General features: G+C 39.6%; 1 long non-coding RNA gene across 1 annotated transcript; it reads right to left on the bottom strand.

Moving 5' to 3' along the window:
• Nucleotides 1-19,347: 19,347 nt before the first annotated feature.
• On the bottom strand, nucleotides 19,348-72,272 carry LOC136863171 (uncharacterized). The gene is made up of 4 exons (XR_010859162.2): nucleotides 71,223-72,272; nucleotides 26,128-26,192; nucleotides 20,038-20,120; nucleotides 19,348-19,967 (listed from the first exon to the last, which is right to left on the bottom strand). It is a non-coding gene; the product is annotated as an uncharacterized lncRNA (long non-coding RNA).
• Nucleotides 72,273-144,179: the final 71,907 nt, after the last annotated feature.

Below are 144,179 nucleotides of genomic sequence, written 5' to 3' on the forward strand. Positions count from 1 at the left end.
AGTAAAGCTGGTCGAATTCCTTGACTACTTCGTGGACCAATGGCTACAAAATCCTGAAGTGCCACCTGAATTATGGAACTGCTAGAGGCGATGTCATAGGACGAATAATTAAGTAGAAGGGTGGAATCATAAACAGAACAGCCGGATTGAAAGGCCACACCCCAGAGTGAACGACCTCATCACGTCCTTAAAATATGAAGCTGAGAAATCTAATCATAAAATTCTGAGTACGTATTTTGAATTTAGCAAGAGTAAAAAGATAGGGAGTTGGATAGAGAAATGGCAAGTATTGCTGGCAGGTACGAAGAAGATTCTGATTTTTACAGTTTCTTACGACGATGTCTTGCGTTCTAAAACTTTACCAGTGCCAAAAGTGCAACGACATGTGTCAAGAAAATAAGAAAAGGAAAATAAAGTTTTTAAGAATTTGTAAGATACCTGCATATGGAAGTACATCTTCAACTGAAGACCGAATACGGTTATCCGGGCGGGTCCATGGTGTCCGTGGGTCACTTGACCCCTGTCTTGAAACAGGTGCAAGGCGACAGACTCACCTCAAAACAGTTGAGGTGCCTATTTACGAAGATGCGCGCAGTTCTGGCAGGCGCTAACAATCGAACTTTTCGTGCTCTCAGTGCAGAATTATTACTTCTTAAACTTATTTTAATTTAAATATGTTCTTAAAATAAAGTTTTTGGCTTTTGTACATCCAATCCGAGCGTGCAGACAAAATTATCATTTTATTTATACAGGTGAAAGTAAGCGCTGCGGGTGTGGTGGAGCCAAGCTCTGCTGTCGGGAAGTGGGTTGGAACCCCGCCGTCTTTCCTGAGAATGGTTTTCTGTGGTTTCATATTTTAACTTCCAGGCAAATGCCTGGACAGTTCCTATTCATAAGCAACAGCCAATTCCTTCCACCATATACATTTCATCTACATTAGCTCCTCACTGAAGTTGGTATCAAGAAAGGCATCCGGCCATAAAAACATGCTATATAAATTTATCTCACCTGATCCCCGACCCTGTATCAAGAAACGGGACTAAGGGATAGAATACGAGGGACGTACTCTATTGTTTTACACTTTATTTTTTGTACGTTCGGTTATGGTTTACATTTCACTTTTGAAGGTGGTAAGGTGTAACTAGTGTCTTGTTCCACCGTTTGGTAGCAGCACACACACACACACACACACACACACACACACACACACACACACACACACGGGTCAACGATTGCACTCGTCGTAGCCATTTCATAACAATACTGCCAGTGTAGGAGCAGACAACATGGAAAACAACCGTCATGGACAGCGCTATACGACTTGGTTCCTATGGAAAGAAGGCGTGACCACTGCAGAAATTCATCGGCGCTTGGTGGCAGTCTGTGAAGAACATTCGCCGTCACGGAAAACAGTTTACAACTGGGTGGAAAGTTGGAAAATAGAGCGCACATCGGTGGACCAGTTCTGGAAGGAATGTGACAGTGTCAACATCAGCCAATATTGCCCGGGTCGAACAGGCTATCCAAGGAAACAAATACATCACCTTTATGGAAATGTTGGCAGCCACGGAAATTAGCCGAAACACCCTGCAACGGATCGTGCACGGCCACTTACATTTGGGGATGGTGTCATCCACGTAGGTGCCTAGACTCCTGTCTGCAGACGAAAGCAGAGGCGTGTGGACGTGTGCAAAGAACTTTTGCAACGCCATGATGAAGATCCAGCCGACTTCATGGCTAGGCTTGTGACTGGTGATGGAACATGGCTCCATAACCATGAGCCACAAACGAAACAACAATCGATGCAATCGAAGCATAAGGGCAGTCCACCGCCAAAGAAATGTCAAACAGTGCCATCATTTGGCAAGCCAACATGATAAAATCTCTGCGTGGTCGCCGTTTTGTGGTTTTCTCGGAAGTGGACACAGCTGTCAAGGCATGGGTACGCAGCACACCGAAAGAATGGTTTCAGAAGGGTCTGGAGAGACTGACACAATGATGGCAAAAGTGCATACAGTTACCAGGAGATTATGTTCAGAAGGTGGACGTAACGACCGATGTGTAATGCACTTCATTTGGGTAGAAAAAGTAAAGTGTAAAACAATATAGTCCGCCCTTCGTACTTAGAGATAGATGAAAATAGACTACTTACATTTTGAGCGGTTCTTTCTTTATGTAACGTGTCAGTTTGAATATTTGAACAGTTTGACCATTATTCATTATTCATTTAGTAGTGTCCCCTATAGTATAGTGGGGAGAACAAAGTGTAAGTTTATTCTTAAGTTGGAGCTAAGCTACAATTGCTTCAAAAAGGGTCGCACTGTCGAGGAAGCAGAGTGTTACAGCAGGAATCTGTGTTTTGAATTTCATAATTGTAAATGTAAACGGTTTTAATACGTTCTGCTTTTGTGCTTTTGTCCTGTTTTTAAAACTCATTTGACCGCCTTTACAACCACAACCATCCGGTAACCACAAATAAAAGGTAAATATGCGTCCTATTTAGTTTCTGTTAGTCTGTCCCCATATTGATGCTTCAGACTCAGACGGTGAGCATAAGTAACGAGTTTCAACAGCAGAATCCTAGCACGAAGTTGTCGCCAGTTACTTGAGGACTGTCTCCTTGTACCAGTCTCTTCAGTAGGAAATTCCCTCGCAGCAACCTGAGTGTTTGTATACCGTTATATTCTTAAAGTGATCACACTAATGAGAGTTATCGCAAATGGGACAATGCGTAACACATGAAAAATAATTTGGTCTCGCAAATAGGACAGATCGCTCATAAGACTGATCGCAAGTCGAACAACACCGTCCTTCCGCTTAGTAGCTTAATGGAAGTACAGTAATAAGCCAGTGTGTGCGCCTTGTTTGGTGAGGCTGTTGACCAGATCGTTGTATGGAAGTACTGAGTGTGCTTTCAGCCATAAAAATGACACACATTTTCCGAGCGATTTCATGACAGACGATAATTCTAATATTTCATAAATTTAGGAGTGTGTTAGTATGTTTCTTCGAGAATGCCCCTATCCATTCATTCAATTAATTTACTCGTTCAGTAATAAAAGCTCTCTCCCCAGTTGGCGGTTATCCGTGACGGGGAGAGACCGTTTTTCGTGCATGCATATATGAATGCAGTTCATTCATTCATTCACTCCTGCATTGACCCATATTAAATGTTTTCACCTCGTCTGCTGGAGTGTCATAGATGTAGGCTGAGAGCATTCAATCATTCAGTTACTCATTCATTAACAAATGATCTCTCCGCAGGTGGCGGCTATCCGCAATCGGGAGAAAAGAGTGTTCATCAACTCATGAAACACAATCCAATCAGGCAATTAATTCATTCATTCAGCCAGTCACTCATTCATTCACTCATTTAATAATAAAAGCTATCTCCCCAGTTGGTAATTATCCGTGACTGGGACAGAGACCTCTTTGCATGTATGCATGAACCCAGGTCATTTATTCATTCATTCATTCACTCATGTTTTCATACACATGGAATATTTTCACCATTTCCACTAGAGTTCCGTAGATGTAGGCGGAGAGCATCAAACTCATTCATCACTTATTCATTCATTAATTCATTAATTATTCATTCATTCATTCATTCATTCATGCAGTGTATCAGCATAATCCAATCACGCAATTCATGCACTCATCCATACATTCTTTCATTCATACATTCATTCATTTAATTCATAATGTCTATTGTATGCTAAGGATAACATTGTTCAGAGTAGTGACACAAATAAATTCTTACACTACTTCTTCTTTTCTACCACTTTTCCCACACCTGTGGGGTCGCGGGTGTGAACTGTGTTTCACATGTGTATTTTTTCCTGTTTTACGACCGCATGCCCTTCCTGACGCCAAACATACATGGAGGGATGCCATCACCATTGCGTGTTTCTGTGATGGTTGATAGTGTAGTGTGTTGTCTTAATATGAAGAGGAAAGTGTTGAGACGAACTCAAACACCCAGTCTCCGAGCCAGAAGAATTAATCAGTGGCGATTAAAATCGGCAACCTAACCGGGAATCGAACCCGGGACTCTCTGAACCGAAGGCCTCAACGCTGACCACTCGGCCAATGAGTCGGACAAATAAATACTTACACAAACCAGAATTAATAGGGGTAAGATACATTTTGTCCTAAAATATATAACAATTTTAACGTCTAGGACAAAAATAAAAATCTTAGAAACTACCATTTGGAAACCGGGTGTAATTAGTGAGTAGGATTAATTGCAATATTTAATGTAGTAAATTGATAAATTAATCACTGCATGTGTCACAATAATTTGGATTGCAATAAATGATTATTCTATCTCTCCCCAGTTCCTGGCGATCCGTAACTAGCGGATGGGAGTATTCTATTCAATAACGGGCCGTATTAAGGAGTGGTAGATAGTTAGTAAAGAAGCGGTAGCAGCGCCCCGCCACATCCGGGTTAAGAAGCGAAGGAACTTGAGTGCACGCAGTATCCGCTTCTGGATGTAAGCAAAATGAGCACTCCAAGTTAGTTTGCTATCCAAAAGCATCCCCAGGAGGCGAACGGTAGACCACATAGTAAAGGAGTATTATCCGAGTTGAATTGTAGTAGACTGAAGAACCAAATTTTTTGCGAATGTAGTTACTGATGATTTTTAAAGGGAAAGTGTAAGTCCGCTATATGTAGTCCATTCTTGAAGACATTGTGGAGCATTGTTCAGTCGCTAAAGAGTACTAGTCAGACTGACTAAGAATGTACAAGTGCAGACATCATCAGCATATTGCAAGGAACGGGTGGCGGAACTAAATATTACACCTACCGAGCTCGATAGCTGCAGTCGCTTAAGTGCGGCCAGTATCCAGTAATCGGGAGATAGTGGGTTCGAACCCCACTGTCGGCAGCCCTGAAGATGGTTTTCCATGGTTTCCCATTTTCACACCAAGCAAATGCTGGGGCTGTACCTCAATTAAGGCCACGGCCGCTTCCTTCCTATTCCTAGACCTTTCCTATTCCATCGTCGCTGTAAGACCTATCTGTGTCAGTGCGACGTAAAGCTAATAGCAAAAAAATATATATTACACCCGAATCAGAGGTGTAGGTAGCATGCATGAAGGTACTTAACACATTGCCTTGTGGAAGGCCTTCAGAGACTGTACGCGGTGCAATAAATGTAGATCGGTCCCGAACGTATATAGGGCGTTCAATTATCGAAGTCCCAATCCCGAAAATAAGAGTTCTAGGGAGCTTCAATGCTGCTAACTTGAGCGTCCACATTGCCGTAATCAGAACCAATGTCCAAAGAAAGCGCAGCCAGATAACACCGAGATTAGAAAGTACGCTCGATGTCGGTGGTGAATACACTGAGGTGGTTCCAAGTCCTCTTCGAAATCCATGCTGAGATAAGGACAATAACCAGTCCAGAAAGTACTCTAATATTTTTAACTACCCTTTCTAATGTTTTGACCGCGCAAGATGATAAAACCATTGGTCTGTAAGATGTTGCATCTTGAGGATCCTTGCCGGGCTTTAATATGTGTACCACGATTTGAGTAGTCCAGTCTTCCGCTAGCGGTCCACGTATCCATATGGAATTAAAAATTAAAATTAATTTAAAAATTAAAATAACAAAAATTCGTCGAGGATATTCAGTAGGGCAGTACCCGCAGCTTCAGCAAACGCACAACCCCAGGCCTCACAATGTGCATTTATTTCTCCACTTATTAGGTGTGGTTGATCGAGTTGTGATATCGGAGTATATCGTTAAGCTCAATCACACATCTGTGCAAAATCATTTTCGCGTAATTCTTCAGAAGTTGGACAGCCTTTCGAAGACGAGGTTATTCCTTGAAAAAGTTGTAAAATAAGACTGTGGGCATTGGATATTAAGACATCCATGACAAAAGGAGAATTATTTTGTGAAACGGAGTTATTCACGTTCATTTGGGAAGGAATACGATGAAGTTGATGCGTTTAGAGGTATTATCTTATGGGTCCTTGTGGAAGTTTACGAGAGGGATAAAACAGTGGCGGTGCTCATAAGCATGGGATAAAGGTGTTGAGACTTCGCGCGGTTGTTTGAAGGCAATGGATCTATTAGAGCGCGGAGTTGGCAGCGGGAAGAAAATCCGTTCATCTTCGATGGGGAGTGTTGAGCCCATTATATCTGCGTATGGTCGGTGTTCCAAAATGTTGATTGTGTCTTTGAAAGGGGTATTCTTATCAGCTGATATTTCGTTTACTTTCTGCCTTTTAGAGTAATCTGGGCAGTCGGTACTTGTTGCCCTATGTGCACAATTACAATGTACACACACTAATTGCAAGGATGTTCACTGTTCTACAGGGTGCTGATTACCACATTTAGGGCATCTTTCCGTTGAACGACAATACCGTTGCGTGTGGTAAAACTGTAAACTCTTAATACATTGGCGTACTGGAGCAATGTAAGGGGTGAACTCACACAGCATGCCGTAAATGTACACACTATCCGTCAAGAACTGAAAATCAAATTGAACATATAATTTGTGAGTATTATTAAACATAGATACAAACTTACAACTCAATTGATCTAACAGTTTTCGAGAATTTGTTTTGTTTTTAAAGTTTTTTCGAAAATCATCCTTTTTTAATAAATTTACTTTAATGTGTTTGAAAAACTGAAGACTGTATCTCATAATATACTGTAGTCAAACAGTTTTGCGTAAGGTTTTTCGGATATTTTTTTGGTGTCCTTTAAATTCATTTTTAAGATTTTGAATCTTTTTGTGGAAATATTTACAAAATATATTTAACAATATTTCGTTTCGAAATTATTATTTATCAAAATGATACGCAAGACTGTTTAAAATGTTAGTAGAAGTTATCCCGAAATATTTCATCCAATTTGGGGAATATTTACTACGATTAAGTCATATTTAAATGTTCAATTTCACAAAGTAAGGATAAACGCAGTCAAAGTTACACAACCCAATCGTCCGCCGAACCTTTCTCTAAAATCCACCTGGGCTGTATGTTGTTCCTTCTTTCCTCTTTCTAGCTTCCTCAGTGTGTATGGCCGCCAATATGGATGCATGTCTCCTTCTTTTCTTTGAATTCTAAGCACCGTTTTGCCTTTTTTTCCTTCGTCGCTCGTTTCTAACTTCGCTTATTCGCTTCTTGTTTGCTGACAGTGGAGTAGTCTCTGTTCTTGTTGCTTATGTCAGATAGCACCTTTGATTAAACTGTGAAACAGCTTCTGTCACAGCTAGTTCAAATTTTCTTGGATACAAATACATCCGTTGGACACCTTGACCAGATTATACTATGGAGACATTCATTTGCATTTTTAGTCTATCCAACAGTGCATCTGGAGAAAATTGTATCGGATGCCAACCACTGATGAACTGATATCATCCTAACAACAACAACGGATGCTTTCAGAGCAGTATGGATATAAGTAATGTGTGATTCTGGTTGCTCTACTTTGGCAAGGGCACGATTAAAGAAACACCAAGATTTCTCGCCTTTTGGATACTTCATGTGTTGTACTTTCTCATCAGTGCTCATACAGTGGTACAGTGTTGCATAGACTGCACTCTTCATTGCCATAGTGTCTGGAGCATTGACAACAATGACTCTTCTATAATAATGAGTCAGCATTACAATTGTTTCTACCTTCAAACTTCCACGTGCTTTCCCACCGAGAGTTACGTTTTGTGCCCGACTTCCCTTCACCACATTTCTTAATCCAGCCCTAAGTCGTCTCGCGAAATTATTCACACAATCTTCCTTCACAATTTCTGTGTTGCCATAAACATTCCGTTTATGCAGGTGAATGTGAGTTTTGCATTCTCCAATCAGACAACAGAGTAGTGTCGGAAACCTAGCTTTTCTGAGCGCTTCCATAACCTCCCTGCAGCTTCCATTTCCATGCATGGAGGTGATACACTGTAGTTTTGATCGCAGTGTGCCTGATGACCCTCGTACCAAAATGAAAAATCTGAAGTTTTTTCACCCAAGTCCCTCTTCCCGGCAGTGAAGTACTTGGATGAAACTGCCCAATCAACCACTAAAGCAGTAAAAATGTCAATCATACATCCAACTCCGAAGTTATTGGTAAAACCTTTCGTATGCCAACTACTATCGTAACTGACTGAAATATCCATGACGGATGCACCTGCAAGAACACTACTGTATGTTCCTTGCGTACCCGCCTCATAGATTCTTCCAAAACATGATTGGCAAAAACTTTCCCTTCCTTTACAATATGGTTCAAAATATTATAGTAAATACATTTTCTCATGATATTCATGTCCATGCCTAAACAGAATATTCCCACAGGGGATTATCCCGTACCAAACCTGTTGACAGATTCCAGAATTTTCTTGTTTATGTAAAACATGCTCTTGTTATTTTGAGATTTCTGCTTCTGAGAGCATGTGTAGATTTGATTCAAAACATAACCGCAGTTTTCATGTTTCACAAACACTTTTCTAGAAAAACCGAACGTATTTCTTTTTTGCGGAGTTACACTCTCATTGGAACATTTACAACACAGTGTATTTTTTTGCAAGGGTTTCAGAAAAGCTTTCGTCTTCATGTTCAGGTTCATTTGATCCCTTAGAAATATTTGCTTCAATCTCACGTGTGGGTATTTCTCCTGCGTGGCTTGTAGACCATCTCCTGGTAAGCATTTATTTTGCTCTGCGTTTTAGTGCAGTTTTGCCTCTAACTTTAGGCATGATTGAACACTGAGTAACAGAAATAATGCCACCGAAACACACTTCTGACAAGCTTGTTTACAAACGACTTCAAAGAACTCATGATCACATAGCATAAATAAATACCTGTTTCTCAAAGAACACATACATGTTCAAGAGATACCAGGAATGCTCAAGACATGGCACCTAAGACCATATTTATTTTTCAGAGTAAACAAGCAATATTGTGATAACTGTCATATGATGCCACGCCAACTCACCAGCTGCAGGCTAGTATTTAATTATATTTTTTCTACATTTCTCTTTAAATTTTCACATAATCTTTTGTGTTATGAAAGTACATATATGAATGAACATATAAGTCTATGTCCTAGTAGCCACACAACTGAGGCCTGTTCGTAATTTGGTAAATAATTTTTTGCCTTTCAACACAGTAAAATGAGATGTAAATGAATTTAGCTTTTACATTTACTTCCAAAGTTGTTGGCTGTCTGAGTAGGAGTTCCTCCACAGCAGGGACGTGCAAGTTGAAACAGGGGATGATGCAGTCACAGAGGACTTGCTCGCGTCGCAACCCGTACGTTGTAACTGTAACCATAATACGAGGGAAAGTCAATGAGTATCTGAAATCTTGTTCTAATTTTCTTTAGATTGCATCTATGGTGTTGTGTGCTCACCAACGGCTAGATGGCGCAGTTATCTACGTCTGTGGTAGGTTTCAGCATTATCAGATCAGTACAACTTGAGCTATTGCGACGTAAAGATGGCCACGCCACTCTCTGTTGCACCAAGGAAGAACAGCGTTCCGTAATCCGTTTTTTTGTGGCCTGAGGGTGTACCAGGAGCGGAAATGCATAGAAGAGTCACTCGTCTATTATTCAGGATCATATCATGCACTTCTTCAATATTGGCAACAGTTACGGCTGCAGATGGACGCCCGGATCTTTTGTCATACTTCACGCTCGTGCGACTGCTTTTGAACTGTTCAATCCAATACTTACCCTCACAATAATATAATGGTTTAATTCAGCTGTGGCAAAAAAATTGTCCCCATATTGTGCTGAAAGTATTCTATGAAATTATGCTCCTCCATCTAGCGGTTGGTAAGCACACTACACCATAGAGCCATCCTAATGGCAATTAGAGCAAACTTGCAGATACTTATTGACATTGCTACGTTTTTACTTACTAAAGAAAAGCCGAAAAATGGATTTATATGGCATTTTAGTGGGAAACTTTACCCTCCATATTCCGAACCTGTCTCTCAATGCTCGGTGCTACATTGGATGTTCCAAAGCTGATGCATCAGTGCCATCTCTTTGGATTTAATCCGCTTCATGCGCGATGGCTGGAGTTGATATCAAAGCTTGTATTAACAAGCGTTGCCAAGTCGAGAGAGAAACGTTCCACAGTGCGCTATAGAAAATAAATAATTCCACTTGAGTTGAATAAATTACGTAAGAAATATATTTTCAGCAGCTGATCAGGCGGGCCGGATGATAGAATTCAGTGGGCGGGTTCGGCCAGACGGCCGGCTGTTGCTCATGTCTGCTCTACGGAATGATTGCTGTGATGGCATGAGAATAGGTGAAAATTGAAAGAGCCTTAACCTTGATAATGACAGTCACGGTATAGATATACACCTGATATAAAGTCATCTGAAACATCCGTCCATTCCATTCAGTAAATGACCATCATAGCTTTTGTAACCTCCTGTGGTGAAATTTGGCGCGTTATTCAGATCTTCTCCCGGAAACGTGAGTAAATGAATTTTCATCAAATTATCAGATAAATAAGGATCGCAAATTTGCTATTCCAGAAACTACTTACTGAATCCACTCCCCTACTATGATTCTGTCGATAATGCTGCGCTCTCGTGTTGCGGATTGTATGAATATTATTCTGTACGACACGATGTACGATTGAATGTGAAAGTCCCAATACCACATCGGGGTAGCTGGATTGTCTTGAACTTCGAGTACAGCAAGTACAACGAACGACCGTTTACCACGAGATTTGCGGTAGCACTTTATAAATGTAAGCTCAAATACGGCAGACTTAAAAAATGGCTTTTTCCAATCTCTTCAGTTATTCTTTCATAGCCGATGGTAGAATTATTTTGGATTCCATCAAAATGACAAGTGAAATTGTTTCCAAACAATGTGGAAAATATTATGAATACTTACCCTCACAATAATATAATGGTTTAATTTGAACTGCATGGAGATGTGGATTGCTACTACAAGAAATCTAAACTTATTTCAGAATAAAGCAATTCCTTGCGTTAATAATTCCTAGCGTCGGGAGTCATTGTTCCTTATGAAAGTATAAAGTTAATCAATCTTATTCAAGCAAGGAGTGAATAGACGTCAGGGACAATAACAGAATGCGTTCCAGGCCCATAATATGAATAAACTGCATGATATTGAGTAACTTCATTGTAACGTCGTTACCTCAACCATTCAAAGCATGTGTAGTGCTGTACATCTGCGTGCTTTTAGATATATTTGTAAATCTTCAATTAGAAGAAATTATAAACACTGCATATAATACCAGCCCGGAATTTACGTGGAGTGATTGACGAAACCCCCTCTAAGCATGGTCGACGATATATTTTCCGTATTTTAATACCATTTAGTTGTGAAAAGCCCTCCTCCGCATATGATATACATAGTTATATAAGTATACGATACTTATTAGGCTTGCCAGTAAATTATTAATAAAGCACACAATGTAATATTGTGATTAATTGTTATTGTTAAATGAGTTGTTGTTGACAGGATTCAGTAATCGATACAACCTAAATTAAATGCGTTTCCTTCGATATACCTCCTCGTCAATTTTTCAAACTGCAATGTGTTAAATTTTCTGTCGTCGGCTATTGAAAATATTCAGGCTCTTCAGTCATCCAGGTTATTTCAAGGGATCACATCTCTCGAAGTACTAGTTGAATAAGAAAATGAATACGCATGGAATTCATCCCGACTTTCGTGGAAGAAGAGAGAAACTGGCACTTTACACGCATCCTCTTCTGAGATTCTTAATTTTATGTAGTGTGGGGGTTGTGGGGGAGTTATGGTCATAAAAAAGCTTCGTGTGTAATTGTATAATTGTAAATTAGTATAAATATATTTCTAATAATAAATATCACAATTTTTAACATACAGCTCAAATCTACCTGCATATTTCATAACTGGATGCAAATCGCAGTGACAATGTATCATAAGGACAGGGTAAGTCCAGTCCAGTGAGAGAACGAAACTAGGGAAGAGGTCATATAAAATGTAGACCAGCCACCGTTTATACGGAAAATCCCAGCAGGAGAATGGAACAGAGAACAGGACGATATAAACACTCATTTTGAAGTGAATAGACATATCAAACTAATAGCTGCACGTGCCAGCTTGTCAAAATCACGTCTCCTCGTGCCTCATCTTCTCCTTTCTCCGCGCCCAACCCTTTTATAAAGGGTCTGTTTCTGCAATTAGCGTATACCAACGCAGGTCAACCAGAAGGGAACTCCATACACCAGGTTATCAATTGTAGAGTGTTGTGTTTGTGTGCAAAATATCCTGGTAACATAGAATAAAATCAATCTTGCTGGGAACTCACTAAAGCTGTTGCCACATCTATTTCTGGCAATTCATGAATGGCGGAAAAACTAGTTAAAATGAAACCCAGCATGGTTTTGGAACAGTATAGGAGCACACAAGTTTTCCAACATCACATGCTACCAAAGTCTGACCTCCCTTCCTAAGAATAATAGATACTAAGAAAGAAGTTTGTATTCAATAATGAATTATCTGCATATCGTATATCCGATCTTATGAGAAGCACCCAGACATCTTGCAGTTGAAGTCATCCGAAAGTCTCTGCATCACCGTCCAATCGAAAAGGTTTGGGCGCAAAAAATGTGTGCGAGGATCAGTGTTGTGAATTCCTGAATGTAACTCCCGTGAACTATGATTTGAAATGTGTGAGACAGTCAGGAGGTGACAACTTACCTGAAGCGCGCTAGTCTCCACAGCGGAGATCGCAGCAATGGAGGATGTAGGTCCACCTACTAAAATGAACAGGAGAAGGTTAATTCATCTTCAGCTTAAGCAGCGTTGATCAGTGGAATGAAGAGCACACTGGCCCTTGCCTGGAGATGATACGATTGATAGTATTATTTTGAACTTAAATATTTAAATTGATATCGTGTTTCACAGTGGTTTTCAACCTTTTTGAGCCCATGGCTCCCCTGAATAACACCATTTTTTCCGCGGCTCCCCCTGTACGATACGTGTTTCTTTACTTTGAAGAAAAATTCCAAATACAAATTTTCATGTCTGTAACATCTTCAGTTTTTGAGATCTAAGTCTCCTCATAACAGGTGTTTAACCACTTTTCCCCTTTTTTCATATCCCCTAATGAGGTTTTCAGAAAACAAAACAATACTTGTTTCTTTATTTTTAAAGGAGATTCCAAATATAAATTTTACGTCTGTAAACTTTTAAGTTTTTGAGATATGGATATCCTCATTTTTAAAATTCACCCCCCTTTTCACCCCCTTAGCGACGGAATATCAAAAAAAGCTTCCCTTAGTGAGCTCATACACCGTAATATAAATGTATCCCCAAAATTTCATTTCTTTATGTTCAGTAGTTTTGGCTCGGCGATGATGAATCAGTCAGTCAGTCAGTCAGTCAGTCAGTCAGTCAGTCAGTCAGTCAGTCAGTCAGTCAGTCAGTCAGTCAGTTAGTCAGTCAGTCAGGACATGTTATCTTATACATAGAGATGTGTCTTAAGTTAACCCTCTTTCCCTCCAGCCCCCATACTTCTGCCCCATACATTACCCTGCCTAATACTACTGATGTTAAGACTAACCTCAAAGTTTTATGGCTTATTCCCAGAAATTTAGCCACTAAAAGTTTGACTACTGCTAAGGCTGCTATCCCCTTTCCCCATTCTCTCCTAATATGCTCCGCCAATGCCCCTCTTCTGCTTAAAATCACTCATAAATATTCTAACTTATTTACTTGTTCTATCCTCTCTCCCTGGACCACCCATTTCATTTTTTCTCCCTTTATGTTTCTGCATTACTATCAATTTAGATTTATTCCTGTTAATTTTTAGAGCCCATTCTTTTGCATATTCTGACACTGCATTTAAACTTCGCTGCATCCCAACTGCAGTTAAAGTCAGCAAAATCACGTCGTGTGCAAAAATTCGTCCCGGAATCTCCATCCCAATAAGAACGGGAGCCGCCCAGTTATTCCCTCCGTGTCAATTCAAAATGTCATTAATGAATAAAATAAACAATATCGGGGGTAATTTAAAACCCTGTTTAAGCCAATCTTACACTCCAACGGCCTACTTAACCTGTTTTCCTCCAGCTTAACACAGCACCTGACCTTGTATATTGCCTCCACTGCACGTATCATCTTCCCAGAAACCCCCAACGTACCCAATTCTTCTACTAGCGCACTTCTGATTATCGTATCAAAAGATTTTTAAAAATCAATTGCCGCCACATACACTTTTCCTCTTCCCATACTCATTTATTCATCTAAAATCATCTTCACTATCATTGTATTGTCTGCCTTTCTTCTTCTCTTCCTAAGGCCCCCTTGGAAAACTGACAAAACCGAATTCTCTTCAGCTCAGTCTCTTAATCTGTTTGCTAAAACTGCTGTGTAAATTTTACTTAGAGAATCTAACAGAGTTATATCCCTATAATCTCGTGAAGTTTTTATTACCTTTATTCTTGTATATTGGACATATAATTCCTGTTTCGCATTCTTTTGGGTACTTACCCCCATCAAAAATCATGTTAAATAACTTCACTATGCCGTCTATCAACAGCACAATTTTGCTTAATTCTTTCCAAAACCTATTGTTAATACCATTGCATCCTCCCGCAGACCTACCCCTAAGTTTACCTATCACTTCCATGCATTCTTTTGAAATTTCTTTGTAAAGTTCAAATATCGATACCCTCTATCTCCCCAAATAACTTCTTTCCCCTTCTCTCTATGCAATTTCTCCCCCCACCCCCAAGTAGTTCATTAAAATAGCTCACACACTGCTCATCCCCAATACTTGGTTTCTCAAATCTCTTTCCACCCTTGTTAATTCTGTTTATTCTCTCCCAAATTTTTCTATTTCATTCATCCTACACTATTTATCACTTCCGTTTGTTCTTTCATCCATAACTTCTTTCGCTCACTGATTTCCCTCTTGTAACCTTTCCTTAAATTACAGAAAACTTCTCTTTCTGCACTCCCACCTTTTTTCTATACTCTCTGAACGCATCCATAATCCTTTTTTGTTCTTCCTCACACTCCTTGCTGCACTACTCTTCCCGTCCCCCTTCTTTCTACTCCTGCCTTTGTCTATCTGTGCTACCCTTTTGATTGGGTATAAAATCAGTTCCAATGCTCTATCTTTGTTGTTTTCCTCCAATGCAACCTACCACCTATACCTTACTAATTGAAACTCCTCTTTTATTATTGTATCCAATACCCGTTTAGCTTTCTCTGATCATGTATATTTAACATACCCTCTCCCCAATTCTTCACTCTTCTTTAACTCTCTATTCTTATCCCCTTACCCTCCTTTTTATCAACACCCACATTGGAAAGTGATGTGATTGAATCCATTCTCCTACTTCCATCCTTATGATTTCCTCTAACATATCTTCTGAGCTTAGTACTAAGTCAATCATGCTTCATCCCTGTTCTGCAACATAAGTCAGCTTCCCATTCCTGTCGCCCTCTTTCCAACCATTCAGAATATATACTTTTTCCGCTGCACACATTTCTAAAAGTGTATCTCCATAACTGTTTATGACTGCGCCTTCACTTCTACTTTTCCTTCTTACCCTTCCATCTTCTTTACTGTACACTGGGCACTGCTCCCCTATTCTCGCATTCTAATCCCCCAAATAGCAACCTACCATCATCTTCCGACATCCGTCTTATAATAATTTCCAGCAATAACTCCTCAAAAATTGTATTTGTGTATAACGAACTCCTGGAGTGGCAATATGCAAATGCTAAATTTACCTTATTAGCCCTCCCTTCTTCCCTCCCCATATTAAATCTAATTCAGATCACTTCTTTTATCCCTGTTTCGATCTCCTCTATTAGTTCACTAATCTCTTCCTTTATTAGAGCCACACCATTATTCCACTCCATTCTTTTGGATTTATACGAGTACTTAACCACAAATCCTTCCCATGTTATCTCCTTCCCTAGTTCAAGCCATGTCCCCAAGAGCCCACAATATCGAAACCTTCCACTACTTCTTTAACCTTTTTATTACCTAATTTGTCTAACAGCCCCTCAATATTAACAAACCCTATTTTCCAATTTTCTTATAACTTACCCTTCTCCTTCCACATTTCCTCCCCTATTCATGCTTCTTGTTACCATAGCCCTCTCATTTTCTATCTCCATTTCTCCCTTTCTTAATAATTTTTGTCGCTCTCTTCCCTCTTTTTCTTCCAAACCTTTATACCTTTTACCCCACAAGTCTTTTAGACTCATACTTCTTCCTTTACTCATAGCTCCCCTTCTTTTCTGTTCGTCACGCACATCACCACCTTTATTGTTCACTTGTCCACTGCACTCTGCTCTTAAAGATTCTTGAGACTCTCCCTCGCTCACCATCTCCCGGCTCCCCTTTTCTACTTACGCACTGCACTGTCCACTTTCCATAGGTTGCTCTCCTCACTTACCTCCGATCGTTCCATAACTCGCTATGCGTCCTTCCATCCATCGTGCCTTGCCATCACTTCCTCCTCCATTTTGGCATATTCGTCCATGGTTTTTAGTTAAGACACCGGCCACTCTCGAATCCATCTTTCATTTGACACCACTAGCCGTTGCCCCCTTATGTGGGCCTTCAGCCCTTGGTGTCTCGCCCTCCCTAGATGCCGCTTCAAGTTTTTCAGATTTTCACTTCCTTCTCTACCCATACCTCTCTTTACCCAGATTTTGTCACTGTAAATTGCTAGCGTTCCTTAACATTATTTCTGCCATTAAAGAAGATAGTAATTTTACTCTAATTGGTCTGCGACCTCTAGCTTTACACACTCTTTCTACATCGTCTATGTCCACTTCACTAAAATTTATTTTCACCTTGTTCTGGATGACATCCACCACCTTGCAAATTACGTCTACCTTGCCTTCTTTCTCGTCTTCCTGAACACCATATACAAATAAGGATTTCTTCCTCCTGTCCTGCTTGCATACTTCTGCTTCTTTCTTCAACTTCAGCACCTCCTCTTCTAGATTGTTTTACTTTCCCTCTTAACAGCTCTACTTCTTTCTCGTTACTGGACGTTTTGTTCATCGTCTTTTCCGCCTTTTCCTGCAGCCATTGCTTCATGTTCCCTATCCCCTTTGCTTGCTCTTTTATCATTTCCTTCACCTGGTCCCATGGGCAGGTTTCTTGCATCACTTCCTTCACTGTCCCCTTAATTGCTGCCAAGTCTTCCCAGCTGAAATTGCCACCCGCAAATGACCAGAAGCACAGCTATCACTGCTGCCACCAGTACTGCCGCACCTTTATTTCCCAGCTCTTCTTTTCTCTCCAAACAATTCTCTGAATTCTTTCCCCGCTTCCACTGCCACCTCCCAATCGCGGCCCGGTACTGTTCGACTCCCACCATACTTCACGGCACGCACTACGCAGCACGTTCTCTTTCGCCGCTTGTTTTTTAAAGCATTCTATCAATTATCCATGATTTATGTTTACCTGTATTATATTTTTTATATCTCTACAGATTTGATTTATTCTATAACATACTTTAATAATATCTCTATTCTTAGCATGTCTATTTAAGTTATCAGTTTGTTTCTTCCGCCACAAGTATTTTGTTATTACCATTAATTCTTTGTACTGTTTTCTTGTACCTACAGAATGCAATTCCTGATTCACACCCTCCTACTGTTCTAAATGATTCTAGTGCTTTCATTAGTTCAGTCTTTTTCATTCTGCATTCTTCATTGTACCACCCATTACTTCTTTGTATTCTTATCCCCTGTACACGCATCTTATGTCGTGTATTTTCTATTAGCTTTACTGCCTCATCTACTTGGTTAGTATTCCACAAGGAAATCTACCCGCACGATAATTCCTACCCCTTGTCTTGCTATACGTTTTAAATACAACTCTCAATAAAAGTAATAATGTGCATTTCTACAATTAACAATTTCACCTGTTCATTCCCCATTCTTATTAAAAACCCTCTATATTCACCGAACATATAATCCAGTCTAATTAGCTTTCTCCTCTATCAAGTCACTACCCTTACTTCTAGATACTGTCAATTATGGTAAACGAATGTTTACTTTGTCCATATTGTCTCCCTGTCCGTTACCCCTCTTTTTTTTTTTTTTTTTGCTAGGGGCTTTACGTCGCACCGACACACATAGGTCTTATGGCGACGATCGTTACCCCTCTTAGCCTAGAAGTCCATTATACTCAAAGATTTACCTCTAGCCATCAGTGTCTTACTTCTGTGCTCTGATGATCAACTAGACCCTGACGTCGGGTCTGCTCGACGGTCAGCTGGTCGTCCGATCCCCTCCACTGCCAGTTCATCAGTCTGCCCTCTTGGAGTGTAGTACGAAGATCACCGTTGTCACTGATTCTATGTTATCAGCATGCACGCTGGCAGCTCGCTTGCAGATTCCTTGTTCTGTTGGTTGCGGACGTACTTCCTTAGTCGATGAACTCAATTGTTTATCCATTTCTTTTAGCTGTGTAATAGTTCAGGTTCCCGACCACTTTCCGTCACCAACTATAAAGCGTTTGCCTCTTATGTATGCCTTTAGTCTGGAATTCTTAGCTATCCCTGAATGGAACCTGTTCCGTGATGGTCTCTTTATCCATATCTCTTCTCACCCAAATCCTTTGTTTGCCTTCAAAGCATAGACCAACTTAACTTTAATCCGTCTTTTCCCTTTAACTCTCACAGCCTGTGTACGCCATCAATGTCCTCTTTACTACAGTTTATCTTTATATGGTTAATTGTAATGTCCAACACTTTACTCATCAAGTCACTTGAATCTTCCTTTTCATTCTTCGCTGTACCGTTGATGAAAATATATTTTCTCTTAGCTTCCTGGATGATCATTTTCTGTTGCCACTTGACTTGTCCCAACTCTTCTTCCAGCTCCTTCCTTTTAGCCTTCAGTAATTGTATTCACCAGAATCCTTCACTACTTTGCTGTTATAATTTTTAGTTCTTCTTTCACAGAGTCTTTTATTTCTCTCATTTCATTATTCTGTTCACGAATTAGCTCCCTTATTTGATCGGCTTGACAGGCCTCTCTGAGTATTTCCCTAAACTTTTCCATGTCTAGGATTCACTTCTAAACCTATTACAAGAAGGATTTCCACTACTGCTACTACCATCAATGTTGCCCCTATCCGTACGCACACACTTCACTCGCCCGTGCCGTCGACCTACAGCCGCGTGATACTGTTGCACAGCAACATCCATTCTTCCCACCCAGCACTCATAATACTATACTACCTCTCCCTCCGCTAGCTCGATTACAACTGCGTGATCCAATTCACACAAACACGCAATTCCTTGAGAGCATGCAACGAAAGGAAACAAATTTGAAGGAAGAAAACACAAAATACAGTTATGTGTCTATTAAACAAAGACGAACAATCTTTTCTCCTTTCATTTTTTGTAAGGTGACACAGCTCTTTTCTTCGTCGCTAATACGGAAAACTCCACGGCGCCCCTAGATGTCACTCAAGTCACCGCACGGCGCCACGGCGCACCGGTTGAAAACCTGTGATGTATGGGGTCATTGTTCCTTTAACAACAACTTTTTAACATAATATCTTTCAATATGAATCATCGTATTGTAACATCTGCTGCAGATTGGAACTAGTACAGAAGTTAAAATATAGGCATGGATATTATGAATTGTACCTCCAACATATTTTGGGTCGTGTAAACCTAGAGCTGTGCCTTAAAGTATTCCAGTATCATTGGTGGGTATTCAGTTGTGAAACAACCTTTCTTCAGGTTCACAAATTCTCATTTTAGTTCCTGCTTACAGCACAATTCCAAATGTCAACCCATTTTTACCACCCCGACCTACATCACTGTGAAGTACTGACAACCTACATACACGATGTGGATTGGCATTTAACACGTACAGGGTTCGTGACCAATCATCAGTGACTGGCACGCTGATGTAATCTTATTTGATGATGTAGGAAGCCAGGAGGTATTACTCTCCATCCCCAGCCACATGTCAAGGTCTGAAAAGAAAACCATATATAAATGCAAAGAAATCTTCATTTTACCGCTTAAATCCAGTGAAATAATTACCTTGTTCTAAACCAAATATCCAAAAGAAGTAACCAATGCCATGCAATATAGATCCCACCATGCTGTTCTGTTAATTCCTGCTCCTGAAAAAAGAAAGAACACATCAGATACGAGTACCTAACTACGAGTATTTTCAAGAGCGCTTTGAGTTCATTTGTTCACTATCACATCGAGGGAAAAACCAACCGTGGAGGATAAAAGGATTAAGAAAGAAAGAAGAAAGAACATTGTTAATCATTTTAAATAATAAAGGAAATAATTAGTTAATAAGACGAGGCTTGTACAAATAGCTTGTTATAGTAACTCATACAATTCCTAGTTTCAGCCGGTTAAAATGGAATAAAGTGTACTTTTTTCTCCACAAAGTGGGGGTGGGCAACTGCCCCCCCCCCCCAATCGCCGCTAATGGTTGTGCGACCGCTGTTTAGTTATCAGTGTGAAGTAGTTCACTGTGTTGAACGTGAGAGTGGTGGACTTTTATGGAGTCGAGCCAAGGAACAGTCGTGCGTTGTGGTCGCCAGTGGCTCTGTGTTCGTACCTGTTCCCTTGTAGCTGCTGCGCGGTGTGAATGGACTTAAGAGAAGAAGGGAAGTGTCAATCAGAATTACGGTCCGTCTCAGGTAATACTAGTGAACCGGACTGCCAGCTGCGTGAACACTAGAGAGTTGTAAACAGCCTAACTGCGTAACTGATTGCTTCAAGAGGCCATTTTCTTTTGTTAGAAAAAGGGCCGTCGCGGTATCATAGAAAAATGATAGGTTAGGAGCTATTACAGAAATGTCAATTCACCGCCATTTTGTACAGTCTCATCACGCACGAATAGAGAGAAACGTGTCTTTCACAGTATTGTACAATCTATGGCATGTAAATGCTGTACAGCAGATGTAATAGCGGTATATTACGTCATGCAATTACTCTCGTTAGAGCGTTCACTCCAGGCTTAAAACCGGGGCATAAAGCTGTATCACATCAGTAATTTTTCGAAGCGACAACTTTCACTCTCCTCGTGAACACAGGCTTGTAATGGCTGAACGTGCCATCATGAAGTAGCTGAGTGGAATTATGCACCTTAAACGTACCTGGTTAAAACGAGCAGTGAGGGTTCAAATCCTCCTTCACTCAAGCCATTTTAATTTTCATTTCGTACTTCGGTATGCATCCCTTACGAAGACTTCACTTTGCTTCTTCTTCTTCTTCATCATCATCATCATCACCATTATAGTCCGTTAGGCCTTTCAGCGTTCATTTTGGCTGAATGGTAAGGATGAGGTAAAGCCTAAGTTAGGAATGAACTCATTTGATGAAGCTGTACGCATAAACGGAATTTACTAAACGCCTCCACAATCCTATATTTTAACTCGCTCTGTGGCCTCATTCAGTTCCATACCTATTATCTTAAAATCATTAGAAACTGAGTCAAACCATCGTCGTCTTCGTCTCCCTCTACTTCTCCTACGCTTTATGAGTGAGTCCACTATTCTCCTAGGTAACCTATCCCACTTCATTCGCCTCACCTGAACCCACCACCGAAGCCCGTTTATGCGTACAGCTTCATCAAATGAGTTCATTCCTAACTTAGGCTTTATCTCATCATTACCATTCAGCCATTGTTCCTATCTGTTTGTACCAGCGATCATTCTCGCTACATTCATATCTGTTACTTCTAGTCGGTTTGAAAACAGACCTGTGCAAACATAGATCCGTCCGAGTATAAGAAAGTAATAATAAATAGACATAATTAATATCGCCACGTAAGCACCGACTACGAACAAACGCAACATAATGCAGGACTAATTCGACCAATTAATTGGAACATACTCCACGCGTAGGGAATGGTTGCAACTATCTAAGCTTGAGAGAGATATGATTCTTCACTACACTGTGGTGTTTGCAGCAAGGTAATCCTGTCTTCACATTCGAGTTAAGAACTTTTAACGTACAAGATCAGTTTCGAAGCGATAGCCACCGGGCGAGTTGGCCGTGCGCGTAGAGGCGCGCGGCTGTGAGCTTGCATCCGGGAGATAGGGGGTTCGAATCCCACTGTCGGCAGGCCTGAAGATGGTTTTCCGTGGTTTCCCATTTTCACACCAGGCAAATGCTGGGGCTGTACCTTAATTAAGGCCACGGCCGCTTCCTTCCAACTCCTAGGCCTATCCTATCCCATCGTCGCCATAAGACCTATCTGTGTCGGTGCGACGTAAAGCCCCTAGCAAAAAAAAAAACATAGCCGAGATCATTCCATAACTACAGAATTACCAAAAGTTATTTCCGTCACCTCGAGTGGCTGCATGGTAGCCTACTAATCACAGCAAACAAGTGATATTTTTCTAGGAATTCAGAGTTCGAATCTAGTGTGAAGCTTTTCAATTTTACTCTTACCTTATGCTCGTAAAGACATCCGCAATTAAGGTTTAACTTCGTTAAGTCTCAGATGTCACTTTTCACCTTTACAAATAAAGAATACAAAACAAAGGAAGAATAACTTACGACTTTCAGGCGGTAAACGGCTATAACGAACGAAGCGCACTGCACTTATTGTCGACGTTTTGACAACAATTCACTCAAGTAACAGAGCACGTTCGACTCCAAGAACGTCTGACAGCTGTCCGGACTTGAGACTGAAGCCTGCACATATGCTACAGCGTGCAATAATGTCACTTCTCCACCATGCTCAGATTTGCTTCAACGACGGAGGTGGTCATTATTATTTATTTATTTATTTATTTAATCCGTTTACCCGTACTCAAGTGCAGTGTCCTGGAGCATGAGACATGAGACAACTGGGAAGGAGGACCAGTGCCTCTCAAAGGCGGCCTCACCTACTATGCTGAACAAGGGCCATATGGGGGATGGGAAGATTGGAAGGAAACGGTAAGGAAGACGGAATGAAACGGCCGTGGCCTTAAGTTACGTACAGGCCCAGCATTTGCCTGCAGAAGATGTGGGAAACCACGGAAAACCACTTCTTACTGAGTGGACCGCGATCCAGTCCCCGTACCACTTCTCAAATTTCGTGGCAGAGCCGGGAATCGAACCCGGATGCCTCCAGGGGTGTTAGCTAATCATACTAACCACTACACCACAGAGGCGGACCATTTCGTAATAAGACGTGAAAAGGATCCGTGTGATATTTAACGAAGTGTATATACTGTTGACATTCGGACACAATGAAATACAAGAACGCGACGGCCGTTTTACCTCATAGTTTTAAGGTCGTGAATTCAACCTGGTCGCCTCTGATTTAGAAGCCTAGTAGGCCTAAATCGTGGTCAATAGACCCGTGTACTTAGTGCGGGCAAAATCTGTCAAATAACCTGTATGTCAGTGCTGTCTGCACTTTTGTGTGCATTTGTAATTCATTGGGGTTAGGATTGGGATGAAATGAAATGGCGTATGACTTTTAGTGCCGGGAGTATCCGAGGACAAGTTCGGCTCGCCAGATGCAGGTCTTTTGACTTGACACCCGTAGGCGACCTGCGCGTCGTAATGAGGAGGAAATGAAGTTGAAGACGACACATACAGTACATCCAGCCCCTGTGCCAGCGAAATTAACCAATTATGGTTAAAAATCCCGACTCTGCCGGGAATCGAACCCGGGATCCCTGTGACCAAAGGCCAGCACACTAACCATTTAGCCATGGAGCCGGACAGGATTGGGATGGAAGCGACCGTAGCCTATATGTTGGGAACTATCCCGCAGTTAAGTGAGAAACTGAAAAACTACTCATAGAATGGTCGCGAATGGAATTTATCCCAATCAGTCGTGTTGCTGAGTTTGCATGGGGTATTTTACAGACCCTCACAGCAGACTTAAATTCAAGGCGAAGCCAACAATTGAACTATAGCTAATCCCTACAGCACGGCAACGTAATCATGGCATGAACTGATTATTATACTCGTATACTCTGTCTTAACCAAAGACCCTGGATATACCTGGAAATTACGGCGGATAGAACTAATAAAATAAAAGGCGCTGAATTTGGGTATCTGTTGTGTTAAATAATGAGAGTGACTTTTATCCGTCCGTTAATATTTCTCAGTCTATATGAGGACCGATAAAACTCAAGCGGCTGAAGTTAGGTCCCTTAAACTATAATCACAAATCATCACTGTTAAAACCGTGGCAGAATTGTCTGAATTTCTTAATCAATATTCCACTAATTCGGGCAGTTAAGTATTTTTTACATAATAAAGTTATTGAGAATTAAAATTAAAATTTAAAATATGTGTAAACATTCACTTGGAACGATTTTATAATCTGGTATGTCAGTAGAGCTCATGGAATATCCTTGAATTCACTTAACACTGTAACGTTATTTACTTAAGTTATATGCAATTTGAAGTTGAATTTCAACTACCCTTAAATATCACAGATCTGAGAAATATGTAGGTTCATAGACCATAAAATTATCTATCACCTTTGAAGTTCTCAGACTGGGCCATGATGTAATTTATGTTCAAAATCTATCCTCATGAGTAGCTGAGAACACACCATGAATTAGAAGAGCAAAGACAATATACAGCAGAGCTAACAGATGTTTCTTACACTATGTTTTACCGTAACCACAACTAATGTCGACATACAAAGTTGCTATTTTAAAATTAGTTCTACAACTATTCTCATAAGATGCGAACTAGATCTTTTCAGGAGGAAGCGGGAGGATGTAGAATGGTGCTTAAAGTTACAACCTGGTGTGCAGACCTAATGGAATAAAGAAGTAGTAGTAGTAGTAGTAGTAGTAGACATGTGGAGACAACTGCGTGAAATAAATGAAGTGTAGCGTAGAGGATGTGGTTAGGCGTTCGCTTAACAATCGACGGAATGTGCCAGCGGCGGTTCTATTTCTGCTTCGTTCAAATATTTACCGAACTCGATAGCTGCAGTCGCTTAAGTGCGACCAGTATCCAGTATTCGGGAGACAGTGGTTTCGAACCCCAATGTCGGAAACCCTGAAGATGGTTTTCTGTGGTTCCCATTTTCACAACAGGGGCTGTATCTTAATTAAGGCCACGGCCGCTTCCTTTTCACTCCTAGTTCACAGTCGCGCGCCCGTAACCGCACAGCCAACTCGCCCGGTCGGCGAATTCCAAGACGTCTAGCTCAAACTCCACAGTGAAACTCTTTCGTGAATTGATTTTACAGGTAACACTGACAAATACGGTACGATAAAATAAAGGTACGTTCTGACCACAGAACTTGCTTTACTAGTAAGAATAAAGCAGGTATATACCTGCCAGAAAGGTAGAAGCTGAAATGGGGAAATTTGTCCTTGGCCAACAGCTAACGATATGAACAGTAGTCTAACAACAACATTCTGAAGAAATTCTACACAGCCTGCATGATTTATTAATTTTTATCATCACCACTATCATGTTAACGACGACAGTATTACACAACTCATGTAGGCTATACTGTAGAATTCCTCCAAGTATCCAAACAAGAATATCCGAGCGAAATAGTTACATGTACATAAGAAGACGTAAGTGAAGTGCCAAGTTCTAAATTACTGGATACATATTGCCATTTCGAAGAAAAGAGACGGGATTTTTCTGGTTGGCTCCTTGATTGAATGGTCTGCGTAGTGGTCTTCGGTTCCCGGCTAGGGTTGGGGATTTTAACTTTGTCTGGTTAATTCCTCTAATTCGGGGATGGGTGTTTGTGTTCGTCTTGATGCAAGTCTTCATTTACACAACATGTCACACACACACACACACACAAACACACACACACACACACACACACACACACACACACACACACACAAACTACAGAAACACGCAATAGTGAATACATCCCTACACAGGGTTGGTGTCAGGAAAAATATCCGGCAAAGATGGACTAAATCCATATAAAGGTAAATGGAATACTGCCAGGAAGAAAAGGTAGAAGAAGAAGAAGAAGTCGACATTTTCCTTTTATGTAAAAGAGTGCAATGGAAATCGGTGATACCTGTACGTTATCTATGTGTTCATAAGGATATACCAAATGAAGATACCCACAGATAATTTTCCCAGCGAGAGTTAGCTCTTGGAACGAAAAATCTGAAGGTAGCTCTGTAAAATATGAAAAGGTATGCTTCATCCACTTACCAGTTTGAAGTATAATCTTCGAAGTCATAAGTATGGATACTGTCGTTGAAATATTGTCTGACAGTCTGAAAAGAGCGAGAAAATCTCGTTATTTCTTGTAACCAATATGAAAAGGAAGGGATATTTCTTTAGGAGATATAAATGCTAAGCCAACTAACAAATTACAGTAACGAAGTCTTAAATCAACCTTAAGGTGCAATAAACAAGTGTGTAATCAACAAATTTACCACCATAATTATTTTTGCATTACATTTAAAATAGATGCATTTATCTTCACCTCAGGTCGCGCATACAGTCTCTTCCAGAAATGTCAACTACTTTGCATGCAAATATCATTATAATACAGTCCTTTAGATACTGAAGCCAGCGGAGAGTTTTAGTACGTAACCTGCGAGGCAAATCAGACCGAGAGTGTGGTAGAGTACTAAAGGGTTTAGCAGGCATTACTCGCGAGACAGATTGCTATAAAATGCATCAAAACGGCAGCCGTTTCCGTTGCGCTCGTTTCTATGAAATAGAACTATTTCGGCCTGGTACAAGGTATATTCAACGCAGTGAAATTTTCAGCGTAGCGCAGCGCATTGAGAGGGTGGGATAACGCAACAACGTAGCAGCGGTTTGGTTGGACAGTTATGAGCATCCTGTCGAGGTCAAAATGCTTCTCTTTTGACACAGACTTTAGTAAGTGTCGAATACGTACATATTTATTTCCATCATCATTGTCAAGTATGCCGGAGAAAGGGGAGGGAATGTTTCAAAGTCGGTCAGTACGAGTGAAACGACGAGTCAAGGTTTGGTCATCTCTACTGTAAACTCTTCTAGAGCTGCAGTTAGACGTATTAAAATACAGATATTCTAAAAGGGAAGCGATGTTGAAAGAATCTCATATCTCCTTTGACCACAGCGTTGGTAGTGGTGCAGGGATAGCGTGCCTGCTTCTTACCCGGTGACGCAGGATTCCATTCCCAGCTCGTCCACGGATTTTCATCGTAGACTGAGGGCTGGAACGAGGTTTACTCCGCCATACGAGACCAACGGAAGAGTTCTCTGATGCGAGACACGGCGGAACTAGCTATAAAAACCAAAAAAATTGCCTAAAGATATCGTTAAGCTGTCCAAATTGCAAGCCCAAGCCAATATCTGTACACAGTCTGGCTGGGAAATACTCTTGGGAGGCGAAGGCTCGTAATGCTATAGTCTGTATCAAAAGAACCTGATGATGAACTTGGTGCAGGTGATGTCTACCTATTAAACATGTAGCTGTGGTGTTTGTACTGATGTGTGATTTTTTAATTAACTGGGGCTAGGATTATGGATAAAGCGGCCGTGGCCTACAGTATTTTATGTTTGGAACGTTGTGGAGGCTTAGTGCACCCTATTCTAGAACTGTTTTTCTATTTTTTTAAGTTGCTTTACGTCCCACCGACACAGATACAGTAGGTATTATGGTGACAATGGGATAGGAAAGGGCTAGGGGTGGGAAGGATGCGACCGTGGCCTTAATTAAACTACAGGCTCAGCATTTGCCTGGTGTGAAAATGGGAAAACACGGAAAACCATCTTCAGGGCTGCTGACAGTGAGGCTCGAACTCACTATCTCCCGCATGCAAGCTCACAGCTGCGCGCCCCTAACCGCATGGCCAACTCGCCCGGTAGCTTCATAGCAAGAATGAGTATAATGCTATATTTTGACTCCTTAACCGACGGTATAGCCATTTACGTGTTATTTTAATAATGAGAGAAATGGTGTGATCGATATAGCCTATGCAGGGAGTTTTCTCTCTCTTCATAAAAGTATATCTTATATTTAGAGATAAAATAAAGATCATATGACTAGGGACCATAACAGCTATAAATATTGCGGTACGTATTATTACATTTATCGCTAGTAGTTTAACGTCGCCAGCCCCGCGGTGTAATGGTAACGTGCCTGCCTTTTACCCGTATGCCCCGGCTTCGATTCCTGGCCCGGTCAGGGATTTATACCTGGATCTGAGGTCTGGTTCGCGGTCCAGTTAGCCTACGTGATTACAACTGAGGAGCTATCTGACGGTGAGATAGAGGCCCCGGTCTAGAAAACCAAGAATAACGGCCGAGAGGATTCGTTGCGCTGAAGATACGAAACCTCGTAATCTGCAGGCCTTCGGGCTGAGCAGCGGTCTCTTGGTTGGTAGACCATGGCCCTTCGGGCCTGTTGCACCATGGGGTTAGGGTTAGCTTTTTCATTTTTTCAACTATTTGCTTTACGTCGCACCGACTGAGATAGGTCTTGTGGCGACGATGGGATGGGAAGGGCCTACGAGTGGGAAGGAGCCGGCTGTAGACTTTATTGAGGTACAGCCCCAGTATTTGCCTGGTGCGAAAATGGGGAAAATGGGGTTCGAACCCACTATCTCCCAGATGCAAGCTCACAGCTGCGCGCCCCTAAACGCATGGCCAACTCTCCCGGTAGGGTTAGTTTCACATTGCACCAACTCAGGTTCTTTTGGTTTCGATAGGGTATGAAAGGATTACAGCTGAGAAGGAAGCGACCATGGCTTTAATTAAGGTACAGCCCCCTCATTTTCCAGGTGTGAAAATGGGAATCCATGGAAACCATCATCAGGATTGTCGATAATAGAGTTCGAACCCACCATCTACCGAACGCGGTCCGAACCGCGCAGCTAACTCGGTCGATGCAGTATCAATTCAGTACACTACCCTGGAATCAAAACGGTGTGGCAACACAAAAAAGCAACAGGAAAAGCTCAGAGCGATAAAACACTCTCTGGGATGGGCTAGTAAATACACTCAGAACTGCTGGATTCGAAAACCACCACCGCCATTCTTGAAATAACTTTCCGCAGTAACATATTTCAAATCCAGATAAATGCTGGGATGCAGCCTTACTTAAGAGTCACTGCCAATTCTTCACCAAAAAATGCCTTAATAAATGAATAATGCTCACTGCAGTAGAAACGCAAAAACACAGTATGTCAGACAAATCATGTGCACGCAAGATGGAGCCGATGACTGGGATGTCACAAGTCACTAAATGGAACAACGATAATATATTCCTTGGCTTACCTGTCGGTTTACGAGTTCCAAAAGTAGTTTAATGATCAAATGAAGATTTATGACGATTCATTGCTTCGCAAATGACTTCTAACGATCTCTTTCAACTTTCTAAATCAAGTAGTTTAGTGGCAATAACTCATTCCCCCACCATCTGACACTATAATGAGAAGATTTTAAAAGAATAGTGCCAATACGCTACCTGGCGCCGATTCCATAGGACTAAAAGTATTTCCAACAAGAACAACACACTTTGACGAGGTACCCTACATATTCAAGCGTTTTAAATAAAATTCCAAAAGGAACAACAGTAACATAAAGTTAACAATTATTTAAAATGTATCCTTGTGAACTTGCAGTGAATTTTAACGATCACTTCAAACTGTAAATCCTAGCTTTTCCAGGAGTGAGTACTGGGATATTTCGCGGAATATTTCTTTTCAGGTTGGTCAAATCTGCTAATCCTACCATCTGAGGTTCGGCGATTGCTACAAACCGTGAGTTAAGTGAAACGCGACATGGTGAGTGAATCAGATACCCCTTCCAATTCTCCAATCAGATTTCAGGAAACAAAATATAACTTTGAAGGCAATCACTTGCCGTTGCTGCATTAAACAAATAAAATGCTAGGTTATTCAGTTCTCATTCAACCATCATACGGCAACTGCACACGTCACTACTGTTGCTGCGAGCGAGGACTCGTCGAAGTGAACAAGTGTTCAATTGTAAGTGTGATTCTGTTGCCCATATCTATGGGCTCGATCGCCGTGAAAGTGCCTATAAGGTCTGCACACACCAACGCGAGATGCGGGAGCGGGAGCGGGAGTGGGAACAATCCCGTCGCGAACTATTATGAGTACAGCGGGATATGGATCCATTCACACTGGTGCGTCACTCTCCCGCCTTTGCGGCGGGATTGCTGCGAACCATTTTCAGTTTGCAGCATGCAGCGTTTTCCCGCGTCCCGCATTAATTTTGACAGTAGCAGTGGCGACTGAACTATTGATAGAGTGCGTTAAGAAACACCCAACGCTTTACATGAGTAATGTACGGAAGAAAATATGTTGTGGGATGAAAAATAATAACAAAAGAACTGCGCATACCTGGTATCAATTCTTTAATTTTATCACAAAAAAAATGTTCACACATTTCTCCGTTCGTGAACTTCCAGATACATGTATGATGTATACTAAAACTATCTATTACACTGTTGTTATGCATTATTATTATTATTATTATTATTATTATTATTATTATTATTATTATTATTATTATTATTATTATTATCATCAAATACATTTCAATTGTGAGATATCCCGATGCATAGACTATACAGAATATTCTTACAATACTGTGATAACGACGTTAAATGAAAACAAAAATTACCTAACGACAAGCGATTATATAAAAGCAAGACATTGGAAGAAATTATAACAAAACCAGGAATTTCATAATAACGAAAGGAGAAGTATAAAAAGCACTATATGAAAACCATTTTTATTTTCGTAAATTTAAAGTGATTTTTCTACAGCATTTCATTCTCTGCGTATTTTCACCATGTCATCGTGCTGTGGGTCCCCTCTACTGAGACCACGTCTGCCTATTAAAGCAGTTTTATTGCTGGAGAAAGCAGGGTCCACATCCAGATGAACATGAACTCGTATGTGATGTGATGGAATTCGTGCTTTATTTTTGACCCCTAACGTAACAAGTATAATACAACCTATGGATCAGGCCGTTTTAGAATGTTTAAAAAGAAAGTATCGGCACCGCCTGCTACATTCACTCCTGGAAACAACAGAACGTGAGGAAACCATCACGAACTTCCTCAAACAGATAGCTATGAAGGACGTAATGTATTGAACGAACTTCGCAGCGACTATGTTTCACTCCCGCTTCCCGCGTCCCGCGTTGGTGTGTGCGGAAAGACGAATTTCGCACCGACCGCGGCATTGTAGGTTTCGCTCCCGCTCCGGCTTCCCGCATCCCGCGTTGGTGTGTGCAGACCTATACGCCATGGCGGTCGAGCTACACCTGGATCACCCAATAACATGAAAACTGAACAGAATGCATATGAATAGCAAACATGAATAGAATACATATAAATTATCATGTAGATATGTTCAACATTTAGAGTAAAGCTTCTATTTAAGATACATGTGTTCCGTGTAGTTTTTCTTATTTTCCACATCAGAAATGCATACGACACTTGAATCCTCAAAACACAAATATAAACAAGTGATTAAAAGCCGGCCCTCCGTTCTACGGGTAACGAGCCTTCCTCTTACCCAGAGGCTCCGGGTTTGATTCTCGATCAGGTCAGGGTTTCTGACCAGGATCTGAAGAATGGTTCGAGATCCACTCAACCTAAGTGAAAACAACTGAGGAGCTGTCTGATGGTGGGATAGTGGTCCCAGTGTAGAAAGGCAAGATGCGGGAGGATTCGTCGCGCTGACCACACGTCACTCCTAATCTGCACGTCTTCGCTGACCAGAAGTTGCTTGGTATCTGGAGGTCCGTCAGGGCTGTAGCACAGTGGGGTTTTACCTATAGCTCTTTGTGTGTGCTTCCGTCTCATAAAGATCTCGGAAACAAAGACTAGGTGATTAAGATCAGATCATTAAGTGATTTCATAATATCATAGATTTTATGAGCGTGATTTTCACAAGCAGTACTGCCGTGGATTCCCATTTTCACAGCGGGCAAATGCTGATGCTATACCTTAATTAAGGCCACGGCCGCTTCCTTTCCACTCCTAACCCTTTCCTGTCGCATCGTCGCCAAAATACCTATCTGTGTCGGTGCGACATAAAGCAAATTTTGAAAAAAAAAATAACAGTGTTACAATGTTTTGGAAACGTTTAAATCTATGGACGGTTGGTGCCTAACTTCCATTTGACACTATGGGGTCTCATCGGAGAGGATCGAACAAATTAACTCTCACTGAATGGGATGACATCAATCCTAATTGCATTCCCACCGAATAAGCAAGGAACGAAAATGCATATCAACAGGTGTGCAGCAACGCTTGGCAACATCGTAAACACATGATGTGTATGGTTGTGAAAAACACTCGAATCATAAGTGATGATGAAAGTGTTTTATAAACATTGTAGTAGGTATATTCAGAAACCTTCACAGAGTCGACATGACGCCATGAGTAAGCAATCACCAACACTGCACAAGAATTTAATAACATTCGTTTATTTCACCTATGCTAAAGCCATATTGTTATCACTAGTGAAATGCTGTACAAAGAGGTAAAGGGGAGAGGTATAACACAGGGAGTCTTAATTTCGAAAGAATGTTTCATTAACTTGTCTCTAATTATTTTCAAAATGCATTCCAAGTAAATGTTTATTATTAAATACGCAAAAATGACCGTCGACTGAGGAAACTAAAATAGATCTGGTTTTCCTTCTCATGGTAATTTCTTAATTTCGTGTGGCTATTTCTAGCCGAGTGCAGCCCTTGTAAGGCAGACCCTCCGATGAGGGTGGGCGGCATCTGCCATGTATAGATAACTGCGTGTTGTTGTGGTGGAGGATAGTGTTATGTGTGGTGTGTGAGTTGCAGGGATGTTGGGGACAGCACAAACACCCAGCCCCCGGGCCATTGGAATTAACCAATTAAGGTTAAAATCTCCGACCCGGCCGGGAATCGAACCCGGGACCCTCTGAACTGAAGGCCAGTACGCTGACCATTCAGCCAACGAGTCGGACCTTCTCATGGTAATAAACAAACAAACAACTGAACAACAATTCAACGAACAACACATCAGGTAGGAAAGAAACGGTCCAAATAACCATTATGTATTGCAACGTACTATTTTAAGTACTTTCCTCTCAAATATGTTGGGGAATATCACTGATATCTCCTAACAGTCAGTAGCCATAAGAGGTAACTTGAATGTCAAACTATGCGTAATCCACCTCAAAATTGTGTATCTATCATTGGTTCTAAAGGCAACGGCTATCTTATGCGACCGGTCTTATGTGAATTCTACCGCTCTTCCTCTTCAAGAAGGTGTCTCCAAAAAGCATAATAAAAGTAGTTAGTGAAACATAAAACCAATGGCATTTATTTCTCTTGGAGAAACCTTCATATTTCACTGTCAGCTTGATGCCTTCGAAGTATTTTATTTTACTAGATCAGATTCTTCTTATCCTCCCCGATCTGAGAAGGTTTGCATCTTAAGATATGTCCAAGAAGTCTATTTTTCCTTCGTTGTATTTTACGAACTTCTACCATTTTTAACCTCCCTAAATATATTTAAAGGCCATTTCGTTGCAATCTGTTTTTCTTTCCCATTCTTCGATAATCCCATATCCATTGTTTCGAGAAGAAACACGTACTTCCTCAGTGTCCAGCCTACACGTCCATAAAGCAACGTACGCCATCCAAACTATTTTTCGAAATATTTCCCAATGTCAGAAATTTAACAAGTTATTGAGGTGTATTTGGCGAGAAGGGAGACTCTTTCCGCTCTTCCTTTCAAACGGTTGTGGCGTGACGGGTGACGTAAGGGAACTGAAACCCGTAGTTCCAGAATTTGGTGAAACTTAACACGGCAGGAATGCTGCTAGGCTGCGTATGTATTTGAAAGAAATGATGACGAATATGTATGTTGAGTATTCATCCCGAAGGCTGGTTATATCCTTGCCGGGCAGAGTGGATCAGACGGTTGAGGCACTGGTCTTCTGACCCCAACTTCGCAGGTTCGATCCTGACTCAGTCCGCTATTATTTGAAGGTGCTCAAATATATCAGCCTCGTGTCGGTAAATTTACTGCAACGTAAAAGATCTCCTGCGAGACTAAATTCCGGCACCTCGGCGTCTCCGAAAACCGAAAATATAGTTACTGGGACGTAAAGCAATTATTATTATTATTATTATTATTATTATTATTATTATTATTATTATTATTATTATTATATCCTCAACAGTTCCACCATCAGCTGTCATAGCTGGCCTAGGCGTCACTGAAAAGGCATACCAGGGAAATGAAGAGTAAGGTGGTTTCCCGTTGCTTACCTCACCGAGCCAGAAGTTGCTATTTCCGTCAGCCAAGCCCACTGAAATGCACGCATCAACCAACCCTATGAGGGAGAATATGATGATCCAGTAACGTTGCATTTCTCAGGTACATACTGCAGATTTGAAAGTAATGATGATGAACGCGACGATCGAGAACTTTTAGGTCTAAATGTACAACTCGGGTAAAGTCGCTTCGTTTATAGCGTTAATCTCTAAGCTGAAAGGCAAGCCGGTGTAAGCGCCGCTCTAGCGATAAGAACGACTTTGGGAGTCCGTAAACCAGTGTCCCACATCAGATGTCTATTGTATGCATAATAGAGGTAATGTCTTTCGCTGCCACGCGTCTTCTGCACTTGCCTACAATCAAATGCGCTGCTGTGCCATTTAATTGTGCGGGTTTTACGTGTGTGTTTGTGAATAAAAGTATGGAGGCCTTGGGAAAATGCTACAGAGGAAGTTCAGAATGATGTTCTTGAAGACAACGTTGTACCTGTACCAAGAACGGAAATATTTCAAAGGACAAACAATTTACGGGTATCGTAAAGAAGCAACGTGACAACGTCCTTACTGGTGTGGAGCAACGGCTTAATATGAATAGGCGTTTACATGACACTCGTAACACAAACCGATCCGATGGTTATTACTTCCATCCGGGAGAAAGTGGGTCGACAGCCCTGAATATGTTTTCCCGTGGTTTCCCATTTTCACACCAGCCAAATGCTGGGGCTGTACCTTAATTAAGGCCACGGCTGCCTCCTTCCCTCTCCTAGGCCTTTCCTACCCTCCGTCCCCATAAAACCTATCTGTGTCGGTGCGACGTAAAGTAAATCCTAAAAAAAAAAAAGTTGATACCTCAAACGACCAGATTATCACAAAGTGAGAGAACTAAACTAGCCAATGAGAGCTCGCGTTAATCTCTGAGCGTTCCATTAAATATTTGTGATTTCCAATAGTTTCTTCCAAAAAGAAAACTATTTTCCGCAGTATCTTCCGCAGAACCCATCGACACATCTCACGAACTAACTTTTCCTTGCAGGACTTCAAGACATTGTTAAGGCTTGGAATATAACCCTCAGGCACAAAAGACTCCTACCAGCGTTGCAATTGAAACTGTCTAGGCCTACATTTTTTTCTCAGGGAACGTTTATTTTATGAGTTTCCCTGCATTTTGCTTTTCTTCTAGAATTATTCAAACTATAGCACTTGATAAACTGGTAGCAATAAGAGTTTTTTTTTACCGCACTTGACTGATATCAGTAGCTTTCCGCGTTCACATTTTCGTAAATCTACCCAATGTAGCCATGAACACGGCATACATTTTCTTTAGTGTCCGATCCAAGTGATTTGCCTCCTATCAAACACACAACCATAATAAAACGGAGAGAACGACACCTAGACGGTTCTAACACTCACCACTAAAGCACAGTAGGCTAAGAGAATTTATACTTCCACGTGCAATAACAAACTAAACAAATATCCGCTATGGTCAGTGTAGCTTTGTAAGAAGGGTTTAGGAAAGTTCCGGACCTAAGGCGGGTGATTCAAGAATTTGTTATACATCCTGTAGCTGCAAAAAGGTCTTGAAGGTCATTTATCCTTCACCCTCTAAACTGCTTTAATCTTTAGGCAGTTGTATTACTCGCTAAACACACTATAGCAAATTGCCTCGCAGGCAATGCCTGTTGATCCCTACCATACTCTCTCAATCTGAGAGTTGAATATTCAAAGTTTTACCGACAACAACAGACCTGTGTCCACCGCGACGTTGCGGAGTACTTCCAAGGGCCGTATAATAGCTAGTTTCAGAACCTTCTCAACAATAGTGGAAGACCCTTTCAAATTAATCAGTAACCTTTGAAATATTTCCTTTATTTCTAAGTAAATTAATTGGAAGAAGGGAGAATCGTTATTGACCAGCATGCCGTCGCTAGATTATCAAAAATATATCATATTCTCTGGACATTATCTTAGATACTGGAATAAAACAATGCATTTCGATTGGTAATCATGAGCAGCTTCTTTTCAGTTGGATAAAATGAGCAATACCACCTCCTTTTCCTTACTTGTATGCCATTCCTACTTCCTTCCTGAGTCCCATAGGGACTATTATGTTCCACTGCAGTCCACAAAAAGTAGAAATTAACAATAATGTAGCCTACTTAAAAACTTTTCTCATTAGTACCTCTCATTCGTAAGTGCATTTACTGAGCAAGTAGCTGTGCGGTTTGGGTCACGTAGCTATCAGCTTGCATTCGGGAGATAGTGGGCTCGAGCCCCACTGTGGGCAGCCCTGACAAGGGTTTCCCATGGTTTCCCATTTTCACACGAGGTAAATGGCTGTACCTCAATTAAGGTCACGGTCGCTTCCTTCTCACTCATAGCCCTTTCTTATCCCATCGTCGATATAAGATCTATCTGTGTCGGTGCGACGTAAAGCAAATCTTAAAAACATAAAAGTAGGTACATTTGGGTACGTGAACGAATTGTAGTCCGCCTCTGTAGTGTAGTGGTTAGGGTGACTGGCTGCAACCACCGGAGGCCCGGGTTAGATTCCCGGCTCTGCCATGAAATTCGAAAAGTGGTACGAGGGCTGGAACGGGGTCCACTCAGCCTCGTGAAGTGAACTGAGTAGAGGTGGATTCGTTCCCTCCTCAACCATGCTCGAAGTGGTTTCCCGTGGTTTCCCACTTTTCCACTTCTCCAGGCTAATGCCGGGATGGTACCTAACTTTAGGCCACGGCCGCTTCCTTCCCTCTTCCTTGTATATCTATCCCTCCAATCTTCCCATCTCTCCCACAAGGCCCTTCTTCAGCATAGCAGGTGAGGCCGCATGGGCGAGGTACTGGTCATCCTTCCCAGTTGTATTACCCCGATCCAAAGTCTCACGCCCTTAGGCGGTAGAGATGAGATCCCTCGCGGAGTCAGAAGGAAAAACCAACCCTGGCGGGTAAAGAGATTAAGAAGGAAAGAATGAACGAATCGTAATCACCAAATTTCATTAGAATTTTTGTCCTAAATGGAAGATAATAATTGCTTTTACGCAAATTAAGAGTAAAATTAGCGGTAAATTAATGCATACCGTTATTATACTAGAGAAATATATACGTACATACTTTGCTACATTACGAGTATGAATTCTACTAATTGTCAGTCTTGCCTAAGCCACCGACAAAGGAGGTCGCATTGAGCGGTGAGTCCCGGGAGGGGGAGTGGAGTTCGAGAGTGTGGAGTGCTGGAAGGTCGCCGAGAAGTGGGCCGACAATGATTGGTATAGAGCAGTACAGAGCGACGATAGGAAGATGGCAAAGGAAAATGAAGAAGGAAGAAAAGGAGCCAGGTGGGTGTAAAATGGATATGGAGAGGAAAGGAGAACTATTGTTATCGGCAGCAGTGATTATAATTTTATTATGTACTAGCAAGATACCCGTGCTTCGCTACGGTATTATACTGAAATTTATAATTGAATGCTAATTGTTTTAGATATATAATCCGCCGAAATTCGCGATCTGACTCGTTTTCTGCGAGAATCCGCCAAAATTCGCGATCTGACTCGTTTTCTAATAGATTACGGTATGTTTCCTCACATTTTTCAATCTTTCTTTCCAGCAATCGATTTCGTACTTCCCGGGCTAGGTCCAGATATTCCACCCCGTCAGTTGGGTCCCTAAATCTTTGCCATCTTTTCCTATAAGCGTTTTTAATATGGATCAAATCCTTCAGGAGATCCGGCGTGGTGTCGTCTTAGGTGCCTTGGCGGTACTGAACCCGCGGCCGGACTGCATTCTTAGTCATTACCCGTCCAGGACCATTTTCCAGGGGGGTCCGCACATTTGACAACGGTCCAGAACATTATTATTATTATTATTATTATTATTATTATTATTATTATTATTATTATTATTATTATTATTATTATTATTATTATTATTAAAAGATGTTCTGAACCCCACAGCAAGCTGCAAGATCGCTACTTGGCGGTAAATTACATCTGCTGCCAGTGTCATTGTTACAATGTGACCAGCACCATCGTCGCGCGTAGGCAAGTGTGCGGGATTTCTGGCGATACCAATGACATACTTCCGTGCATTGTTGACCTTATTATAGAGGTGAACAATTTGACGGTCAATCGCATTCCTATCGTTTATTTCAAATGTGTTTAAATTTTTATTTACATGCCAGGAGGATCTACTGTAATCTAAGAACGTTCTCCGAAGGAAAAGATGGCTGTTGAAAACCAGCCCAGGAAAGATTAAAAATGATCGGCTTATGATCAGAATAAGTACATCGAAACTATATACCCTGTTTCCAGTCATTCTACAGGGTCAGGAATGGAATGAATAAAGCCCCATCTAGCAGCGACAATAGGAATTGTGTCGGCTGCCGAAGCACACCTCTGGGGCAATGATCGTTGAATGACAAATGAAATGAAATATTGGACAGTGTTGCTGGAATGAATGATGAGAGAGAAAATCGAAGTATCCGGAGAAAAACCTGTCACGCCTCCGTTTTGTCCAGCACGAATGTCACATGGAGTGACCGGGATTTGAACCACGGAACCCAGCTGCGAGAGGCCGGCGCGCTGCCGCCTGAGCAACGGAGGCTCCTTAAGTACATTATGAACAGTAAAATCAATTGATCTCACCTCCTTTTACACCCCACCGCCGTTAAGTTTATTTACACCCCCCCCCCAAAAAAAAAAATAGAAGACGTGTTTCTTTATGTTTGAAAGATATTCCAAACACCAATGTTCACATCTGTTACATTCAGTTTTGAGATATAAGTATCCCCATAAAAATAATTCACTTTATTTTCACTTCCTTTCACACTCCCCTCCCCCCCCCCCCCCCCGTAAGTGAACTTTCCGGCAAAATATACTTCTTTCCTTAATAGTAAAGGATCTTCTAAATAGTAATTATCACGACTCTAACTTCTTCAGTTTTTGATTTATGTGTCTTCATGAAAGGAATTCAACTCCTTTTCACTCCCGCCCCCAAACGCGTTTTTCTTTGTTTAAGGAGATTCAAATACCAATTTTCACGTCCGTAACAACTTTAGTTTCTATTAGATGTATGTATTCTCATACAATTAATTCAATTAATTTTTCAATTCTTTCACCCCCCCACCCCCCCTTCATTGGATTTTCCGAGAATACGTGTTTCTTTACTTCTAAAGCAGATTCCAAAGCAGATTTCACGTCTGTAATATCTTCATTTTTGAGATATCAGTAGCCTAATTAAAAGAATTCAACACCATTTTCAGTCACTTTTACCCCCCCCCCCACATCCACCCAAGTGGTATTTCCGAAAGCTGAAAATACACGTTTCTTTATTTTTAATAGAGATAAAAATACCATTTTTCACTTCTGTAACATGTTAAGTTTTTGAGATATACTGTAGAAATTCGCTTTTTAAAATTTCACCCCTTTTTATTTCCCCTTACGTGGAGTTTCCGAAAACAAATCACCTATCTTTCTTTATATTTACAGGAGATTCCAAATACCCACTTTTTACGTCTATAATATTTTACGCTTCTCAGATATTCTGTAGATATAGTCTTTCAACAAATTCACCCCAGTTTGTCACTCCTGTTTAACCCCCATTAATTGGATTTTCCAAAAACAAAAAAATACGTGTTTCCTTATTTTTAAAGGAGCTCCCATATATAAATTTTCAGTTCCGTAATATTTTCAGTTTCTGAGATATATGTATCCTCATTAAAGGCATTCATCCCATTATTCACCCATTTACACCCCTCCTATTGGGATTTAAAGAAAGCAAAAAATACGTGTTCTTGTATTTTTAAAGAAGATTCTAAATACCATTTTTTTACATCTGTAAACTTTTAAAGTTTGAAGATGTAGACACACTCATTTTAAAAATTCACCCCCCTTTTCACCCTCCATTATTTGGATTTTCCAAAATAAAAAAATACCTGTTTCTTTATTTTTAAAGTAAATCCCAAATACCAATTTTCAGGTCTGTAATATCTTCAGGTTCTGAAATATAAGTAGCCTCATTAAAGGCATTCAACCGCTTTTTCACCCTTTTCCACCCTTCCAATTGGGATTTTCCGAAAACAAAAAAATACGTGTTTCTTTATTTTTAAAGGAGATTCTAAATGCCAATTTTTACATCTTTAAACTTTAAAAGTTTTGAGATATAGATAGACTCATTTTAAAAATTCACCCCCTTTTCACACCCCCCATTAATTGGATTTTCCAAAAACAAAAAATATGTATTTCTTTATTTTTAAAGGAGATCCTAAACACCAATTTTCAGGTCTGTAATATCTTCAGTTTCTGAGATATAAGTATCCTCATTAAAGGCATTCAACCACGTTTTCACCCCTTTTCACCCCTCCTATTGGGATTTTTCGAAAACAAAAAAATACGTGTTTCTTTGTTTTTAATGAAGATTCTAAGTACCAATTTTTACATCTGTAAACTTTAAGAGTTTTGAGATATAGATGCACCCATTTTAAAAATTCACCCCCTTTTCACCCTCCCATTAATTGGATTTCCCCCAAACAAAAAAATACGTGTTTCTTTATTTTTAAAAGAGATCAAAAGTACCAATTTTCATGTCTATAATATCTTCAGTTTCTGAGATATAAGTACCGGTATCCCGATTAAAGGCATTCAACCCCTTTTTCACCCTTTTGTGCCCCTCCTATTGGGATTGTCTCAAAACAAAAAAATACGTGTTTCCTTATTTTTAAAGAAGATTCTAAATACCTATTTTCACATCTGTAAACTTTTAAAGTTTTGAGATATAGACACACTCATTTTAAAATTTCACCCCCCTTTTCACCCCCTTAGCGACGGAATATCCAAAAATCCTCTCTTAGCGAGCACGTACATCTTAATATGAATATATCTCCAAAATTTCATTTCTTTATGTCCAGTAGTTTTGGCTCGGCGATGATGAATCAGTCAGTCAGTCAGTCAGTCAGTCAGTCAGGACAAGCTACTTTATATATATAGATTGGGGGAGTCGAGTTGAACCCAGGCCCGTCATCTAGGAGAAATGAGGAAAGAGAAAATATGGACGCAATCAAAAGAGCTGTACGAGAGGTGTTGACAGAAGTTTGCCCTTTCGGGCAGATAAAAGAGATGATTGAAGAACAGACCAGTAAGATTGAAAAAATGGAAGTATGGATAAGAGGAAAAATGGACGACATAGCAGCACAGGTGAGAAATAACACCGAGGAAGTGGTAGCATTAAGGGAAAAAGTAGGACGACTTGAAGAGGAGAATTTAAAGCTGAAAGTAGAAGTGGAAGCGAATACTTTAGATAGAAGGAAGAAGTGCTTGTTTATTTATGGAGTGCCTGAGGAGACGAGTGAAGTCAAAGTAATTACAACTTATAAAGTAGTGGACCTAATACAGGGAAAAATGAAAATAAATTTTAGTGAAGTGGATATTGACGATGTGCAGAGAGTGGGGAGAACTAGAGGCAATAGCCCTATAAAGGTTCAATTGTTTTCAACGTTGATGACGGATATTGTGTTAGCAAATGCGGGAAATGTCCAGAGGGATAAAATATGGATAAGGAGAGACGTGGGAAGTGACGCGATCAGAAATGAGAGGCTACTCAGAAAACACAAGATGTTGGCTGTAAAACAGGGGCTGAGGGCAACTATCAGAGGTCAAAATTTAGTGATGTCAGACAGGAATTGGAAGAGAATCTGGTCTGTGGATAGATTGATGGATTTAGAATTGAAGTTAAAACAAGAGGGAGAAAAGGAGAGTAGTGCAATAAACTGTAGGCAAGTGAGGCGAAATACAAATAGCAGTGCGCTGAGGATGGACTTAGAGATGCAGTCAAAGCGGGCTGAAGAAAAAGGGAGTAGTACAGCGATTAGGGGAGAGGATAGGCAAAATACAAGAAGTAACAGTGTACCGTGTGAAGAGAGGCAGGGGGAGGTGTCAAGTGATAAAGTGACCGATAGCAGTGTTCAGAGTGAAGAAGTGCGGGTAGAGAGGCCAAGTGAGAATGTGGCTATTTGCAGGGAAGAGAGAAGTAAGGGAAGTGTATGCAGTGAAGTAAGGGAAGAGCAGGGTAGGAGGCTCGGGCAGAAGCTCGATCTGACGAGAGATCTGAGCAGGGGCCTACATGTCGAACAGAGAGAGAGAGAATTGATGGCCATGTTGGAGGCTATTTATAGTAAGAAGAAATAAAGAGCAGGATTGGCGAAGAAGTAAGAGATGTAGGTGGTGTTGTGGAGTTGGATTATATGAGTGATTGGTATTTGTTATTCATTGCCGAAATTTTTTGAAGATGGAGAGGTAATTTTATTAGGTTATGATGGTATTTATTTGTGAAGGCTGAAATGTGGTGATGATATTTGGAGCTGGAGGAGTGGTGGCAAATGTGGTGTTGGAAAATATTGAGGGCTTGGTATTTATGATTTATGATTATGTGTTATTTGGGGGCTGAAATGTTGTGATGGAGAAGTGATGTATAAGTTATGATATGTTATAGGGTTGAAATGTGGTGTTGGAGAAGTGGTGGTATAAGATGGTGGATGGTAGAAGGTGAGTGTAATGGTAGAAGAAGTAGAGGTGGTATCCGGTGGAGTTGGTGTTGTATTGCTGAAATGTGGTGTTGGAAAATATTGAGGGCTTGGTATTTATGATTATATGTTATGATTAATTTATGAAGTGTTATGATATGATATAGGGTTGAAGTGTTATATCGTTGGAATGTGGTGTGAGAGAAGTGGTGATATAAGTAGAGGTGGTATATGATGTGGAGTTGGTGTTGTTTATTAGGTTATGATGGTATTTATTTGTGAAGGCTGAAATGCGGTAATGGAGAAGTGGTATATTTATTGTTGGTATTTGGAGTTGGAGGAGTGGTGGTAAATGTGGTGTTGGATAAGTGTTATATCGTTGGAATGTGGTGTGGGAGAAGTGGTGATATAAGTAGAGGTGGTATATAATGTGGAGTGGGTGTTGTATTGCTGAAATGTGGTGCTGGAAGTATTGAAGGCTTAGTATTTATGATTAGGTGATGTATGGTTTTGGTATTGAGATGGTTTATTTACGGCTGATTTCGTGGGAGTTGGGAGGTGGTATTATTGTATTGGTGTCTGGTATGAGTATTTAATTTTTTGGAGCTGGAGAGAGGTGAGTTTATTATCATTTTGTAAATTTTGGTTTGTTTGTATAGAGAGGAGGAAGAGATGTGATGTTGGAGAGGTGTTGGTATATGAGTGATTGGTATTTGTTATTATCGAGTGTTATGGCGGAATGAAATGAAAGGAAGCGATGTTAACGCGGATTGGTAAAAGCTGTGGTATGATGGATTGGAAGGCAATGACGGAATTTTGTTGTTATTATTTAGCCTTTTACTATAGGAGGTGAAATCTGAAAGATTGAAAGCAATGTTAGTGTTATGGCTGGTTTGGAATGCAATCTGGTAATGTTGCTGTGGTAGCTTATTCTGGAGTAGGTCAGGGAACAATAGAGGTGATGAAAATGCTGAAGCAAGAAGGTTGCGTACGTGTGAGTGATAACAAGCAGGAAGTTGTAACACCAGCAGTAGAATGTAAACATTGACCAGGCTGTTGTGAACTGGTATAGAACCGGGGCGTTATTGTTCATTTCATTTTATTTTATTTTGTATATGGTGGAGAGGGGTGGCTTAGGTTGGACTACGTTTATTAATCTTATTAATTATTTATTTATTTATTATTATTGTGAACATGTATTCGGGGCTGAACGCCTGTTTTGTTCATTAATAAATACAAATACAATACTAATTGTAAGTCACAGAGCTTCAGTATGTCTTGTTCATGTAACACTTTTGTGTGTGAAGTCTTTGCTCACTTAACTTCTTTGAACTTCTTTGCTTTTCTTGATGTTACTTAGTGGGGCGAGTTGTTGACTTGAGCCCACAACTCATTAATTAATATAATTATTGGTCCAGGTATCATGCTATTTACCTTTCAACAAAAATCATTTTCGTATTATTTACGATATACTTCTCACCTCCGTTTTCCCGTTTGAACTACCCGCGCTGGTCATGATGGACAAGGACGTTGAGAATTCACAGACATAGCACTCCCATTCGTCGGTGCTAAGTCATTAATTAATATATTTATTGGTCCAGGGGTATTGCTCTTTTTCTTTCAACAAAAATCATGTTTGTGTTATTTATGATATACTTTTCACCTCCATTTTCCCGTTTAACCTGCCCGTGCTGGACAAAGGTTTGAGAATTCACGGACATGACACTTTCATTCGTCGGTGCTAGCCCTGGATCTCAGGAAGGAAACAAAAGACGACAGGATTAAGCGGAACGCCACGGAAAAGAGGCGTGTCTAGAGCGAAGTAGTCGCCGTAGTTACGTATCTATATTTCTCTAGCAATAATGGTACAGTATTTATAAATTTACCACTAAATTTACTGTTGATTTGCGTGAAAGCAATTATTTTCCTCCGTTTAGGAAACAAATTACAATGAAGTTTTATGGATACGATTCGTTCACTTATAACCGGTACATTTTCATTCCATGCCTGTTCAGTTTCTACATTCAGAGCATGCCAATTGCTTTCTCGTACTCACTACTCGTCACCAGTAAAAGAATATGTTAAATGTAAGGAAAAAAAATATAAAGATGCTATATTTCTATTTTGAACATCGATATTTTATCGTTACGTCCCGTGAATAGACAATCGGGAATGAGCATGGTCAGTGTAATCATATCAGAAATTGAATGTTTAACTAAACCTATCATGAACTATGTGAGCAATGTTAATACTTCGAGGTAGAAAACGCTCATGATAATCATCGAAATTTGCCATAGACCCGAGATTAGTGTAAATACATTGTTTTTTTTCCTTAGTGTGCACTGCTATGAAGAACTGACTGACGAAAATGACATAGGGGCATACACACTTCAGGATAGGGTACGCTCCAGCTTGTGTTAACTAGGAAACAACCACGCCTAGGCTATGGTCCTGATCCTTCATTTACTTGCATACGTGCTTGCATTTTTGCTGCTTGATGATGCTTGTTGTTTAAAGGGGCTAACATCTAAGGTCATCGGCCCCTTACATTTTTGGAACGAGGAGGAGGAGAGGAGAAAGAGAGAGAAAGAAAGAACTTTGTAATGGTTTAAATGGGAAAAGTACTTCAAAATTAATTAAAGATGGCGTGTCGTCATTTTACTGAAACGCTTAAGGTAAAATTTCTGTCACAATGATCACTGAAATCACTGTGACTAAAATTTGGATCACTCTACTTAACTTTCGTTCAGCATAATGATGTGACTTTTAACACTTTTAGCACTTTAATACACTGACTGATATGGAATTTAAAACACCTATATGAAGTTTATCTTATATGTAGTACGGCAGTTGCAAAAAAAAAAAAAATCGCATCAACGAAGATGGCTTGTAGTTAGCGTGATTTCAATTCCTCTCATCATAAGGTGGTCAGATCACAATATTTGCAAGAATTTCAAACAACAAGAACTTATGTACATTGAACATTTCTTACGGACAGTACATGCAGGATCCGAACTGCTGTAGCGTTGGCAAGAAGATAATAACAATGTAATGGAGCTATCACATCACTGATGCTACCCATGAACCATATGATTCTATGAACAGAATTAATAATTAGATTGAAATCAAAGCAAAGCAGTCTTCCTACAGACCTCGAAAAGCGCTTGGAGTAGTGGAAAGTAACGTCTTCGACTACACGTAACCTCGGTACTTTTCCTGTTTTTTAAACTCGGTACTTTTTTCAGTGTATGGCTCTGTTGCCGGGAATGTCCGTGGATAGGTTCGGCTCACCAGTTCCGTAGTTGCTTTTCCCGGTACAAACCATGGGGGTGAGCTACATGTTCCGCTGTGTGAGGTGGTTGTCGTGGGTGTAGGAGTAATTGTACGAGCTAGGAATGGGAATGAGGGGGCTGTGGCCTTGAGAAACTGCACCATCTCGGCATCTGACTAGAGATGAAATGGGAAACTACCGAAAACCATTTCCAGGATAGCCGACGGAGATTCGAACCCACCTGTCTCCCAAGTACAGAGCTAGCAGCCATCACTGCCGTGTCGCAACGCACTCATTTAACCTGTTCGTTACTTCCGCACTGCCCGGCTCGTTGCTGAATGGTGCCTTCAGTTCAGGGGGCTCCGGCTTCGATTTCCGGCCAGGCCGAAGATTTGAACCTTAAATGGTTATTTCCTCTGGCTCGGCGATTAGGTGTTTGTTTGTACTGCCTCCAACATTACTGCAACTGCCACACAACACCATTCTGCACTACAAACACACGCAGTTCCCATACACGGCAGATGCCGCCCACCCTCGTTGGAGGGTCTGCCTTACAAGGGATGCACCAGGCTAGGAATAGCCACACGATATTAATTAATTAGTTAAGTCACTTTCATTCACTTCGACTAACAATGGAACAATATTTAAAAGTTATTGTTGGGATAGTTACCTTGATTTTTCACGGAGTTTTTAAAAACACAGCTAAAATCTACGATACCGATGAATATTGTATTTCAGATACTGTACCAGATCTTTCGTTGACTTCTGTGTATGAAGAGTCGCTAAATTTTGGCATTATGCACCCGAAATGCTGTAGACATCTACTGGATGAATGTAATCCTCTGGCAAACTGTTGAAAATATGACGATGATCAAGCCCAGCAATCGAATATTATAAGCCAAAAGATCTACCACTTTACAAAATTTCGAAGTACGGGAACATGACCTTTATAGAACATTTCTCACATACTGTAAGGGTGATAGTCCTAAATGCTTTAAAAGTCAGATGGGAAGTTTACTCAAGTACAAATCTTCAAACAGGCTGGTAAACAAGTTGTTTAGTCATATAAAATAACAAGCATAACCCACACAAATCTTCCCAATAAAATATGTAAACGAATAATCCTGAGCCTAACAAGCCTACATCTCAACGTAAAAGTATTTACGCCGAAAAAGGATATTTCAAACGTCGATCGAAAAAGCATCTCCAATGGCTCTCTCATCAGCTGTTTCAGAATAGCAAGTTGTAAATGAGTTTATTATTATTATTATTATTATTATTATTATTATTATTATTATTATCATATTTTGTTCATTGCCCCAGAGGAGTGCGACAGGCTTCGGCAGCCAACACAACTCCAATCCTCGCCGCTAGATGGGGCTTCATTCATCCCATTCCTGACCCGGTCGAATGACTGGAAATAGGCTGTGGATTATTATTACTATTATTATTATTATTATTATTATTATTATTATTATTATTGAGCCCAAGGTGGCGAGTTCGATCCCAGTTCATTTGCATGGTATTTGAAGGTGTTAGAAAAAGACAGCGTCGTGTCCGTAGATTTACCGGCTCGTAAAGGAACTCCTGCGAGACAGAATTCCGCCACCTCGGCGTCTCCGAAATCTTATTTTTATTACTAGCAAGATACCCGTGCTTCGCTACGGTATTATACTGAAATTTATAATTGAATGCTTAACGTTTTATATATAACCCGCCGATATTCGCGATCTGACTCGTTTACTGAGAGATTACGCAAAGTTCCTCCCATTTGTCAATCGTTTTTCCAGCAATCGATTTCGTATTTCCCGGGCTAGGTCCAGGTATTCCACCCGGTCAGTTGGGTCCCTAAATCTTAGCCATGCTTTCCTATAAGCATTTTTAATGTGGATCAAATTCTTGAGGAGATCCTGCGTGGTGTCCTCTTAGGTGCCTTGGCGGTACTGACCGGCGGCCGGACTGCAGTCGTAGTCATTACCCGTCCAGGATCCGTTTCCAGCACGGTCCGCACATTTTGACGACGGTCCAGAACATTATTATTATTATTATTATTATTATTATTATTATTATTATTATTATTATTATTATTATTATTATTATTATTATTAGGGTGGGTGAAATTAGTTGAATTTAGGTATTATTATTATTATTATTATTATTATTATTATTATTATTATTATTATTATTATTATTACTATTATTATTGATGTTCTGGACCCCACAGCAAGATGCAAGACTTCTACTTGGCGGTAAATTACATCTGCTGCCATTGTCATTGATGACAGTATGACCAGCACCATTGTCACCCGTAGGCAAGTGCGCAGGACTTCTGGCGATACGAATGACATACTTCCGTTTATTATTGACCTTATTAGAGAAATGGACAATTGCACGGTCAATCTTATACCTATCGTTTATTTCAAATGTTTTTAAATTTCTATTTATATGCCAGAGGAATCTACTGTAATCTAAGAAGGTTCTCCAAAGGAAAAGATGGCTCTTGGAAACGAACCTAGGAAAGATTAAAAATGATCGGTTTATGATCAGAATAAGTCCATTGAAAATCAACAGTCATTCAACCGGGTCAGGAATGGATTTAATAAAGCCCCCAGCTAGCGGTGAGGATAGGAATTGTGCCGGCTGCCGAAGCCTGTCGCACTCCTCTGGGGCAATGATTAGTGAATGACAAATGAAATGAAAGTGTTGCTGGAATGAATGATGACGGGGAAAACCGGAGTACCCGGAGAAAAACATGTCCCGCCTCCGCTTTGTCCAGCACAAATCTCACATGGAGTGACCTGGATTTGAACCACGAAACCCAGCGGTGAGAGGCCAGCGCGCTGCCACCTGAGCCACGGAGGCTCCTTATAAGTACATTAGGAACAGTAAAATCAATTGGTCTCACCTCCGTCTTCACCCCACCGCGGTTAAGTTGATTTACCCTCCCCCCCCCCAAAAAAAAAAGAAGGCGTGTTTCTTTATGATTAAAGGAGATTCCAAATACCAATGTTTACGTGTGTTACCTTCAGTTTTGAGATATAAGTATTCCCATAAAAATAATTAACTTTTTCACTTACTGCCACACTCCCCCCACCCCTTAAGTGAATTTTCCGGCAAAGAATATTTGTTTCTTTAATAGTAAAGGATCTTCAAAATACCGATTATCTTCAGATTTTGAGATATGTGTCCTCATGAAACGAATTCAACTCCTTTTCACATCCGCCCCCAAAGATGATTCCCCGATCCCCCTCCCCCAAAACGCGTCGTTTTATTTTTAAAGAAGATCTAAACACCACTTTTTAAGTCTGTAACAACTTTAAATTTTAATAGATGTAAGTATCCTCTTACAATTAATTCAATTAATTTTTAAATTTTTCACCCCCCCCCCCAACCACCCACCCTCCCTTCGTTGGATTTTCCAAGAATACCTGTTTGTTTACTTTAACAGGAGATTCCAAATACCAGTTTTTACATCTGTAACATTTTACGTTTCTGAGATATACTGTAGATATAGTGTTTCTAAAAATTCACCCCAATTTTTCACTCCTGTTTAACCCCTATTAATTAGATTTTCCAAAAAACAAAATAATACATGTTTCTGTATTTTGAAAGAAGATTCCATATACTAACTGTCCGGTCTGTAATGTCTTCAGTTTCTGAGATATAAGTATCCTCATTAAAGACATTCAACAACTTATTCACACTTTCCACCCCTCCTATTGGGATTTTCCAAAAACAAAAAATACGTGTTTCTTTATTTTGAAAGGACATTCTAAGTACCAATTTTTACATCTGTAAACTTTTTAAATTTTTGAGATATAGATACACTCATTTTAAAAATTTACCCCCCTTTCAACCCTCCACTATTTGGATTTTCCAAAAACGAAAAGTACATGTTTCTTTATTTATAAAGGAGATCCCAAATACCGATTTTCAGGTCTGTGACATCTTCAGTTTCTGAAATATAAGGATCCATATTAAAGGAATTCAACCATTTTTTGCCCCTTTTCACCCCTCCTATTGGGATATTCCGAAAACAAAAAAATGCGCGTTTCTTTATTTTGGAAGTAGATTCTATGTATCAATTTTTACATCTGTAAAGTTTGAAAGTTTTGTGATATCGATACATTCATTTTAAAAATTCACCCCCTTTTCACACCCCCATTAATTCGATTTTCCAAAAACAAAAAAATACGCGTTCCTTAATTTTTAAAGGAGATCCCAAACACCAATTTTCAAATCAGTAATATCTTCAGTTTCTGAGATATAAGTATCCTCATTAAAGGCATCCACCACTTTTTCACCCCTTTTCACCCCTCCTATTGGGATTTTCCGAAAACAAAAAAATACGTGTTTCTTTATTTTGAAAGTAGATTCTATGCACCAATTTTTAGATCTGTAAACTTTCAAAGTTTTGCGATATAGATACAGTCACTTTAAAAATTCACCCCCCTTCCCACCCTCCCAGTAATTGGATTTTCCAAAAACAAAAAAACACGCGTTTCTTTGTTTTTAAAAGAGATCAAAAGTACCAATTTTCAGGTCTGTAATATCTTCAGTTTCTGAGATATAAGTACCGGTATCCTGATTAAAGGCATTCAACCCCTTTTTCACCCTTTCCCCCCCCCCCCTCCTATTGGGATTTTCTGAAAACAAAAAAATACGTATTTCCTCATTTTTAGAGAAGACTTTGAATACCAATTTTTACGTCTGTAAACTTTGCAAGTTTGGAGATATAGATACACTCATTTTAAAATTTCACCCCCCTTTTCACCCCCTTAGCGACGGAATTTCCAAAAATCCTCTCTTAGCGAGCACCTACATCTTAATATGAATGTATCCCCAAAATTTCATTTCTTTATGTCCAATAGTTTTGGCTCGGCGATGATGAATCAGTCAGTCAGTCAGTCAGTCAGTCAGTCAGGACAAGCTATTTTATATATATATATAGATTTAAAATCATAATGCAAATATGCCATTAAGACCCTAAGTCTGCCAAGAAGACTGCTGCCCAGTCAAATGGCCTGCAGATATTGAAGTGTCATGTGATCAGCCTACTGCTTGGCTTCCCCGACTAGTTTCACAGCCTCTCGTATAGACAGCTCCTCAGCTTATGTAATGAGGCTGTGTGAATCCTGTTCCAACCCTCAGTCCAGAATCGAACCCGCAGTCTCACGGTAAAAGTCAGGCAATAATAATAATAATAATAATAAATGAATGAATTCGCCGGCGCTATCAGCCTTTGGCCTACCAAGCGACCGTAGCTCAGCCTGTGGAACTAGGTTATGAGGCGACGCGTGGTCAGCGCGACGAATCCTCTCGGTCGTTATTCTTCGCTTTCTAGACCGCGGCCACCACCTCACCACCAGATAGCACCTCAATTACGATCACGTAGGCCAAGTGGACCCCGAACCAGCCCTGTAAGAGGCAGGTGTGCTACCCATAAACCACGGAGCTAGCATAATAATAATAATAATAATAATAATAATAATAATAATAATAATAATAATAATAATAATCATTACCATAATCGAGCGAGCGAGTGGGCTACGTAGTTCGTGTCTCGAAGCTGTGAGCTTGCATTCTGGAGATAGTGGGTTCGAAAACCATTGTCGGCAGCCCGGCGTGAAAATGGGAAACCACGGAAAACCATAGACAGGGCTGCCGACAAGGGGTTCGAACCCACTACCTTCCGGATGCAAGCTCACAGCTGCGCGCCCCTAACCGCACGGCCAACTCGCTTGGTTCACCATATTGTAGGAGTTCTTCAAAAAGCCGGAAGCCAACGAGACGAAGTTGTCGCATTGAAATACCCTCAAAAGCCAACGACCGAAGCCGGGACGGATTTCCCTATAGCGGGGGAACAGAATGACAACTAATTAAAGACTGCGCCACTCAGGTCAAAGCTCAAAAATAATTAATCTCAATGATGAAAATAGTTGAAAATCCATCAGTTTCCGTTGTATTACTGTCATACGACCGTCAACACTATGCACTGTCTGACGAAATGAGCTCTGTAAATCAGGACAAGTCACAAAGATTAATAAGGAATGAGATTAACAGCGTGCACTTTCTGATACAAAATGTGAAGGACTTAATTTTAAGTTCCTGAGCACGACCACAAGGAAGGAGCACACTGTCATATATTGGATAAATGTGTATTAAATATAAGACAAATAATATTGTGTTACGAAATACCATAGCACGTGACGAGGTAAACAAAGTTTGACGCTGATTCGTGTCCGCTCACCTTTTGTGAAAGCAGGAGAGAAAAACAAACAAAAACAAAAGAAAGATTGTAGTTTGACGTGACCATTTTGATATCGTAATCATAGCCACAGGACCTACAAGTTTACGTTGAATCCGAACCACACGGATATGACTTTTTATTTCAAATGCATTTGCCGGGATTTAAACCACGGAAGACTTGGTGAGAAGCCAGTGACAATGCTACTCACTATTTTATGTTATATTTTTGTAAAAGTTGCTAATTTCATATAAGAAAGGAAATGTAAAAAAAACGCTTTTAAAAATTGTTTTTGGATATAAATATTAATTATCTGCACTCAACCTGAGCAAGTTCGCAGTCTCTCCACTCGACGTAAACACAATAGGACTATCTTATCCTCTAACTCTGAAGAATTACTTGGCTACATTAGGCCTATACCTAACACTAACGGCGAAGGTCCCTAAATTGTGCAAATTCGTAATTAGTTTATCTGCAGACTACCAAATATGTTCCGAGCATATCTATGTTTTAAAACTATAAAACAGCCCACATTATATTTATACTGCATTAAAAGGACACACAAAAAAAATAGGAAAACCTTGACCGTTATGTAAGTATGCTATACAAACTGAATTAACCCGTTTTTTTCAACTCCCTTACTTGAACCGTAAGTTATGATATTGTTTTATTATGTACTCTTATCCGAAGACCATGGGTTCGATTCCTATCGCGTCCAGAGATTTTAAGAGAGGGCAGTGGATGCAGTGAGGAAAGGCAAGCAGTACGACTAAGAATGCCGTTCGCTGATTACGTGGTATTCCAATATCTGGAGCCCACCTCGCAGGGCCACAGTCGTCTTGGCAGGTCAAGGCTGTTAATGGACTCAATCAATCAATCAATCAATCAATCAATCAATCAATACTGATCTGCATTTAGGGCAGTCGCCCAGGTGGCAGATTCCCTATCTGTTGCTTTCCTAGCCTTTTCCGAAATGATTTCAAAGAAATTGGAAATTTATTGAACATCTCCCTTGGTAAGTTATTCCAATCCCTAACTCCCCTTCCTATAAATGAATATTTGCCCCAGTTTGTCCTCTTGAATTCCAACTTTATCTTCATATCGTGATCTTTCCTACTTTTATAAACGCCATTCAAACCTATTCGTCTACTAATGTCATTCCACGCCATCTCTCCGCTGACAGCTCGGAACATACCACTTAGTCGAGCAGCTCTTCTTCTTTCTCTCAATTCTTCCCAACCCAAACATTGCAACATTTTTGTAACGCTACTCTTTTGTCGGAAATCACCCGGAACAAATCGAGCTGCTTTTCTTTGGATTTTTTCCAGTTCTTGAATCAGGTAATCCTGGTGAGGGTCCCATACACTGGAACCATACTCTAGTTGGGGTCTTACCAGAGACTTATATGCACTCTCCTTTACATGCTTACTACAACCCCTAAACACCCTCATAACCATGTGTAGAGATCGGTACCCTTTATTTACAATCCCATTTATGTGATTACCCCAGTGAAGATCTTTCCTTATATTAACACCTAGATACTTACAATGATCCCCAAAAGGAACTTTCACCCCATCAACGCAGTAATTAAAACTGAGAGGACTTTTCCTATTTGTGAAACTCACAACCTGACGTTTAGCCCCGTTTATCAACATACCATTGCCTGCTGTCCATCTCACAACATTTTCGAGGTCACGTTGCAGTTGCTCACAATCTTGTAACTTATTTATCACTCTATAGAGAATAACATCATCCGCAAAAAGCCTTACCTCCGATTCCACTCCTTTACTCATATCATTTATATATATAAGAAAACATAAAGGTCCGATAACACTGCCCTGAGGAACTCCCCTCTCAACTATTACAGGATCAGACAAAGCTTCACCTACTCTAACTCTCTGAGATCTATTTTCTAGAAATATAGCAACCCATTCAGTCACTCTTTTGTCTAGTCCAATTGCACTCATTTTTGCCAGTAGGTCCCCCGTGATCCACCCTATCAAATGCTTTAGACATGTCAATCGCGATACAGTCCATTTGACCTCCAGAATCCAAGATATCTGCTATATCTTGCTGGAATCCTACAAGTTGTAACCAACAATCTTTACATACTGCTGACTGAATACTTCTGCCTTTTGAAGATCCTCACATACACACTCCCCTTGTTCATTAATTATTCCTGGAATGTCCTTCTTGGAACCTGTTTCTGCCTTAAAATACCTATACATACCCTTCCATTTTTCACTAAAATTTGTATGACTGCCAATTATGCTTGCCATCATGTTATCCTTAGCTGCCTTCTTTGCTAGATTCAATTTTCTAGTAAGTTCCTTCAATTTCTCCTTACTTCCACAGCCATTTCTAACTCTATTTCTTTCCAGTCTGCACCTCCTTCTTAGTCTCTTTATTTCTCTATTATAATAAGGTGGGTCTTTACCATTCCTTACCACCCTTAAAGGTACAAACCTGTTTTCGCATTCCTCAACAATTTCTTTAAACCCATCCCAGAGTCTGTTTACATTTTTATTTACCGTTTTCCACCGATCATAGTTACTTTTTAGAAACTGCCTCATACCTGCTTTATCAGCCATATGGTACTGCTTAACAGTCCTACTTTTAAGACCTTCCTTTCTATCGCATTTATTTTTAACTACCACAAAAACACCTTCATGATCACTAATACCATCTATTACTTCAGTTTCCCTATAGAGCTCATCTGGTTTTATCAGCACCACATCCAGGATATTTTTCCCTCTGGTTGGTTCCGTCACTTTCTGAATCAGCTGTCCTTCCCATATTAACTTATTTGCCATTTGTTGGTCATGCTTCCTGTCGTTCGCATTTCCTTCCCAATTTACATCTGGCAAATTCAGATCTCCCGCTACAATCACATTTCTTTCCATGTCGTTTCCCACATAGCTGACTATCCTATCAAATAATTCCGAATCCGCATCAGTGCTACCCTTTCCCGATCTGTACACTCCAAATATATCAAGTTGCCTATTATCTTTAGAAATGAGCCTTACACCTAGAATTTCATGTGTCTCATCTTTAACTTTTTCGTAGCTTACAAATTCTTCTTTCACCAGAATGAAAACTCCCCCTCCCACCTTTCCTATCCTATCTCTACGATACACACTCCAGTGCCGTGAGAAAATTTCTGCATCCATTATATCATTTCTCAGCCATGATTCAACTCCTATTACAATATCTGGGAAATATATATCTATTAAATTACTTAATTCTATTCCTTTCTTTACAATACTTCTACAGTTCAGCACTAACAATTTTATGTCATCCCTACTTGATTTCCAGTTCCCTGTTCCCTTATCACCGCTCCCTAGGCCATCCCGTTTCCCTGAATGTACCTCCCTATTACCCTTCCAAACAAATTTCCTAACTTATACGTACCATTGCGGTTTAAATGAAGGCCATCCAAGCGCAGATCCCTATCTCCTACCCACCCATTAGGATCTAGAAATTTCACTCCCAGTTTCCCACATACCCACTCCATAGTCTCATTTAAATCCCCAATCACCCTCCAGTCAGTATCCCTCCTACACAGTATTCCACTAATAACAATCTCCGCTTTCTTAAACTTCACCCGTGCTGCATTTACCAGATCCCACACATCTCCAACTATGTTGGTACTTATATCAGCTTGCCTTACGTTGTTGGTACCAACGTGAAACACTACCACCTTCTCCTTCCCCTCCTCCCTCTCTTCTACTTTCCTCAACATCTGCCTCAACCTAATTCCTGGATAACATTCTACCCTGGTTCCCTTTCCTCCACACACTTTCCCCACGTGTCTAACGATGGAATCCCCCATGACCAGAGCCTCAACCCTACCCACCTCATTTGATCCCCTCCCCTCCTGGTCAGCCCTATCTTTCCTGATAGCTGCAGAAGCTACTTCCTCCTCCCTTTTCTCCTTCCCATGACCCTGTTCCACCTGTCCTTTCCTATCCTCTACTCTACATTTCCCTTTCCTACCTTTTCCCTTCCTCCTACTTCCATGCATCTCAGCAACAGTTCCCTATCCCTCATCTTCCCTCTGTTGTTCTACCTGGAGTGACTCGTACCGATTTCGCACAGACACCTGTCCTGAATTCTGATCCTGAATAGAGCCCTTGGCCTGCAATCTCCTTCCCATTAGAACATTAGACCACCTGTCTTCTACAACTCCTCCCTTTCCTTCCCCTCCCTCTTGTACACCTACTGTAACCTGTGCATTGTTTGAGGGAGTCCTATCTTCCTTCCTGTCTTCTGTGAGAATCCTAATTATCTCCCTCAAACTTTCCAACTCCTCCCTCATACCCCTCAATGCCTCACCACACCCACAATAAGTACACTCGCGCTCCTTAGCCATTCTTTACGGGGGGACAATTATAAATTAAAAAAATAAAGTAACTTATTTGCAAAAAAATAAATGAACGGAGGGACATATTGTCTGGGATAGTACACAACAATAAGGTAATTAATATACGACTACACTACAATACTACTTAGTCGTGCTCTATTTTGTTTTATCCTACAACCCCTAACAGGATAAAAACTGCTGTTAATTACTGAATATCGAAAGTAATACACAAGAACTACACAATTCCAAACTGCAATTAAGCCTATCCTAATTTCAACAATATTTTAGTAAGAGTTTCTACGGATACCTCTACTACACCAGTACTACACAAATATTTTACAATAATAAAATAAGCACACTAAATTCTAATAGGATATTACTCGTATACTACTGTACAGTACACTACAGTAATTTTTAAACTACTTTCAGACGTATCCTAATTACGATACCGGTACCGTACCGTATGTCACTACTAAGCACAACAGAAATGAAATTTGCAAGAACTACTGTACTCAAAGATTACCAACGAAGCTAAATGCTTAGACAAATTATTATTAGTATTAGGGTCTAATAGATACACACGAAAGATAACACACGAATATAGCAGGCAAGATACGGCACTATCTAAATGTACCGTACTGTATCTATACTACAATGTATCTACACTACACTATACTGCGTTTGGTTAAATGCTTAAGTATCAAAAGGATTGCCGTACACGAAGAAAAACACGAATATAACTGGCAAGATACTATCTAATATATTATACCTTATCATCACTACAATTCTACTGAAATGTGGTTATGTGATTATTACAACTTGTGGATTACTATTATTTTCCCTACTCCACGGGATGGAGAAAAAAAAAGTGTCCTTAATTAGGCCTACTGAAAAATACGAGGTTGTCTACAATAAGTTCTCAAATATTTCTGTCAAAACTACTACTACTATTACTCCAGGGACTTGAACTGCAATTACTGGGATATATGAACTTTATTATTATTAGCTAACCGCTCATAAATACTGAAAAATCGAGGGAGCGAAATATAAATTACGGATACTATCTACCTTATCAGAAGTACAAATGAATGGAATACAATGTCAGCTGATTTTTATTTATATTTACTTGACTACACTACACCCTTTGTTCACGACTGTAGCCAACAATGCAATATTTGAATATGAGGAGCGACAATAATCAATAACAATACGACTGTTAACTATTACCGTGTAATCTCTTTAACTTCTTTTTAAATGGAAGTTTACAGGCGTATCGTGCTTTTTAATGTAGTAAATTATTACCTTCGCGATAGTTTGAACGTATATCTATACGAAATACCGGATAAGTTGCTGCAGAAGTTACGGTACTATTCCTTATGATAATCTGCCTTTGTAAGTACAACCAACGAACCTACAGATACCGGTATTTACAAATATTTTTTAAGTTAATATTGTTACCTAAAGTATTACCTAAACCTAAATTCGAAACAAGGTGCACCTAGCTAGCCTACTTAACCTAACTGTCGTTCAATACAGTGACTTTATACATCAATATAACGGACATAAGACACCCAACATATCATCGCTCTTCTCAAAGTGCTCTTCCTTTCAATTAATTTCCTTAAGACTGGTCACGCCTCCCAGTCACATGTGGATATTTAGCCCATCACAACAATATTCGTTGTGTTCATTTTCCTTTTCTTACGTGTAAAGGAAAATGAACCTTACCGTACCGCACTCTAGGAACGTATGTTGCATGACTTAATTACGCACTCCTACAGTATTATGTACTTATTTTCTGTATTCAAGGCTCTCTCGCATCAATACTCACGCAGTTACTCTGCCTATGTTATAAGATATTGGTACATGTCAAGGCTTAAGAAATTCACCTCATCACAAATCCGGTCGTTTCTTAATACAAAACAAAATCACTTTACGAGCTTTATTCAAGTTCTCGAACCTGTCTGGTTTTTCAAAAAAAGTGAAATCTAAAATCATGCCGCACTTGTTACTTGTGAATGGGATAGAATCTACAACCCTACCTTCCGCACTCGCCCGTACGCTTATTTGAGAGTAATATTCTTCATACGGCGGCGTAACTGTTTTGTTGGTGCTGATTCATATTAACCCTTTCCATCCCGTGCCCCAGATAACTCGGATGTCAACACGCCTCCCGCTGACCCAAATGAGTAACTCGGATTTCAAACAATGCACTCTTTTCTACTTCTGAGTTCAGTCTGACGCTGTAGGTTTGTTGTTCATCACATGGTGGTATAGTCTAAAAATTCTCTGTTCAGAGGACAGACAACTAATAAATCACCTTGCCGTATTTTGACGATAATTATGTGTCTTCTGTTTTTCTTTGATAACTGTCTTCTGTCTTCGAAGATTGGTGCGCAGAAGTGCAAGAAGAGTATGAAGGAATATTATATTTTAGGAGTTTTAGGGACTGATGAGTCTGACTTTTTTTGAGTATAGTAAGGATTAGTTGAAGTGAATAAAGCTGTAGACATTTATCACGCCATTGTTAAGTTCTGGATAAGGAAAATGATTTGATAACGTTGACTTTCCATGACTGTTCAGTAGCTATGTAAATACAAGCTTTTCTTAGCCTATTTCAACAATGGTCAAAAATTCCAGAAAAATCTGGCGTAGGACATGCATAAGGCTGAAAAGAACTTAGGAGTATCTTAAAAAGGTTAATGACCTAGGAAGTATTTTATCATTAGTTCCACGTACTGGTGAATATAAAGAATATCTGGTAACCTACGTAGTCGAAGAGATCGTGGTAATATTTGCAAATCGTGAATATCTGGACCTAAGATTTGGACAGCTGCCTCAGAATTTGAAATAACTTACTACTTCACTGAGTGTGGAAAATCCGCGGACTGAGGGATACGCATTCTCAGCATAGCCCCTGTCAATCCTGACTTCGTACCTCTGTACATCTTCCAGTACTATCATGAATCGTAACCGAAGGTGAATTAATTTCACTCAGCTTTAAAACGTTTAGTGATAAGTGGGTCGATATATACAATTTCTTCAACCATTTTATTCCAACTTTCAACAGTACTGTATATTCAGGTTCTTGTTGTTCCGTCGAGATAATATGATTCGTTACTTAATTGCATGTTGCTTTAAATCACATGATTTGATACCTTAATATCAAATTATTGTTTAACAAATACAACGTCAGTATGACAGAGCGTCTGAATGAGAATTGTGCACGAAGGCCATAATTCAAATTGCGGCATTGTTCATTCTGACTATTTGATATGACTTCGATTTTACAACGGATTTTGCCTGAAATACTGAAGATGATCACTGGCATCCTTATCATTCCCAATTCTGAAAATATCCGAGGGATGGTTATACTTAATAGAGGCCTATGCCAGACGCAGCTCTCTGTCTGCCAGGAATCCATCTGAGAAATGAACAGCAATCATCCGCAAGTTATACAAATAAAATTCAGTTGCCCAATGGAAAGACTATTCGCTCTATACCAAAGTGTACTAAGACATACATAAAAGAACTATGAAGCCAAAGTAGTTCGATCCCAGCCTATGGTGACGTTTGAGGTCTAATTCCATAAGGGTACAGTTCGGGTCGGACCAGCGAGATTTCAAAGAAATTTGAGTGAATGATCAATGAACATCCTAAATTTAACGGTAATAATAATGTTGTCGTAAAGACAACGATAGAATAAATAATAATTAATTGCTGACAAATAGCTGGGCGACTCGGAGCGGTGATGACGCAGAATGGCATGAAAATGCACTGAAGAAACATTCCGAAACTTACATAAAATACTTTATACCGAAAATGAGATGTTTACACCACGAGGAGAATTTCGCCCTCTACAGACCTGTTTTACTGACACGTGAAGCACATGAATATACCAAAATTGTATGACTTTAATACTTCTATATCGTTTATAATGGAATCTAAAATATTGCGTAGTAAGAAATCTTTTCCATCTATAGTATATTCCTGTACAGAATCACTCGTTTTGCCATACTGTGAAGAGCCTACATCGTCGCAGTTCGGGCAAAAGTTTATATCTCCCAATGCTCTTCTTATCCATTGTTTTCCTTACCGTAGGCCTACAGCACTCTAGGAATGTAGGCCTATGTTTGTATGACTTCTTTACGCACTCCTACAGTATAATGTACTTATGGTTCATTTTCCTTTACACATTACCATAGGAAAATGAACACAACGAAAATTATTCTGATGGACTGAATATAAATATGTGGCTGGGAGGCGTGACCTGTCATAAGGAAAATAATGGATAGGAAGAGCATTGTGAGATGTGACCTTCTGCACGAACAGCGACGATATAACAACAGAAGGCGTGCAGGGATGTTCTAATGTCCTACTTGATCATCCTGCCAAGTTTCAACATTACAATTGTTGCCTCCAATGCAATGCCAACTGCAGCAAAATATTACAATATTTTAAGTAACTAAGACTATTACCATTAAGTTTATGATGTTTCAATTGATCACCCTGCCATGTTCCATTGCAATCGGTGTGGTGCAACCCAAACAGTTCCCTCGTCAGGGCGATACCTTCCATTCTATTTCTAACTCACTCCAGATATCTCGTTAGAAATATTCCCTAACTTGTATCAGATCATACAATTTTAACCATAAAAATAATTCCTCTGTCCTTAATTAATTAGGCCTACGGTATACTGTAGAGGGAACCTCGCGCCGAAAGTTAAGTATCTAGCTGACTAGCTACCCCAGAAATGGCTGAGTCCAGCAATATGAATATGATAATTATTTAAATTATTTAGTGATATGGCTCACATGAAAATAGCAACACACTAGGCAACACCACTTATCCAATATCCGCAGTCCGAATCCTGACGCTAATAGTGCCCATTCAGAGAGCAATTTCCCCAGGATATTTTACAAGAATACAGGAGTGATAACTTATTTACAGCCCCCAGGAATATTTTCCAATCCTAGAAACAGTTACAGTTAACTCAGTAATACTTGCTATCAGACAGCGAACACAGAAACCGCACGCGCGTAAGCCTATTTGATGGCCAAGACGTTCTTCGTTTATAAATGTAACAAAATCTACAACAACAACAACAACAACAACAACAACAATATCTAACAACAATAATAATAATAATAATAATATCTGCACAGGAGCGGAAGGACACTTGACCGGTATGAAAGGACAGAATTTACAAATACACTTCTATATAGATTTCTAATTATGGCCAATGCTTCTGACCGATGTATCTGAGTAATTAACCCAACTACAAGGCAGAAAGCAAACTGTAACGTCGGCAATATGCCGATAAAAATGTGTGTGCGATTTTAAGCACGAGCTGACAACGATAAGCTCTGACGTGAATGAAAGAAGACGCTGGACTGTTATACAGGCTAATGTAGAATAATGAGTGATAAGAGTGGTCCATCTGTCAAGAACTGTTCTTCGATTACGAGGAAAATCTCGGAGTGAAAGTCATAACGAATACATTGGTCTTAGCAACATGTCAACAATCATGTTGTTTCTGTCGTCAATGTTTTATTATTAAACAAGCAAGCTTGTAGTTTTACGGGACTGTTGATATCGTGATCACAGCCATGGAACATCCTGTTTTACGTGTTTTACGGGACGTGACTGTTAATTTCAAAACTTCCACATGGCTTGGCTGGGGTTCAAACCACGACCACACTGATGAGAAGCCAGTGATTATATCACTCGGCTATCACGCTCCTATTTTATTTTAGGGGCTGGAGACAGGCGTATTGTGCTACCTTATATTTTGTGAAGTCAGTCGGATAACCTGGGTGCTTACAGAGCAGGGACTATGTAGAAATGCATATATTTTGTAACTTACTGGCCCCAGGTTAAGGAAGGAAACAGTCTGGCCTGTATGGTATATTAGGTATCTTCTCGATACTTCCCTGCCGTTGAAGTACAGTACTATCGTCGCCATAAGACTTATCTGTGTCGGTGCGACGTAAAGCAACTAGCAAAACAAAGTACAGTACTTAACAACGGAAAACAAATTGTTGGAGAGAAAAGGAAAGCAATTTGGTATTTTTATGTGACTATTGACATCATGACCATAGCCACAGGACATTAACTTATAGTATGTGAATCCGAAACAAGGAAACGTGACTTTTCAGTTCCAAAATCCCATAAGGTTTGGCCGGAATTCGAACTGCAGCCGCCTTGGAGATAAGTCAATGACTATGCCACTCAAACTACCACGAACCGAACTTTACGTGACTGTAGATATTTTGATCACAGCCAAGGGTCCTCCAGTTATACGCGGGTTCCGAACCACAGGCTTCGAACAAATTTCTATTCTCAGTTGGCCTCGCACGTTAAGCGCGATCCGTAACACCCCTTGTACCACGATCTAAGCCCTCCATGGGAGAGCTAGAAGCCAGCGGGCATCTGTTATGCTGACCCCTGGATCACGGCGGCTGTTAACGACGATCTAACTCGACCAGTGACAAGAGTAGGTATAGGAATTTTATTGAGCTTTACGTATTTTCTCTGATCAGTGCATATGCCAGGATTTGTACAACACACTTCGCGGCCGAACGCTCCAAATCATATAGGCCTACTACACGAAAGGACTGTGATCTACCGTTCTGAAAACTTAACTGATAACTGTGCTGATGAGGCTTTCACCCAAGTATTTCTACTTTCCTTCAAAACAAAGCATTTTGGAACAAAAATCAAAAGGAATTTGGAAACATAGGGTAAGGTGAGGCTAAGCTGTGAGTTGATCCAGGTGAACGTAATCAACTGACACCGCATCTAGAGCGAATCATATCCAGGTAACGAAACCTCCGATTAGCTGAACCTCAACTATAAAGCAAACAGTATACATATATAACACTGTAGCCATATCGGATGAAGTACAATAGCGTCCTCAGAACTTCTAATGTCATTTCTTTTACGTCCCACTAACTACTTTTACGCAAAACTTCTAACGGTCATCAAGTCTCCGAGGTACCTCAATCATGGCAATAATTCTTCAGACACAGGGCTGTCTCTTTACAACGCATTTAAATAAAACGGATCTGAAAAAGGTTCGAATACACGTTCCTTGACTAATAAATCTGTCCATACGGCTTGACGATCAATGTGACAAAAACATTTCGAAGGAGTTGAACATTGGTGGGAATAAAACTGTACAAAGAAATCGCAATATCTGAAAGAGATAAAATTTACTAAAAGAAAACACATAAAAATATTGTAGTTAGTAAAGTATGTATTATCCAATGTATTATCTAATAATTTCGTGTGGCTATTTCTAAGCCGGTGCAGCCCTTGTTAGGCAGACCCTCAGAGGAGGGTGGGCAGCATCTACCATGTAGGGGCCTACAGGATATTGCGTGTTGTCGTAGTGTAGGACAGTATTGTATGCGGCGTGTGAGTTACGGAGATATTGGGAACAGCACAAACACCCAGTTCCAGGACCAACGGCATTAAACATTAAGGTTAAAATCTCCGGCCCAGCCGGGAATCGAACCCGGGGCCGTCTGAACCTAAAAGCACTACGCTGACCATTCATCCAAGGAGGTGGACGTCTACCTACTAAAAACTGGAAAGGAAACCTCGGTATATATAAAACTCATTCAAATACAGGCGGCAGTTACAGCGTCCCTCCAAACGCTATAGATTTTAAGAGACTCCAGGGTGTAGAAATGTTCTGCAGGAGTAATGAGGCAGAAGTCAACATAAAAGACAGCATCGAACCCGCTACCTTGGGAACGAAAGGAAACGACCTCGTCAACCGCATCAATAAGGCCAGAAATACAACATGAGAGATCTTTAACACAAAAGAAGTAGTTCAATGATACGTCGATAAAAGAAATCAAGTGGTATATTTATTCGAGTACATTACATACATTATTAACTTAATGCGCTTGTCATTTCTAGAACTGGAACCTGAAACTCTCTAAAAATTTATTTGTGCAGACCAAGAGTAGCCTACTGGTAATTATAAGAGACAAATGCATGTTAATTGCACGGAAACCGAGTGAATTGGCTATGCGGTTCGGATCACATAGCTGTAAGATTGCATTCGGGAGACGGCGGATTTGAACCACACCGTCGGCAGCCATGAAGATGGGTTTTCCGTCGTTTCTCATTTTCACGCCGTTATATGCTGGGACAGTACCTTAATTATGGCTACGGACGCTTCCTTCCCAGTCCTAGTCCTTTCCTATCCAATCATCGCCAGAAGACCTAACTGAGTCGGTGCGACGTTAAAACGCTAGCAAGAAAATAACTTAACAATACCAGGAAGAGATAATTCATAGAACTCGATGTTACAACTGAAATCTACATCGTAGTGAAAGAAGAGATTTCTGACGCGGTACGGAGCTAAGAATATTCATAACGGTTAAGAAAATATTATGAGTGTATTCCGTTAGTTTTTAAAACAATACCTTTCATTAAATAAAGTACATAAACAATAATGATCTCAAAACTGTTTCTCGCATATATTGTTTCTCTGGTCTTGCTTGGACCACACCTTACAGATGATCAGGCATCAGACATCACAAATGGGGATGTACCATCGACCTCGCTATTAGCTTAGAGAGCCATACTACTGTACAAGATCCGAAGAAGTAAACTAAGAAATACAGCGTATGTATAATTTCTCTCTAAGCTACACCGTTAATGTGATAGGCCTACTCATTAGTACAGCAGGAACAATTTTTCATTTCTTTCTCCAAAATCTGACAGTTTCGCTCTGTCTCTCCTTAAAGAAATTACAGTCGAACCTCGATATCTCGAATCTCCATTACTCGAATTTTCAGTATCTCGAAGTAACTTAAATTTCCCGACCATTTCTCCTATTCTTCACGTGTATTTATTTCTCTATTACTCGAAATTCGGTTACACGAATTTATCAAGTTCTCGAAGTAAGCATTTCCTTCCTTGAAGCAAAAAATACTCTGTAACTCGAATAGTGTGCAACATTAACTGTGTAATACGGCGTTTGTGGTTTGTGAGGAACAGTTAACAAGTAAAGAAAGTTTTACAGTGATGGGAGCTAATATGACGGAAACGAAAATCGAAAACTTCTAATGATCGGAAAATCGGCGAAGCCTCGCTGTTTCTCAGGTGTGAATTAACTACCGGCCACGTGCGAAAGCAACCCCCGAAGTCGTGGATGAAAAGCTCTATTTACGAATCTCGACTGCGTAGTTCTGACGAGAAGTTTCAACGTAAAGGGAGGGAAGTTTATCAGTTTCACAAACAGAAGAGACTAACGGATCTTTTCCAAAGGTGTTAACGGAGGTATGTTTCTTGTATGTACTGTATCCTGTCTTCTAAAAAGTTACTATAATAAGGGTTATAATTAAAGTGATGCCGTAAAATAGAGTTTGTTTGTATATTTTTAAATAGGCTACTGTTAAAAATAATGTATTCAATATAAGCCTGTAGATACTTATGATTCAATTATGTGCTATATATGCTCAAAAACTATGTTCTCTATATCTCGAAATTTCGATAGCTCGAAATAAAATTTAGCTCCTGAGCCGATTCGAGATATCGAGGTATTATAGACAAACTCTGCTATTCAAGTTCCCTACGGATTTTAAAATGTTATTCTAACTGCGTAAACTAACTTTACAGTGACCCATTGGTTCAGGACCAAAGTTATGTCAGATACTTGTTTGCAAATTTAAAATTCATATATCTAACAATTTCGGTGCTCTGAATGATTCTTTACACTCTGTTTCCTAAGGCATTCCATAATGTTGTGGGAATTGCGTATTCTGATGAATAAGTCATTATATAACTACCAAAAGCAGTTAAAATCACGTTTTCACCTATTATCTTATGCCTAAAAAGGAGAAAAATATCGACGAAGACCTAACATTTAGTCTAATACTGTAGAAGCGATGAATTTGTAACAAGATTTACAAAATACAAATAAAGTTGAACAATATTAATGGAAGAAAACGTCATCACAGATGTAAGTAATGAAAAGTTGTTGTTGTTGCTAGTTGTTTTACGTCGCACCGACACAGATAGGTCTTACGGCGACGATGGGACAGGAAAGGCCTAGGAGTGGGAAGGAAGCGGCCGTGGCCTTAATTAAGGTACAGCCCCAGCATTTTCCTGGTGTGAAAATGGGAAACCACGGAAAACCATTTTCAGGGCTGCCGACAGTGGGGTTCGAACCTACTATCTCCCGAATACTGGATACTGGCCGCACTTAAGCGACTGCAGCTATCGAGCTCGGTAGTAATGAAAAGTAAAAGTCCATCTTTCGATACTAAAATGAAACATAATGGCACTGAAGTTTTAGTGGGTCATTCCAGTGGGTCGTTCCAGTCAGCTTATTGCGAGAATTCCGAAGTAATCGGCAAAAGAAAACTTGTTTCCACTAATAAGGAACATGCACCCACTTTCAGGTCTAAGGCACTCTTCTGACATGAGCCGTTTGGCAGAAAATAAATGGAAACGTGTAATGAAATGCTTTCGTCATTCTACAAATTGCCCTTACCTGAGAGATCTACGAATAACGTGCGCTACATCTGCCTTTTATCAATTGGCATGGATGTAACTCGATTTTTTAGAATGTATTAATTACTAATAGGCGGTGTTACGATAGAAATGTTGCCTGTTAAATCGTCGTACACTTGGACGTACGGTACTAGGCTTATACCGACATGAAAATGAAAATTTCAATGAGAAAATTACACCTTATCTCTCATTTCTGAATAGCAATTTCAGCACCTGATGAAATACAGCTGCAGAAAATTCACAACTAAAGCCCATTCTATCATACTAGCCTAACTGAAACTGAAATCTACTGTATATTAGCACAAAGTTCAACTAGCACTAGATGGGAACAAAGTCCCTACTGAGGAGTTGACGTTGTTCATCAAATGCCGAACGGAGCCATCACATCAACTGTGATCACTATTCGTCTGGAATAATATGTAATTAACATTTAGAGCCAAGAATTCTAAAAATCACACCTGTGAACTATTAACACCAGTGTCGTGAACGCTGTAGGGCCTTATAAACTATAGCAGAAATGCAGCATTGGAATTCGCTAAACATAACACATGTTAACAACATCTCCCCTTATTAAACCGACATTTCCAAGACAGTTTTTTCCGAAATTCCCAAATGAATTAATATCATGGCCGAATGATTGAAATAATGAATGATAAAAAGCATACTTTCTATGCATTTTTAAATTGACTTTCTTCTCAGGAAACATAATACAACAGTTTAGAAGTGGAACGTTTGGCCAGTACTATTTTTTTTACCTGTAATTCACTTAAGGGATATTAGGAGTTGCGGGTAGCATTATTGTTCTTTAGATCCCTGATTTTTAAGATCGAGATTTAATAGAGATCTAATAGGTATTTCAGCGTGTGGTCATTGTACTGCAACATTCATTTAATTCTGTGGAGCATACTCTACTCTTTAGCGTTATGGCTTTCACGATCAGTTGAGATAGTACTATTACGTTTTTCGTCCGGGTTGTACCGAGTCATTGTGCTGTGTACACTGTGTACTGGTTGGCGATGTTTCGAATACATTACAGCATTCTTTATCAAGGTGACTGATGTACCCTCTTCTCTACTCTACGGAATTAGTCTCCCCAGGCATAGAAAAACAATCCAACACGAAGAACGTAAATAACTTCATTGAATGGCAAAATGTAGACTATAGAATAAGGTGAATATCTGTGTTAGAAATTGAAGTTGTGGAACTTAGAGTGTAAATGGCAAATGAACTCATTACTACTTCAGGAAACTAGACCTGCTAAATCACAGTATTCATTCTTATAATCAGGTTGAAATTCTCAATTAAAAATATATCTGCAGGAGCGCTATAAGTGCAGACCATCACTAATCAGGTGAGTCGAGAGGAACAAGTGACCCAATGTTCATATACCAAAAAATTCAAGATTATGTTTATTTTGACGTAATCTAATTCAGTAACTGTTTTGCCCGCTGGCGGAAATTACTCTCAAATATTTCTTATAATCGCCATGGTATGTAACCCGCTAACGGAAAGGCCGAGGCGGATTTCACACAATCTAATAAGAACAGAAGAATCAAGCGCGGATTGTGTGAGTAAATATTAAAATATAACTCCTACGGTATTATTAACGTACGGGACAGCAGATGCTTGAAGGAAAATGGGGAGTAGGAGGAAGCCCACTGGCACCAAGAGGATAAAAAAGAAACCCTTTGTACCAATGCGCTCAGAACGGACTGCCAATCCTGTCATCTAAAAAAAATACTATCATCCATTCGTGTGCTTAGGTTAATATAATTTCGCGACAATAACGGGAAGGTTTGGTAAATTTTACCACAATATTGCAAAGCTACGTAAATCCACAGAATATCATATAAATAGGTAGGGTTTTGCTCTTCTTTTAAATTCCACTAAGTATTCAGTTACTGAATATCTAGTAATCTATTATGCCTTACCATAGCTAAAAACCACAACAGTGCATGGCATGTCATTTTTATGGTGGAATACGAATAAGTCAAATCGACAAGAAAATTTGTTGACTATGATTAATTTAAATCAATCCAGAAATATGTCGTAAAACAACATATTTTACCACCTCAAAACGAATTTTTGAATATCGATGTGGATAAATCAGGAGGGAATTTAGAAACAGCAGTAATTCTTCCATCACTATACACAGCTAGTTCACATTTAAACAAAAATGTAATTTCTCGAAAGCATTTAAATGTTAAATATACCGCGCAGACTTTCATCCCTGAGACGTGTGCGTATCTCTCGTTTTTTTAACAGTAATACCGGTACTAAAAACGTGAGAGAGAAACAGTTTGAACAGGTGGTTTCGAAATGATTTCGGAATCATTTCTTGTAGACTAAACACAGCAGTATGGCATTCAAGGATAAATTACTTAACAGCTGGTCAGAATTCGTTTCCGACATTTTTTTTTTGCTAGTTGTTTTACGTCGAACTGACACAGATAGGTCTTATGGCGACGATGGGACAGGAAAAGGCTAGTAATGGGAAGGAAGCGGCCGTGGCTTTAATTAAGGTGCCTGGTGTGAAAATGGGAAACCACGGAAAACCATCTTCAGGGCTGCCGACAGTGGGGTTCGAACCTACTATCTCCCGAATACTGGATACTGGCCGCACTTAAGCGACTGCAGCTATCGAGCTCGTTTTTCCGACAATTATAAACTAATATCATATGAACTTTCGTGCCTTGATATAACTGGTAACTAACAGATTCGATAATGATATCGGTTCCTAATCCGTTTCAGGGCAGCAAATTCTTTTCAAACTGAAGTGTTCAAACTTAAAAGAACTTGGTGCGCAGTAAATATCAAATACCAACTCTCGGTTCATAGAAAGTTTTAGTCAGTTTGATCAAGTCCTTGTTTTAATCTCCATAATCGAAAACTGCTTTTCAAAGTTAGGTTCCGTAAGAAATGTTCAACGATACGAAATTATACTAACTCAAGGATAACAAAAAATGAAATAAACATCTCTAATCCTATACCTTTCATGTAGTTTACATCTAAGGAACTAAAATACACATGTTTCTTCGTTATTTCATTCAAAACAGTAAGATACTCAAGTTTTCGCATTACTTCGTTTCACAAACGTTTTTTGAAGAAATTAACAAAGAACATAACTCAATTAAGCATCAAATAAATAAGCAAAGAACACTTGTTTTAATGGCATAAGTTCACTCTCAGAGATTCGTTTCAGAATTCAGGAGATATGTTAATATTAAAAAACAAATTATAAATTTCGATACTTTATTCTTGAAGATAGCCCATGGCATTGTAAATTCATTTTGTTAGTTGAGGAATTACCCTAGTTGAGTTTAGTGGACACAAAAAGTCCACCTAATTGATGGGATTTATATATTAAGCAATAATTTCATAAAAGTCATACCACTTTTAACTATGAGATGTAGTTAAATGTCCATTAGAAAACTAAATCTCACCAAGAAAAGTTTAATAATAGATTATTAAAAACTATGCTTCGTATTGCATGTAATAAATGAGACATATGTTGTTCTTCAGTGGAAAACACATGTATGACGTAAAAAAACGTGCTAATCCAAACGTGCGCCAATCAATGAACTCACAATATTGTATACAGCGATTGGCCAGTCCCCGCCTCTCGGCTAGGAATTGTCTCGATAGATGCTGCCACCTAGCGGTGAATTTCTTAAACAGGTCATAAATCGCGCCTCTACTCTCGCAGCGGGCACGCCTTTATTCGTAAGCATTCTTGGAATTCTACCTTTTGCTAAGCATTACAATAAATGTACATAACCTCAATTGTTATAGCTCATGTATGAATGAAATACACTGCATTTCACTACTGTAAGAGTCGGTTCAATACACAGAAATTGTGGAAATGTTACATTTTCGAACAGCCACAGTTACACGTAAATATTGAAGGTGTTGTGAGGTTAGGAAATCTACAGTGGCCAAAATGGATGCCTGTGATGTTAAGTACTACGCAGCAGAATAGCATGCAAGCAATTTGAAGAGCAAATTACGGCCTAAACCTTCTAAAAATATATACACAGTACGAGAAACACATACAGATAACATAGAATACTGACCTTCGTGCTGAAATGCTTTAGCTACGCAACTGTACGACAGAATGAAGTTAAGTCATGTTTCACTCGTTCTCGAAGCACTGTACCCGTGTGCTCCAACTCCGGTGCACAAGCGCGGTGCGGGGAGAGGGGAGAAGTGGGCGGCTGCTTGCGAAGACTCCTCCCTGCTGTCATGACGTCACACGAGACCCATGAGGTTACTCGCGCCGTGGCAGCAGCGGTGTTTGGTAGCTGCTCGACGACGTTTAGATTTTCGGACTACTCGGTGACGAGGAGTTGACAGCAAGAGAGTGTGTGCGAGCGAGAGGGCGCATTGCCGCCGGACGGGCCGGACTACGGAGTGGCTGGTGATTGCGCCGAGTCTATCTGTCTACTGTTGCAGTGCAGCAAAGAGCTGGGCCCCGAGCGTGTGGATTGTCACTCAGTCAGTCAGAGCTTGTCGAGCTTGGCTGACCTCTGCCGCACTCCGCTGTGAGAACATTACACCATTGACTACAACAGTTACCTTTCTTTGGCTTTCTTCTAAGAAGGGTTAGTTCCAGTGTTCATCTAACTTATATTTTTCCTGTTCATAAACTGATGTCAGGCAAGAATGACAGCCTTCTGTTTCAAGAATTGATGGTGAAAAGAAGACACATCGTGGACTGTGACAAGTGAGAGAGAGAGAGAGATTCAGCGCCGGTGTACCAATCAAGCACGCAGAGGAAACAGTAACGGCGTTCAGTGAAGTAATAATGTGTCAACGAGCATTTCCCATGTTTGAGGTTAGGAACGGTGCAGGTGACACAGTGCACGAGTTAGTTAAAGTGTTTTATGTGGTATGCAAGTGAAGACGAAGGTTAAAACAGATTATCAACCTAACAATATATAAGTAATAACATCGGCCATGTGTGTGTTGTGCTGTGACGCTGTTGAGAAATGACCTCCCATTCCCCTAATTATTAACTGGCATCATTCATCTTTTCTGTCTTCGTCATCGGAGCTCAACTGGCTTCTTGTGAATGTTCTGAATCGACTCTGCCTCTACAGGAGCATCACGCCATGCCACGGAGGAAGCAGGATTGCCCCAAACGAATGAAATGTAAGTACAACTTACTAGGATGATATGTTTTGTTAGAAGTGTAGTTGAAGAAAGTCTGGGCGCTGCCTCCTTCTATTTGAAGGAGAGTTTCGATTTTTCGAGGCGTGTGCTGGTGTTTTTGCTAGCGTGACGTGAGTGACATTTGAGTGACAGCTCAGTGGGAGGGGGGAAGACGAGAAACATTTTAGCGTGTTATTTCTTGTGTTAGTTTAGAGGAATTCAAAAACAGAAACTTCGTACAGGGAGTGAATATATTCGATGTGTTGTAGCGTTATGTATCTTAACAGGCAGTAGAATACGCAGAAGTAAAGGCAGTTACATTATCTTGAAGTCGCCACTTGTGGCCACATGTGCGAGAAGCACGAGGCAAGGATCGGGCCCAGCGCAGGTCGATTTGGGCGTACTGGAACTAGGTGAGTGTAGTAGACACACGTGGTATACTGCCGCGCGTCAACACTCAGTCGTAACAGCCAAATCGCATGTCTACTACGGTCATTAGTATTCAACGATGGTGATTACGTAGTTACTCTATAACGATGTATTTCCAGACCTTTTGTATTGTGTATATGCGAACCACGTGCTAATTGTCCATAAAGTACTCAGAATTGTCTGTTAATTGACGTGGAGGAATAATCTGAATATATTACACATGCTTTAGGTATTTCTCGAGCAGTGTAATTTCGAGTGCGTGCTCTTCTTCTCAGAGCAATTTGAATTCGAGTTTTTATTTCGTATTATAGTGAGAGTAAACGATATTATTACCACTATTTACAAATCTTGCCCAGTTTTTATGCGTGTTTATTTGTGTTATATTTAACCACCCTCAGAGCGGGATAAATTGTAAGTGTGAAACAGCACAGAAGCACTTGAGCGCGAATTTCGTGTAGTATTGTGCTTTGAACTTGTTTTCAAACTCTTCCTGGTATTGTTTCCAATTTTATTTTTCTTCGCAGTTAGGAATTTTAGCCGAGTCATTTTGGAACAACGCATGGGGAACAGAAAATAGGCAGCATCTGTCCCTGTGTTTCGGATCTATCAATCAAGTAGCGTGGTCTCCAAACCCAAGCTGCCAATCAGGTGTCACGACTTGTCTTTGTGATCCTACCTCTCATCCATCTTTAGAGCGAGCTTGTCCGTCGTCCCACTTTGATCGAGGGAGGAGACCAAAATGTAAATCTCATCTCCATTACATCTTGAATGTCACTTACTTCGACAAGGTAGTAGGGATCAGATGAAATATTTATCATGAAGTATTAGTGTATTCCCAACACTTCTTCATCCTCAGTACGTATCTAATTTAATCGAAGGTATCATATTCTGAAGATCTGTAAGTATTTGAAATTACCTGTGCTTGTGTGAGAAGTCAGGTGACAAGGAGCGAACGCGTGGTGGCCAGGCCGCGCGGAGTGGAGCGGCAGTTGCGCTCACACTTGCCGGCTAAGTTACCCTATGTCTGAGCGACATGTCTACTTCTCGAGCTGCCTGTCCGTCACCCGCCTGCCAAGCTTGCTTGCACTGGATCGATCTCGCAGTGCTAAGGCCTCAGGCACGTTCGTTTCACTACAGTTACCGAAAAGAAGTCGCGGACTCTCCCTCACTAACTCATTCCTGCCCGGGCAGAACGACAAGACCTTAATTTCTCCCTCCTTCCTCTCTCATGCCACCCTACCTCTCTCCTCATCATGATGGACAAATTTAGACTCCCCCGGTTTCCTTTCCCCCTGCCTTGTCATACCCATTACTTTACACTTGCCACTCCAAAGTTTTGGCATGCAATTATTTATGGTTATTAAGTATTATTAATACCTGACGAAGTCGTGATTAAATTGGACCAAGCCTGAAGTTCGATGAAGAAGCAGCAGTCAAATATGTTTATGTCATTTCGTAATAGTAAACTGGTTTTCCTCAACCGGATGTCCGTCTGTAATAAAATTAATGGTTGCTAGGTGAGCATTTATCTTAGAGAATAAATAGCGGATGTGTGCAATTTTGACATTTTAACGTTTTCGATTTTATAATTTTAAATGGAGATCCTGTTTAATAACTCATCAGAATCGTCTTGTTTTATTAATAAGCTTGCGTAAGAAATAAAACATTGTAGTTCCCAATGGATGTCACTTTTAGTTATGTTATGCGTGATTTGGTGAAGCATATTATTTGTATTAAGCGCGACCCATAGGGCACGATGTAGTGGAGACTTTTATTGCCACCTGTATAATACAGTTCGATTAGGACAGTTCACACATTTTCAGTATCACGATAGCCAATTCTATTTGCATCCGACGTCATTTACAATTGCTGGTTCCCATCGCCTAGTTCAGAATTTTTGAGCTCGTTGCTTTTTAAATAGATTGGAGAGATTGCTATATTTCTCTTATCGTCATGTTCTGAATGATCGACGTCAGTAAACCGCTGATGATAACATTCACAGAGTGACAACGTTTGCTTCATAAAAATTGTTCTTACGTGATGAAGGCGGACTACAAATGTTTACTTCCGTTATACTTGACATTTACGGAAAATGATTAGAATAATTTTATAGGTTTTTAGTTCATAAACTGAAGACGCATTCAGGATGAAGATGTTTGATGATGGCCGCTTGTAACTTGCTAATCGAATCCTAGAAAGATGACTGTTTAGAAGGAGAAACTTTTCATTCAATTGTTAAATTATTATGTTTACTTACAGAAGGTGTCTTTCACATTTACTTCGCTCTCATGCTGAAAGAGATGAGTTTCTATGACATGATACCGAGTTTTGGCATGTAAATATTTTTGGAGAATGTGCCATGCCCGGTTCTTGTCCTTAAAAATGTTAACCCTAGAACTCCCATTGGAGCATACCGTTCGATAGCTTATACAGTGAATTATAACAGCTCATAAATGTAATTTTAATAGAATACAACAATATACTAATCAGTTATGAAGCAGTGGTGTGCAACTAGATAAGAACGTTCTCCGGATATATCTGACACTTTGTCCGAGAGAGTGTTCTGATAAAAGAAAATACGGATCAAGAACGTGATTGTATTTCTGTTGTATAATTGTAGTGGTGAGGTAGTTGGCAGAAATATAAAGAATGAAGAGTGTCGTTATGTATTCTCGGGAATCACACCGAATTGACAATAGAGTAATCGCTTTCAGTATCACTGGAATACAAGTTCCAATGTGTAACTACTAGGCTAGTAAACGAACTCTGATATCGCAGCAAATCTGTCATATAACACGTTGTGCAATGCAAACACTAACTTGGAAACCGAAACGACACGAAATCATCTGCTTTTTTTTTTTTTTTTTTTTTTTTTTTGCGATACATCTATCTAAACGTATACTTTTGTAATGAGTGTGTTATCGACAATATCCGAATGGAACTCTCAATATTAACCTAAGTCATCCTGCTTCACGAGTGTTCAAAAGTCAACAAACTAAGCGATTATTTCCCCTACTGCCGACGTCCTTGTTGTTTACGAAGATTTAAAACATACTGAATATTCGTAACTCATTTGTATAAACCAACAACTGGGAGTGGGACAAATTCTAAACTGAATAGTCCATTTGCGCGTTCAACGCACTGTTACGTTCTTCAGATTTCAGAACATGGCCACATTAATACTTTGAGCTTGTTTTGAACAGTTCTGACAATGAATGATGGTTGCACATCTCTGCTATTAGAAATATTTGCATCATGCTTTTTAACGTAACTGCCATCTGCAGTTGCAGTTACAACGGATAGTGAGAGTTAGTCATCAATTTTTTGTCGCAAGTGCTTGTTTGAGAGGTTAATTTATTGAATAAGATAGGCTTTTCATACCTATAAATACGGATAAGAACTTTGGGAGGTCTAGGGTTAATGTGCTCAAGATAAATTATGTTATTGTCAGGGGAGGAAGTTATCAAGTTTGACTGAATATCATTTCAACAGCCATATGAGACTGACAGTTTAATGAAAAAATGCATTGTGTGTACAGTATTCCTTTATAGAAGGTAATGTTCGTGAATTCCTTAACAAATAATAAATACCAGATGTAGGTCCTGTGTTTTCGCTGCTTCACCGTGGAGCGCATTTCGTAATCAGAACATGCCGGAGATACTAATAATGTAGCTCCTGTTGTTTACCAAGCTGTTCATTTGGAACCATTTCTAAATATTTCACTGTGTCTATCTTAACTTTTCAATTCAGTTACCTATTTGTTTATGATTCAGTGCCTTACGTTATGAAATGAACGTCTTGGGAATACCGTATAGTGAATTTAGTGGCAATGGTTTTTCATATAATATTACTGTAAAACTCGTTCCATTTGAATTAAACGTACCTGACATTTCCATTACAACACTATAGCACAGTATACAGTTGGAAAATGCATGGACACCCGACTATTCTCTGAAAAAAAATTGTGATTGTGAGATGCATTTCAAAATACATTTCTTCTTTTAACCGAATTTAGAAAATTTGTCTGATGCTAACATAAACAAGTACCACTCCGTATATCGTAACTCAAGTTATTTTGAAAAAAAATATCTCCGTGGAATTAAAAAAATTACGATTCACATTAACAGTTTTTAAAAATTGGAGCTTTCTAAAAATCACATTTTGCCTTTTCACGTGAGTTTGTATGTTTCTCTTTGAAACGCACCGTTCCCCGATGAGGTAGGGGGTGGTAGGTCGTTAGTGATGATTTCAAAGGGTTAGAATATTATGATTTGTAATTACTGGCCATTGTACATAACATGATATTTTGACAAAGGACATTTCGTTTCGAGGTCTTTTGAACTTTCCGTATCCTAGTGATTCTTGAAAGTATTGTTCCAAAAAAATATGTCGAATGGAATATTTAATCATCATTTGAATGCTGGTAGGCTATATTTTAGGGAGGATTGCTTTTTTTTTCTTTTTTGTAGCCTATAGGACCTATTTTAAAACTGTTGGAAGAACGTACTAATATTCTCCAACAATGAAACTTTCGGAAAATCATGACACTTATATTCTACGATATTATACATTAAACTATGATTGCCCGGATATAACGAAAGTGTGATTTATCTGATTAGAATATATTTTTATTTATTTTGTTGCTACTTGTTTTATGTCGCACAAACACATCGAAGGTTTTCGGCGATGAAAGGACGGGAAAGTGTTAGGAGAGAAGGTAGTGGCCATAGCCTTAATTAAGGCCTGGTGTGAGAATGAGAAACCACGGAAAACCATCTTCATGACAGCCGACGGTGGGATTCGAACCCACTATCTCCCGAATGCAAGCTCACAGCTGCGCGACTCTAACCGCACGGCCAACTCGCTTGGTCTGATTAGAATAATGCCTACGTATTTACAAAACATGAAAGTAGGGAATGAACTACAATTTATATTTTATTTTTGTTCCAGGTCATGTTAGAACTAGACAAAATAACTGAATATATTTTCCAGGGTGGTGATTAAATTTTATTAGAATCTATCTATCTATCTATCTATCTATCTATATATATATATATATATATATATATATATATATATATATATATATATATATATATTAACTGAAGAAATATGTGCCCTGATATTCGTGAAATGTTTGTCTTTATTTAAAATTCTTATTTTCAATTAAGCTAGCATTTCTTTATTTTGAATACTTATGATTAAAATTAGTTTAGCGTTAAAAGCCATGAACTATTCCGTAACTGTTAAAATAGAAATGTATAATTTCTTCTTGTGTATACTGTTTGGTAATTTTCGAATTGTGTGGAGGCTATTCGGACAGTGGTGATGGAGGGAAGCGTGGTGGCTGTGTGTGATATAGCAGTGTCAGTCTGTGTGGATGATGATGACATATTACGTCATATCTCCGTGGCTCTAATCAATCAAGCTATTACTTATCGCCTCATCCGTGCCCTAACGCTTGACCCACCTTGCAAACAGCACGGTCTTGTTCGACACACAGCACATGCGATAGCGGTGAAGCCTGAAGCCTGGCTCTGCAGCCACATAACAAGAGCTTTGATACATTCTTCGATGTAAGGTTTGCGTAGGATTGGAGAAAATATTTAGAAGAAGAATGATGTATTGGTAGAGATGTTTGATGATTCATCCTAAAAAAAATTTAGGAGGATTTTTGAACGAAATGTATTACCATATGTACGGCTGCCGTACAATCCTTTTAAATGTGTATTGAATCTTGCGTATATCAATATTGCAATAACCGATATTATTTGCGTGAAGACGAGTTGTATCAGCTACCAATATGATTGCTACTAAATTATAAAATACAGTAAATGTTTAAAGTGAAGTTGAGAAAAGGAGACAACGAATAAAGGAATTTCTTATTGTTTACTATAATAAACTATACGAAAAGCATTAACAAATTTGAATGAGAATGAATATTCATGAGTAAATACATACTTTGATCCTTATTAGTAAGTATGCATGAAATATATTATCCCCTATTCCAACGCTTTTTTTATATCTTCGCATACTTTTTAAGATAGGGCTCATTCTTTAACGGTTGTCCTGTTAGTATCTCCATTTATGACCTCGTTCATCTAAAAAGTCACTTGAGACGCCTGTGTAGATTGAAGGTTATTGTATTTTACCCTAATGAGCAAGAAAGCCCTTAAAATCATACGAAAGAACACCTGATTTTTGGATGAAATTAGTGATAATATGCCTTGCTATCCAATTACGAATTCCTCCTTTGAAACCCGATAAATAACAAGTAAAAGGACGTTTTATACGGCAGTCAAGTGCTATTGAGATCACTGAACAAGAGTTAGTTAGTACTCTCGTGTTAGAAGCAGCAGGAATGTTGTTAAACTTACTGTTTATTAATGTGTGAGTAGATCAAGGTTTTTTCTTTCTCGGATTCTTGGCAATAGTCGCGGCGCTGGCTTAGTCATTCGTTTATAAAAATTGCGATAGTTCACGTCGCTTCTTACAGTTACCAATTGTAATTTACATTGAAACCTTCGGACAATAACTTCCACTGCCATTCTATGTGTTCCGGTCCATTGGCTTCAGTTTTCTGCAGTCGTTGAGTATTTCGTCATTTAATAGTAGCCCCTTAGAATTTCTGTAATTTCCCTCGCAAAATTATCACCGTGGGCGTCACAACTTCACTCATCTGGGGTACGTAATAGAGTAACGAGAATTCTTATTCGTATGTATCTTCTGGGAAAATAACTTGCTGTTAAATCTTCATTGGAGGCTTTCATCAAATCACGTCTTCTAGAAGAAATGTGGGAATGCTGCATTTCGTTAGCTCACTTGACGAGAAGCGCTCGATGGAATCTGGAGTTTGAGCGACTGCTTCTACTTTATTCCCAGGGAGCGCCATGAGGAAAGTAATGACACAATGATCAGATATGCTCGAAGGTGAGGAGCATTTTTCTGTGAGATAATATTCTTCGTCTCTGGTCCAATTCAGCTGCATTGTTTTGTGTTGTTACGAGGTCAGATAAGAAGATATTGCAATATACAAATTACTTTTTATAGACTTTTGCCAGTTCTTGTTGTTTAAAAAACGTTATTGTTCTGTTGTAACATAGTGTACTCTATAGGAGTCGGTTACTAGGCAGTTTTCTGTTCGGCATATTCCTTGTTTTTCCTTTATCGAGCGTGTTGTGGTTACTGCCAGCGTTTGCTGCAGATAAAAGAGGACTAGTATTGAGGATTATTCACTGTTGGTTCTTCAGCGCGATTCTTTATGACTTTGGAAATCTCAACCACCCAAAAGGAGGTCGTGCCTCTGAAGATCTCCAGGAGCTTTTCATCATGAGGGGAACTATTTCCACTGTTGCGGAGTCTAGGAATAGGCTGAACGAAAGACAGAAAGAAAAGAGCTGGAATGGGAGAGGGAGGGCAGGCTGACTGGTGCGGGGAGGGAGAAAGAGGGCGGTTCTCTACTGCTGGAGCGAGATTCGGGTTTCTAATTTATGACGACGTGATGAACAGACGTCATAAAGCACGCCACGTCTCCCTCGCTGGCGGGTTGGCGTCGTCTCCCGTACCGCAGCACAAGCAAGCAGTGGCGGCGTCGAGCAGGCAGCGTTATCGGTGAGGGGCATGATTTGTGGTGCTAGTCAGTCGCAGCCATCAGCCTGCCACCCCCACAAGATGCAAAGCAGGAACACTTTCGGCCTCATAAAGCATCTCATTTCCAATATTCTGCTGCTGCACATTATTTTACGGCGCTCTCATCTTCTTCTGCCTACTTCTTGTCGCCTCTTTTGTTCATCAGCGCCACCTACTTCATTCCACGACTTCTTACGTACAGTTCGGGAACTGGAATAACATCTTGTCCCTCTGTCCCAAGGATCTGGTTACATATAATCTGCTTTCACATATCAATAAAACAGTGACTGCTGTTTTTTCACTCGCACCCTTCCTCATAAAAAGAACGGCGATCACCGTCTTCGATTGGTACAGTCCAGGAATCTAGCCCAACTAGCGGTGGTAACATTGTTCATAATTTAGTTTTCGTAATTTCTTAGGCCTCTTACCGCAACTTTAGCTCGTAGCCTGTGGTTAGGTTTACAAGAAACTGGAAGAAAAGAAAATGGGACAACGTCCTTTGATAGCTGGAAAGACCCCAAGATGTTCCTTATATATTGATGGGAATTTTCCGCTCAGGTGATACGAAGTAAAGAAAGTTATCTATAGTTCGATTTTGAAAAGTTCAATGCTTCATTCGTGATATTTCTGTATGGAGGGGGTAAACTGCAGTGTAAATCTTTTCGCTAAATGTTTGTGTGTAGTTCATGAGTTACAAAAGAGACTCCAAGCAAATATTAACAGATAGGTCTATACCTCGTCAAGCTTTCTTTTATGATATGAAATGAGAAATTACTAAATAGATTTCAAGTTGATGCACATGTGAATAAATTTGTTGTTTCATGGATTTTTGTCTTTTCTGGGAGTATTTGTGTTATCCAATTATTATCCACGGTATTATCAGCAAGGCACTAGAATTGAGTTTAGAAAGAATCCTAATGGAATTAACATCGTCAGAAACTATTCTTCTTGTTTATTTTTCAGCAAGTCAGGATGAAGGCCTTTATATGAAATTATAATATTTATTCTTTTGAGATACCGATAACTAATTTTGTACGTTTGTCTTTTCTTACGAAATTGCTAAATAAGTATTGTTAGTTGACGTATTTGTTTTATATCTACCGAGTTCTGTTTCACATTAATCTTCGAATGCAATACATTGACCCAATGTTTATATTGATATTGAAAATAACATTTTCACGCCATTTTTCATCATGAACAAATCTTTATCTGCTGTCTGTGCTTTATTTCAGTCTGTCTTGTCTAGTGATATAAAAATAGATTTCAGACTAAGGGTCGTTGGGTTCGATTCCATGCTAAACCAAGAATTTTAAAATCTTAGGATGGTTTGATACGGATTTGCTCAGTCCCGTGAGCTCCACCGTAAACCTTCCTGATGCTATGGTGGACGAGAGGAAATTCACCCTACCTCATAATAACTTCAGTTAGTCACAAATGCCCTCGTCTCTCCAGGTATTACAGGAGCAAAAATTTGTCACCCAGTTACCCACTTACTCAAGGACATGGCGCTGATAACCGAATATGTCGTCTACTAAAACGAATGAACATCAACAATAATAACCACAAACCACGGGGATTTCTGTGCTTGCTTTAGGGAGGTCTACCACTGAGTATGGACCGTTGTATGTCCGGTAGTATTACCCCCTCTGCTTCCTGAACGTATGTTCACGGAGGTAGATTTTTTAATTTCCTGGCACTCTAAGCAAATACTACATTTCTGAGATGAGAAGGGCTTGTTAGTTTCTAAGGAAAGACCCACAATTTAGTCAAATAATCCTAACTATGTGAGTGACTGGGCAACGTTGTGCAATAGACATGTTTCTTTATGTCAGCTATTGAAACCTACGCTGCAATACAGAGGGAACATAGTTCACAGTCCGTGTGAATGAAAATAGTTCGTCGGTTAACTTCAACTGTGGAAACTTTAAATTCCGAGAAGTGGCCTGAGACACTTTCCCGGCTTGTTCGCTCTATGACTATGGTTGTTGTAAAATACGCTTCTTTACTTGCCCTCCGTGGAAGGTACTTGTGTATTATAAGTTACGTAAGATGCTCTTTTTCAGAGATGAAGAATGTTGAAACTAAAACTGTCTCTCATCTGAAGAACATGCTACCTTAAATAAAATAAAACAGCAGACGAATTCGATAAAAATTAATCGCTGGGAGTAGGCTATCTTCCATGTACAGCTAGAAGGTTTGCTGGCTACACTATTTTTCATTCTTACATGGACATCAAAGTTAGTGACTCTAAGTAAAACTACATGCTTCGTATTCTCTGCCACCTACTGAATACGTTTGAATATTTATTTTATTTTATTTACAATGCTATTTGTTCGGAGCATTGACCCATGTGGATCTTTTGCCCCTACTGGCACCATATTGTATGAACCTGCGTGTAATTGGAATGGCGGTAGTATGGAATGTTGTGTGCGAGGAAAGGAAAATTAAGGACGTCACAAACACCCAGTCCCCAGGCCAGGGATATTAATTATTGCAATTAAAAGCCCCTGACCCGGCCGGGAATCGAACTCGGGGCCGCCGGGTGACAGGTGGACGCGTTGCCCCCTACACCGCGGGGCCGGATGTACGTTTGAATAACCCGTGAAAATAATCTCATTCTAAACGTTCTCTCCATTTTTAACCGTTTATGTGAACCACTGGAAATGTTATGATTTTATTAATTCTCTCAACTCCATAGTCATATCTTGTAAAACGTTCTATGTGTACACTAGGAATCCAAAGTCCTATGTTTCGATCCAGAACATCAGTGCCCTGACGCATTGGTTAACAGTAACACTGAATAAGTAGCTTACGGTATTTCCAGGCCGAGAGCGGGGGGCATTCAGCAGTATGTAGGCCTACACGAGGCTGAGAAACACCAATAATTAAGAACTTACACATACATTTCCATTTATTTAGGAACAGCCTCCTGTATTTACAGGCTGCAACTAAGTACAAGGTAAAACATATCAATTTTTTGGTACAGTTCTGTTAAACTCTAAATTATAAAGGAACAGTATAATTAGTGCGGCATTTCAGAGCTGCAGCTGTAGAGGTGGTGTCTCGTGATCTTGATGGAGCCTTGGAGGACGACAGTCGCAATTTCGGGGATGAACTTCATTGGAAGTTGGAAGCGCTTCCACGTGGCGACAAAGTGACGATGTACGGCACCGCTAGCTCCGACCATTATCCCTATTATTTCAGTTTCCTGAAGGTGGTATTTAGATTTGTAGTAAGGGATAGTGGGTTTGTATTTTTTAAATCTTTTCTAGTTTAACCTCCTCTGGCTGACCGCTATGGTGCTCGAACCTGACAGTCGGATCTAAGATGAATCCTACCGTTTATGGCCAGTCCGTGTACATGTACATTGAATCCCTTCTCTATCAGTTCTTCGGCAATGAAGGGTCTGATCTGGTGGTGCCGCGTGATTCTCAGGAGCTCCCCGCTTGTGCAGAATCCCAGGACATGACCAAGAGTTTCTTTCTCTCCGTGGAAATGCCGACAGAGGTTGTTATCCAGGGATCTACCTGGCACCGAGCGCAGTCGCCTTTATAGCCTCTTTCCACTCGTTACAAGCCAGTCCGGTATGATCTCGCACCCAAGTGTTTGTTGGTGTATACTATTTGTAAAGTTGTACTCAGAGTCCTTTTTGCGGTAGTGAACACCAGGGGGTGAATTCACGTTCTCGTAGCTCTTGACGGATCTTCTTAGTATCGTACAGGCCGTTCTTGGCGGTTATTTTCCGAGTACCAGCGTTCGTTAATTTTAGACGTTCTATACATTCCCGACTCTCCGCGTGAAGATCGGTCGAAGCGACCCCGAGTGGATTTTTAGTCCTAAGCAAGATGTTGCAGGCATTAAAGCATTGTAGGTAGACTTCCCACGAGTTTTTAAAAAAGAGCGAGTCCTTTGTATTTCTTTTCGGTGTACAGCATGCCATCATATATCTGATGGATTTTTAGTATCTGCCAACATATTGTTTCTCTTCTGTTGTAGAACGAGCCATGCTGTATCATCCTTTGAAATAAATTATGAAAACTATTAACAGAAGCCGTATGACATTCTGACAAGACAAAAAACGAAGGATTAATCATATACATATATTATTATATTCACTAACGACAGGAAACGTTACGTCAGAAGTTGAAAGTAAAATGATGTGCCACTTAACAAACAGTCAGAAGATGAAAATGACTTCCAGTCGAGGAAACGTAACTCATCGATTGTAGGATCGGGATGATACGGCCTCATTCTCATCTGCAGCTACATTTTCCATGAGGCTTGATAAATGCAGCGAGGACCAACGCTTATGGTAATTTATTTTTGCAGTTTGGTTGGGAATTGAAGCCATTTGGCGTTGTTTAGGGCTGAGGGGATGTGGGTACTGCTGCTTGATGAGTGCCTCTCCTGAAGAGCTTTTACGGAACACCAAGCAGAAGGTCTGCATGGCTCTGGTTATCAGTCGCTCCCTCCTTCTCTCTCTCTTTATCTACCCCACTCCTGCCTCTTCTCTCTTCGTCCCGTCCTAACCAGGATTTATTAGATGGCCGCTATCGTTGTCGTCTTCTTTACGTGATGTGTTTGAAACCAACGCCTCGTCTCGTTCCAATAGCGCTCTCTCCTTCCCTCTGAGATGGCCAGCCATTGCCTGGCTTCACTACCTGATCAATTGCTAGCTTCAAATTCTCGCCGTCACATTCGTCCATATTGTTTTACGAAGCTTAGAGTGATGAAGGGTAGCATTTAAAGTCACCTGAAACTATTTTCTTATTTCTGAAAATGTTCTCCGAACACCTCTATTTTATAAGCTAACACGTCTTATTCAGGATGGCATAAGATCTGTCACATTAGTTCCAAACTGAAAATTTTGGGAGATACCTATAACTTTCAGTGTTATAAAACATTATACGCGTGATCTTTTAATCATGATGGAATACACCACGAAGATGTAATTTAGTATGTTATATTTATTATGATTTAACACCAAAAAAGATTTATTCCTGACGATAACAGAAATTATGTTAATCATACATTCTTTTTTTTAGTGTTAATTTTTCAGTAAGTTTGGTTGATCAAGATTAATTTATTACATGGCATTATATTATACATTCGCGAAGAAATGTTAATAATAAAACATTTTTGTATAAAGTTGTTTTACGTGTACAGGTTTAAAACAATCTTTCATTCAAAAGTATTTATAAAACTAAATCGACAATTTTTTATTTCTATAACTTTGTTCCTCTCCAAGGAAATATGCATGAAATATGTCATCGTAATATCTTGAACCCGCTCAAACGTAAACAGGGAAAATTAAAGAATGAGTTTATAGTTAACGCTACATTGCTTTCATTGTTTATGAATTTTTTCGTGTGCCCAGACTATATAAAATGATATCTTGATGGTGCATGTTCTTAACGTGTGCCCTATTTTACAGAGTTTCTGTGTCGGTGCGACGTAAAGCCCCTAGTAAAAAAAAAATTACAGAGTTTAAAAATGCGCGATCACTCTTATGACTTTAGGATACATTTCTCCTTAGTTAGTTTACGTTTTTAATGGTGAACTACTATTGTTTTGGTGTATCTTTGAAAGTGACTGACCGGTTGATGTAGGAAAGCTCTAGATTTTCAACATCGGTTTAAGAGAGATCTATTTATCCTGAATGTTTGGAGAAGCCTAAGTGTCAGAAACTGTAAATGGGAAGGATGGACAAAAAATTACATATTTAATGTGAAGAACACTTCACGATTTCTTGCTCAAAGAAGTGAGATGTATCAGCGATGAATAAGCTCTATAAAAATTAACACTGTGTTTAAGACAGTCCGAATAAGCATATAATTGAATGAATCGAATCGAATTCGACATTTTGCGGGATTCCAGCCTTTACATCACAGCCGTACGTCAAAGAGGAATTAAAAAAATAGAACCTGCCATAATTTCTGATAACGCAATTTGTTTTTATAAGTGAATTATATTAACTATAACTAACGAGATTTTCATCTAGTGTTGTAAGGGAAAAGTAAAATAAACTATCTTAACTCAACTGTGAATATATTTATTATTTAGGCTGCGCATGTTTTTAAAAATTCGCCACGGTCCTATTCACTTACACTAGATGTAAAGTCGCTCAAAGAAGGAATGAGCGCGTGGTATTGTATGTTTCTCGCATTTGATAGGCCTGTGTTATCAAACTTAATTTTAATTATTATCAAAGTATAAATCACCCTCATATGGGTATAAACTCTGTAGATATCCACAACGAACATTATAGGTTCCGTTGTTTGTGATAAAAGTGTACTTGCGAGGAACTTATAAAATATAGTTAGGCATAGTGTAAGTCAGTAAGGATCAGATCACGAAATTTTTCACATGTAACTTATACAACACTATTGATTCACTTTTTAGTGACTATACGTATTTGCCCATTTTTTTTTACTTTTATGAATTAATTTTCGGTTTTTCCGAATTACATATATTTTAGTTTCTGTGCTTGACAGCAATTCTCCGAATGTCACAGTAATTGTTTTTCCACTTCATTAGAAATCACATATTCTATGCATAGTTCTAGGTCTGTTTGTTTTACTCTATATCCATACCGTACAGGATAGGCCAAATCTAAACTTATAAAATTACTGCATGGTAGTCAATACCTTGCTGGCTAATGACTCTGAGATTGAGTAAGAAAGGTCATCAGTTCCTCGAATAGACTACATAAGTGAGACATGTCGAATCATCAGGTTGATGACACGCGTCAAACAAATTCTATGGGTTTAAATTCCATTATGACCTGGTATTTTGAGTGATGGCGGCCCCGTGGTCTGGGAGTAGCGAGACTGCTTCTTAGCGTGGGACCCTGGGTTTGATTCCCGGTCAGGTCAGAGATTTTTTGCCTGGATCTGAGAGCTGAATCGAGGTCCATTCAGCCTACGTGAGAAATATTAAGGAGCTGTGCTAAGGTGAGATAGTGGTCCCGATCTAGAAAGCCAAGAAGAACAGCCGAGTGGACTGGTCATGCTTACCACACACCTGGTAATCTGCAAGCCTTTGGGTTGAGAGTGGTCATTTGGTAGATCAAGGCCCACCAGGGCTGTTGCGCCCTGGGTAGTTTTTCGTTTGTAATTTGAATGATACCGTCAGTAATTTTATACGCAATTTTGTAAGAAATAATTTGACTATTTTTATTGTTTAGGCTGTTATTATTACTTATTTATGAGGGAAATTGTAAATATTTTCTAAATCCATTATGATTTTTTTTAAATGGTGGTGACAAATATTCCTAATACTAGGCTATGCTTTACTCCAAAGTAAATTTTCAAAGTATTCTAATTGATATACATCATTAAAATCGTACCATAAATTGCTTGAACATGCTGTGCTCCATTTGAATGTGAGTAAATCAACACAATGCACATTATGTGACACGTATTTCGGACGAAAGAAGGATAACTCTTATCAAAAGCTGTCGAATTTAGAGAAAACAATGTATTAGATGGATATTCCTCACTGTTTTAACATTATTTGTGAACCAGCGTCACTGTATTTGAATTTGTAAAATGATTTGACACGGTGTCCAATCTTTCGCTGTTCTGTTAAACTGTCAGTACTGGAAACGAGCATACGTTTTCTTAGATAGCGTTACTTTCTTTGAGCACGGGTTTACCTAGAAAACAATGTATACAACTTCGAGGATACATTTCATGTGTCCTTGTATAAACTAGGATTCTTCCATCGCTCGGAAGGTTTAATTGCCTCACGTAGGGCACAATCACTTTTTATTCTGGGTCCCTGTTTTCCCGATCACTTTAATTCCCTTCATGCTTAATAACAGTGTGTCACCACGCTGGAGCTTGCTGCAGAATTCACCAGGCGGCACTTTCTTATACATCATCCTTTTTTGGGATGACAAATATACTTAATACTAGGCCATGCTTTACTCGAAAGTAAATTATCAAATTATTATAATTGATACACATCTTAAAAATCAGACAGACTGAAGCAGCATACTGAAGCCGTAACGTAAAGTTTAGCACTATTAGCTGTCGTCGTTGAGCACCCGGGTTCGACTCCCAGTACTGCCAGAAATTTCAGAATGGCAGGAGGGCTGGTATGTAGTTAAAATGGTACATGCAGCTCACCTCCATTGTGGGTGTGCCTGAAAAGAGCTGCACTACCTCAGGACGAGGGCACGAGTTTACTTTACAAGTAAAACCAAACCAAACCCCATGACACTACAGCCCTTTAAGGGCCTTGGCCTACCAAGTGACCGCTGCTCAGCCCGAAGGCCTGCAGATTACGAATCCACTCGGCCATTATTCTTGGCTCTCTAGACCGGGGCCGCTATCTCACCGTCCGATAGCTCCTCAATTCTAATCACGTAGGCTGAGTGGACCTCGAACCAGCCCTCAGATCCAGGTAAAAATCCCTGACATGGTCGGGAATCGAACCCGGAGCCTCCGGGTAAGAGGCAGGTACGCTACCCCTACACAACGGGGCGGGCTACTTTACTAGTAGACTGAAGAAATTAACAGTTATAAATTATTTCAGTCGAAACTGAAAAGAGATATCTTCAGACATCACAAGCTTTCTTATGCCATAACACTACCTGGGTCCGGCTCCATGGCTGAATGGTTAGCGTGCTGGCCTTTGATCACAGGGGTCCCGGGTTCGATTCCCGGCAGGGTCGGGAATTTTAAACATCATTGGTTCATTTCGCTGGCACGGGGGCTGGGTGTATGTGTCGTCTTCATCATCATTTCATCTTCATCATGACGGGAAGGTCACCTACGGGAGTCATATCAAAAGACCTGCACCTGGCGAGCCGAACTTGTCCTCGGACACTCCAGGCACTAAAAGCCATACGCCATTAATTTTCATTAGTACCTGGAGCTGTATCTTCTTGTCTGGTCTTCAAATGATTAAATAATAAATGAAATGGCGTATGGCTTTGAGTGTCGGAATGTGTCCGAGGACTTCGACATGCCAGGTGCAGGTCTTTTGATTTGACACCCGTAGACGACTTGCGCGTCGTGATGAGGATGGAATGATGATGAAGACAACACACACACCCCCAGTCCCTGTGCCAGGGGAATTAACCAATTATGGTTCAAATTCCAGCCCGGCCGGGAATCGAACCCGGAACTCCTGTGATCAAAGGCCAGCGATCTAACCATTTAGCCATGAAGCTGGACAAATAATAAATAATGACCCTTCTCTCATTGTTAATGAATACTGGAAATTACACGAGAACTGACCAATCGTGCACAGAAATTTGAAACATGTTTTGGAAGAAGTAACATCAGCCTCGACATTACCGGCTTTCGTCAAAGTCAGTTCATCGACAGGAAAAGGAACAACAACAATAAAAACACTTAACACGACAAACAACATTGACTTCAACAGTTATATTAATCAGGATAGTGACGTGGATGATAGCAGAACCAAGAATGCTATCATCATGGCCTTGTTTACAAGTTATGATGTAGATTATTGAATTCTCCTTCGAAATACTGCATTTAAATAGAGTTTCAGAAGAATATCGTTCACTTGACGAGAAATGACCTGTCAGGGATATCAACATTCCTTACAAGTGTAAAAAACTGACATAGTCTAGTAAGTCTGTCACTTTGTAGATCCTATTATTTCTTCTGGCCTTGGGAATTATGGGGAAGACCGAACAATAAGTTAAAATAGCAACAACTAAATGGTCTTCGAACTGATCATGGAGGGTACCTTGTGACGAAATTATGTCTCCGCTTACCTTCGCACGTTGGGTACTGTAGGAAGTCTAAAGTATAACGTTTACTGCGCATATACTTTTCTTAGTTACTGAAGGTGCACTGCACCCAGAAGAAATGGTCGGATGTCAATGTTGCTTCATACACGCACACTGCATAGGTGGGTGTGTAAATTGTTAGAGTTGCAGTTCTCTCTGACGGGTAGAACGACCACCGGAGTGCATTAGTGGTGTTCGTAGTTAGTGTTGTTATCAGGTCTGGTAGGGCATAAAAGGGACCTAAACAGCGTCAGAAGTTGAGTGGTCACTGTGAAGGACACAGAGATGCCGCGTACTCGTGTGAGACAGCGTTATCAGCACCTGACGGAGTTTGAAAGAGGTCTCATTGTGGATCTCCATTTGGACGGCTGTTCGAACCGTGCAATATCCAGATTTGTGGGGCATTCGGATGTAACATTGGCCCGATGTTGCACTGCATGAAAACTTGAGGGCAGGCATACTCGTCAAGTTTCCAGTCGACCACGTCGGACCACCACAAGGGAGGATCGCCGTAATGTGCACCAAGCACATCGGAACCCCTTCACATCTGCGCCTGCCGTTCGAGAACAAGTAATGTACTCCCTGGAATATTCTGCGTCATCCCACACCATTGGTCGGAGACTAGCGGCAGCCGGACTAGTTAGGGAATTACAGTTCCATGCGTAGGCTGCCGTTAACACCACAACACAGACGGCTGCGTTTGGAGTGGTGCCGTGACCGGGAAGCATGGACTACTGATGAGTGGTGTCGCATTGTATTCAGTGATGAATCGCTGTTCTGCACTACCCCGGATGACCATCGTATGCGAGTATGTTAGCGAACTGCGGAGAAGTCCAATTCCTCCAATGTTCGGAGAGGCACAGCGGTGTTACTCCTGGCGTCATGGTGTGGGGAGTCCCCGGATATGATTTCAGGTCACGGCTGCTGCTGATTGAGAGAACGTTTAGGGCACAACGGTACTTCACAGTCATCCTGCTTTCTCATGTGTTACCTCACATGCGACAATATTGTGGTGCTATTTTTCAACAGGACAATGCTCGTCCACACCCGGTAGCCTACGTGTGTCTATTAACTGTCTGCGTGATGTTGAGGTACACCCGTGGCCAGCAGGATCCCTAGATCCCCCGATAGAACATCTTTCGAACCTGCTCGGATGTCAACTCCGTCCCATTGCCAGTATGCAGTATATCAAGCACCAGTTACAACAGTTGTGGGCCAGCTTGCCTCAGGAGAGGTTACAACGGCTCCATGACACCCTTCCCTACCGAAACAGTGCATGCATCCAGTCCAGAGAGGCCGAAACGTCATATTGATAAGTGGGCTCGTGCTTCCAAGTTCTTTGTAAATTTGACTTGATTGTGTAATCACGGAAATAGCATCACATATCCTACCAACACGTGAAGTTTCATCTCGTTTCCTCCTCCCCTTCTAAGTGCTTCAAATTTTTGTCAGTCAGTGTACTTCAGTGTACTCAATTGACGAAGAGACGGGTTTCATGCACCCACAGATATCTGTTACGCTGGACAAAGATAGGAATGAATAAAAGTGGTTCTCCAGTTCTATCTCATTTTTGTTTCTTAATTATCTCCCGCATTATTTAGTCCTCCGTGGCTCAGGCGGCAGCGCTCCGGCCTCCCACCGCTGGGTTCCGTGGTTCAAATTCCGGTCGCTCAATGTGATATTTGTGCTGAACAAAGCGGAGACGGGACAGGTTTTTCTCCGGGTACTCCGGTTTTCCCAGTCATGTTTCATACCAGCAACACTCTCCAGTGTCATTTCATTTCATATGCCATTCAATAATCATTGCCCCAGAGGAGTGCGACAGGCTTCGGCAGCCGGCACAATTCTTATCTCCGCCGCTAGATGGGGCTTCATTCCATTCCTGACCCGGTCGAATGACTGGAAACAGGCTGTGGATTTCCGTTCTTGTTCACAATAAAAGATTTCTTCATAAGATTTGAAATTTAGCTGTAAGGAATATTTCCAAAAGTAGTGCCTCGTTTCACTCCCCATTTGGGTCAATAAGCAATATATTTCCCGTGTAGCAGTAAAATAAGGCTATGTTTGAGTTATTTTCAGATAATATTTTCAGATGATTAGCTGTATGAATTTTTGGAAGTGTTTGCATTACATTGGCCGCTGTACTTGTGGAATTCTAAACCGACCATAGTGATTGTAAGCATATTGAACGTACATTATGGCACTTCATTTTATTATATTGCATTATTCACAACGTTCACTAACCTAATACGTTATATAAAATATCTTGGAAATAAAAATATTTCACTGGGACCGATGACCTTAGATGTTAGGTCCCTTTAAACAACAAGCATCATCATCATCATCATCAAAATATTTCACTACTGCATTCCATGGTTTATGTAGCAGAGTGTTATTGTTAAGTGCCATAGACGCGTTAAAAGGAGTGTTATTAAAAATCATATCAGGAAAACTAGCAGGCGGATTCAGAATGGTCATTATGAAGGAATTCTATGAAAAATTGTAGAATAATTAAAATTTACTATTTCGTGCTGTCAAAAACAGAAATTAATGTACATCTACATTCTATATTTTTTTTCCGCAGAGAGTTGATGTTCATCAAGTGGAATATTTTGTTGCTCGAATTTTCTGATAGTACTTATAGATAACTGTGAGGGTAACTTCTAATATATATTAACTGGAATGAGAATATACAATATTAATCGATGGTCAGTTGATTTCGTGAATCGCATGTTTGCATTTTTCAGGTATCTTCTGATCTCTTTTGTCTTACACTTGCATTCGATACAAAGGCACATCTTCGACGCAGAATGAAATATTGCCAAATTATCGGAATGCGTGTGATTTTGATATTAATTTAACACTTTTTTTCCTGAATTTCCTTCAAATGTTGTTTGAGAAATTGGACAGTGGGAAGTTGAGAAGAAATCGTAAAAAGTGTTAGGTAGACTTTTGTAACACGTGTTTGGCAGCAGTGACTGGTATGCAGGAAAGGACCCAATGGATAAAATTTTATAAACATCCCGGATTTATAAATATTTAGGAATTTATGATTTTAAAGAGGAAATTATTTTCTTTAGATTTATTCAGTGATCGTTTGAATCTGTAACAGTAGTTTCATGTGCCAACCTTAGAAGTTATCGCGGTTTTTCCCCGTTTGGCGAAATGTGCCTCTCATGTGACAGAAGTTCTACAATAGCCCATACAGTCGGTACATATCAGCACATGGAATACTTTGAAAAACATGGGTGTAATCTGATTATTCGACAAAATGTATTTCTTGCTCTTTCCTAAGCGTTTTCCGTTTTTCAACGAATTGTCGAACTTCACTCTATCCAGCTTAGGAATTTAGCTAATTTTTAAGCTTATTTTATAATCGTTAGTGATCTGGTTAATAACATTAGATTTGCTAATATTATTATTCGTCATTTCTTTTTATAACTGAAGTGTTTTACTGGAATTATTTGTATTACATACGATCCTTTCAGTAAGTAAACAAGGAGACATTCTGGACATTAGAATATACGCGGTGTAATACTTGAATGAAGAAGCGCTTTTACCGTCGTCCAAGTGGTGAAACTCGTCTGTAGGAAGTCACATTAGCCGTTATGATTTCCCTTTCTTCTCTCCATCCTCTCTGAGTGACCAAGTGAGCCTACGACATCTGTTTGTTCAGGACTGAAGAGCTCTCAGACCATTACCATCATACACTGCTTCAGAAGGAGACTTCTTGGAGATCACGGAAAATGTTATATTATCTACCAATATTCAAATTCTTACATATTGATATACCTATGTTCTTCAAATATTGCTTGTATTAATAATTTGTAGTATAACTTCTCTTTGTAAATTAAACATACGGAGGTTCAAACTCCCCTCTCTTTAGATTCTGAAGTATTCTTCAAAATCCCTACCCGTTCCGTATATGGGAATTAACGAAGCTGTTCAGTGTGAACAAATAACTTAATCTAGACCCATATTCGCAAACTGCAAAAACACATACAATAAATCTACGCAAAAATTCTATAGTAACTGTGCAGATTATACCGGTAAAAAATTCAATGGCGTATGGCCTCCGGAGAGGCCTGGTGCAGGACTTTTTCTAGTAGACGGCCTATTAGGCAACCTGCATGTCTGTGAAGATGAGGGCCCTACCTAGGATGATTTCTAATGTAGAATACGCCACACACACACACACACACACACAGCCCCCGAGCCATTGGAATTAACCAATTAAAGTTAAAATCCCCGACCCGGCCGGGAATCGAACCCGTGATCCTCTGAACCGAAGGTCAGTACGCTGACCATTCAGCCAACGAGTCGGACATTATACCGGTACCTTATAATTATAAATGGATTGTTTACGAGGAGTTAACTAGGTCATCGGGGATTATTTTAAATTAACAAAATTGAAATATATCATTGTTTATTCAACATTATAACTCCTGGAATTTTAGATGCTACAGTTTATTTCAGTTTAGTTAATAGCATTTCTCGAAACATTATTCACGTTTTCTATTATGAGAATTTTGTGTTTTAGTATTGTACTTAAATTAGTCACGTAAAATATACACCGTGTCACTGATTTCTTATTCGTGAATAATTGTATCACAATAAGGAAGTTGATAATACTAGGAATTTTATCCAAAACCAGTATTATTTTGTTCTTTACTGCTTCACCTGGCGGACCCAAGTTCCGACTTCAGGAAACGTTGAAGTTTATTAATATAAATCGCCTTGTTAAATATGGCAGTATGTAAATTCTCAGAAAAACGTTGCCAAATCTTACAGTGGGTATTATGAAAAATTAACACATTATATACGTGTATGAGAATATGGTATAGGGTAGCTAACACTACAAAACATGCGGATACGAAATAATTGAAGGAAATTATATAGCTTGGCAGTTGATAGGTCGGCGGACAGTATCTTAACACCCGTGTTGTTACTAAAATATATATTAACAAACCCCACAGTATTGTGTTAAACGTCAATCTGTAAACATGACAGTTGAATTATTTCATAGTTCTACTAAATCTGAGACGTTAACATTTCGGTTTGGTGTGAGATGACCAGAATCTGAAGAAAAAGGAAAAAGTTCTCTAAATCTAGAGGCATTAAAAATATTGAAAACTCACTTCAGCTACTGTGAAACTTCCCCGTGCTAAATTGTCAAATTCCTTTGGAGATGCGGTGCTAGAAATGTGTATGTGCCCCATGTGCACTCCATATATATTATTTTTGTACATATTCTTAAAAATCAAAGGTACTTTACTGAAAATGCATATTTTTCTTCAAATAACATCGAACTATTAATCCAAGAGATCCAATTTAAATAAAATTAAATCAAATCAAATCAGTTAGTGGTAGTATCAAACCTGATAATCAAAATTTGGATGTGAAGGCTCCTAAGACGATTCAGATGCAATACAATGAAAGGTTATATTCATTGTTAAATTTGCCACTCAAAAAGATATCATAGATTCTATAGCACAAGCATTCGTTTGCATGAAATTCTGATCTCTGGCAAGAAAACTACTTTTATAAAAGTTGGCTAAGAACAATTTCTTGGCAAGTTGTGTTCACTGTTCACTTCAGAATGACCTATAGGAGTACTTTTATTTTTTCTTAGGAGGTGAATGTGACGAACTATGTGTCTTTCTAGTCGCTGGTTGTATTCTCTGGAAGAACAAGTCCAGTGGACATACTGAGGAGATTCGGCAGAGTCACGACAACATCGGCGCGAGAAACCTACACGGTATCTTACACGTGAAGTGTCATTCAGTGCAGTGCTTTGAATATGAATGTCCCGAGAAATCGGCACTGCAGTTTGCCAAGAATTTTCTCTTAGACCTGATCGGCAACCTACAAGTGTAGTGATTGGTCGGTGGAGATTTTTGTCTACACCTCTTGTACGGTACGACAGTTCGAGGTGATATGGAAATGTCTGTGTTGGGGAATTTCCAGTTGTACATTCGTACATTGCCATCTGCCACCAAATAAGAAGACCAGCATCACGAACTTCAGGATCTCACATTTCTCTAACATGTATAATATCAGTATGGAAAACGGAAACTACGTCGAATGAAGTTCAAGGTCTGCGAGCTCGTACACTGTGTTAGATCTCTACGCCACACTAGAAGTTGCTACTACCAATGTACGTAGACGTAAGGGGAAGTAGACAGTTACTTCTTATCATATATCATTTTTCAATATAATGTTGATAACCTACTACAGCAGCCCACGTTCACCATCGTCTTGGAATTACAAGTTTTCACTCATGTTCTGAATAATGATCAACCAAGGATTTATTTCGCGACTGTTAACCGAACACTTCCCGTGTAACTGATTTCTTAGTTTCAATTAATATGATCGGGGACATGATTGCAATAGATTATCAGTTTTGTAAATTTAGTCAGTTAGTTAACTTGAGCTAGGATTGGGAGTGGTGTCCCAGACATGAAGTAAGGTTTACCTTACGATATGGGGTCTCGCCTAATAGTGCACCCGTGAGAATTTGATAGACAAAATCAACATGTTGACAAGTTAGAATTAAGAGAATTTTGACGAAATTCTTGTTCGACATTTTTTCTGGTTACTGGCCGTAGGTACTTCTGTGTTTCGTCGCTTTCTCTGTAAAAGATATTGCGCCATTCTCCTTCCAACGTGAGATCAACGCTTGATCTGTCCATGCTGTACAACACAAAATATTACTATTTTCCTTTAACTTCAAATGAATAAGGATAATGAAAAATTATCTGACGTAACATTTTGAATATTATAGTTATTTTATAATTGTGTACATCATTATTATCCTCTTCATCATGATCATCACCATGATCACCTTTTCGTATTCGTTATTATAATATCGTATTGTATATCAGCCGTATGATGTTGTTTCATTTGTCGTCTGTTTCTTTTAATTATGCACACGTAAATGTTGTATTTTCTGGTTAGATGGAAGAGGGCATAATGGTCTGAATCTTACCAAACAAAAAGGATAGATCTGTTCAATACTATTCTATTCTGTTTTAGTAAACTCGCAATAAGACTTTCAGTCACTGACGGTCTTCAGTAATTCTCTTCATAAAAAATGATTGTTGGTTTGACAGAATTGAATTATACCGTATATTACAAATAAAGTTATGATAGTAATATTTATGAAATCACAAGACAACGCTTTTGTTATCGAGACGTTTGCCACTTCATGAGGACAGGTTATTGCGAATGAAGTTTTATTCTGATTTTTCTAATTACAATATTTCAAGATATTTAACGTGATAAGGCTTGAAACTGCAACTGTAAATTTATGTGTTGCTTGAATTTATACCTACAATAGCATGAAGTTTACATAGAGGATCGAACCCAGAGCCGAGGCGTGGGGTGCTAGAAGTCTCGGCTCAGCACTTTGCTTCAAGGTCTGACCTATCCATCATCCCGTCTTCCATCACTTCAAATAGCAGCTTAGAGCTGAGTACAGCAGACTCCACTTCCATTCAGACATCTGTCCCTCCACATGTCACCCCGGCCAACATTTCACTGGCGTCACTGTCACACACCACCCATTAGACTTAGCCATCTACTCGGGAAGAATTATTAGGGTCAGGTTCGTTTTAACCGAAGAGAGAAACGTCCTTCTGGCAAAGACTTTTATCGTACACTCTGCTCTCTGTTCATATAGAACACGGCTCATAGTTCTGTGTGACGCCTGAGAGTGGATAGGATTGTGATTATATCCAAATTATCCTCCCTCGTTGAAAACTGCGTAACAAATTCAGTGTTGGAAATGTTTGGGAAATCCGGGAACGAGGAAAAGTGTATAGCAATAATACACTGGTGGACATTCGGAGAATATGTTACTAATAGCTGAAAGTTCGTAAAGTTAAATTAGTTACTGATCGATTGCGTTCGATGTGGAATGATTCCATCTCGACTTGGAAGGGACATTTCAAATCATCATATATCCAACAAATTTCGCGTGAAGTGCTGTGATGTTTGTACTGGTAGTTGTAAATGATTGATATTTGAATTCGGAAGGAACTGTGACCTTAAAGGAGACATCAGCCTTGCATTTACCTGGAGTTGAAGTCATGAAAATCCATTTCAAGTATGACCGACTTCTGAATCCAAAAGCAACCTGTCTGCCAAACAGTCCTCGCTCTGGTCATCGTTTGAATGCATCGAGCTACACTGGTCAACTATTTCATCATACAGTGTTGTGCGCAGGAGATCTTGGTGTGGCAAGTTTTGTTATGGGTTGAAAAGCTTTAAGAAATCCTTCAATTCTCAGTACTTACAATATTATATCCAGAATGTCATGTCTTATTCCGGTTTCATGATTTATTGTCGAAGTAACACAAGCATGCCGGCCCCACGGTGTAGGGGTAGCGTACCTGTGTTTTTACCCGGAGGCCCCGGGTTCGATTCCCGGCGATGTCAGGGATTTTTACCTGGAACTGAGGGCTGGTTCGAGGTCCACTCAGCCTAGTTGATTGCAGTTGAGGAACTATCGGACGGTGAGATGACAGCCTCGGTCTAGAAAACAAAAAAACAACGGCCGAGAGGATTCGTTGTGCTGAACACACGACACCAGGACTTCGGGATGAGCAGCGGTCGCTTGGTAGGCCACGGTACTACGGGGTTGTTGCGCCATGGGGTTTGGTTTGGTTTGGTACCTCAAATACGGACCTTACTGTATAAGAATAATGTCAATTAGGCAGCACTTTTATGTCAACATAAATATATTTCGTGTAGTTCTAGGAACAAAGGAAAAAAAACTTACCAGAAATATCGAGAAATGTCAAGTTATAACATACATACGTACATAATCATCATATACTCTTAGGCCTATCAACGTTAAGTCTGCTAGCCTCTGTGATTTTACAAAACGCCTCCACAGTCCTCTATTTGTAATTAGCTCTGTGGCCTACTTTAGTTCCATACCTCTAATCTTTAAATTGTTAGAAACTGAGTCTAGCCATCGTCGTCTTGACCTCCCTCTGCTTCTTTTATCCTCCATGACCGAGTCCATTATTCTACTCGATTCGTCTCACATGACCCCACCACCAAAGCCAGTTTAAGCATGCAGATTTGTCAGTCAAGTTCCTTCCTAACGTAGCCTTTATTTCCTCATTCCGAGTACCCTCCTGCCATTGTTCCCACATGTTTGTACCAGCGACCGTTCTCGCTAATTTCATGCCTGTTACTTCCAACTTATGAATAAGATATCCCGAGTCCACACAGCCACCACTCCCGTACAGCAAGGTTGGTCTGAAAATAGACAGGTGAAAGTACAGTTTCATCCGGGAGCTGGCTTCTTGCTTATAGAATAGTGTTGATCACAACTGCGTGCACCGGGCGAGTTGGCCGTGCGGTTAGAGGCGCGCGGCTGTGTGCTTGCATCCGGAAGATAGTGGCTTCGAGCCCCACTGTCGGCAGCCCTGAAGATCGTTTTCCGTTGTTTCTCTTTTCCACACCACGAAAATGATTGGGCTGTTCCTTCATTAAGGCCACGGCCGATTCCTTCCCACTCCTAGGCATTTCCTATCCCATCGTCGCCATAAGACCTATCTGTGTCGGCGTGACGTAAAGCAAGTTATAAAAAAATGCGAGCTCACTGCCTTTGCTGCCCTTTGATTCAATCTCTCTTACCATACTACCATCCTGGGAGAATACATACCCTAAATACTTGTAATGATCTACCTGTTTCAGTTTTGTATTCCTAACCTCATATTATTTTATCTTCCCTACTGACATCACGTTAGTCGTGGAAGGGCTAATATTCATATCATATTCACTGCACCTATTTTCAGGTTCCAAGATATTAGTCAGCCATGTCGTCAGCATAGGCCAAACTGCTTACTACATCTCCACGCAACTAAATCCCTCCCTGTTACGTTATACCTTTTAGTAGCTGATCCATGTAAACTACGAACTACGAAGGTGAAAGATTACGGCCTTGTCTAACACCTTTAAGTACCTTGATCCAAGAACTCATTTTACCATCAGTTCTTACTGCGACCCAATTGTCAACACAAATGCCTTTGGTTGCTTATAATAATCTACCCTTAATTATATAATCCCACAATACGACTAACATGTTTTTCCCTCGGTAATCTGGCAGGTACCTCCTTTATATCTACGAAACATATTCCTCTCATAGCATTTTTCAGTTACCTGCCGCATACTGAAAATTTGAACCTGACAGACCCCCTACGGTCTGAAACCACAATTGTTTTCATCCAACGTACTCTAAACAACTGATCGCACACTTCCTTCCAAAATGCCAGTGAACACCTCGTCTGATATAGCCTACTGAACAATGAAGTACCTCGATAGGTGTTGCAATCCTTCCCATTTCATAGATGCAATTACCGCTTTCATCCAGTCAGAGGGTATCTTACTAAAGTACCGTCCTAATCTTATTAATTTTTGAAGCCATTTCATCCCCGTCTTCCAACTATATTTCATAATTTCAGATCTAATTTCATCTATTCATTCTGCTTTATGACAATGGAGTTTATTTACCATCCTTCCCACATCCTCAAGTGTAATTTCACCGACACCACTGTTCCCCTCCCCATGAGATCTGTTCTTCGCGTCGTCAACACAAAGGGTTATTTTTACGTTCAGAAGATTTTCAAATAATATTCCTTCCACCTGTCCAGCGATTCCATGGGATATACTAGGAGTTCACTGGGGTCATCCAAGACACTATTCACTTCTCCTGCTTTATCCAGAACACTATTCACTTCTTTTTTCCCTCTATTTCTAAGATTCTTTATTATTGTCCAGAATTGCTTCCGTGCCGCTTGATCGAGCCTTTGAGTGTTATAACCGAAATCATCCCATGACTTCTTCTTGGATTGAACAATTACTTGTTTCGGTTTCTTTTATCTACCCACAACTCTCTGTCTGCATCGGTCCTTGTTTGGAGCCACTTATGATACGCCTTCCTTTTTTACTTTTACAAGCTGCACTCACTTCATCATTCCACCAAGATGTTCGCCTTTTCCCAGTTTTACACGCAGTTGTTCCTAGGCATACTCTTACTGTTTCTGTTACCGCATTCCTGTTGGCCACACATTCTCCTTCTACATCCCGAATCTGCTTACTTTCTTGGAAGAAGAAAAAGAAGAAGAAGGTGGAAGAGGAGGTGATCATTAACGTAATGACGAAAATTAACTACATGGGGGTATTTGTGTGAGCGAAGTATTTTCTTTGCGCCTTAGTCATTGTGCCATTTTCCAGGATTGCTTTAATAGACTGGTGGGTGTTTTCTTGTAGAATAATCAATTCTGTACCATCCCAGCATAATTCTTCTCACGACTAGAAATAAAATAATTATTCTCGAAATAATGTTTGTGCTCACGCTATCATGTGTCTTCGTAAGCAAAATGTTCTGAGTGCCTCTGACGGCAAATTGGACGGCATCAACTATCGTCGGACTCTCCTCAAGTCTTCTTCGGGAAGAATGTGTCATTGTCCACCAATTCCGTTAATGGTAGTACCCCTGCTGTTTGCTTTTTTCGTAATAATTCCAGGTATCGTCTCGTCTTCCTGCCAATGTCTACTGTCTAACTGAAACGGATATAGTTCATAAAATACTAAGCGATGAATTACTTTGCTCTCGCCGTAGTTCAGTATGTTGTCATCTTTACCTTCAGGAGCCTCTTCTCCCCTTACCTGTATACTTGTTCACCCAACTTCATATTTATTAGCTGTACGAGGTTCGATTTTTCCTCCAACCATCCTTATCGTCTCTTTTTCTAAAACAAATGTTGGCATCAGGTTGAGAGAAATTTCCAGAAGTAAAGAAATCAATGTCCGACTCAAAATTTACATTTTCAGGAAGAGTATTTTAGCATGGTGACCGGATTGTGTATTTGGCTGTTTTCTGGTTCTTTTCTTTTATAATTCCAGTTTAGTTTTCAAGCACAGTGCCCTTTAATTTTTTGTAGTTATGTCTCGGCTAAAACAAAAAGCAGTCTATAATCTACGATTGCAGCTTTCCAATGATTATGCAAAGGCCGTTATACTTGACCATTTTTATGCAAGCCTTGTACAGCTTCTATTGCTCTCTGGAGACTCGATTCGTGAGAATCAACAAATTAATAAATTATTTTTATGATTTTGAAATAAATATATTGACTGTTTAGTTGCTCCAGTCGAGCAATACGCTTTGTGGTCTTGACGAGAAGAAAGTCTTCGGTAGGAATGACCTTGTTACTTGTTCATCAAGCGTCTTTTGTTCCTCTAGTCATTCTCTTGATGTGCGTCATTTAACTGAGTTGCTATCTTGGCCTGTCCTATGTGACGGGATAAAGCGACCCTGTAAACATACTAACTGCCAATAGCCCAAACCACAGGCAGAATGTCACGCTCAAATGGGAGGTAATATTTCGGTTGAAGTTGTAGCGCTAGTGTGGAATCATTAGAGTTGTGTTCTAAGCAGTATAGTGACCGTCTAGTATGGAACAACGTGCAGTGTTGTCATGTGAACGTGTACGCATAATCATATTTTGTCAAGAATGATGGTGAACAATGGCAGTTGTCTGATGTTGTGGGCCGTAATCAAAGTGATATAGCTCGAACAAAAAGCGGTACAGGGAGACAGGAACTGTTGATGACTTGTCCAGCACAAGTTGTCCAAGGGCTACGACTGCAGTCAGTGACCGTTAGCTTCGAATTTCAGCTCGGAGGAACACTGAACACAGTGCAGCCACAGGTCGCCACGTTTCAACTCAAGCTGTGAGAAACAGGTTGCACGGGGGACAACTTCACTCTCGACGCCCATGGGAGGCCCACTTCTCAAACCTAGACATCGTTTGGCGCGGTACAGATGGCCCCAACATTATGCTGAATGGTCTCTTCAGAATTCGCACAAAGTCCTTTTCACTGATGAGTGTCGCATGAGCCTTGTTCTTGACGATCGTCGGCAACGTGTTCGGGGGCAATCTGGTCAAGCTTCACGTCTCAGACACTGTCCAGTAAGATGGTGGTTCTCTAATGTTTTGGGGTAGCGTTATTTGGGGCTGCCTCACACCACTCCTATTCGTCCAGGGCAATGTGACGGATGTACGATACAGAGACGACATCCTCCGTCCCACAGGCAGCATTTTGGAGGAGAATTTGTCTTAATGGATAATAATACGCGCATCGGTCGTGCGGTTCTCGTGACTTCCTTCGTGATCATGATATCGCTCGAATAGAGTGGTCACCGTGTTCTGCGGAACATGCCAGGGATAAATTAAATAGGGCTGTTTATATACGTCACGACCCAAAAACCACTCTGCGAGATCACGCAAAATTACCATTGAGGAGTGAGACAATTTGGACCAACATTATCTTAATGAACTAGTGGACAGTATGCCAAGACGAATTTATTCAGGCATGCATTCGTGCAAGGGGACACTTCACCCGGCATTAAAGGTACTAGTGTGTGTTCTATTCAGTAACTCAAGTTGACAAAAGCAAAGTTGTGTTGTTGTATAGACTCTCATTTGTTGTTTTGTTGGGCAATAAACAACAGTGATAAGATCTAGCTTTCGCCATATACCATCTCATCACACACATCCAAGTTCATAGAGCATCCTTAACGGGCGAGATGGTGTAACATTTTTTGATGTGTGTAGTTTTAAGAAAGGTTCTAATGTGACTGATTTTTAGTATGCTCTAACAGTATCGTGTGACTTAACAGTGAGCTTTACCAGTAGAAAGAATTTCTTGAGAGAAATTAGGTGCAAACTTGCAAACACTTACAGTGACATGTAGTAATCAAGTTTAAAGATGACTTATGGATTTCTTAACTGAATAACGTAACGTTTTATTGTATAATTTTATTGTTTTGGATACAGTTGAAAACGACTGCTTATTATCATGTGATGTTTGTTTTAGATTGAAATCTTCCTTCCGTTTGATTACGTCGTTGGAAAGGTCGTTTTTTACAATCTTTTAGCTGATATTTGCATGCAGATATAATCATTCTGAGGTCAGATCTATCCGAAGCCTACTCACGGTGATAACCTTTCTTTGTTTATACTGTATATTGTAGTATCTACGAAAGCTGCTGGTTATTTTATATCAGTTAACATATGTTTGCTCGATAATTGTACATAATAATATTGGAAACGTCAGCGAAACCCGTACGATGGGACAAACTTGAAAAAACGTAGGTAATAATTATCTGAATTACTCCCACTTCTCTACTATGAAATTTATAAACCTCACACTCTCCAACCTAAGTAATACTAACCAGGGGAGGGTCGTACATTCGGGGTATCGATTTGTTTAAAACTTCACACACATGTGGATGATCTTAGGACAATATACTGCCAGACAGTGCGTTTCACCCCTAAATCTTTTTCGAGAAAATCAAGAAGTTTCACGAGATGGACAATTATTTAAAGAAATAAATATGTTCTTTTATTTAAATCACATGATGTTCTTGATAGTTTTGTAATATCTGACATTAGTTTTATAACTCAATGAATAATGTAAAATCGTGTACCATATAACACAGGTCTCTTTTTGAATATTTTTATTCTATTAAAAAATTGAAATTAACTCCCAGAGAACAAGTAACTACGAGTATGAAAGACATTTCTTATGCTTACATTAATCGCCTGAAGTGCTTGGAGTAATACGTTTCGTTGGGCGATATTTCAGCAGCATACTGCATCCTCTCTTACACACACGGGGTTTTCAAATTTTTCACAGGGAGACACACTTAATTTAAATTCCAGCAAAACTTCTCTGTTGTCAGAATATTTAGATTCAAACCACTCGTATTTCAACGTATTTGAAGATATCGCCACAGACAATTGATTATGTAAAATCGAATGGATTTTGATACCGTCTTCACGAGGTGAAATTTCTCGTCCAGTTCCAATCAAATATGATCATTTTTGCTTTTTTGATAAAAAAAATTGACTTATACGTAAAAACAAACATGGCACAAAGGAGTGTACATTTAGGAGGAACAACTTGTAACAGCGCACGTATCAAGACGCCGTTCTCATAACCTGCATTATATTGTACGTAATTCTCCATTGTTAATTATAAAACTAATGTCAGATATGACAAAATACGACGGAAAATGTGATTTAAAAATATCTAATTTAATTTTTAAATAATTGTTCTTCTCGTGAAACTTCTCAATGCCCTTGTAAGGTTTATTTTTTGTATGTGATGCGTTGTGTAGAGTGTTCTTGTTTTTAAAAATCTCCAACTTCTGTTTTTATGTTGAATATATTTTCTTGTTAGTATTACGTAAAATATTCACTACTTAGGGTTAAAATAAAGAAAACAGATTAAATTCAGATTATTAAAACCTGGAAGCCAAACAAATCTGTAATATTGCCAAAGGTGTATAAGTAATATTATTTACTTCAGAACATATATACTATCTATGTGTTTCAAATTAGATATAGGTTGCTGTATTGTATATCACAATTAAATAAATTCCAAGTATATGTATTGTTTGTTAACCATTTTAGTAACGAATGTACAACTCATGCAAATCATGTAAGTTTTGGGCAGGTAATGTGCAAAACTACTTCACTGAGATTGATCAGAATCATATATCATACAATTATACAGTTTCATAGGATGACAAGCTTTATTATTTTGTATGATCACTATCCATGTGAATAATATCAATTAAGCAATAAATCAGTCATCAATGATCTGCATTCACTGCTGTTGCCCAGATGGTAGCTTCCGTATCGATTGCTTACGTAGTATTTTCTTAAACGATAATATAATCACAAAGGACCCAAGGTATCAATTTCGGTATATTTTATTCCGTACATTTCATAAACATAATTACAAGTGTACTTCGAAATTCTGGACAAGAAAGAAAGTAAATCGTATCTTAGGAAATAAGCAGACGTACGCAACGCAAGCCAGGTGTTTGGTGTCCCATTTCTAGTTTTCAAATGGAAATTTCATTGCATAACTTTGTAGAATTAAGGTTTTTTCCTGATCATTTTAATTGTTTAGATAATCATTATTTGAATTATATTTTCTGAAGAGGGAGTTTAACAGCCTTTAATGGGAAAATATTTTAATCTGTACTATCACAATATTTTTACTGAGTTAGAGAGAAATAGGAAAACCGAGCTCGATAGCTGCAGTCGCTTAAGTGCGGCCAGTATCCGGTATTCGGGAGATAGTAGGTTCGAACCCCACTGTCGGCAGCCCTGAAGATGGTTTTCCGTGGTTTCCCATTTTCACACCAGGCAAATGCTGGGGCTGTACCTTAATTAAGGCCACGGCCGCTTCCTTCCCACTCCTAGCCCTCTCCTGCCCCATCGTCGCCATAAGACCTATCTGTGTCGGTGCGACGTAAAGCAATTAGCAAAAAAAAAAAAAGAAATAGGAAAAACGCTGCTTTTTTAGATTTTGTAGGAGGATTAGAACAGCTTCAGAGCTATTCCAACAGCACACTATAATAAGCTTCTATTTACAATTACACTGGATTTGCCTTACTTGAAATTAAGTGGTACTTAGAGGAAATCTTCCTGAGTTTCAGAGGTAACTGGATAATAACATGCTGTTCCTGCCGTTATACACGGTGCGTGGTGAGATGAATCCACCAAGATGTTAAAGGTTTCATAATATGTAAACGGTGAAATTATTTCCCTAGATAAATGCGTATTTCTAATTCATGATTTTCTTTATTATACTGTAAATCCGTGGTATTTCGTAGCACGTAGTTGGTTCATATCAGATAGGTTTCCATATCTTCTTTTTTTACTGTAGATCATCCTATCTTTGAGAACAACTTTTCTTATTCTGACAGATCCAGAGGAAGTGGCATAGAAGAACATATTGACTTGTGCTACTAATTCAGCGGTAATAGGTCCTATGACGTATTCATCCTCGAATATTAATATGAGAGATAATTCCCCTTATATTTGTTAAAGAAATGCATTAAAGGAGAAATAAATATTTAACCTTTATACATCCAAGAATCAAGGGTACAGTAATATGAAAACATAGGCCAAAATGACCTGAAATGTTGAAGTTAAATTCCTCTCTGTCACTTTCGCGCTCCTGTCCATTACTGCATTTAAGTATCCAGTTAATATTAAGGTTTTCCTTCGTGAGGCTAATGAATGCAACAGTTTTCGAGAGCCATGATGGTATTTTTATAATTAGGCCTATGCCTTTCTATAATATACCGTATTAGAGAGACATAATTGTTAGCATATTTATATTTTCATGAAATTGCATTTTACGCACAGTACTTTCATTAATAAAGTTTCCTTGGCCCAAATTTTACTTCCTTATAGTGTGTATTTTTTAATTTGAGACTGTATCTGTGGTATCCGTGTGTATTGACTAATAACTTAAACAAGAACACTTATGATAATTTATTATTATTATTATTATTATTATTATTATTATTATTATTATTATTATTATTATTATTATTATTATTATTATTATAGATTTGGACCCTATAGGTGACTTCCTGTCGAGCTCGGTGCTTGGAAAAGTAGATGTTAATAACATACGTATAGAAAATAATGAAGTATTAATTTGCAAAACACAAACATTTAAAGACTAAATAAAAACTGAACAAAAGACTAGTTGCCGAGTTTTTAGCCACATCTCGATATATTCATCAAGGATTCCAAACCAATCTTCCGTTATTTGAAAATAACTTAGGTCAAACGAAGATCGAATAATTTTTGTAAATTCGCTCTCAGGATACAATATTATTGATTATTCGTAAATTTTTGTTTTGAAAATGAATATTCTCTTTCTCACTCACTTTTAGTTTGATTATTTTAAAAGAATTAACATCGGGGCGTTGATCTATTGACAGTGTACTAAGAAAATCTTTGTCCGCCCTGTGTATCACACCCTAACTCTTGGAGGTTCGTATGCTATTGGCTTTACGTCGCACCGACACAGATAGGTCTTGTGGCGGCGATGGGATAGGAAAGAGCTTGGAAGTGGAAGGAAGCGGCCGTGGCCTTAATTAAGGTACAGCCTGGTGTGAAAATTGGAAACCACGGAAAATCATATTCAGGGCTGCCGACAGTGGAGCTCGAACCCACTATCTCCCGATTACTGGATACTGCCCGCACTTAAGCGACTGCAGCTATCGAGCTCGGTGGAGGTTCGTATGAGCTACGGACTCACTCTATGGTTCTCGCGCTTCCTGCTTCCATGCCATTATCATGTATGGGGCCGATACACTGTATATAAGGTGCATTCCATATAGATGTAGAGATTTTCTGCCTGTTTTATGAAATGTCACGTAAAGGATCTCCAGTTATATGAGCAAAGACTGTCTCAGTGAAATGATAACATTGTTAGCCAACTGCTCCAAGTGTAATGTTATCAATTTGATATGGCAGCGTGCTTGCGGGATTGTTTTTGTTTAAACACTTAACCATAACGTGACTGCCGTAAAAGGATAACTTCCAGGACAGAAGCCGTAAAGCCTTTGTGGACTGACCTACGATGAGGGATACCTAATCAAATAAATATTGTATTTACAATCCTCATTCTTCGGCGTACTTGAAACAAATGTGCGTTAACTAAACCCTGACAATTTATGTTTCTGGATAAAGGATTATGCCCCTATATAAACTACATGGGCTTTCGTCTGATAATTAGTCTGCCCTTCGGGGAACTATAAGAGCTTCATCTCATACTTGATATATTTATAAAATTAACGTCATCAAATAAAACTTTCGACCTCCTTTCTTTGTTCTTTGTGTAGCGCGTGCATGTCGGAACACTACATTTTCCTTACAGCACCTTCCTTATAACATCACCTTGTGCGTAAAATATTCCAGGTTAGAAACACGATATTCATTATCTTCAAACAAATTTTTGCACTACACCACAGGATTTCCTTTCGACGATTACATTATTGCAATGATTGAGACGATGGTATTAATAATAGAGGAAGACAAAAAGTGAACATGGTGAGGAAATTATTCAACCAGAGGTGACACAGAAGACAATACTGCGTATCTGACAATGTTTTTCTTATCCATTATTTTCTTATGACTCCTCATGCCTTCCATCCACATGTGGATATGCAGTTCATCAGAACAATTTTCGCTGTGTTAATTTTCCTATGCTCATGTGTAAAGGAAAATGAGCATTACCGTAATGTACTGCAGGAATCTATGTGTGCATGGCATATTTGCACAGTATGATGTATTTATGGTTTGCGGTCGCAGGATATCACGGATGTACCTCTGTTCAGCATCCTCCTCAATGAAGTCTGGATTTGGTCGTTCCCCAATTGATTTCTGGGTCCACATAAATGTATAATTCGCTCCTAAAGGTAATTCAGGATGTCATCCATGTTTATCGGAAATGATACCATTCTTAACAAACCCGTCGATGGTAGGCGTCCTAAAGGAAGTCTTGAATGATGAAACAAAGCAGCTTGTCTCACGATGAGTCGATTATTTCTAATAGTATTTGTTGTGGACCGAACAAAGAGTTCCCGTCAGGAGTATGTGTCGTGAACTGTTTTCAGCATTTTATCTCAGCTAAATTAGAAGGGAAACTGTGGAAGCGAGATTGACGATGTGATTACCATATATCCTGCGGCCTGATAATTCAACTAGTTGACTAGTGCAGTTGGTTCGACGATCACTTTCTGTGCTCAAGATTGCAGAATCAAATCGCAGTGTAATCGGTTAGCTTAAGAGAGTTTAAATGGAAGAGACCAGTGCCAGTAGATTTACGGACACATTAAGGAATCCTTTTTCAAAGCAAATTCCTGACAGCTAGTAATTCCTATAGCAGTCGAAGATTCGTTTGACAGTTATCATAATCAATCTATTAGTGCAGCCTGTTTGAAATACGTGCAGCTGTCCATTGTATTACCACGACAGTTGAGGTATTCCCAGCTGTAAGACAGCTCTAGTAAATAAATGACGTACGGTAATTCGAGAACCTTCACCTTGACAATATAGTTAATTATTTATACAGTTGATATGGTAATTAATTAGCGTTTTCCCCCAAAATGGAATTATTTCCACAGTGGTATACAATATTTTGAACCTATAGAAAATTTCGATCAAGGTTTATTACTTTTGTTTCTCCCGTAATAAAAGTATTTCACTCAAGCGAAAACGCATTTCTCAAGTTCAAAGAATTTGATCTTCATCAGCTCAGCACCGATGTCTCATGGCGTTGTTCGTAGAATTATTTCTTTTAAATTCCTGTTTGGGCATTTCTATTTTCCTTTTTCTTAAACATTTTACGAGCACTGACACGCGAAATACCGAAATGAACTAGAAATAGTTTGAAGATGTGTGATTACCATTCTCTGGTTTATTTTAGATATGTATTTTGTAAATATCGACCTGGTGGGTTCCAATATTCCGTTTTTCTTCTGTTGCTTTTTTATTATCGTCATCCCTGATTATGTACTGTATGTGTTGTCTGATAATCTATGTTAGAGTGTGTGTTGCAGTATGTTTAATTGTGATTATTTTTTAGGTATAAAAATGAAAATCCACAGCCTGTTTCCAGTCACTCAACCGGGTCAGGAATGGAAAGAACGAAGCCCCCATCTAGCGGCGAGGATAGGTTTTGTGCCGGCTGCCGAAGCCTGTCGCACTCCTCTGGGGCAAAGATTAGTGACTGACAGATGAAATAAAATTATATTGGAGTGTGTTGCTGGAATGAAAGATGACAGGGAAAATCGAAGTACCCGGAGAAAAACCTGTCCCGCCTCAGATTTGTCCAGCACAAATCTAATATGGAGTGATCGGGATTTGAACCACAGACCTAGGCGCGCTGCCGCCTGAGCCACGGAGGCTTACTATTTTTTTAGGCATAATTATTAAAATACTCTAGTACGTGAAATAGTATGCCATTCCAGCATTTGCCTATAGCAAGTGAGGAAAATCACAGAAGAGCTCTGAAACTCGTAGTGACCCAACTTAGAAGATCTCAAATTCAGTCTCCGAGTCCTTTCATTACACATTCATCTAAAAAGATCGATACAGTGATTAGTATTGTACTGATAGTGCTTTGGAATAGTGTTAGTAATAACAACACCCGGAACTGATTGATATTTTATCTTGTGAGTGAATACAGAGTTATGTGCTGAATCAAGAAAACAAACGGTTTATAGTCTATAACTGGTGTAAAACTGGATCATCGAGAGTAATGTATAAATAAATTAAGGATATTATATTGGCTTGTTGTGTACTCATGGGATCAGTGTTTATCACATCCTGCAAGATCCTAAGAAGGCGATTTCTTATTGGTATAACGGACAGAGCAGAAGTCGCATCGATCAGCTATTGTGTTTGAGTATATTTGTTACAGAAGTGTTTATAATTTTTTTTTGTGAAAGTGAATCTGGCCCATTTTCTACCTAATAATTTAGATGCATGTATTGTTTCATTTGGAAGCATTTATGTGACGTTGGCGGCAGTGTGAAGTGCTTGAAAAATAACAATGTTATGCTTTGAGTATGATGGAAGTGTGCATTTTAACTAAATACTGTAGTAGCAGCAAATTCAACTTTCTATAACAGTATTATTTTCTTGCTGCCGCGGTCTTCGCGGAAGTTATTTTTTTCAGTGTGTTAAGTTATGCGTTTAAATTGCTGCAGTTTTCCCTGGTTCAGCTAATTATTGTTTCTGTTATCCAGTCATCCTGTGGTCCTATGCAAGAAAGGGAATGTGCCGCCATGAAGGAAGTGTTCATTCTGATGTGGCTAATTGTATTTTTAAAGATGATGATATTTTCCTATGATCGGTAATATTCAGTTTCAAACACTGACCTCTCTACTGAACAATTATGCGTGTGATCGCAGTTGGAGGAGTGGAAAACCTTAGACTGTGAGTGTAAAGTGATCTCAGTTGAAAGGTTAGTTGGCATTAAGGAAAACTTTCAGGTGTGGGACCATTGACAACAGTAACAAAACTGTTCTACATAAGATCACGATAAAAGGAATAGAAAACCTTATAGAATAGGCTTGGTGTAACCGTCTGCAATATTAGTTGTAGGTGATGTTTGATTGACAAGTGTATAAGGTGTTACTGGGATCATCTGCATGTGATAAAGGACAAAAGAGCGAAGCAGTGCAATTGGAGAAGTGATCCCTGTTTTGATTGATAATTTTGTAGGATAAATCTTCGGTTGTTACGTGCGTTCTAATCCTATATCCGTGGATAGTTGAAATATCATTGTGGATTTCATAAACTATATTTGCTTTTGGGTTACTCAACAACAGATGGTCGAAACTTCAGTAATAATAATTCCTTGCTATGAGAAATTTGAAAGTACAATTTCTCGTCGCAAGTTCGCTGCTATATCATAGGCATGGACTTCTAACAATAAAGTGCCATTCAGTTTGTGCAATCTCATACAGAGGTGGATAAGGTATCGATGTGAAGTTGTTTTCGAAGTCCATGAACTTGTCCTGAGCGGATTAACTTAAGGTAAAATTCATTCAGGCTGTTTTTTTGTTGTTGTTGCAAAATTGATGTTGAAAGATGCATGTACTGTATATATACAATACATTATCTTTGTTAAATGAATGCAATTATTTCTGTAAGGATGCCAGAATATCAAAAAGTATTCATATTTGTAACAGATCGCTGGGTTGAGTAGCTGAACAGCTCAGACTGTAGAGTACTGACCTTTTGTGGTCAACTTGACGGGTTGGATCTGCCGTAGAGGTGCAGTCGGTTAGTTCTTGTCCTTCTGTTCCAAAGATAGCGGGTTCGATCCTGTCTCAGCTCAGTGACATTTGAGAGTGTTTAAATGCCAAAAATCAGTTTCGGTGGCTTCCAGCACGTTGAAGAATTCCTGCGGGGAAGGAATCCAACACTTCAGCGTCTCTTAAGAACTATTTCAATTGAAGAGGCATTACGCAATTGTTGTTGTTATTATTATTACTATAATTAGGCCTATATTATTATTGTCATTATTATTATTATTATTATTATTATTATTATTATTATTATTATTATTATTATTATTATTATTGGTACTGGTTTAACGTCACAGTAACATTCGAAAGTTTTCGGCGGTGCAATGACGGGAAAGGGGTGTGAAGGTAGCGGCCGTTGCCTTAAATAAGAAAATGGAAAACTATGGAAAGTCATTTTCAGGGCTGATGACGGTGGGATTCGAACCTACCATCTCCCAAATGCAATCTCACACCTACGTGACCGTAACCGCGTGGCCAACTCGCTCGTTATTATTATTAACACAGATCCAATATCATCAGCGCCTATTGCTGTCATTACCAGTTTCTCTACGCTATTCTGTATGTCGTAGTATAAACACGTGCATTGGAGCACCTTGCATGAACACACGCATGATGTTATGAAGCAGGGATAAGAACGTGTAAGTATAATAAAGTTATTTCCAATCGAATTTATACGTGAATTTGGTTGAGTTAAAGAAACTTTCTATGGACCATGGTACTTCTTGTTTTTGTTTTTTTTTAACAAAAGCCCTCTAAATAAGAAACTATTCAGAAAACGTAAGAAACAGTGCGATATTATGAGATCAATAGGACTGATAATAAATAATGGAAATATTGTCAGTACTGTACATATACTAGATGCAAACCAAAAGATATCTGTAGTCAATTTATGTTTTTCGGAAAGAATCTAACAAATATATTTTTCATAATGCATCCCTCAGTCATCCTAGAACCGATTGCTACTCGACGTATACATCTGCCAATCGCCCGTCAGTTCAAGGGTTGATTCTAAAGATGTGTTATGAAACACAATGAGAGAGAAGAACTAATAGTCCACGGAATCGCTGGGATGATGATCTACCTATTTCTAGTATGATGTCTAATATTGAGTGCAGATTGTGTTTGTAATCAAACTAATCAAAAGCGTCTCGTTTCCTAAGAGTTTCCTGGAAGCAGGTCAGGTGACTAATCAAGATGTTCATTGTTATAACAGTAAACGGCTCTGTTGGCTTTGGTAACATTGCATATAGCCGGGTCGTTGCGACTGTTGTAAGTGCGGGTGAGTCAAGTGGTCAGTGCGACTATTCTCTTCGTGTTTAAGGTGGGGGTTGTGGGGGCCATGTGGCTCACTGCTTGCTATGTAGGCTAGTGTGCTTCACTCCCGTCCCATTCAACAGGCTAGGAGCGCGCTAGCCTGCCGGCCTTTTGCTTCTTGCGTTTCTTTTTCTGCTTACCCTTCGCCCCCGCCGTCTTCCGCCTTGTAGAGTATCGGAGAGTAAAAAGGATGAAGAAAAGGGGAATGAAGGGGGAAGTGGGGCTTCCAGACTTCCATTCATAAGGGGCGTATGTAGTATGTATATATATATATATATATATATATCCTAGCCACATCTAGTAGTGTGGGAGAAAAATTATACAAAAAACTGGTGTTAGTAAACAAGAAACTGGATCTGACTTCCGTGCTACCTTCTCTGTTGACGACAGGATCATGCGAGATACTTGTTATTTGTAGTTAATTTAATTTACCTTAGTTCAGTTCTACGGGCCGTACTTTGTATCTCTTCTTGAGTCATTGTGTTTCTCGGTGGGGTTTTCTCCTTCTCTTGGTGAAATTGGTGTCATAGTAATCTCAAGAACTATTGGAACTCTTTATTATCAAAAACACTGGGAGATTAATTTTAGAGACAGCAAAATAAGTAATATTGAGAACGAAAAGAAACATAATAAGACTTAGCATATGAGTAGATAGCTTGTGGAAATTAATTTCAGCTATCAACGAGTATTGGGTGATAGGTTTTGCAGGTTCTTAATGAATATGAAAGTGACACACAAGATAAAGTTATGTCGCAGGTTCGATAAAGTATTTGCCCACCCCAGAAATACCGTGGATAAGCTACCACGGTGCGGGGATAACGCTAGGAAGTTGATGCTTTGTACGAAGTTAAACCGTAATGCCTGTTTCTTGTGAACATTGCACTATTGTTAGGTAGATCGGCAATAAAATAACAATGTTATGTTTTTCGTTTGACGTTTTAACGTTTTACTAACTACTTTTTGACAGTTTTCGGAGACGCGGAGGTGGCGGAATGTTGTCCCGCAGGAGTTCTTTTGCGTACCAGTGAATCTACCGACACGAGTTTGACGTATTTGAAGACCTTCAAATACCACCGGAGTTAACCTGCCAAGTTGGGGTCAGAAGGCGAGCCAGCGCCTCAACCGTCTGAGCCACTCAGCCCGGCATGCAAATGATCGTATACTGATCTACAATATCTTAAAACATTCACTGTAACTACCAAAAGGAGAAAATACTGACATTTGGTCCTCTGCATATACCTACTTGATCAAGAACCCTACTAAGAAAGGCCGAGATTACATCTTCCCCGGCGTAAGTGTCCCAGATTCAACCGAATATGAGTAGGGCATGGAAAGTGCAGTTATGCGATGAAGAAGTGAGGATTTAAGGATTATGCGATTGTGGAGTCCGACTCATTAGCTGAATAGTCAGCTTAGCGGCTTCCGACTCACAAGGTCCAGGGTTCGATTCTTGGCCGAGTCGGGGATTTTAGCCATGTTTACTTAATTCCTCTGGGTCGGGGACTGGGTATTTGTGTTAGTCTTAAAACACGCTCTTTCATTCTCACACAACACACTACAGTGCTAACCACCACAAAAAACAGCCAATCGTGAATAAATCCCTTCATGAATGTTTGGAGTCAGGAAAGGCATCCGGTCGTAAAACTGGGCTTAATCGATGTGTAAATTCCGACCCCAAGTAATTGGGAAAATGTCAGCAAGAAGAATAATAAGCTACTTTTGATTGTGGTACACGGAACAACCTATTATCCAACTTTGTGGAAAACTCTTCCCTTAGAGCACCTAGAAATAGAGTGGAGACTCTCCGTAAAGTGGCAACTAATCCCCTAGACGGGTTATCTGAAGTAGAAATTAATATAATCGTGTTATATTTTATATAATTTACGGTGAACTTGTAAAGCCATGCGATAATAATAGTAACCATAATTATAATGATTTAGAGGTACTGTAGAGATATTTATTGCAATTCCTAACTCTTGGTGGCAGGTTATCCCCTACAGAAAAGGGTTTGTTCGAGGTAGAATGGAATATATTTGCTATTTAAATTGTTAGAAATTGGTAAAATCATTATCATTTGAAGAGTCTGATTTTCTTGCAAACCATGCAGTTTATTAAGTATTGTGTGCTATTATGAAAACTCAAAATATAATAGAGTGAAGCACACTGGTTACTGTCGAATTGTGATAGTTGATACAAAGTGAAGTAAACTTCAGGATGGGAACTAATATTAGTGGCAGCGACTAACGAGCCGACGACCAGGAATGGTGGGCAGTTAGCTCGATGACCTTGGTGCTCACACACGAACTGGCCATATCAATTTCTTCGTTAATGAACTATCGATCAAGACAACGTTCCGTATAGAAGAAAAAAATATGTCCAATTATCAGAACTCACGTCCATTACACAGTGAGCGAATAAGTGTATCCATAATATCCACCTTGATTATGACAAATTGGCAGTTCTAGATATCGGAAAGATTTTTATGTGTATGATGGACCATCAAATACTTTTATGATGGGAGAAGATTAAAGGGGCTCTTTATCCTTAAAAAAAGAAGCCATGTAACCAATTTTGTGTAGGATCTGGCGAAGCAGTAACGAGGAGCAAAAACGAGAGTATAGGTTGTAAGTTTGAAAATAGGTCGTAAGCCTTTTGTTTTAGAACATAGTAGTTTCCACTTCTTTCCAATGAGGTGAATGTTACCAAAGATGAGAAGGAATATTATCTGACGGGAAAGACAACGTTCAGGCCGCAGGTGTGGCTCTACAAATAATTTTAAACCGACTGAAAGAGTAAGTTTGAGATCTATTTCCTGTTATTTCCTGTTTTTTCCTACAGTATGTACTAAGTACCTACAACTTACGTGACAAAGGTGAAGCATGTTTGAACATTTATATGTGTGTGTTTCGGGATGAAATTCCTAAAATTGACAATTTGTCCGATATTGATGATCAGATTAATGGTTCTAACTTGCTTACCGCTTATGCAACACAGGACGCAATGACTGCTGCTAATAAATTATGTTAGTGTTCGAAAAGGAAAGCTAAATTATGGAGGGGACACGTACTGGCTGTACCTACAACGTCAAGCCATGACGCTGACAGTGCCTATCCTGACTGGGGTTATCCATACCAGTTTTTCCTACTCTAAATACAGGCAAATACTGAAATTGTCGCACGCAGACAAGTATTCATGGCTCAGGACCATAATGTTCTGAACCGCTCAGTTTATTAATAACATCTTACTGTATATGCTGTGTTATTTTCTTATAACTTCCGTTATTTATATTTTAAATGTATTTGTTTTTTGCATCCCTTCATCTCGGATTTAAAGTAACTTGGACATCAGATCAAATTACTTAAAACCTAGGTTTTCTGGGCCTCGAAGGTTCATGATTATGTACAGTACTTTCAATAAGTGATTTGCTAATTAAAATCAAAACTCACCTTGTTATTAATTAGTTCATCGACTTGTCTGTTCACTTATGTATTAATTCATTCGTTCATTAATTTATTTTCCTGGATATGTTACGCGTTTTTATTATTTGATTTCCTCTTGATTGGAATTCAGGTATGGTTCAGTAGGCCAACTTGAAAATCCTATATTTTCAGATATATTATTAAGCAAAGTAGCCATCAGACATCGGGCAAGGATTGTTCACATCATCGAGTTATACAATGCTTTGTTAATCACCACAGAGTGTGGTTTTATTAGCACAACTATCACCGTACTTTTCCCGGTCCAGGAATATTTTGGTTTTCCTGGTCCATCTGGGATGTTAGTAACACGATTGCATACAACATTTTCTGTATCACCTGCCTGAATAATGTCATCAAATTGAGTCTATATCTTTAGGTCAGTGACGCCTTTTGTGTGCAGTGGAAATGTATTTTTGAAGTATGAACGTTATGGAGAAACACCAGGGAGTGTCCAAAAGTAATTACATTTAGTTATTTAACCTGTATCACATTTCATATTCGTCTAACAGAGAACATTATACGAAACGTTAGTAGGTAGTTTGCCACGTGATCTCCATGAGAGTGAATCGTACTTATAATTATTTGGGGAAACCAGAATCGTGAAATTTAGGTCTGTTAATTTACAAGTAGCACACCTTGCTGCCTCCAGCCTGAACGATCTTACAATTTTCTGCAACAAAACAAGAAATGCCACTGAAAGATTCTCTCCTTTCACAGATCCTTGAAATAATGATAAAACTCTGAAATGTTTCGTCCAAGGTTGGCGTCAGTCATTAGTGTCGTAACCCCTTGTGTTTCAGAAAGTTTCTGGCACCCAATTTATGTTCTAAATAACTGTCAGCTAAATTACATTATTGGCTGAAGGTGAAAGATAGCGACTTCAGTATATAACAAATGTTGTGAGTTAAGTCGCATGTCATTTTAGTCAGGTTGTTCCCTGTTCTTGTACGGTCATTCTCTTCAGATGATGGAGGACGAGTTTCTCAAGAAAAGAATTTCACTTCACATTAGGCAACAATATTTATTACGGCAACTATTTTATAGTTCTGAAAGAATGTCTGTCGGCCTGAGTCTTCAGAGAACAGTAATTTGTAACTCCTAACAAGATGAAATGCCACTCACTTAATGTATGCTGTGTGAGAGATCCTAGCCACTAATTATTTTACAAAAGAAAAAATACAACCACACATTAATAACTTCATACTCAACTTTTAATATCTGCTGAACATGTATTGCAGCGTATGGCCGATGCAACATAGCAGCGTGTCATACACATTGCAACTTTCAGTTCAAGGTACACTGATATCCCTCGGACAGAGAATATAAAGCGAATGAAACACTGTGCATGAATTATAAGAATACTTCGTGACTGAACATTTTGATAACCGTTTAAAAGCTATAAAATACAATGAAACCTACAGAATTTGTGTCGCATGGCATGAAATATTGATGTTGATGGGGTTCCTGCATATTTGCACGAATCAAACATTGAAAATGTTTAGGGGTAAAAAATAATCTATTGTTTGCACGTTTAAAGAATTTGCGTGGGAGTTTGTATGCGTAATAACCTCGGGTATGCGAGCTATGTGTTCGCGCTTGATTGCAGTGAATGTTCAGACATTAATCACCCAAGGACAATTAATTGATATGTGGTATAGTAATATACTCATTATTAAGATTCTTTGTGCGTTGTCTGTTCTCTCTTCTTATTCCATATTAAATTCAAGAGTTTATGGAAGCTGATAATTTACACTAATATCCATCGATTGTGACTGTTGATACTATTAATACATATTTATATAAAATTCTTTAGTATTTCAACTACACTCGTACTACTACTACTACTACTACTACTACTACTACTGCTATGCAGTGGCGTGATATCAGAGTAGCATTGTCACTGGATTCTCACCAAAATTGCCAAGGTTCGATTCACGGCTAGGATATTGAGGGTTTCTGAAACGGAAAGTCACATCCCTGTGGATTGAATTTCACGGAAACAGGAAGTCTCATGACTTAGGATCACCAGTCGCATAAAACTACAGGCTTGCTCGCTTGCTATTACTACTACTGACATCATTCTGTTACGTGAAATTATCATTTTAGAAAATAAACCTGTGGCCTATACAGACCTTTAAGGGCCTTTTATCTGCCAAGACTACTACTGCCCAGCTAGATGGCCTACAGATATTGGTTCCTCAGCCGTGTTGCTTTGGTTTCTTGGCTAGTCCTTTTATCGAAAACCATAACATTAGTTAGTGGGGCGTAAAGCTATTATTATTATTATTATTATTATTATTATTATTATTATTATCTCCCAGTTTATGTAGCTCCTGATGATTTGCTATACGATGCTGAATATGCCCTCTTCCGAACTTGGGATCATGATTAAAATTCTTGGAGATCTTCGGGCATGAGACAGAGATTTTTTTAAATTGGCTTTCGGTCCGATAGACCATTTAACTAGCTACAATTTTGTATGTGTCTTATTAATTATGAAATGACTCGTTGAATTTTGTATGTTTCTTATTAATTATGAATTGACTTGGTGAAATGAACTTATACACTTAAGACGAACACAAAACCCAGGCCCCGAGTCGGAGAAATTAACCAGATATGTTAAAATCCCCGACCCGGCCGGGAATCGAACCCGGGGTCCCTTGAACTAAAGGCCAGCACGCTAACCATTTGGCCACGGAGCCGGACATGAGGCTGTGTGGCTTGTAGTATCATATCAAAAGCCGTAGTAGTCAATTACGTTACCAGGGGTGAAAGTGAGGTTTTCGAAACGAATTAAGTGAAACATTTTAACATGAGCACATTATTTTGAGTTTTAGCACACACTATTCAAACAATGAACACCATCCATGATAAAAGAATCGATATCAGTTAAGAATTAGACGATAGATGTATTGACTAACACGTATGACGCAGTGTAGCCATCCGGTAATTATCTACGTAATTGTTTTACATGCATTGAGAAAGGTTTCTGAAGGTATGTTTTTATGTTGGCAAAAGTTGAGTGAGGCAACTAACTACAGTATCGTAAAGTTCTAATTTTTACCATTATTTTTAAGAACGTTAACATATGAAATTCGACCTGGTATGAAATAAAATAAAAGTAAAGTGATTTTCCTAGCTTAGTGGCAAAGAAGAAATGTGGAACGTAAGGCTCCCATTATTTCTTGTCTTCCTGTTGTGGAGAGGCGGAAGAGTAGTCAGCTTGGTCGTCCTTGACCCCCAGAAGAAGTGTGTGAATTGACAAAAACCCCTCCATTAATTATTCGGACATTTGGTTGAGCCAATAAATGTATGGATAATTCATAAAAACTTGCCGTTATAGGGCTCTAAAGTCAACCCTTCCCTTATTCAGTAAGTCACTCTTGCCCTTATTATCGATTGAATAAAAAAAACTATTCTGAATTGTGGCATATGAGATGTTCTTGAGGTATATCATTGCAAATAAATGGTAACGAAAGTTATATAAATGTCCTTTAAAATTCGCCTACAGGTTGTACAATATCTAAGAAAGTTTTAATGCAACAGTCACGTGTCTGCATAAATTGTTTTTAAGTGTGTAGGGCGGTAAATGCAGGCTTTTATTATTATTATTATTATTATTATTATTATTATTATTATTATTATTCTGCGCAGTTCAGCTGGTGTTCCTGTTAGGGAGATGGTGGGTTCGAACCCCACTGTCGGCAGCCCAGAAGATGGTTTTCCGTTGTTTCCCATTTTCACACTGGACACCTTAATTAAGTCCACGGCCGTTTCCTTCCCAGTCCTAGCCCTGTCCTATCCCATCATCACCATAAGACCTGCTTGAGTCTGTAGGATTTCTTCTTATTCTTCTTCTTCCGAGCATCATCGGAATCGTCGTCGTCGTCGTCGTCATCATCATCATCATAATCACCTAGAATATGGGTTGTGTCCCATTTGCGATCATAGCAAAATTTGTCCCATTGTCGATCACTCCCATTAGAGAGGGATAAAAAGGAACGTGAAGAGAGAGCAGTTCATATCCCATTTGCGATCACTGTAAAATTATCAGCAGGCTATCTAGTGTTTTCCAACGTCCATGCAGCAGGGGGGCTGCTAATTAGTGCGTTCTACAGATAATCGTGTGATAAGGCTAGGTTCAGCGATTCTCCCAACCTGTCCCCTCTCTCTTGAACATGTTTGAGGTAATATTAATCTATTGTTTGCAACATCCATCTTTGATGTAGCTTTTGTTGTTATGTCCCAGTGGCTCTTAACTTGGGAGTGTGGGTTGACGACCACGGGGCCCTTAGCTGTGTCCTGGAATTGCTTCCACTTACTTGTGCCAGGCTCCCCACTTTCATCTCTTCTTTCCGACGTCCCATGGTCTACTCTTGTTCCTTTCCGACCCCGACGGTACTAGAGCATTCGAGATCTAGGGAGTCTTTCACTTTCACGCCCTTCGTAGCTCTTGTCCTACTTTGGCCGATACCTTCATTTTTCGAAGTGTCGGGTCCCTTCCATTTTTTCTCTCTGATTAGTGTTATATAGAGGATGGTTGCTTGGTTGTACTTCCTCTTAAAACAATAATCACCACCACGACTACCACCACTTTTGTTGTTATATGAGCCCTTACCTAGGACATGGAGTTCATTGAGACGAATAGAAGCGAACCTGATGCTTTATATAATGGATACTCTTACAGACATTTACGGGAAAGTCAAGGATCTTTGGTGATGGGTATGTTTAAAACAAAGAAATCCCAATGTATAAGAAGACTAGTGTGTCAAAACGACACAGTGGTGAGAATGATCGATCACCGGTGCGTTCCAGACGAGGCGAGCTTGGACGTAAAGAGACCTACATTTCGAGCGATGAAGCGATCCCGCGAGGACAACAGTGCGGCACTTCCTCGGGTATTTGACAAAGAAATTCAGCCTTTACTAAACAGGAGTTACGAATTCTTTACAAGGACGCCGCAGTTCTACAATTTAATGAGTACGCTGTACTGAAAAAGAAGCCATGTTCAAGGAATACAAAAATAGCCAAGAAGTTCCGAGGAGACTGTTCTTCGTGAGAAACTCCTAAAAATGTCTGACGGGGAGAACATTTTCCTGATCAATGATGGTGTAAAAGATAAGTTGTTAGTGTTCGGTAGAGGCAAAGGAAAGGAGATTTTGAGAAGAGAATGGACGGGGCATTCAAAAGCTGCAGTCGTCTGCTTAGTCAAATCTATTTCATGCATGTCGACCTTGAAGCACAGAAGATGAAACAAACGTTACACCAGTCGTCTTTGCTCTTCTTCACGACAGAAAGAAAAATAAAGAAAGAAAACATTTACGAAAGCTGCGATTGCTTCTACGAGAATTACCTGGTTGGCAGCCTGAGACGGTATTACCTGATTTTGAAACGTTGGCTATCTAAAGCAAGTATTTCCCTCAGTTAATATTCGTGGATGTTTATTTTTTTTAATTTTACGCAGTGTCTCTGGAGGAGGGCTCAGCATATTGGTATGACTACCCTATACAAGTAAAGTAAAGACGTCAGACTGTGTGCTGCCCTTGCTCTTCTCAAGCCTGAAAATGTTGAAGAAGGCTGGCTATATCTCCACGGGCAAGCACCAAAAGAGCAAAAGCTCGTCGAATTCATTGACTACATAGTAGACCAATGGCTACAAAACTATGAAGTGCCACCTGAATCATGGAACTGCTACCGGCGACGTCTTACGACGAATAATTCAGTAGAAGGATGGAATCATAAACTGAAGAGTTGGATTGGAAGACCACACCCCAGAATGAACGACCTCATCAAGTACTTAAAATCTGAAGCTAAGAAATCTAATCCGAAGATTCTGAGCACGGACTTGAACTTAATAGGAGTGGAAAACAAAAAAAGCTGAATAGGCAGTTGGATGGAAGAATAGCGAGGATTACTGAAAGATACGAAGAAGATTTAATATTGAAAAGTTTCCTACGACGATTCCTTACGTTCTAAAACTTGACTAATCCCAAAAGGGCAAGAAGGTCTTCATTTGAAGATCGAGTATGGTTTATCCGTGTAGGTTTGTAGGTCCATGGCGTCCGTGGGTCCTTAGAGCCTGTGTGAGGCAACAAGGCAAACTCACTTCAGCACACAGTTGAGGTGCCTATTTACGAAGAAGGCACGCAGTTCTGGCTGTCGCTAACAATTTACCTTTTCGCGCTATCATTATAGAATTATTATTTCTTAAACTTCTTTTAATCTAAATAAGATTAAGTTTTGGAAATTTGTACAACTAATCCGAGCGTATAGACAAAATTATCATTTTATTTATTTAGGTGAAAGTAGGCGGAGTAGCCGCGCGTGTTAACGCGCTACGGCTATCAAGTCAAGCTCTACATTCGGGAGACGTGCGAGTTCGAACTCCACCGTCGGTTGTCTTGAGAATGGTTTCCTGTGGTTTCATATTTTCAGCTCCAGGCAAATGCCGGGACAGTTCCTAATCATAGCCCTCACATCTCCTTACCCAATTTTATTCACCATAATACATTTCATCTTCATTAGCTCCTCGACTGAGATTGGTACCAGGAAGGCCATCCGGTCGTAGAAACATGCCGTATAAATTCATCGCATCCCTCATCCCTAATCCCAAATCAAGAAACGGGACTGAGGGGTAGACATACAGATGGATGAAATTAAGCATTTGTTTACTTAACGTGTCATTTTGGATATTTGAACAGTTTGAGCAATATTTAAGCATTAATTTAAGTATCCCCTACTGTGCAATGGGGAAACGAAAATGTAAATTTACTGCTAAGTCGGAAATGATCTACAGTTGCTTCATAAAGGGTAGCACTGTCGAGAATGCAGAGTATTACAGCAAAAATCTTTGTTTTGTATTTGAAAAGTGTAGAATTCAACTGTCTTAATACGCCCTCATTTTGTCCTGCTTTTTAAAACTAATTTGACTGCCTTTACACCCCCAAACATTCAGTAACTCTAAATAAAAAGCAAAATTAAGTCCTATTTTTAATATGTTTGTCTGCCTCGATATTAATGCATCAGACTAAAGCGGTAAACATAAGTCAGTTAATGAGTTTCAACATCAGAATCGTAGCACCTAGTTTTCGCCAGTTACCTGAGGGCTGTATCCCTGGAATAGTCCTTCAGGAGGGAATTCCCAAACCTGTGTATTTGTAAGTCATTATATTCTCACTGATAAGAGTGATCGCAAATGGGACTGATCGCAAATGGAACGACACCATGATATGAAAGCATTCCTACAGGACGCTTTTTAACAAACAATACATTGTCCGCGTTGCTCCAGGGAAGGGATGAGTGAGTCAGGTTCGAGAGTCATCGATGGGCCTGCGGGACATGTGGCAGCCTCTCCTTCTATTTTGATTTTCGTCCGGTTTCTTCATGAATTTTCTGGAAGGTGAAACTAGAACGTTCGCATTCTGGCCGCATCCCGAAGAAACTAGAACTTAATTACTGGGTGTATAAAAGCAGACTCGCCGCGAACAAGTAGAAGAGTTGATCAAGAATTGAGATGTTGGTGTTGTGTTGTGTTGTGTTGTGTTGCGTTGTGTTGTGTTGTGTTGTCGAGGAATGTGTATTGTGTACTTCAGCGTCTGGAGCAGTCCCGTGAGTTGATTGTGCGAGTTATCGGCCTTGTCTGGAGTGAAGCCAAGTGAACAGTAGTCGTGTGTTGTGATAACCAACGGACATACGTCGTTCGACCCTGGCTGCGTGAAGCTGTCGTTTAAAGTGACTGGTGGGTGCGAAACAAAGTGAAAGGTGAGACCCTTCAACGAAGATTACGAAAGGATCGCCCATTCCAAGTAAACATCAGCCACCCAGAGACCCGCTGAGAGGACACGAGATTTTTGTAAAAGCCCACTAACTATGGAAGCAGTTTTGCCATTCATTGTCAGGTATAACTATGCGTGCGTGCGTGCTGACTGGGTCATCCTATTAAATTAGTCCAATAAAGCAATCAGTGTTATATTTGCATAATATGGAAAGTCATTGTAGCTTTTCAGAAAATTCTAAACTGAAAGAAGAGAGTTGGTGTCATATTTTTTATAATAGATGTGTTCATACTCATTTTAAACCAGCTATTGGTTGAAACGTAAAGCCTGTTATAAATCTGAATTTCTGTTCAATGTTTTCACGTAGTTATCTTAATAAATTAATTTACGAGTAAGAGTAATTTATTGATGATGATGATGATGATGATGATGATGCTTGTTGTTTAAAGGGGCCTAACATCTAAGGTCATTGATCCCGAGTAATTTATTATTACACTTATAAAGGCTACGGGGCTATTTTATACGTACAATGATTTTCATGGTCCTGTTAGCGATTAGGGTCTATGCCCTGCTATGTATGACGAGTGAATTTCAGTTCTGTGAATGATATGTGAGCTGTATGCTTGATTTCTGTGAGCCTGTCGAATACATAACTATATGCACTAAAGTATTAAATTAAGAGAATGCTACCCTTTTAAAACTGATGTATTATCAATTCGTACTGTTAGCGGGCGATTTTTAGAAAGGGAATTAGATAATGTATTGTGGCTACAGAAATAACGTTGGCCTATGATTTTAAACTGTAAAAATATATTGCAAAATTTTAAAATAAATTTGTACAAAAAAGGAGTGGCATTTGGAGGGGAAATTATCGTGAATATGAACTGACAGACTGAGTAAAATGTGCTCTTTTTACATGTTTTATGACGTAGGTGATACTAAAAACAGCATTGCATGATTGTAAATATATCACTGTAGTAGTGAAGCCCCTGTTATTCACGTGTTAAACAGCAAGCAGTTTTTATGGCGGCTGGTAGACCAATATTGTATCGGTGCCAGCGAATAATGTCTCTAATCTCAGTCTATGAAAAAACTCCGGACTTTAGTGATAGGGTGGTTTGATGGAGGGGTCCATTCGACAGTGGAGTGCTTTCATTCAGTGATAAAGAATAATGATTTTGTAATTGTGTAATGCATTGTTATACTTTATAGCTTATAGGTAAATTTTACGTTTGTATTTCGCCTGAATTTTATGTCTACGGCACGTGATATAATAATCTTTAATTCATTTTAGTTTCTCCCGGTTGCGAGTGAAATACTGAAATGTGAGACTGCGAAATGTGTACACGACTTTGCCTTAGTTTCAATCATTTTTACTTTGTAGGTGGGTTCGTAGTTGAACTTCGTGCGTATTTACCCATAGTAACAGCTCCATAATTTGACTGCGTGTTGAAGTGATTTCTTTCGTCCAGTACTTAAGTCAGTTCGCCTTATCCCAGTTAGAAAACAACCACTTTCTTTCAAATTGTTTCTTTCGATGCAATCTATTATTTATCTTGGTTTAGCAAGTTGTAACTGAGAATGTGCGGCGAGAGAAACAGTGTATGATACCCTTCAGACGTTACATGTAGGCCTATTGATATGAATGCCAAGCACATATTGAATAATCAGTTCCTTTCATTCCCACGCATGTGTAAAATATCTCTGATAACCTGTGTTATTGTGGTGAATGTAGTCGTGTGTGGAATTGTGATCATTTGGACGTAGCAGTGCGATAGATGCCCCTAGGCTTGAAATGAAGTGCTATTGCAGCATTTTCTTCGAGTGGGTATGAAAAAGTCTTAGAAAATAATACAATCACACTCAGTATAAATCTTGCGAGGTAGTTCTCTGTCCTAAGTGGGACAATCGTGTTTTACTTGGCTGGGATGATGGGTGATGTGTAGAATATCACATTAAGCATGACTTTTTGAGTGCACAGTCTTCCTGAGGACTAATTACCTAGGCCACTTTATTTGTAGTAGTGTACGAAAGAAACACTTGGCCCCCAAAGCTTAGTTTTTCTTCTCTGAGGTTTAAAATTGAACGGAATGTGCTGCCCAGACTGTTCCAGTGAGTAAGACATGTCAGGCAGTTCAGAAGACAGTTGTTTCTGCTACCATTTCTCCGCATGCCAGAAGACTACTTCTTGAATAAACACTAAAGAATAAGATTGTGGGTACTTTCAAATTTTGCACTATTATTTGTATTTAACTTTCGAGTAAACTGGATTCAGCAACTGGAAAAGTCCAAAGAAAAGCAGCTCGATTTTTTCTGGGTGATTTCCAGCAAAAGAGTAGCGTTACTAAAATGTTGCAAAGTTTGGGCCGGGAAGATTTGGGAGAAAGGAGGCGAGCTGCTCAATTATGTGGTATGTTCCAAGCTATCAGTGGAGAGGTGGCGTGGAACGACATTAGTAGACGAATAAGTTTGAGTGGTGTCTTTAAATGTAGGGAAGATCACAATATGAAGATAAAGTTGGAATTCAAGGGGACAAATTGGAGCAAATATTCGTTTATAGGAAGCGGATTTAGGGATTGGAATAACTTACCAAGGGAGATGTTCAATAAATTTCCAATTTTTTTGCAATCAATTAAGAAAAGGCTCGGAGAACAACAGATAGGGAATGTGTCAATTGGGCTACTGCCCTAAATGCAGATCAGTAATGATTGATTTGATTTTGATGATTTGGTGTGAAACTTTACTATGTTTAGCTCTAGAATGGATATTTACGTTTTCTCTAAAATCTTGTTCCTACAAAAGTGAGTTCAGCTCCCTTTTTTTCAGCTGTAGGACATGTTGCTGTAGTTAAATTTGGTTTAATGCATTCTGTTTAGCGACTGATTTTAATTATTTAAATTCACTTGCTTTGCCGACCCGAGTGATTCAAACGGTAGTGCGCTGACCTTCTGAGCCTAAGTTGGCAGGTTCGTTCCTGGCTCAGTCTGGTGGTATTTGAAGGTGCTCAATTAAGCCAGTCTCTTATCAGTAGATTTATCGGCATATAAAAGAATTCCTCAAGGACAGTATTCCGGCACTTAGAAAATCTTAAAAATGGTTAGTGGAACTTAGAATTATTATTATTATTATTATTATTATTATTATTATTATTATTATTATTATTATTATTATTATTATTATTATTAATATTATTAATTCGGGTAAGGGGAGATAACGAGGAAGAGATAGATTATAAAGTGTACTTGACGGGTGTTAGAAAGGGAAGGGCAGAGTCTGGGGTAGGGCTCTTTATCAGGAATACCATTGCACGGAACATAGTTTCTGTTAGGCACGTAAATGAGCGAATGATGTGGGTAGATTTGTCAGTTGGAGGAATTAGGACTAGAATTGTGTCCGTGTATTCACCATGTGAGGGTGCAGATGAGGATGAAGTTGACAAGTTTTATGAAGCATTGAGTGACATCGTAGTCAGGGTAAACAGCAAGGATAGAATAGTGCTAATGGGCGATTTCAATGCGAGAGTTGGGAATAGAACTGAAGGATACGAAAGGGTGATTGGTAAATGTGGGGAAGATATGGAAGCTAATGGGAATGGGAAGCGTTTGCTGGACTTCTGTGCTAGTATGGGTTTAGCTGTTACAAATACATTCTTCAAGCATAAGGCTATTCACCGCTACACGTGGGAGGCTAGGGGTACCAGATCCATAATAGACTATATCTTAACAGACTTCGAATTCAGGAAATCTGTTAGGAATGTACGAGTTTTCCGGGGATTTTTCGATGATACAGACCACTATCTGATCTGTAGTGAACTAAGTATCTCTAGGCCTAAGGTAGAGAAAGTGAAATCTGTCTGCAAACGAATAAGGGTAGAAAATCTCCAGGACGAGGAAATTAGACGGAAGTACATGGATATGATTAGTGAGAAGTTTCGAACAGTAGACATTAACCAGGTTCAGGATATAGAAAGTGAATGGGTGGCATATAGGGATGCTGTAGTAGAAACAGCCAGGGAATGCCTTGGAACAACTGTGTGTAAAGACGGGAAAAGGCGAACATCTTGGTGGAATGATGAAGTGAGAGCAGCTTGTAAACGTAAAAAGAAGGCTTATAAGAAATGGCTCCAAACAAGGGCCGAGGCAGATAGGGAGTTGTATGTAGATGAAAGAAACAGAGCGAAACAAATAATTGTTGAATCCAAAAAGAAGTCATGGGAAGATTTTGGTAACAACCTGGAAAGGCTAGGTCAAGCAGCAGGGAAACCTTTCTGGACAGTAATAAAGAATCTTAGGAAGGGAGGGAAAAAGGAAATGAACAGTGTTTTGAGTAATTCAGGTGAACTCATAATAGATCCCAGGGAATCACTGGAGAGGTGGAGGGAATATTTTGAACATCTTCTCAATGTAAAAGGAAATCATCCTGGTGGTGTTGTGTACAGCGAAGCTCAAGGGGAGGAGGAAAATGATGTTGGTGAAATTATGCTTGAGGAAGTGGAAAGGATGGTAAATAAACTCCATTGTCATAAAGCAGCAGGAATAGATGAAATTAGACCTGAAATGGTGAAGTATAGTGGGAAGGCAGGGATGAAATGGCTTCATAGAGTAGTAAAATTAGCGTGGAGTGTTGGTAAGGTACCTTCAGATTGGGCGAAAGCAGTAATTGCCCCTATCTATAAGCAAGGGAACAGGAAGGATTGCAACAACTATCGAGGTATCTCACTGATTAGTATACCAGGCAAAGTATTCACTGGCATCTTGGAAGGGAGGGTGCGATCAGTCGTTGAAAGGAAGTTGGATGAAAACCAGTGTGGTTTCAGACCACAGAGAGGCTGTCAGGATCAGATTTTCAGTATGCGCCAGGTAATTGAAAAATGCTACGAGAGGAATAGGCAGTTGTGTTTATGTTTCGTAGATCTAGAGAAAGCATATGACAGGGTACCAAGGGAAAAGATGTTCGCCATACTGGGGGACTATGGAATTAAAGGCAGATTATTAAAAGCAATCAAAGGCATTTATGTTGACAATTGGGCTTCAGTGAGAATTGATGGCAGAATGAGTTCTTGGTTCAGGGTACTTACAGGGGTTAGACAAGGCTGTAATCTTTCACCTTTGCTGTTTGTAGTTTACATGGATCATCTGCTGAAAGGTATAAAATGGCAGGGAGGGATTCAATTAGGTGGAAATGTAGTAAGCAGTCTGGCCTATGCTGACGACTTGGTCTTAATGGCAGACTGTGCCGAAAGCCTACAGTCTAATATCGTGGAACTTGAAAATAGGTGCAATGAGTATGGTATGAAAATTAGCCTCTCGAAGACTTAATTGATGTCAGTAGGTAAGAAATTCAACAGAATTGAATGTCAGATTGGTGATACAAAGCTAGAACAGGTCGATAATTTCAAGTACTTAGGTTGTGTGTTCTCCCAGGATGGTAATATAGTAAGTGAGATTGAATCAAGGTGCCGTAAAGCTAATGCAGTGAGCTCGCAGCTGCGATCGACTGTATTCTGTAAGAAGGAAGTCAGCTCCCAGACGAAACTATCTTTACATCGGTCTGTTTTCAGACCAACTTTGCTTTACGGGAGCGAAAGCTGGGTGGACTCAGGATATCTTATTCATAAGTTAGAAGTAACAGACATGAAAGTAGCAAGAATGATTGCTGGTACAAACAGGTGGGAACAATGGCAGGAGGGCACTCGGAATGAAGAAATAAAGGCTAATTTAGGAATGAACTCGATGGATGAAGCTGTACGCATAAACCGGCTTCGGTGGTGGGGTCATGTGAGGCAAATGGAGGAGGATAGGTTACCTAGGAGAATAATGGACTCTGCTATGGAGGGTAAGAGAAGTAGAGGTAGACCAAGACGACGATGGTTAGACTCGGTTTCTAACGATTTAAAGATAAGAGGTATAGAACTAAATGAGGCCACAACACTAGTTGCAAATCGAGGATTGTGGCGACGTTTAGTAAATTCACAGAGGCTTGCAGACTGAACGCTGAAAGGCATAACAGTCTATAATGATAATGTATGTATATTATTATTATTATTATTATTATTATTATTATTATTATTATTATTATTATTATTATTATTATTATTATTATTTACCTCCAGAAATTTTGCTGCTGTAGCGTCGTTTCGACCGCGTGTTTGTGCTTTTCTTCCATCGTGTTCATCTTAGGCTAACTGCAAAATATAAATTGAAATAATTTTTTGAACTGGATAAACGTTTAATTCTGCTCCCATGTCCTGAACTGTAATTCGTTACATTTCGTAGCTAACAGGGTGTTATAATTAGAACTGGCTTGATGCTGACAATTAAATTTCTCCTCGTGTCAGTCAGTTAATGTAACTGATGTGGTTAAAATAAGGCTCTGCTGCCTGGTCCACTTCAAAACGCTGCTTTCAATCTTATACATCCCTAATCAAAAGCTATGAGAGGATATGTTGGTAAAATTCTGGGATATTTAAAATGACTTCTGGTTTGTCCATTACAGATACACTGATAATGTAATATGTATTTTATTCGGCGAAGGTGTAGCCTATAAGAAACAAAGTAATGTACCTATTATGAGGTGGATTCTTCTGATATAAAAATAAATAATTGACTGTTTCTGTTTTATGACTGAATCCAATCTTCAATTTACTGGATTTCACTTACAAGAGTGGGTTCTAGATGTAAAATTGAAATACGTGGGATGTAACGTGGTATAACACTGACAATAGCTTAGTATTAGCGGTTCTGACGTTAAGTGTAAATTAGACTGTACTGAACACAGACGTTCGTGCACATTTAAAGCGTTTTACGTTTCAATATTTAGTTTCTGCAAATGAAAGATTCCCAATAAGCTGCTATGATATTCATGCAGATAAAATGTACGCCATCAATGGAAATTTGCTTAGTTCCATCTACGTCCGTGGTTTCTCTCTCAGATTATCCACAATGTGAATTCCGGTCGTTCTCTTTACACTTGGCTTCAACTCCTGTGATTCCTATTCCAATCGGTGATCCAAAAAAATATCTATGTAAGCCACTGATAACATTGTAATAACATAAGTTATTTGATAGATTCCCTACATTGATGCAAAGAGTTTACGATCAACCCATCCCCAGCGCCTCATCTAAAGATACACTATAGGGCACGTTCGTCCAGGAACGAAACCCACTTACTCTGATAAGGCCTACGGTAGCTCACGTCAAGCGGCAGCGTGAATGGTGTAATCCTGATTGCGAACAAGTGGGTACCTGAAAGAGATGATTTGGGTCTGACACACATTAATGAGTCCAGATTGCGAACAAGTGGGAAATACCAAGTTGCCCAACGCGCTTGACTAGAAATGTTAACTTGGATATGAACAAAAGTCTAATTTGACGGGCTGCGGAAAAATTAAACCACAGTTGGTAAACCAAGTTCTGGTACACACAATTGGAATACCGGGTAACACACAAAAAAAGTTAAAAGCATGTTAGAAAAAACCCACTTGTTTCCAAATAAACTATTTCACTTATGTATTATTTTGAATAATAATAATAATAATAATAATAATAATAATAATAATAATAATAATACCGGGCGAGTTGGCCGTGCGGTTAGGGGCCCGTGGCTGTGAGCTTGCATCCGGGAGTTAGTGTGTTCGAATCCCACTGTCGGCAGCCCAGAAGATGGTTTTCTGTGGTTTCCCATTTGCACACCAAACAAATGCTGGGGCTGTACCTTAATTAAGGCCACGGCCGCTTCCTTCCAACTCCTAGGCCTTTCCTATCCCATCGTCCCCATGAGACCTATCTGTGTCGGTGCGACGTAAAGCCACTAGCAAAATAATAATAATAATAATAATAATAATAATAATAATAATAATAATAATAATAATAATAATAATGTATGTATGTATGTTTAGTCATCAGCCCGAAGGCTGGTTGGATCCTCAACAGCTCCGCCATCAGCTGTCATAGATGGCCTAGGCATCACTGAAGAGGCGTACTAGGGAAATGAGGAGTGAGGTAGTTTCCCGTTGCTTTCCTCACTGAACCAGAAGTTTGCTATTACATATCAGTCTGCCACGCCCACTGAAATGCATGCACCAACCGACCCTATGAGCAATATCTTCACACCATTCATAGCAGGAACTGGCTGCAGAAGAAATGGCATTACTAGCATCACTCATACCTCAGTCACTTTCATTTTGTCAAAGCTAAGGATAAAGCTGAGACAGATTAATGAAAGTAACAAAATTGCTCTAGCCTATACCAGAAGACATAGTGCACTGTAAACACTAGGTCCTGCCAGCAAAGGCAAATAATAATAATAATAATAATAATAATAATAATAATAATAATAATAATAATAATAATAATAATAATAATAATAATAATAATAATACCGGGCGAGTTGGCCGTGCGAGGCGTGCGGCTGTGAGCTTGCATCCGGGAGATAGTAGGTTCGAATCCCACTATCGGCAGCCCTGAAGATGGTTTTCCGTGGTTTCCCATTTTCACACAAGGCAAATGCTGGGGCTGTACCTTAATTAAGGCCACGGCCGCTTCCTTCCAACTCCTAGGCCTTTCCCATCCCATCGTCGCCATAAGACCTATCTGTGTCGGTGCGACGTAAAGCCCCTAGCAATAATAATAATAATAATAATAATAATAATAATAATAATAATAATAACCTATTAATAGTACAACTCTCACTAATACACCATAAATAACTACCCCTCTAGTTATGTTATAGAATAAAAAACATAATCTTCTAAATGGTAAGATTACCTCAAGCTAAATTATTTAACATTTTCAATAAAGCATTTTTTTAAAATATGGTTAGGTTATCTAAAACACCACAATGTACCAGTTAATGTTAATACTACTAGAACAAAAATTACATATGAGACTGTTTTGGAAATTGTATCTGTTTTATGTATCTCACGTCAACACTAATCTCCAGGGTATATTTAGTTGTTCGGAATTTGGACGGTTTCTGCCTTGTTCGCAATCTGGACTGTTCGTAATCAAGACACAACCGGGTGAATGGCCGGCGAGGTTTAGCAACAGCTCTCTCCAATTCATTATCTTTTCTTAAAACACACCAAATTTGTATGAGTTAATTATCAAATTAATGAGACAACCAAACCTATTCTCTTTATTTTCACGGTATCATAATATCCGGCTACAAGTACTCGTTATACATAATTAAAACTAGCAATACGATTTGTAAAATCCAAATAATAACTCATAGCAATATATTGTAGGGTACTGAAACAAAACTGAGTCATCTCAATGAATGACTGTATATCGAAAATAAGAGCACTGGTGTTTCATAACTTTATCCTCACGAGATATTATTTTACAACAACGCCTTAATTCTCCGTTCTTCTCCTCGTAAATGCGTACATATGTACTCTGATTGTCCATTAGGCGAGATGAAATTCAAGGCGTATCTCGGAAATTGCTTAAAAGTTGTCAGATGTGCGTAAGGAAGAAGATTAACACTTTCTGCATCGTTGGTGACCGAACATAGTGTGGGAAGCAAGCCCCTCGCTTGCCTTGAGCAGCGCTCTCCTGCAGCAGGTTGTTTTTTCCGTCGGGCACCCTTCAGAGGTTCCCCCTCTTTACAACTAACAAAACAATACTCAAGTATTGACAGTGTGGAGGTTGTACTTTCCTTTAATTATTCGACTACATTCGTAATTTCAACTTCCTATTAGCTTAAGCGTAGAATGATGTCTTTTTTTTCCTTTTTTTCTTTTTTTGCTATTTGCTTTACGTCGCACCGACACAGATATGTCTTATGGCGACGATGGGATAGGAAAGGCCTAGGAAGTGGAAGGAAGCGGCCGTGGCTTAATTAAGGTACAACCCCGGCATTTGCCTGGTGTGAAAATGGGAAACCACGGAAAACCATCTTCAGGGCTGCCGACAGTGGGGCTCGAACCCTCTATCTCCCGATTTCTGGATACTGGCCGCACTTAAGTGACTGCAGCTATCGAGCTCGGTCGTAGAATGACTTATTTTAAAGTTATGTAATATTATTCTCTTATGGTGCGTTGCGGAATGGTTTTATGTTAATTTATATGTAACAAAGGCTTATAATCTTTACAGGATATTTAAAATAGTACAGAGTAAATTATTCGGAATATATCTGAAAGCAAAAATAACTAGTTGCTAACTTAGAGGGTCATTTCATCTTTATGCCCTATAAATGAGCCAATGTTCACAACTAAATGGTCAATTGTACTCTCCACAAGCTTCTGCAAAAAGGAAATGTTAATCTTCTTCTATGCAGAAATTACAGCTGTCCTGTTAGTGGGGGGTAAAAACAGTAATATTCTTCTTTTTCTTCTTCCTATTTTTTTTATTATTATTATTATTATTATTATTATTATTATTATTATTATTATTATTGTATATATGTTTAGTCCTCAGCCCGAAGGCTGGTTGGATCCTCAACAGCTCCGCCATCAACTGTCATAGATGGCCTAGGCACCACTGAAGAGGCGTACTAGGGAAATGAGGAGTGACGTAGTTTCCCGTTGCTTTCCTCACCGATCCAGAATTTGCTATTATCCGACCCTATGAGCGATATCTTCATACCATTCATAGCAGGTACTGGCTGCAGAAGGAATAGCATTACTAGCATCACTCATACCTCAGTCACTTTCATTTTGTCAAAGCCATGGATAAAGCTGAGACAGATTAATGAAAATAACAAAATTGCTCTAGCCTATACCAGAAGACATAGTGCACTGTAAACACTAGGTCCCGCCAGCAAAGGCATATTATTATTATTATTATTATTATTATTATTATTATTATTATTATTATTATTATTATTATTATTATTATTATTATTATTATTATTATATATTCAGTTCTTTGACATTATCACACTGCTTCTCTCCTTCATATACAGTCTTCCAAATGATTCCCCACAAGTTTTCCATAGGGTTAATGTCAGGAGAAATGGGCAACCACCCCATTACATTAAAATTTATTTATTTATTTATTTATTTATTTATTTATTTATTTATTTATTTATTTATTTATTTATTTATTTATTTATTTATTTATTTATTTATTGCATAAAGGGAACCTGATACGTGGGTGATAGAGGTGCAATACTTTTCAAATATAAAAATAACAATTATATCAGAGATATTTTCAGAGCATCTTAAGTAAATTACAAGGGAATGAAACGGGAAGCGAGCATATACATTACAGAGGTGCAATATATTTTCCGTATACAAGTAGAAGAGGTAAGAGAACGAATATTTTCATGTTAGTAGTCAATCAGTCAACAATCTTTTGTTTGCTAGTTGCTTTACGTCGCACCGACACAGATAGGTCTTATGGCGGCGATGGGACAGGGAAGGGCTAGGAGTGGGAAGGAAGCGGTCGTGGCCTTAATTAAGGTACAGCCCCAGCATTTGCCTGGTGTGAAAATGAGAAATTACGGAAAACATTTTCAGGGCTGCCGACAGTGGAGTTTGAACCTACTATCTCCCGAATACTGGATACTGGCCGCATTTACGCGACTGCAAGTCAACAATCTTAAGTACATGTTTTATAAGTTTGTGCTTAAATGAAACAGCCAGTCGAATATGTTCAAGAAGTGAGTTTCTTATACATAAGTGCAGAGTAGTAACATACGAATTTGCTGCCATATTTAGTTGAGTTAATAGGATCAATGGCCGGCCCCGTGGTTTAGGTGTAGCGTACCTGCCTCTCGCCCGTAGGACCCGGGTTCAATCCCGGCCAGGTCAGGGATTTTTCTCTCGACGTGAGGGCTGGTTCGAGGTCCACTCAGCCTACGTGATTAGAATTGAGGAGCTGTCTGACGGTGAGATGGCGGCCCCGGTCTCGAAAGCCCAGAATAACGACCGAGAGGATGCGTCGTGTTGACCACACACCCCTCGCAATCTGCAGGCCTTCGGGCTGAGCAGCGGTCGCTGGGCAGGCCAGAGCCCTTTCAAGGGCGTTGAGTGCCGTGGGTTTTTTCTTACTAGGATCAATGTGAATTTTATTAGTACCTCTAGTATTGTATGAGTGAATGTCTGAATTTTTCACACAAAGTGTTGGAACGAGTGTATGCGCTGAAACCAGTTCTTGGTGAACTCGGCACGATGGACTGATACACTGTCTTGTAGGAACGTCCAGAACTCTGTGCCAGTCTCCTCCGCAGCTGCAGGAAGGTGGTCTTGATAGTCTATGGCTATAGTACGGTCTGAGGTGAAAGAAAAAGTTGTTTTTTCTTCGATAACCGAATCTACCCCATACATCAGATATTTTCCTTCTTGTTGTATCTTATAAATTATCTGCTCTTCCTTCCTCAGGTATTAGTAGTGGTAGTATGACCAACCATGAGGACCATCCAAATTGAATTTCTTTTTGTCACTGAAGATTACTCATTTCCATTCTTTATTCCAAGTCACATGCTCTGGAGCCCTCTAAGTCTGTTCACCTTATCCGCTACGGTCGTATGAGGCTGCTTCCTTTATTCATGTGGAGTATTTCAAAATGTTGCTTTGACTAGCCATCCTGATTTGTGGACACCAATAGTGGGATCATGTGAGAGTTATCCCAGCATTATTCCACCAGCACTAAGTTTGCTAATAACTGTTTTCGTTTTGTTTTTCGTTCTATGTCCAGGTGTCAGCTTCTGCAGTTTTCCGGACGATATTTTCCATAATTTTCCTTTCACTTCACTTAATTGTTTACCATAGTAGATTATCTGACAGTTCTCTTCTTTATTTCGAGGTAAGATAATCCCTCTTCTTTATAGGTTACCACTGGTAACAGTTTGAAAATATAAAAATCGAATATTCTTTCAGAGTAATATTTAATATTTTTGTTTCTTCGCCTGGACGTGTCGCGAGAACTCTATTGCAGCAGTCTGCCACCGTCAAAGCTGAGCGAGAGGCTGTTACCACTCCACGCAGTGGTTACGCGTTGAATCTCTTCTAACAGTTAGGCGAGTATTATTGCGCCTGCGCCAAGCAAGGTCCCTTTTCCCTCGACACTGGGATGTACCCTACTACGTTATCCGCTCCCGTTCTGCTGTTTCTCTCTTTAAACATCTCTTTGGAGTGTTACAAAAATTTCAGTGTGGTGAAAAGTTAGTAGCAGAAACATTTGATGGCGCAGCAGTGATGGATGGACAGCACAGTGGGTTGCAGAAGTTAGTCAGGGATAAATACGACCAGACGATATTTGTTCACTGCTACGGTCCTAGGCTCAACTTGGTATAACAGCAATCTGTTAACCAGATAAAGGAATGCAAAGTATTTTTTCAGACCTTTTCCGGGTTAGCAGTTTTTTTTACATCATTCCCCAAAAGGGCCGCTGCTCTTAACAAAGTAATACAGAGACGATTACCAACAGTAGCGCCTACCCGATGGATATATACTGGTAGGCTCGTTGAAGTTGTGTCCTCTCTCTACACAGATCTCCTTGAACCCTTCAGAAAAATGAAGGGTAACGCAGACGAATGGGACGGTGGAACGAGAATTCAAGCTAAAGGTTACTATGTTATCCTGCAAGACTTTGATTTCTATTTCCTATTAAAATTATTTGCGGAAGTGCTTCCTCAATCCGATGTTGCGCATCAGATCCTTAAGAAGAAAATATGTGATATTGCCTTCTGCTCCAAAGAGATCCAGCAATTTAAAGCATTTTTGCAGACAACCAGAAATAATTTTGAAATTATGTGGTCAATGTTGCAAGATAATGAAAGGCGGCAAGATTACCCTCAAAAGCGCCAGAGAATTGATTTTATAGGAACTAAGAAAATATCGTATCTCCGATTGTATTTGGAAATAATTGACATCATATACGTGCAACTAAGTATCAGATAGATTTTTTGATATTAACAAGCTGGAGTTCCTGCAGTTAATTGATACTGATCAGTTTAACAATTTTGCGAAGGAGTTACCGAACAGTGCCCATCAGTCGTTAGAGAAGATCTATGGACGAAATTTTGACTGCATGAAACTTAAAAGTGAACTGTCTGTTCTCTACACGAAGCCGGATCTTGTGAAAAATAATACATATGATCTCTACCAATATTTGCACACCAGTGGTCTTAAAACAGCATATCCAGAAACAAAGACATTTATTGATCTCATTCTTACCATCCCGGCAACTAGCGCTTCCGCTGAAAGAAGCTTCGCGGCCTTAAAAAGGATACACACCTTCCAAAGAAATTCACAAGTACAGGACACGCTCTCTGCACTTTCTTTGATTGCGATTGAGAAGAAATTTCTGAGTGACATAATGAAGAGGCCTAATTTCTACGATGCTGTGATAGATATTTTTGATGCCACAACATGCCGTCGTTTCGAGCTGAAGTACAAATAGGAAATACTGAGCTAAGCCTTGAAGCTCCGGTAGAAATTCATTTTAAACGTTAGGTGTTAAATATATTATGTGCCATTTCATTATTTTCAAATGATATCTTATACAACAGTAATATCAGTTATCAAGTCTTTCACTTTGATGAAATGACATCTGTACTGCTCATAAAAATGCTGCGGTGCGAGCGACAAGATACTCTCAGAAGGAGTGTGGTAACACTTTTTAAAACGTCACGCGTCGCTACTGTAACTCTCTCTCTCTCTCTCTCTCTCACACACACACACACAATGCGTACGGCAGCTCACGCCTCAACTACGGCCAAGAAGGAACTCAAATAGAAACAGTATTTTTAAGAAAGAAAGGGAGTGATCTTGTCATTTTGCAACGGTAGAAAGCACTGTAAGTACGTACATTTTGTTACTGATAACAAATAATACGGTACTGCTACATGCCCTAAAAATGCCGTATGTTCCTGTTTACATCGCATGACCAGTTCCATGCTAGGATTGTATACTACGCCAGTACACCAAGAAAGCACAGTGGTCTTATTAATATGCAGCTCATATAAACACTGCCCTAGTTCAACACTATTTTAAAAATGACGTATTGGAATACACAAAGGACATGCAGCATAGTTATTGCTCTATTTGATTCGACAGTAAAATAACTTGAATTCCAGTTCGTTCACACTCCGAGAACTGTTGTGAAGCACTTGAGCGCAAGGCAGAAGTATCAGCATTTGGGCGCACTTACCGAGCGCGAGTGAAAACAGGTTTCCTGATACATCTGGTTACTCACGCCACGGCAACCTTCCCATCCCTCGCCCCGGATAGGTATGGATACAAACAAAAGTACAGTCATCGCCGGGGTGAGATACGCCCCTGAACTGAAGCAGCAGCAGCAACAACAACAACATAATTCAGTGACACTAAGATGTAAAGTGTGGTTTTACAAACAGACTGAAAAGGCGTTTGTGTTACCAGATCATAGCCGCGATTGCATAAAGTGTCGTATTTCTTCCATCTAAATTGAAGATACTGAAGCCGGGCTGAGTGGTTCAGACGGTTGAGGCGCTGGCCTTCTGACCTCAACTAGGCAGATTCGATCCTGACTCAGTTCGGTGGTATTTGTAGACGTTCAAATATGTCAGCCTCGTGTCGGTAGATGTACTGGCACGTAAAAGACTGCTGAGGGACAAAATTCCGGCACCTCGGCGTCTCCAAAAACCGTACAAGTAGTTAGTGGGACGTAAATTAAATAATAAGCATCATCGATTCAGGATTGTGCTTTGTAAGCAGTCCCTTGGTCATCAAAACTGTTGCTTTAAGATAGTTAAAATAGATATTGATGTCGTATCTTCTCTTTATTTCATTCATGCTTCCTTTCTGGCGTTCGTTAGGTGCTTTTGAACTTAGTTGGAAGCAATATCTTGTACTCAGGTATGTGGTACTTAATTAAAAGTAGTGTCGTTCTTACCAGTTATCCACCCTTTACATTTCAGTGTAATGCATGATGTCACGTTCTCCTTGTTAATCCTATCAATTCGGTAACGGTATCCGTTATAAAAGTGCTGAAGGCTTCCCTTTGGTTGTTTCTATGATTTCCATCTCTCTAATACCCCCTGTGGGTGGGGAAAGCTGACGAAGAATACTCTCACGGTATCCCCTGGCTGTCGTAAGAGGCGACTAAAAGGCGCGACCAAGGGTTGATGGAATTAGAACTATGAAACTACTTGTGATTAGTGCCATCACGCGGGGAACACCCGATTCCCTTGGCCAGTAAAACTATTGTTTTACGATAGTTTCTGGGAAGGTGAAGAATCGCGGGTCGGATCCAGATTATTTTAAGTTCATAATCATTATACACCTTCGTCTTTTTGAATTCTAGTCAATGGATCGTTTTTAATTGTTTTTAAATTTCAGTATTGTGAGTTGAATCCGCTGATTATTTTAAACTCATATTCATCGATTCATTCTTCATCGTCACGTTTTGAATTCTGATCAGTAGATGAATTTGGGCTTTTAAATTGTCATTACGTTTCGTCTCATTTCGTACCATTAGGAGCCGATGACCTAGATGAAATGAAATGACATGTCGTATGGCTTTTAGTGCCGGGATGTCCTAGGACGGGTTCGGCTCGCCAGGTGCAGGTCTTTCTGGTTGACTCCCGTAGGCGACCTGCGCGTCGTGATGAGGATGAAATGATGATGAAGGCAACACATAAACCCAGCCCCCCGTGCCAGTGGAATTAATCAATTAAGGTTAAAATCCCCGACCCGGCCGGGAATCGAACCCGGGACCCTCTGAACCGAAGGGCAGTACGCTGACTGTTCAGCCAACGAGTCGGACGATGACCTAGATGTTAGGTCCCTTTAAACAACAAGCATCATCATCTCCGTACTAGCACGAAGACTTAACCAAAGACGTACAACATAAAAGTGATGGATTTACTCCAGTAAGGTCGGTGTTTAGTCACCCTTTCACCGTAACTCAGACCAGTAAAGCCATTTTCCCGTTCTTTCCACCAGTATTCTGCATTCTTCTGCGCTCACTGAGCTCATCTGATGCAGATTCCCGTGAATGATGTGTTAGCGTTTCCTTCATGCATTTCCTGAATTACGACCAGAAACTAAATATTTAAATTATCTTATCTCAAACCAGCCATTTTTAATGTATCTTATTGTTAGTATTGAACCAAGGCAGTGTTATTGACGGCCGGCTCCATGGCTATATGGTTAGCGTATTGGCCTTGGGACCAGAGGATCCCGGGTTCGATTCACGGCCAGGTCGGGGATTTTAACCTTCATTGGTTAATCCCGATGTCTAGGGGAGTGGGTGTGTGTGTGTGTTTGTGGGTGTGTGTGCCGTCTTCATCATTAGAATTCATCAACGGTAGAGCCCCATCCTCATAGACGCGCAGGGCGCCTATACGGCGTCACCTCGAAAGAACTGCGCCAGGCCTCTTCGGAAGCCATATGCGATTATTATTATTATTATTATTATTATTATTATTATTATTATTATTATTATTATTATTATAGTGTTACTGACTTCAGTCATGTGGTGATCCCTGAAATAGAGCGCAGTTGATGTAGGATGGGGGGAAGTACGGAGGATTTTTGTTTAGCTATGAAGTGAATCCAAACTAGTCCATATTATTATACCTACATAATGGCGACGTTTAGTAAATTCACAGAGGCTTGCAGACTGAACGCTGAAAGGCATAACAGTTTATAATGATAGTGCATGTATGTATGTATGCATGTATATCTTCTTATTTCAATTAATTTCTTTCTCTTCACGATGTAAATCGTCAACGGGGGTAAATAAAACTCAGAAATGTGTGTTGACGTCAGGTAAATTTTACAACCATTTTCGACGATCACTTTCTTTGTAATGCTCCAGTAAGGAAGAGTAGCACAGCCACACTCCCCTCCTCAACCATCCATCCATCCATCCATCCATCCAACCATCCATCCCCACTGTGAAGAATGCCCGATTGCCCACCCCGATCCGGTGCAGGCAAGCGGGAATCCCTTCCATTCATATGGAGATTGTATTGAGAAGGATACTGAGTGTTATGTAGCCCTTTATACGCAGATTGTCATTTGACAATCTAACAAGCTGCGTATGCTGGGAGCTAAATGCTACCTCACAATGACTACAAATTGAAATTGATCACCCAAGATCTCCTTTGAACATGCGTATAATTGTTGAAGCATTTTATGATGGTCTTTAATATCTAGGCTACCCACATGCTTACAACGTTCTATTTCAATATTATATGCGTGTTCAGCTCACCCATCAACTAATTATAATAAACTCATTTACAGGGAGGCAATAATAGTATTTATGTATTCAGGGGCATATTAGCACCCATATTTCGAAACAGTTACTTCATATTATAAGTAAACTAAACTAAACTCGTGTCCTCGTCCTGAGGTGGTGCAGCTCTTTTCAGGCACACTCCCAATTGAAGTGAGCTGCATGTACTGTACCATTTTAACCACTTACCAGCCTTCTTAAATTTCTGACAGTATCGGGAATCGAACCCGGGCCGCCGAGGACGGCGGCTGATAGTCCTAACCGTTACGTTATGGAGGCGGGCATATTATAAGTCAAGTCTGAACATTGATCTAATTCATATGAATATTCGAATTTGGAAGCTATGTACCGGAACTGGTCATTGATCTCGTTGTTTCTTCTGTCTTTCTCTCTCTTCATCACTCTCTACCAAAACTTCAGTTGCTATAAATATAAATTGTAATTTAGTAATTAAAATTTAACTTGTTCAGAGTTGCGGACTGTCTGTTGCAACCGACGACTGCAACACCAAAAATCAGCTTAAAACTTACAGACATATACAGCAACCATTTACCAGCATTTCTTTATGGCTTCAAAGCAGTCCATTGATCGAAA

Source organism: Anabrus simplex, chromosome 2 (assembly GCF_040414725.1).
Source record: "Anabrus simplex isolate iqAnaSimp1 chromosome 2, ASM4041472v1, whole genome shotgun sequence".
Classification (NCBI taxonomy): Eukaryota; Metazoa; Arthropoda; class Insecta; order Orthoptera; family Tettigoniidae; genus Anabrus; species Anabrus simplex.